Below are 129437 nucleotides of genomic sequence, written 5' to 3' on the forward strand. Positions count from 1 at the left end.
GTTACATCAATGGCATGGGTGGTACACGATCCACCATCCTCTCTCGGTTGGCGAAGGATTTCTGGGACTACTGTCTAGACAAGGAGTTGATTGTCTTGGCGGAATATCTTCCGGGCGTCCAGAACATTCGGGCGGATTGGAGCTCTCGATATCTCTCCGACTCCAGCGACTGGCAGTTAGATCCAGCGGTGTTCCGTTCCTTAACGTCTCTTTGGGGGCCTTGCTGTATCGACCTGTTTGCCTCCCGCCTGAACACGCAGCGGCCACGTTTCTACAGTTGGCGCCCGGACCCGGAGGCCGAAGCTGTGGACGCGTTCCTACAGGATTGGTCACGGGGCCTGCTTTACGCTTTCCCCCCCTTCCAGCTGATTCCCAGGACCCTGATTCAAGTACGCCGTCATGCAGCGGACCTGGTTCTGCTGGTCCCGTTTTGGACTTCCCAGTCGTGGTTTCCTCACCTTCTGGAGATGATGATAGAGACCCCGTGCCTGCTCCCGACATCTCAGACTCTCCTCCGAGGTCCGAATCACCAGCTACATCCTCTTCTCCTGGACGGATCTCTGCGCCTGTTGGCGTGTTGAATTTCAGGGGACCCTGGGAGGTCCCGGGAGTTTCGGGAACAGCTAGGGTCCTTTTGGAGAACGCTTGGGCCCCAGGAACCAGAAGATCTTACAGATCTGCCTGGGGATCTTGGGATCGCTGGTGCGTGGCTAGGGACTTGGATCCCGTTTCGGCACCTGTGACGGAGATCTTGCACTTCCTATCTTCTCTTTTCGATCAGGGCAAGGCCTATCGCACGATCAGCCTTTTCAGGTCGGCCATTTCGGCGTCCCACCAGGGGTTTGACGGTACTCCTGCAGGGCAACATCCTTTGGTATGCCGTCTATTGCGTGGCTCTCGGATGTCTCGGCCTCCTAGACCTAGATTTTCGGCGACTTGGGACGTGTCTTGTGTTCTTTCTTTTCTATCTTCTTGGCCTCAGAATTCAGACCTGTCCTTACGGCAACTGTCGGCGAAGCTCGTCACTCTTTTCTGTCTAATCTCCTGCAAGCGGGTGTCTGACGTCCGGGCTTTGGATTATGATGCCCGCTCGTATACTCCGGAGGGGGTCTCCTTTGACATCTCTAGGAGGACCAAGTCTCACATACGCTCAGTCGCTTATCCGGCTTTCCCGGCCTCGCCTTCTCTCTGTCCGGTGAAATGCCTCAAGGAGTATGAAGCTCGCACTTCCCTTCATCGATCACGGGAGTTTTCTCATCTTTTCCTCTCTACCATTCGTCCTTTTGCCCCGGTGACCACTCCCACGCTGGCTAGGTGGATGAAGTGGATCATGGAATTGGCGGGCGTGGACACTTCAATTTTTTCGGCGCATTCCGCTAGGGGGGCATCCGCTACCTCTTTGGCGGTGTCTGGCGCCAGGTTGGAGGACATTTTGAAATTGGCGGACTGGTCCAGGGTGTCCACGTTCAGAGAATTTTACTTCCGTCCAGGTCCTCACGTTTTCTCGTCAATCATTGAGAATTTGTCTTAACTTTGAACTTGCAATATGAGCCTCCGGGTCTTGTAATAAAATCAGGTGATTTTCCTATTTCATGACGTAAAGTCATGATTTTATTAAAGACACGGAGGCGAGTATTGCCCACCCTGAGTTCCCTCCCTATGTGTATGTTTATTATTATGACTGATGTTTATTCTGCAGATAGTATTGATTTGTTGTCATACGCATGTTGATCTTAACTCTATGAGTTTTTTCCTGAGTAGGTTTATCGCAACCAGGTGATTTTGGATACCATGTCCCAATTTTGTTACTGTCATTTTCTGTTTTTCACCTTTTCAGGTTGAGACCGGCCCGGTGTGCGGTGTCTGTTGGTCTACGTCGTCGGCAGTTCGGTTCCGGCCGATCGGTTGATGTGGACAGGACGAGGAGCATCCTTCGGCGCTGTTTCCGGCTCTTCCCGTTTCGCTTCCGGATGGAAGGCGGTTGTTGTTCCATGATGTTCTGGACTCTTGGTTTTCCGGTTCTGTTGCATGTTCGGACTTGAGTTACAAAGAAAGAGGAGGATTTGCAGGCGGAGTGGCCTGTTATACTGGGACTATGGGGAGGGGCTGTTCAAATGTTCAATATTTTCTTTTTATCTTTGCTGCTATTGGTCAGAGTAAAGAAGGAGAATAGCAATACTCGCCTCCGTGTCTTTAATAAAATCATGACTTTACGTCATGAAATAGGAAAATCACCTGATTATACAGCCACTACTAGAGGGAGCTCACTACATACAGATTACACAGCCACCACTAGAGGGAGCTCACTACATACAGATTACACAGCCACCACTAGAGGGAGCTCACTACATACAGATTTTATTACAAGACCCGGAGGCTCATATTGCTATTCTCCTTCTTTACTCTGACCAATAGCAGCAAAGATAAAAATAAATATTGAACATTTGAACAGCCCCTCCCCATAGTCCCAGTATAACAGGCCACTCCGCCTGCAAATCCTCCTCTTTCTTTGCTGCTGACCGCAGAGATAAGTACCTGTGATATTTGTCTGATTACTATTACTGTTTCTCTTATTGTAGTTTTTTCCCTTTTGGGTTTTATGTGATACTCTATTGTTTGCAGGTTGTTTTATGGGATCTCCCATTGACTTTTGCTGTGTGATTCCTTAGCACAGCTCTGGTGACCTGTGTTCAGGGGTACCCTGTGTGTCCGATTATCCCTTTGGGGGTTATCATCCCCTTCTGTCTGTGCCTCTCCCTATCAGGGTTTGTTACTTCTGTCATCTGACTGAGTTTTTTCTCTCTCCCCGGCTTGCCGTTCGCACTGCGCACCTCCCCTCGCTCTCCCTCCCCCATCCGCTTCTCTTTCGCGCCGCGGCTCACCTCTGATCTTGCCGCCGGCGCTCCTGCTTGCCGCGCTTCGCTCCGCCCGAGATCTCGCGAGATCTCGGGCGTTTCCGCTTCCGGTTTCAGTGCGGCGCTCCGGAGTCTCGGCGCACACTGCCCTGCATCTGCTCTCCGGCTCCTGTGCTCGGCGGCCTCCCTACTTACCGGCTCCCGCTTTTCTGTCAGGTTTTTCTCCCCCACTCTAGTTCCTCTCCCTGGCTGGGGAAAATCCTCACCAGCGGAGTTCTTAGGGTAGGATTAGTGTTCAGTTTAACCCCTTTCACTACAGATATAGAGGTGGGCTGTGTGATAATGCCCCATACAGATCTCAGTGGGCAGGGCCCTATGGAAGAGGATATGCCTCAGGCTGATTTAACCCCTTCTGGGGATGATTGTGAGATTGGGACACCCTCTGCGGATCCTTCCCTGGTTTTTCAAACTACCTTATCTAATGTGATTGCTGCGGCTATGGGATCAATGACTTCGGTCATTTCCCAGTCTATTGCCCAAGCCCTTGCAACCCATCCAGCTGCCTCTCCCACCCCACAGCCCGCTACGGTATCTAAACCTACCGGGCCAGGGCCTGCCTCCAGAACAAGCTTGACTGGTGACGTTGTCTCCACCAATGTTGGCGCGCTGGGTTCGCGCAAGAGAGCCTGTACGCGTCAGGCAGAACATACGCGCAGTTGGAAAAGTGCTAGAGCACTACAGGATGTAGCGTCCGGCTCTGAAGTCGGTTCGGATGAGGAGGCTTTAGGTGACGCCTTTGAGGAGGCAGAGGACGACCCTTCTGGGGTCATAGATTCAAACCCTTTACCCGGGTGCAGCTCCATGCTTTCGGCAGCAGACGCGTCTTTGACGGACCCGTCAGGGCAACCTCTCTTTGACCCGGATTCCCTACACCACCCTCGGTCTGCGGAATGGTTGCCGTTGGAGCATGTCTCCAAATATTTGGAGGCCCGAGTGCGTTGCCCCCTCTCCAAAGAGGCGCGCAACAAGCTTAGGGCGGAATGCCCCAGACCCGTAATTCCCAACAGGGTGTGCGAGACTCCGGCGGTAGACCCTAAAATGACCCAATTCCTCACCAAATCTGGGTGGAATCCGAGGAAGGGTCTGGAGTCGGCCCTGCGTGCCTGTCAGGACAAGCTCCTGGACATATTTGGCCCCCTGGCAAAGATTTTTGATCTGGCCGAGGCTGCCAAGGCCGAGGGTAAACAGGTAGACCCTCTAGAGCTGCGCGAGTGGGTGCAGCGCGCGATTTGCGTGGCAGGAAACGTCAACACGTCCCTGGCCATTGAACGGCGCAAGGCCATTCTTTTCAAGATTGAGCCTAAACTCTCCAACTTGGCGCTCACGGAAGCCGGTAAGGAGGCCCAGGGCTTGCTGTTTGGCGAGTCCTTTATTAAGGACTTAGGCCGTTTTGTTGGTGCCTTTACAGCACTCGATAAGGCCCAGAGTTCAATGAAACGGGTGTTTCACGGTAGGGTCTCTACCAGGGCCGGCAGTTTCAGGGGCCGTCTGTCCGGCCGTGCCCACTTCCAATCCCGTGCTACGGGCAGAGGCTCCTTCTCCCAGAGACCTGCATTCCAGGAGCAGAGGCGGGAGACATCATCTTTCTTCCCTTCCCGGGGAGGATCCTGGAGACCTAGAGGATACAGAGGAAACCCTGGTTCCAGACGTCCTTATGGTAAGACCGATGCCTCATTTCAATTCTTCAACTGTTTGTGTAGGGGGCAGACTCCAGCTCTTTTCTCGAGCTTGGTCGCGCATCACCTCGGACCAATGGATTCTCTCCACGGTCAGGGGTTTCCACATAGAGTTGACATCTCCTCACCTATCCATCCCGCCCCCACATCCGGCAGTGCTGTCAGTAGAGAGCCGCATACTTGTGGACTCAGAGCTATCCGAGCTCTTCCGCAAAGGGGCCATAGAGCCGGCTCCGGCATCCACTGGTGCGATAATCAGCAACATTTTCTTGGTGGCGAAAAAAGGGGGCCAGCTTCGGCCCGTCATCAATTTACGCGCTCTCAACGCGTTCGTCAGGTACCGCCATTTCAAGATGGAGGGCATCCATCTCCTGCGGGACCTGCTTCAGGTGGGCGATTGGATGGTCAAGTTGGACCTGAAGGACGCGTATCTTACCGTCCCTGTCGAGGACGCGTCCAGGAACCTTCTATGTTTCCTTTGGAAGGACAGGATTTGGCGGTTTACATGCCTCCCTTTCGGCCTCTCTTCTGCTCCGTGGTGCTTCACCAAGCTGATGCGCCCTGCTATGGCCTGGCTGCACAGTCGGGGAGTTCGTCTCATCGTCTATCTGGACGACATCCTGATCATGGCACAGGATCATGCAGTATTACTGAATCACCTTCGCTGGACAATGGATCTCCTGTCGGATCTGGGTTTCCTTCTCAATCAGGAGAAGTACTGTCTCACCCCGGCTCGCGAGATGGAGTTCCTGGGGTTTCTGGTGGATTCCACGGCAGGGACTCTCAGCCTACCGCCGACCAAGGTCCGGTCCATTCGGAAGGAGTTGTGCAGAGCCAGGTCGTCTTCCCAGATCCCGTTGCGTCAACTAGCCAGGATCATAGGCCTTCTGGCTTCTTCCATCCAGGCGGTCTTCCCAGCCCCACTACACTACCGGGCCCTCCAGCGACTGAAGATTTTCCACCTCCGGAGGGGGGCTTCCTATGCGGATTGGATTTCCCTGGACGAGGAAACCAAGGAGGAGCTATCCTGGTGGATCCACAATTTACAGGCTTGGAACGGCAAGGCTATTTTCGGTCATCGCCCGGACTTCATGGTGGATTCGGATGCCAGCCTGTCGGGCTGGGGAGCTCACTGCAAGGGGATCTCAACCGGAGGCGGCTGGTCAGCGGACGAAGCGGGATTCCATATCAATGCGCTGGAACTGTTGGCAGGTTCGTTCGCAATCAAGAGTTTCACGAGAGACACGGCCAAGGCTTGCATTCAACTTCGCATGGACAACGTGTCGGCAGTGCGTTACATCAACGGCATGGGCGGTACACGTTCCACCATCCTATCTCGGTTGGCGAAGGATTTCTGGGACTACTGTCTGGACAAGGAGTTGATCGTCTTGGCGGAATATCTTCCGGGCGTCCAGAACATTCGGGCAGATTGGAGCTCTCGATATCTCTCCGACTCCAGCGACTGGCAGTTAGATCCGGCAGTGTTCCGTTCCTTAACGTCTCTTTGGGGGCCTTGCTGTATCGACCTGTTTGCCTCCCGCCTGAACACGCAGCTGCCACGTTTCTACAGTTGGCGCCCGGACCCGGAGGCCGAGGCTGTGGACGCATTCCTACAGGATTGGTCGCGGGGTCTGCTTTACGCATTCCCCCCCTTTCAGCTGATCCCCAGGACCCTGATTCACGTACGCCGTCATTCAGCGGATCTGGTTCTGCTGGTCCCGTTTTGGACTTCCCAGTCGTGGTTTCCTCACCTTCTGGAAATGATGATGGAGACCCCGTACTTGCTCCCGACATCTCAGACTCTCCTCCGAGGTCCGAATCACCAGCTACATCCTCTCCTCCTGGACGGTTCTCTGCGCCTGTTGGCGTGTCGCATTTCAGGGGTCCCTGGGAGGTCCCGGGAGTTTCGGGAACAGCTAGAGTCCTGTTGGAGAACGCTTGGGCCCCAGGGACCAGAAGATCTTACAGATCTGCCTGGGGATCTTGGGATCGCTGGTGCGTGGCTAGGGACTTGGATCCCGTTTCGGCTCCTGTGACGGAGATCTTGGATTTCCTATCTTCTCTTTTCGACCAGGGCAAGGCATATCGCACGATCAGCCTTTTCAGGTCGGCCATTTCTGCGTCCCACCAGGGGTTTGACGGTACTCCTGCGGGGCAACATCCTTTGGTGTGCCGTCTATTGCGTGGCTCTCGGATGTCTCGGCCTCCTAGACCTAGATTTTCGGCTACTTGGGACGTGTCTTGTGTCCTCTCGTTTCTAACTTCTTGGCCTCAGAATTCAGACCTGTCCTTAAGGCAACTGTCGGCGAAGCTGGTCACTCTTTTCTGTCTAATTTCCTGCAAGCGGGTGTCTGACGTCCGGGCTTTGGATTATGATGCCCGCTCGTATACTCCGGAGGGGGTCTCTTTTGACATCTCTAGGAGGACCAAGTCTCACATACGCTCAGTCGCTTATCCGGCTTTCCCGGCCTCGCCTTCTCTCTGTCCGGTGAAATGCCTCAAGGAGTATGAAGCTCGCACTTCCCTTCATCGATCACGGGAGTTTTCTCATCTTTTCCTCTCTACCATTCGTCCGTTTGCCCCGGTGACCACTCCCACGCTGGCCAGGTGGATGAAGTGGATCATGGAATTGGCGGGCGTGGACACTTCCATTTTTTCGGCGCATTCTGCTAGGGGGGCATCCGCTACCTCTTTGGCGGTGTCTGGCGCCAGGTTGGAGGACATTTTGAAGTTGGCGGACTGGTCCAGAGTGTCCACGTTCAGAGAATTTTACTTTCGGCCAGGTCCTCACGTTTTCTCATCAATCATTGAGAATTTGTCTTAACTTTGAACTCGCAATATGAGCCTCCGGGTCTTGTAATAAAATCAGGTGATTTTCCTATTTCATGACGTAAAGTCATGATTTTATTAAAGACACGGAGGCGAGTATTGCCCACCCTGAGTTCCCTCCCTATAGGTATGTTTATTATTCTGAGTGATGTTTATTCTGCAGATAGTATTGATTTGTGTCATACACATGTTGTTCTTAACTCTATGAGTTTTTTTCCTGAGTAGGTTTATCGCAACCAGTTGATTTTGGATGCCATGTCCCAATTTTTGTTACTGTCATTTTTCTGTTTTTTTCACCTTTTCAGGTTGAGACCGGCCCGGTGTGCGGTGTCTGTTGGTCTACGTCGTCGGCAGTTCGGTTCCGGCCGTTTGGTTGATGTGGACAAATCAAGGAGCATCCTTCGGCGCTGTTTCCGGCTCTTCCCGTTTCGCTTCCGGATGGAAGGCGGTTGTTGTTCCATGATGTTCTGGGACTCTTGGTTTTTCCGGTTCTGTTGGATGTTCGGTCTTGCGTTACAAAGAAAGAGGAGGATTTGCAGGCGGAGTGGCCTGTTATACTGGAACTATGGGGAGGGGCTGTTCAAATGTTCAATATTTATTTTTATCTTTGCTGCTATTGGTCAGAGTAAAGAAGGAGAATAGCAATACTCGCCTCCGTGTCTTTAATAAAATCATGACTTTACGTCATGAAATAGGAAAATCACCTGATTATACAGCCACCACCAGAGGGAGCTCACTACATACAGATTATACAGTCACCACCAGAGGGAGCTCACTACATACAGATTATACAGCCACCACTAGAGGGAGCTCACTACATACAGATTATACAGCCACAACTAGAGGGAGCTCACTACATACAGATTATACAGCCACAACTAGAGGGAGCTCACTACATACAGATTATACAGCCACCACTAGGGGGAGCTCACTACATACAGATTATACAGCCACCACTAGAGGGAGCTCACTGCATACAGATCATACAGCCACCACTAGAGGGAGCTCACTGCATACAGATTATACAGCCACCACTAGAGGGAGCTCACTACATACAGATTATACAGCCACCACTAGAGGGAGCTCACTACATACAGATTATACAGCAACCACTAGAGGGAACTCACTACATACAGATTATACAGCCACCACTAGAGGGAGCTCACTACATACAGATTATACAGCCACCACTAGAGGGAGCTCACTACATACAGATTATACAGCCACCACTAGAGGGAGCTCACTACATACAGATTATACAGCCACCACTAGAGGGAGCTCACTACATACAGATTATACAGCCACCACTAGAGGGAGCTCACTACATACAGATTATACAGCCACCACTAGAGGGAGCTCACTACATACAGATTATACAGCCACCACTAGAGGGAGCTCACTACATACAGATTATACAGCCACCACTAGAGGGAGCTCACTACATACAGATTATACAGCCACCACTAGAGGGAGCTCACTACATACAGATTATACAGCCACCACTAGAGGGAGCTCACTACATACAGATTATACAGCCACCACTAGAGGGAGCTCACTACATACAGATTATACAGTCACCACTAGAGGGAGCTCACTACATACAGATTATACAGCCACCACTAGAGGGAGCTCACTACATACAGATTATACAGCCACCACTAGAGGGAGCTCACTACATACAGATTATACAGCCACCACTAGAGGGAGCTCACTACATACAGATTATACAGCCACCACTAGGGGGAGCTCACTACATACAGATTATACAGCCACCACTAGAGGGAGCTCACTACATACAGATTATACAGCCACCACTAGAGGGAGCTCACTACATACAGATTATACAGTCCACTACTAGGGGAGCTCACTACATACAGATTATACAGCCACCACTAGAGGGAGCTCACTACATACAGATTATACAGCCACTACTAGAGGGAGCTCACTACATACAGATTATACAGCCACCACTAGAGGGAGCTCACTACATACAGATTATACAGCCACCACTAGAGGGAGCTCACTATATACAGATTATACAGCCACCACTAGAGGGAGCTCACTACATACAGATTATACAGTCACCACTAGAGGGAGCTCACTACATACAGATTATACAGCCACCACTAGAGGGAGCTCACTACATACAGATTATACAGTCACCACTAGAGGGAGCTCACTACATACAGATTATACAGTCACCACTAGAGGGAGCTCACTACATACAGATTATACAGCCACCACTAGAGGGAGCTCACTACATACAGATTATACAGCCACCACTAGAGGGAGCTCACTACATACAGATTATACAGCCACCACTAGAGGGAGCTCACTACATACAGATTATACAGCCACCACTAGAGGGAGCTCACTACATACAGATTATACAGTCTACCACTAGAGGGAGCTCACTACATACAGATTATACAGCCACCACTAGAGGGAGCTCACTACATACAGATTATACAGCCACTACTAGAGGGAGCTCACTACATACAGATTATACAGCCACCACTAGAGGGAGCTCACTACTACAGATTACATCCACCACTAGAGGTAGCTCACTATACAGATTATACTCCCTAGATAGAGGGACTCACTACATACAGATTATACAGCCACCACTAGAGGAGCTCACTACATACAGATTATACAGCCACCACTAGGGGAGCTCACTACATACAGATTATACAGCCACCACTAGGGGAGCTCACTACATACAGATTATACAGCCACCACTAGAGGGAGCTCACTACATACAGATTATACAGCCCCTAGAGGGAGCTCACTACATACAGATTATACACCACACTTACACTACAGATTATACAGCCACCACTAGAGGGACCTCACTACATACAGATTATACAGCCACCACTAGAGGGACCTCACTACATACAGATTATACAGCCACCACTAGGGGGAGCTCACTACATACAGATTATACAGCCACCACTAGGGGGAGCTCACTACATACAGATTATACAGCCACCACTAGGGGGAGCTCACTACATACAGATTATACAGCCACCACTAGGGGGAGCTCTGTTCATGGGGATGTATGTAGCTCTCCATTGCATCAATTCTGTGGTGTTCGCCCCTTGTGGCAGAGGGAAGTTCACATTTTCATCTTCCTCTGAGTGGTTTGGGGGTGTTCAGGTTCTGGGCCCCCTCTCAGTCTGCTTCCTGTGATGCTGATGTTCCCGCTGAAGTCTTTCTCATCTTCAGCATCGCCTTCTTTTTTTCCAGTGCGTCATTAGAGCTTTGAGCGACGACTCCACCTGAGCTCCATTGCCTGTTGGACTCTTAGGTAAGACAAATTTCACCTCTTATGCCAGAGGTTCAGGCTGCAGCCCCCATTCTTTACACTGCAGCTGGTCTTGTTCTGAGTGGCTGCTCTGTATGAGCACCAGCTCAACAGGAGTGCAAGGCCTCCAGGATTTATAGTAATTGTGTACCCCTCCTCAATGACATGGAGGCTGGATGTGGTGTAGACACTCCGATCTTTCCCAGGAAGGGGAAATGGCTACAAGTCATAGAACACCCCCCCACCCCCACCCCCACCCCCACCCCACCCCCGATATAGAACTACAAGCCCCAGGACAATGTGATTTTTCCTTTTATTTGTTTTTTTTTCCCTAATCATTTTACGGTTGTCAGGTGTCAGTCTGTGGAGTGTCCTGCAGGTGTCGCTGTCTCCACACTTGTGTACATTGAGCTCTGCTGACCCCTGCAGGATGATCCAGGTACTGACTATTCACCATGATTGGCACACGATAATCACAGTCAGATCCTCCGCATACGGATCAGGAGCGATGACTTCCTTCATAACCAGCGGCGTTCCCCCGTGTGACTGTTGAAGAGATATTCACGACCAGAAACTGTGGAAAGTCACAAACACATTACATGGAGACAGTTATAACAGGGTGACGTGTAAGAGGAGGGGTAGACATGTAAGTAGAGGGGGTGACGGGCGGGTGACATGCAAGTAGAGGGGGTGACGGGCGGGTGACATGCAAGTAGAGGGGGTGACGGGCGGGTGACATGCAAGTAGAGGGGGTGACGGGCGGGTGACATGCAAGTAGAGGGGGTGACGGGCGGGTGACATGCAAGTAGAGGGGGTGACGGGCGGGTGACATGCAAGTAGAGGGGGTGACGGGCGGGTGACATGCAAGTAGAGGGGGTGACGGGCGGGTGACATGCAAGTAGAGGGGGTGACAAGCGGGTGACATGCAAGTAGAGGGGGTGACGTGTAAGCAGAGGAGGTGACAGGTGGGGTGATGTGTAAGAGGAGGGGTAGACATGTAAGTAGAGGGGGTGACGGGCGGGTGACATGCAAGTAGAGGGGGTGACGGGCGGGTGACATGCAAGTAGAGGGGGTGACGGGCGGGTGACATGCAAGTAGAGGGGGTGACGGGCGGGTGACATGCAAGTAGAGGGGGTGACGGGCGGGTGACATGCAAGTAGAGGGGGTGACGGGCGGGTGACATGCAAGTAGAGGGGGTGACGGGCGGGTGACATGCAAGTAGAGGGGGTGACATGCAAGTAGAGGGGGTGACGGGCGGGTGACATGCAAGTAGAGGGGGTGACGGGCGGGTGACATGCAAGTAGAGGGGGTGACGGGCGGGTGACATGCAAGTAGAGGGGGTGACGTGTAAGCAGAGGAGGTGACAGGTGGGGTGATGTGTAAGAGGAGGGGTAGACATGTAAGTAGAGGGGGTGACGGGCGGGTGACATGTAAGCAGAGGGGGTGACGGGCGGGTGACATGTAAGTAGAGGGGGTGACGGGCGGGTGACATGTAAGTAGAGGGGGTGACGGGCGGGTGACATGTAAGCAGAGGGGGTGACGGGAGGGTGACATGTAAGCAGAGGGGGTGATGGGAGGGTGACATGTAAGCAGAGGGGGTGACAGGCAGGTGACATGTAAGTAGAGGGGGTGACGGGAGGGTGACATGTAAGCAGAGGGGGTGATGGGAGGGTGACATGTAAGCAGAGGGGGTGACGGGAGGGTGACATGTAAGCAGAGGGGGTGACGGGAGGGTGACATGTAAGCAGAGGGGGTGACAGGCGGGGTGACGTGGAGGTGGAGGTGGTGACAGGTGGGTGACGTGTAAGCAGAGGGGTGATAGGCGGGGTGACGTGTAAGTGGAGGTGGTGACAGGTGGGTGACGTGTAAGCAGAGGGGTGATAGGCGGGGTGACGTGTAAGTGGAGGGGGTGACATGTAAGTAGAGGGGGTGACATGTAAGCAGAGGGGTGACGTGTAAGCGGAGGGGGTGACAGGTGAGTGACAAGTAAGCAGAGGGGTGATAGGCGGGGTGACGTGTAAGTGGAGGGGGTGACAGGTGAGTGACATGTAAGCAGAGGCGTGACGTGTAAGCGGAGGGGGTGACAGGTGAGTGACATGCAAGCAGAGGGGTGATGTGTAAGCGGAGGGGGTGACAGGTGAGGGTAGATGGTGGAGGCTTGTAAGCCGAGGGGGTGACGGGCAGCTGGGGGCATCACCCTGGCAGACACCTACCTGGGTCTTGTGCTCGGCCATCAAACTGCTGCAGGAAGAGAAGAGGTGTCATGGATGGTGCGTTATATCAGGATGACCCCCCCCCCCCCTTCATGGTCACAGGATTATTATTACTCTCCCTGTGCAGTAACGATCCCCCCCCCCCCCCCCCATATCATGGCCACCTAACCCCCCATTATTCCCCAGCCATCTACACGGTGTTCATAGTCCCATAGGAAGGTGATAGCGGGGCCCATAGTGGCCCTCAGCCCTTGCAGGGGTCTCTGGGGTTTCCATACCAGGCTCAGGGGGCTGACTGGGGCCACGTCCTTCTTCTCCTTGGCGGGCGGCGGCTGTTTGGGGGGTTCCATGACCGCTTGATTAGTTGATACAGAGCTGTAAACAGGAAATGCCATAAACATGAGAGGTAGTCACAGCCCCGCCCCTTTACTGACACCCATCAGAACGCTGCCCGGGGAGGGGACGTCTCTGGTCACTTACCTGTCCGGCAGGAGGGGCTGCGTTAACTCCTTACTGCCTTGTGCACAGAGCGGAAATCTGAGGAAATAATAATTTGATGAGTGATGTCACTGCTGTAAAGTATGACATCGGAGGAGATGGATGACATCACCACAGCAATAAATATCACTGCTGTAATATGTGATGTCACCTCTGTTATATGTGAGGTGTGTGGAGATCGGTGATGTCACCTCTGTTATATGTGAGGTGTGTGGAGATCGGTGATGTCACCACTGTTATATGTGACGTGTGTGGAGATCAGCGATGTCACCTCTGTTATATGTGACGTGTGTGGAGATCGGTGATGTCACCACTGTTATATGTGACGTGTGTGGAGATCAGCGATGTCACCACTGTTATATGTGACGTGTGTGGAGATCGCTGATGTCACCTCTGTTATATGTGACGTGTGTGGAGATCACTGATGTCACCACTGTTATATGTGACGTGTGTGGAGATCGGTGATGTCACCACTGTTATATGTGACGTGTGTGGAGATCAGCGATGTCACCACTGTTATATGTGACGTGTGTGGAGATCAGCGATGTCACCACTGTTATATGTGAGGTGTGTGGAGATCACTGATGTCACCACTGTTATATGTGACGTGTGTGGAGATCGGTGATGTCACCACTGTTATATGTGACGTGTGTGGAGATCGGTGATGTCACCACTGTTATATGTGACGTGTGTGGAGATCAGCGATGTCACCACTGTTATATGTGACGTGTGTGGAGATCGGTGATGTCACCACTGTTATATGTGACGTGTGTGGAGGTCGCTGATGTCACCACTGTTATATGTGACGTGTGTGGAGATCACTGATGTCACCACTGTTATATGTGACGTGTGTGGAGATCGGTGATGTCACCACTGTTATATGTGACGTGTGTGGAGATCGGTGATGTCACCTCTGTTATATGTGAGGTGTGTGGAGATCGGTGATGTCACCACTGTTATATGTGACGTGTGTGGAGATCGGTGATGTCACCACTGTTATATGTGACGTGTGTGGAGATCAGCGATGTCACCACTGTTATATGTGACGTGTGTGGAGATCGCTGATGTCACCACTGTTATATGTGACGTGTGTGGAGATCGGTGATGTCACCACTGTTATATGTGACGTGTGTGGAGGTCGCTGATGTCACCACTGTTATATGTGACGTGTGTGGAGATCACTGATGTCACCACTGTTATATGTGACGTGTGTGGAGATCACTGATGTCACCACTGTTATATGTGACGTGTGTGGAGATCACTGATGTCACCACTGTTATATGTGACGTGTGTGGAGATCGGCGATGTCACCACTGTTATATGTGACGTGTGTGGAGATCACTGATGTCACCACTGTTATATGTGACGTGTGTGGAGATCGCTGATGTCACCACTGTTATATGTGACGTGTGTGGAGATCGGCGATGTCACCACTGTTATATGTGACGTGTGTGGAGATCACTGATGTCACCACTGTTATATGTGACGTGTGTGGAGATCGGTGATGTCACCACTGTTATATGTGACGTGTGTGGAGATCGCTGATGTCACCACTGTTATATGTGACGTGTGTGGAGATCGGCGATGTCACCACTGTTATATGTGAGGTGTGTGGAGATCGGCGATGTCACCACTGTTATATGTGACGTGTGTGGAGATCGGTGATGTCACCACTGTTATATGTGACGTGTGTGGAGATCGGCGATGTCACCACTGTTATATGTGACGTGTGTGGAGATCGGTGATGTCACCTCTGTTATATGTGACGTGTGTGGAGATCGGCGATGTCACCACTGTTATATGTGACGTGTGTGGAGATCGGCGATGTCACCACTGTTATATGTGACGTGTGTGGAGATCGCTGATGTCACCACTGTTATATGTGACGTGTGTGGAGATCGGCGATGTCACCTCTGTTATATGTGACGTGTGTGGAGGTCGCTGATGTCACCACTGTTATATGTGACGTGTGTGGAGATCGGCGATGTCACCACTGTTATATGTGACGTGTGTGGAGATCGGCGATGTCACCACTGTTATATGTGACGTGTGTGGAGATCGGCGATGTCACCACTGTTATATGTGAGGTGTGTGGAGATCGGCGATGTCACCACTGTTATATGTGACGTGTGTGGAGATCGGCGATGTCACCACTGTTATATGTGACGTGTGTGGAGATCGGCGATGTCACCTCTGTTATATATGATTACATGGAGATGAGTGATGTCACCGCTGTGTTATATGATGATGTCATCGCTGTCATATATGATTACATGGAGATGAGTGATGTCACTGCTGTCTTATGATGATGTCACCGCTGCTGTATGTGACAGCCGAGGAGACGCACCTTCTGCAGAGCGTCCATGTCAGCAGCGCCAGGGCAGACAGCAGGAGAACCCCAGTGACGGTCAGGACGACCATGAACCAGACGTCCGGCTGCCAGTACGTCAGCGTCTGATTGACGATTCGCGTCTGCTTTTCTGGGATCTGGAATCAAGAAGATAAAACATGGCGGCCTGAAGGTCGATCTCCCCTCCCCCGCTGCTGCCAACCTCACAGTGCATCAGATGTGCCGCTGACATGTGGTGCAGCGCGCTGCCCGTCCCCGCGCCCCCCGCGCCCGCTCACCGGGGTGGTTTTGGTGGTTGTCGGCTGCGTCGTTGTCCAGGGGATGACGGTTATGAAGAAGGTCACTGTGGTGGTGAAGACCGGGGAGGCGGCGCTGTCCGTCACCTGGATGAGCAGCTTGTAGCTCTGAGGGTCCATCACGCCATCCGGGTTAAACGAGAACGCGTTGTGGAGCACGGTGGCGCCGGTCAGACGGAAGCGATTATTAACATTACCTGCGACACAGAGACGTGGAGTCCGCTCACAGTATAGGTGTCCATGGTGCTGCTATACGTAATGAGGCGCTGCACGCCTCGCGCCTCCACAGCTGCCTCCCTTACCTCCCACGATGGTATAGGACAGCACAGCCGACGCGTCTTTGTCACTGCAGGTTACCGTCCCAATGGCGCTTGTGGTTAAAAGGGTGGAGTATATCGTGCTGTAATAAAATGGCGGCGTGCAGACTGGGGGGTTGTCGTTATAGTCCTAGAAGACACAAGATGGCCGCCAGACGGGACCTCAGAGATGCTGAGCGCACGATAATAGGACAATACAACTGCTTGCTGTTTATAATGTCCCCGATTTCATCCACCACTGGACTACAACTCCCATCATATAAACCCTGATGCACATCATACTCTGCACAGTCGGAGAGACAGGCAGAGCTGACAGAGGGACTCTGAGAGCCAATATGGCCGACAGAGAAATGGAAATAACTCAGTTCTACACCAATTCCAATACCTCTGCGTGCTGTCAGTGAATGAGGGCGGTCTGGACCTCAAGCTTCTCACAGCTGAGCGTTTGTTACTATTGTATCTGTACTGCTGTAAGGAGCCCTCAGCTGATGAGAGAACAGAGGATAGCCGTGGGCTGACCGCCATCTTACCGTGACGCTGATCGTGATGGGGCAGGTGGTCGTCCTCTGACGGGCAGGATCCGGCAGAATGTCGTTATTCAGGTCGACCACCTGCATCCTTAGCGAGTAGCTGCTGGTGGTCTCGAAGTCCAGGGGTCCGAGCAGTTTTATCACTCCTGTAACAGAGTACAGAATGTTATGGCAGCAGTGGGGCCCTCAGATGCGGGGCCCCAGACCGGACAGCTCTCTACTGGGCGCCGCACTATCCACAGCTTTATATGGCGTCTCCCAGGACGGGCAGGCTCCGCCCACTGCGCTGTCCCTTTAAGGACCAGGGTGTAACGGCTCCTTACCAGTTCTCGGCACGACATAGAAGACCGGGGGATTCGGACCGCCACTGACGGAGAACTGGACGTTGTTGAACGGGTAGTCGGTGTCTGTGGCGTTTAGCTGCCCCACAGCGGTCCCAAATTGCGCATTCTCGTTAACAGTGAAGGTGGCCGGGCCGACACATATAGGGTTGTAGTCATTCACCGCCGTGACCGTGATGAAAACCGGAATATTGGCTGCAAGACAAAGACACGCGGTTACAGGGAGGATCCCACCACTGCCCCTCCCCCACATCATCCGCTTCTCCCTGAGGCTCCACCCTTTGGGTTGGGCTCCGAGTGACCCCCATTAGTGTATTCTGGGGTCTGCTGTGGGACTGGCGAGTGTAGGGGTCTGCTGTGGGGCCTGGCGAGTGTAGGGGTCTACTGTGGGGCCTGGCGAGTGTAGGGGTCTGCTGTGGGGCCTGGCGAGTGTAGGGGTCTGCTGTGGGGCCTGGCGAGTGTAGGGGTCTGCTGTGGGGCCTGGCGAGTGTAGGGGTCTGCTGTGGGGCCTGGCGAGTGTAGGGGTCTGCTGTGGGGCCTGGCGAGTGTAGGGGTCTGCTGTTGGGCCTGGCGAGTGTAGGGGTCTGCTGTTGGGCCTGGCGAGTGTAGGGGTCTGCTGTGGGGCCTGGCGAGTGTAGGGGTCTGCTGTGGGGCCTGGCGAGTGTAGGGGTCTGCTGTGGGGCCTGGCGAGTGTAGGGGTCTGCTGTGGGGCCTGGCGAGTGTAGGGGTCTGCTGTGGGACTGGCGAGTGTAGGGGTCTGCTGTGGGGCCTGGCGAGTGTAGGGGTCTGCTGTGGGGCCTGGCGAGTGTAGGGGTCTGCTGTGGGGCCTGGTCATCTTGTGGATTTTGCAGCTGTCCTTCATGTTTATCGGCTTTACACTCACTGGTCATTTTGGGGGTCCCGTTGTCTGTCACCACCACCGTGGCCGAATACTGGAAGTTGAGGCTAGCCATCACATCGGAGTCATAATTCAGCGTCTTATTAATCTGAGGGGAGAAGGAGCAGATTACACAAGGTAGGTCAAAGGCTCCATACACTGCCTATCAGCGCTGGAGCGTTATAAGAGGAGCGGCTGATATCAGTCACATAGGATGTAATGTCTCTGGAGGTTATATCAGCGCTGGAGCGTTATAAGAGGAGCGGCTGATATCAGTCACATAGGATGTAATGTCTCTGGAGGTTATATCAGCGCTGGAGCGTTATAAGAGGAGCGGCCGATATCAGTCACATGTGATGTAATGTCTCTGGAGGTTATATCAGCGCTGGAGCGTTATAAGAGGAGCGGCTAATATCAGTCACATAGGATGTAATGTCTGGAGGTTATATCAGCGCTGGAGCGTTATAAGAGGAGCGGCTGATATCAGTCACATGTGATGTAATGTCTCTGGAGGTTATATCAGCGCTGGAGCGTTATAAGAGGAGCGGCTGATATCAGTCACATAGGATGTAATGTCTCTGGAGGTTATATCAGCGCTGGAGCGTTATAAGAGGAGCGGCCGATATCAGTCACATGTGATGTAATGTCTCTGGAGGTTATATCAGCGCTGGAGCGTTATAAGAGGAGCGGCTGATATCAGTCACATGTGATGTAATGTCTCCGGAGGTTATATCAGTGCTGGAGCGTTATAAGAGGAGCGGCTGATATCAGTCACATAGGATGTAATGTCTCTGGAGGTTATATCAGCGCTGGAGCGTTATAAGAGGAGCGGCTGATATCAGTCACATATGATGTAATGTCTCTGGAGGTTATATCAGCGCTGGAGCGTTATAAGAGGAGCGGCTGATATCAGTCACATGTGATGTAATGTCTCTGGAGGTTATATCAGCGCTGGAGCGTTATAAGAGGAGCGGCTGATATCAGTCACATAGGATGTAATGTCTCTGGAGGTTATATCAGCGCTGGAGCGTTATAAGAGGAGCGGCTGATATCAGTCACATGTGATGTAATGTCTCTGGAGGTTATATCAGCGCTGGAGCGTTATAAGAGGAGCGGCCGATATCAGTCACATAGGATGTAATGTCTCTGGAGGTTATATCAGCGCTGGAGCGTTATAAGAGGAGCGGCTGATATCAGTCACATGTGATGTAATGTCTCTGGAGGTTATATCAGCGCTGGAGCGTTATAAGAGGAGCGGCTGATATCAGTCACATGTGATGTAATGTCTCTGGAGGTTATATCAGCGCTGGAGCGTTATAAGAGGAGCGGCTGATATCAGTCACATGTGATGTAATGTCTGGAGGTTATATCAGCGCTGGAGCGTTATAAGAGGAGCGGCTGATATCAGTCACATGTGATGTAATGTCTCTGGAGGTTATATCAGTGCTGGAGCGTTATAAGAGGAGCGGCTGATATCAGTCACATATGATGTAATGTCTCTGGAGGTTATATCAGTAGCTGGAGCGTTATAAGAGGAGCGGCTGATATCAGTCACATATGATGTAATGTCTCTGGAGGTTATATCAGCGCTGGAGCGTTATAAGAGGAGCGGCTGATATCAGTCACATGTGATGTAATGTCTCTGGAGGTTATATCAGTGCTGGAGCGTTATAAGAGGAGCGGCTGATATCAGTCACATGTGATGTAATGTCTCTGGAGGTTATATCAGCGCTGGAGCGTTATAAGAGGAGCTGCTGATATCAGTCACATATGATGTAATGTCTCTGGAGGTTATATCAGTGCTGGAGCGTTATAAGAGGAGCTGCTGATATCAGTCACATATGATGTAATGTCTCTGGAGGTTATATCAGCACTGGAGCGTTATAAGAGGAGCGGCTGATATCAGTCACATATGATGTAATGTCTCTGGAGGTTATATCAGCGCTGGAGCGTTATAAGAGGAGCGGCTGATATCAGTCACATGTGATGTAATGTCTCTGGAGGTTATATCAGCGCTGGAGCGTTATAAGAGGAGCGGCTGATATCGGTCACATAGGATGTAATGTCTCTGGAGGTTATATCAGTGCTGGAGCGTTATAAGAGGAGCGGCCGATATCAGTCACATGTGATGTAATGTCTCTGGAGGTTATATCAGCGCTGGAGCGTTATAAGAGGAGCGGCTGATATCAGTCACATATGATGTAATGTCTCTGGAGGTTATATCAGCGCTGGAGCGTTATAAGAGGAGCGGCTGATATCAGTCACATGTGATGTAATGTCTCTGGAGGTTATATCAGCGCTGGAGCGTTATAAGAGGAGCGGCTGATATCAGTCACATGTGATGTAATGTCTCTGGAGGTTATATCAGCGCTGGAGCGTTATAAGAGGAGCGGCTGATATCAGTCACATGTGATGTAATGTCTCCGGAGGTTATATCAGTGCTGGAGCGTTATAAGAGGAGCGGCTGATATCAGTCACATGTGATGTAATGTCTCCGGAGGTTATATCAGCGCTGGAGCGTTATAAGAGGAGCTGCTGATATCAGTCACATATGATGTAATGTCTCTGGAGGTTATATCAGCGCTGGAGCGTTATAAGAGGAGCTGCTGATATCAGTCACATATGATGTAATGTCTCTGGAGGTTATATCAGCGCTGGAGCGTTATAAGAGGAGCGGCCGATATCAGTCACATGTGATGTAATGTCTCTGGAGGTTATATCAGCGCTGGAGCGTTATAAGAGGAGCGGCTGATATCAGTCAGATATGATGTAATGTCTCTGGAGGTTATATCAGCACTGGAGCGTTATAAGAGGAGCGGCTGATATCAGTCACATAGGATGTAATGTCTCTGGAGGTTATATCAGCACTAGTGCGTTATAAGAGGAGCGGCTGATATCAGTCACATAGGATGTAATGTCTCTGGAGGTTATATCAGCGCTGGAGCGTTATAAGAGGAGCGGCCGATATCAGTCACATGTGATGTAATGTCTCTGGAGGTTATATCAGCGCTGGAGCGTTATAAGAGGAGCGGCTGATATCAGTCACATATGATGTAATGTCTCTGGAGGTTATATCAGCGCTGGAGCGTTATAAGAGGAGCGGCTGATATCAGTCACATGTGATGTAATGTCTCTGGAGGTTATATCAGCGCTGGAGCGTTATAAGAGGAGCGGCTGATATCAGTCACATGTGATGTAATGTCTCCGGAGGTTATATCAGTGCTGGAGCGTTATAAGAGGAGCGGCTGATATCAGTCACATGTGATGTAATGTCTCCGGAGGTTATATCAGCGCTGGAGCGTTATAAGAGGAGCTGCTGATATCAGTCACATATGATGTAATGTCTCTGGAGGTTATATCAGCACTGGAGCGTTATAAGAGGAGCGGCTGATATCAGTCACATAGGATGTAATGTCTCTGGAGGTTATATCAGCACTAGTGCGTTATAAGAGGAGCGGCTGATATCAGTCACATAGGATGTAATGTCTCTGGAGGTTATATCAGCGCTGGAGCGTTATAAGAGGAGCGGCCGATATCAGTCACATGTGATGTAATGTCTCTGGAGGTTATATCAGCGCTGGAGCGTTATAAGAGGAGCGGCTGATATCAGTCACATATGATGTAATGTCTCTGGAGGTTATATCAGCGCTGGAGCGTTATAAGAGGAGCGGCTGATATCAGTCACATGTGATGTAATGTCTCTGGAGGTTATATCAGCGCTGGAGCGTTATAAGAGGAGCGGCTGATATCAGTCACATGTGATGTAATGTCTCCGGAGGTTATATCAGTGCTGGAGCGTTATAAGAGGAGCGGCTGATATCAGTCACATGTGATGTAATGTCTCCGGAGGTTATATCAGCGCTGGAGCGTTATAAGAGGAGCTGCTGATATCAGTCACATATGATGTAATGTCTCTGGAGGTTATATCAGTGCTGGAGCGTTATAAGAGGAGCTGCTGATATCAGTCACATATGATGTAATGTCTCTGGAGGTTATATCAGCGCTGGAGCGTTATAAGAGGAGCGGCCGATATCAGTCACATGTGATGTAATGTCTCTGGAGGTTATATCAGCGCTGGAGCGTTATAAGAGGAGCGGCTGATATCAGTCAGATATGATGTAATGTCTCTGGAGGTTATATCAGCACTGGAGCGTTATAAGAGGAGCGGCTGATATCAGTCACATAGGATGTAATGTCTCTGGAGGTTATATCAGCACTAGTGCGTTATAAGAGGAGCGGCTGATATCAGTCACATAGGATGTAATGTCTCTGGAGGTTATATCAGTGCTGGAGCGTTATAAGAGGAGCGGACGATATCAGTCACATGTGATGTAATGTCTCTGGAGGTTATATCAGCGCTGGAGCGTTATAAGAGGAGCGGCTGATATCAGTCACATAGGATGTAATGTCTCTGGAGGTTATATCAGCGCAGGAGAATTATAAGAGGAGCGGCTGATATCAGTCACATATGATGTAATGTCTCTGGAGGTTATATCAGAGCTGGAGCGTTATAAGAGGAGCGGCTGATATCAGTCACATGTGATGTAATGTCTCCGGAGGTTATATCAGCGCTGGAGCGTTATAAGAGGAGCGGCTGATATCAGTCACATATGATGTAATGTCTCCGGAGGTTATATCAGCGCTGGAGCGTTATAAGAGGTGCGGCTGATATCAGTTACATGTGATGTAATGTCTGGAGGTTATATCAGTGCTGGAGCGTTATAAGAGGAGCGGCTGATATCAGTCACATGTGATGTAATGTCTCTGGAGGTTATATCAGCGCTGGAGCGTTATAAGAGGTGCGGCTGATATCAGTTACATGTGATGTAATGTCTCTGGAGGTTATATCAGAGCTGGAGCGTTATAAGAGGAGCGGCTGATATCAGTCACATATGATGTAATGTCTCTGGAGGTTATATCAGTACTGGAGCGTTATAAGAGGAGTGGCTGATATCAGTCACATAGGATGTAATGTCTCTGGAGGTTATATCAGCGCTGGAGCGTTATAAGAGGAGCGGCTGATATCAGTCACATATGATGTAATGTCTCTGGAGGTTATATCAGTGCTGGAGCGTTATAAGAGGAGCGGCTGATATCAGTCACATGTGATGTAATGTCTCTGGAGGTTATATCAGTACTGGAGCGTTATAAGAGGTGCGGCTGATATCAGTTACATGTGATGTAATGTCTCCGGAGGTTATATCAGCGCTGGAGCGTTATAAGAGGTGCGGCTGATATCAGTCACATATGATGTAATGTCTCTGGAGGTTATATCAGTACTGGAGCGTTATAAGAGGAGCGGCTGATATCCGTCACATATGATGTAATGTCTCTGGAGGTTATATCAGTGCTGGAGCGTTATAAGAGGAGCGGCTGATATCAGTTACATGTGATGTAATGTCTGGAGGTTATATCAGTGCTGGAGCGTTATAAGAGGAGTGGCTGATATCAGTCACATATGATGTAATGTCTCTGGAGGTTATATCAGTGCTGGAGCGTTATAAGAGGAGCGGCTGATATCAGTCACATGTGATGTAATGTCTCTGGAGGTTATATCAGTACTGGAGCGTTATAAGAGGTGCGGCTGATATCAGTTACATGTGATGTAATGTCTCTGGAGGTTATATCAGCGTTGGAGCGTTATAAGAGGAGCGGCTGATATCAGTCACATGTGATGTAATGTCTCTGGAGGTTATATCAGTGCTGGAGCGTTATAAGAGGAGCGGCTGATATCAGTCACATATGATGTAATGTCTCTGGAGGTTATATCAGTGCTGGAGCGTTATAAGAGGAGCGGCTGATATCAGTCACATGTGATGTAATGTCTGGAGGTTATATCAGCGCTGGAGCGATATAAGAGGAGCGGCTGATATCAGTCACATATGATGTAATGTCTCTGGAGGTTATATCAGTGCTGGAGCGTTATAAGAGGAGCGGCCGATATCAGTCACATATGATGTAATGTCTCTGGAGGTTATATCAGCGCTGGAGCGTTATAAGAGGAGCGGCTGATATCAGTCACATGTGATGTAATGTCTCTGGAGGTTATATCAGTGCTGGAGCGTTATAAGAGGAGCGGCTGATAACAGTCACATAGGATGTAATGTCTGGAGGTTATATCAGGACTGGAGCGTTATAAGAGGAGCGGCTGATATCAGTCACATGTGATGTAATGTCTCTGGAGGTTATATCAGTGCTGGAGCGTTATAAGAGGAGCGGCTGATATCAGTCACATGTGATGTAATGTCTCTGGAGGTTATATCAGTACTGGAGCGTTATAAGAGGTGCGGCTGATATCAGTTACATGTGATGTAATGTCTCTGGAGGTTATATCAGCGTTGGAGCGTTATAAGAGGAGCGGCTGATATCAGTCACATGTGATGTAATGTCTCTGGAGGTTATATCAGTGCTGGAGCGTTATAAGAGGAGCGGCTGATATCAGTCACATATGATGTAATGTCTCTGGAGGTTATATCAGTGCTGGAGCGTTATAAGAGGAGCGGCTGATATCAGTCACATGTGATGTAATGTCTGGAGGTTATATCAGCGCTGGAGCGATATAAGAGGAGCGGCTGATATCAGTCACATATGATGTAATGTCTCTGGAGGTTATATCAGTGCTGGAGCGTTATAAGAGGAGCGGCTGATAACAGTCACATATGATGTAATGTCTGGAGGTTATATCAGGACTGGAGCGTTATAAGAGGAGCGGCTGATAACAGTCACATAGGATGTAATGTCTCTGGAGGTTATATCAGCGCTGGAGCGTTATAAGAGGAGCGGCTGATATCAGTCACATGTGATGTAATGTCTCTGGAGGTTATATCAGCGCTGGAGCGTTATAAGAGGAGCGGCTGATATCAGTCACATGTGATGTAATGTCTCTGGAGGTTATATCAGCGCTGGAGCGTTATAAGAGGAGTGGCTGATATCGGTCACATAGGATGTAATGTCTCTGGAGGTTATATCAGCGCTGGAGCGTTATAAGAGGAGCGGCTGATATCAGTCACATATGATGTAATGTCTCTGGAGGTTATATCAGTGCTGGAGCGTTATAAGAGGAGCGGCTGATATCAGTCACATGTGATGTAATGTCTCTGGAGGTTATATCAGTGCTGGAGCGATATAAGAGGAGCGGCTGATATCAGTCACATATGATGTAATGTCTGGAGGTTATATCAGCGCTGGAGCGTTATAAGAGGAGCGGCTGATATCAGTCACATATGATGTAATGTCTGGAGGTTATATCAGAGCTGGAGCGTTATAAGAGGAGCGGCCGATATCAGTCACATAGGATGTAATGTCTCTGGAGGTTATATCAGCGCTGGAGCGTTATAAGAGGAGCGGCTGATATCAGTCACATGTGATGTAATGTCTCTGGAGGTTATATCAGCGCTGGAGCGTTATAAGAGGAGCGGCCGATATCAGTCACATAGGATGTAATGTCTCTGGAGGTTATATCAGCGCTGGAGCGTTATAAGAGGAGCGGCCGATATCAGTCACATAGGATGTAATGTCTCTGGAGGTTATATCAGCGCTGGAGCGTTATAAGAGGAGCGGCTGATATCAGTCACATGTGATGTAATGTCTCTGGAGGTTATATCAGCGCTGGAGCGTTATAAGAGGAGCGGCCGATATCAGTCACATAGGATGTAATGTCTCTGGAGGTTATATCAGCGCTGGAGCGTTATAAGAGGAGCGGCTGATATCAGTCACATGTGATGTAATGTCTCTGGAGGTTATATCAGTACTGGAGCGTTATAAGAGGAGCGGCTGATATCAGTCACATAGGATGTAATGTCTCTGGAGGTTATATCAGCGCTGGAGCGTTATAAGAGGAGCGGCTGATATCAGTCACATGTGATGTAATGTCTCTGGAGATTATATCAGCGCTGGAGCGTTATAAGAGGAGCGGCTGATATCAGTCACATATGATGTAATGTCTCTGGAGGTTATATCAGCGCTGGAGCGTTATAAGAGGAGCGGCTGATATCAGTCACATGATGTAATGTCTCTGGAGGTTATATCAGCGCTGGAGCGTTATAAGAGGAGCGGCTGATATCAGTCACATGATGTAATGTCTCTGGAGATATGTGGCACCGGGAGCAGTGGATGCCGGCGTCTCACCTGGAGCTTGGAGCCCTGCATACGGAAGGAGTACAGGGAGTTGGTGTCGGGGAGGATGGAGTAGGTCAGCGCGGTGCTGTTATAATCCGGATCTGTGCAGGAGAAATCCACGAACGTGTAACCAACAGGCGCCGTCTGAGGAACCACATCCCTAAGACAGAGAGGAACCAAATAAATGAGCCCAAAACACCCGCAAATTCTATTCCTTACAGTACCACTTCTGTATATATGGACAGTGCACAGTACCACTTCTGTATACATGGACACTGCACAGTACCACTCCTGTATACATGGACACTGCACAGTACCACTTCTGTATACATGACAGTGCACAGTACCACTTCTGTATACATGGACAGTGCACAGTACCACTTCTGTATACATGGACACTGCACAGTACCACTTCTGTATACATGACAGTGCACAGTACCACTTCTGTATACATGGACAGTGCACAGTACCACTTCTGTATACATGGACAGTGCACAGTACCACTCCTGTATACATGGACACTGCACAGTACCACTTCTGTATACATGGACAGTGCACAGTACCACTCCTGTATACATGGACACTGCACAGTACCACTTCTGTATACATGGACAGTGCACAGTACCACTTCTGTATACATGGACACTGCACAGTACCACTTCTGTATACATGGACAGTGCACAGTACCACTCCTGTATACATGGACACTGCACAGTACCACTTCTGTATACATGGACAGTGCACAGTACCACTTCTGTATACATGGACACTGCACAGTACCACTTCTGTATACATGGACACTGCACAGTACCACTTCTGTATACATGGACACTGCACAGTACCACTTCTGTATACATGGACAGTGCACAGTACCACTCCTGTATACATGGACACTGCACAGTACCACTTCTGTATACATGGACAGTGCACAGTACCACTTCTGTATACATGGACACTGCACAGTACCACTTCTGTATACATGGACACTGCACAGTACCACTTCTGTATACATGGACACTGCACAGTACCACTTCTGTATACATGGACACTGCACAGTACCACTTCTGTATACATGGACACTGCACAGTACCACTTCTGTATACATGGACAGTGCACAGTACCACTTCTGTATACATGGACAGTGCACAGTACCACTTCTGTATACATGGACAGTGCACAGTACCACTTCTGTATACATGGACACTGCACAGTACCACTTCTGTATACATGGACACTGCACAGTACCACTTCTGTATACATGGACAGTGCACAGTACCACTTCTGTATACATGGACAGTGCACAGTACCACTTCTGTATACATGGACACTGCACAGTACCACTTCTGTATACATGGACACTGCACAGTACCACTTCTGTATACATGGACACTGCACAGTACCACTTCTGTATACATGGACACTGCACAGTACCACTTCTGTATACATGGACACTGCACAGTACCACTTCTGTATACATGGACAGTGCACAGTACCACTTCTGTATACATGGACAGTGCACAGTACCACTTCCCCTGTATATATGGACAGTGCACAGTACCACTTCCCCTGTATATATGGACAGTGCACAGTACCACTTCTGTATACATGGACAGTGCACAGTACCACTTCTGTATACATGGACAGTGCACAGTACCACTTCCCCTGTATACATGGACAGTGCACAGTACCACTTCCCTCCTGTATATATGGACAGTGCACAGTACCACTTCCCTCCTGTATATATGGACAGTGCACAGTACCACTTCCCTCCTGTATATATGGACAGTGCACAGTACCACTTCTGTATATATGGACAGTGCACAGTACCACTTCTGTATACATGGACAGTGCACAGTACCACTTCTCCCTGTATATATGGACAGTGCACAGTACCACTTCCCCTGTATACATGGACACTGCACAGTACCACTTCCCCTGTATATAAGGACACTGCACAGTACCACTTCCCCTGTATACATGGACAGTGCACAGTACCACTTCCCCTGTATACATGGACACTGCACAGTACCACTTCTGTATACATGGACACTGCACAGTACCACTTCTCCCCGTGGACACTCACACGATGATGGCCGGGCTGCACTGCGGGGCGATGTCGTTGACGTCCAGCACGTGGATGGTGACTGTGACGCTTGCGCTGTTGCTCCTGTTGTAGGGGTCGTAGGCGCGGACCCGCAGGATGGTGCTGACCAGAGCCGGGGACGTGTCCAGGTCCAGGTTGTAGGTCGTCCTGATGGTTCCGGTTCCTGTGAGGAGAGATTGCGGTGTGGTTATTACATGGCGGTATGTGGTAACATCATTGTGGCGTATTACGGATACCTGACTCGATGTAGAATGCCGCCATGGGGTTTATCACCTCGTACCGGACGTTGCTGCCTCGCGCTGTCACCGCGGTCACCAGCTGGTTGGGTCCGCCGTTCTCCATGATGGTGACGGACTCAGACGAGCTCCTGAGGGACAAAAACGTCAGCGGCTGCAGGTGACGTCAGCATCCAGGGGGCGCCATTCCTGACCGCTATCACCCCACTGCGCTTACGTGAAGTTGATGGGGTTGTCGTAGACGGTGAGCACCTTGACGTTGAGCGTCCCGTTACACGTGTTCCCCAGACTGTCGGTCACCGTGATCTGCAGCTGGTAGACCTGTACAAGAAGGGGCCACGCCCAAAACGCGGTCAGGTGTGAATGGCGCAAATGGAAGAAATGATTCAGGTGCGCATTACTCACCGCTGCCGCATTGCTGAATCCGGAGGCTGGGGCCAGGACGTGTCCATTCTGCAAGATGGTGAAGGGCGACGGACTGGGCTGCGTTACCTTATACTGGCGGCAGAGAAGTCGCAGTGTCAGTAACCTCCAATAATGCGCCGGATTACAGGACAATCGCTGCGCAGAGGAAGAGCCTCCCTCGCCTCATGCACTGACGGGTCATCGGCCTCACTGTGATGTCAGGATACAGCCACAGCCCATAGAGGGAGAGGAGGGGGCTGCTGCTGCACTGACACACAGTGACGGTGCTGCAGCTCTAGTAAATCTCACACCAGTGCTGGATTTATAGCTACACTGCTCAGTCATGATGTATAAGATCCTCCATGCTGCTCGTGTGTGTGAGAGGGGAAGAGGAGGAGGAGCAGAGGCAGGAAGAGGAGCAGCGGCCATAGGGGCAGGAAGAGGAGGAGCGGCCGCAGAGGCGGGAGGAGGATGAGGAGCAGCGGCCATAGGGGCAGGAAGAGGAGGAGCACTGCAGAGGCAGGAGGAGGATGAGGAGCAGCAGCCGCAGAGGCAGGAGGTGGATGAGGAGCAGCGGCCATAGGGGCAGGAAGAGGAGGAGCACTGCAGAGGCAGGAGGAGGATGAGGAGCAGCAGCCATAGGGGCAGGAAGAGGAGGAGCAGCGGCCATAGGGGCAGGAAGAGGAGGAGCGGCCGCAGAGGCGGGAGGAGGAGCAGCGGCCATAGGGGCAGGAAGAGGAGGAGCACTGCAGAGGCAGGAGGAGGATGAGGAGCAGCGGCCATAGGGGAAGGAAGAGGAGGAGCACTGCAGAGGCAGGAGGAGGATGAGGAGCAGCGGCCATAGGGGCAGGAAGAGGAGGAGCAGCGGCCGCAGAGGCAGGAGGAGGAGCAGCGGCCATAGGGGCAGGAAGAGGAGGAGCACTGCAGAGGCGGGAGGAGGATGAGGAGCAGCGGCCGCAGAGGCAGGAAGAGGAGGAGCACTGCAGAGGCAGGAGGAGGATGAGGAGCAGCGGCCATAGGGGCAGGAAGAGGAGGAGCAGCGGCCGCAGAGGCAGGAGGAGGAGCAGCGGCCATAGGGGCAGGAAGAGGAGGAGCACTGCAGAGGCAGGAGGAGGATGAGGAGCAGCGGCCATAGGGGAAGGAAGAGGAGGAGCACTGCAGAGGCAGGAGGAGGAGCGGCCGCAGAGGCGGGAGGAGGATGAGGAGCAGCGGCCGCAGAGGCAGGAAGAGGGAGCAGCGGCCATAGGGGCCGGAAGAGGAGGAGCGGCCATAGGGGCAGGAAGAGGAGCAGCACTGCAGAGGCAGGAGGAGCAGCGGCCGCAGAGGCGGGAGGAGGATGAGGAGCAGCGGCCGCAGAGGCGGGAGGAGGATGAGGAGCAGCGGCCGCAGAGGCGGGAGGAGGAGGAGCAGCGGCCGCAGAGGCGGGAGGAGGATGAGGAGCAGAGGCGGGAGGAGGAGGAGCGGCCGCAGAGGCGGGAGGAGGGGCAGGGGCCGCAGAGGCGGGGCAGGGGCCGCAGAGGCGGGAGGAGGGGCAGGGGCCGCAGAGGCGGGAGGTGCTGATAACTGTGGATATAGATCACATACCGGCCAGATATAGCGTTATTACGCTTCACGTGACATTCCCTGGAAACCACAGGAACACTTTATGTTTTGGTTTCGCCCTGTTCACATTCAGTGGGGGCGGGGACAGCGCAGCGGTGGGCGGAGTTAACGGGGTCACTTACCGTCACCGGAGTGTTCTTTGGCTGCCGTAAGACAACGGTGTAGATGGTGCTGGAGGCAGGAACGCTGGAATACACCTGCACCGTGTCTCCAACTGCGGGGAGAGCAGCCGCCATCAGTCACATGACCCCACAGCGCACAGAAGACCCCACAGCTCGGCCAATCAAGCAAATCCACATTTTCAGGATCTCTGCTTGCTGTCAGTGAAGAAAAACCTTTCATCTTTACATCTAGAGGCTGAAAACCTGTTCTGCCCTGGTCCTGCTCACACAGCTGAAGACTTGTTACAACGCATCAGTGCTGTCTGGACTGATACACTGTAACAAACCCTCAGCTTTGGGAATCCTCTCGATCAGGGCAGGTTATCAGTCTCTGGATGGCAGCGCTGCTGACATCACAGGAAATCGCAATTAATGGAGTCCCCAGCGGATTACAGATAGAAATAACAATCATCCCCATCATCTTCAGGCTGGTTCTCTTCTTACCTTGGCTGGAGAACTGTGGCTCACACTGCGGTTCTGAGATGTCGTCAGTGATGGTGACAAACAGCTGCCCGGTGACGGTTTCATTGCCGCACTGCGCCGTGATCTCCAGAACGTACTCGTTCACCACGTCTGCGTTCAGAGCCGCCGAGCTGCTGAGCGTGATCTGACACGAGAAGGACAGGACTATGGTCAGTGCACAGTACTACTTCTCTCCTGTATACCGGGCGCTGCACAGTACTACTTCTCTCCTGTGTACCGGGCGCTGCACAGTACTACTTCTCTCCTGTATACGGATGCTGCACAGTACTACTTCTCTCCTGTGTACAGGACTCTGCACAGTACTACTTCTCTCCTGTATACGGACGCTGCACAGTACTACTTCTCTCCTGTATACAGGACGCTGCACTGTACTACTTCTCTCCTGTATACAGGACACTGCACAGTACTACTTCTCTCCTGTATACAGGACGCTGCACAGTACTACTTCTCTCCTGTATACAGGACGCTGCACAGTACTACTTCTCTCCTGTATACAGGACGCTGCACAGTACTACTTCTCTCCTGTATACGGACGCTGCACAGTACTACTTCTCTCCTGTATACCGGGCGCTGCACAGTACTACTTCTCTCCTGGATACAGGACGCTGCACAGTACTACTTCTCTCCTGTATACGGACGCTGCACAGTACTACTTCTCTCCTGTATACAGGACGCTGCACAGTACTACTTCTCTCCTGTATACCGGACGCTGCACAGTACTACTTCTCTCCTGGATACAGGACGCTGCACAGTACCACTTCTCTCCTGTATACCGGACGCTGCACAGTACCACGTCTCTCCTGTGTACAGGACGCTGCACAGTACCACGTCTCTCCTGTGTACAGGACGCTGCACAGTACCACGTCTCTCCTGTGTACAGGACGCTGCACAGTACCACGTCTCTCCTGTGTACAGGACGCTGCACAGTACCACGTCTCTCCTGTGTACAGGACGCTGCACAGTACCACGTCTCTCCTGTGTACAGGACGCTGCACAGTACCACGTCTCTCCTGTGTACAGGACACTGCACAGTACCACGTCTCTCCTGTGTACAGGACACTGCACAGTACCACGTCTCTCCTGTGTACAGGACGCTGCACAGTACCACGTCTCTCCTGTGTACTGGACGCTGCACAGTACCACGTCTCTCCTGTGTACTGGACGCTGCACAGTACCACGTCTCTCCTGTGTACAGGACACTGCACAGTACTACTTCTCTCCTGTGTACAGGACGCTGCACAGTACTACTTCTCTCCTGTGTACAGGACACTGCACAGTACCACGTCTCTTCTGTGTACAGGACGCTGCACAGTACCACGTCTCTCCTGTGTACAGGACACTGCACAGTACCACTTCTCTCCTGTGTACAGGACGCTGCACTGTACTACTTCTCTCCTGTATACGGACGCTGCACAGTACTACTTCTCTCCTGTATACAGGACGCTGCACAGTACTACTTCTCTCCTGTGTACAGGACACTGCACAGTACCACTTCTCTCCTGTGTACTGGACGCTGCACAGTACTACTTCTCTCCTGTGTACAGGACGCTGCACAGTACCACGTCTCTCCTGTGTACTGGACGCTGCACAGTACCACGTCTCTCCTGTGTACTGGACGCTGCACAGTACCACGTCTCTCCTGTGTACAGGACACTGCACAGTACTACTTCTCTCCTGTGTACAGGACGCTGCACAGTACTACTTCTCTCCTGTGTACAGGACACTGCACAGTACCACGTCTCTTCTGTGTACAGGACGCTGCACAGTACCACGTCTCTCCTGTGTACAGGACACTGCACTGTACTACTTCTCTCCTGTATACGGACGCTGCACAGTACTACTTCTCTCCTGTATACGGACGCTGCACAGTACCACTTCTCTCCTGTGTACAGGACGCTGCACTGTACTACTTCTCTCCTGTATACGGACGCTGCACAGTACTACTTCTCTCCTGGATACAGGACGCTGCACAGTACTACTTCTCTCCTGTATACAGGACGCTGCACAGTACTACTTCTCTCCTGTGTACAGGACACTGCACAGTACTACTCTCCTGGATACAGGACGCTGCACAGTACCACTTCTCTCCTGTGTACTGGACGCTGCACAGTACTACTTCTCTCCTGTGTACAGGACGCTGCACAGTACCACGTCTCTCCTGTGTACAGGACGCTGCACAGTACCACGTCTCTCCTGTGTACAGGACGCTGCACAGTGCCACGTCTCTCCTGTGTACAGGACACTGCACAGTACCACGTCTCTCCTGTGTACAGGACGCTGCACAGTACCACGTCTCTCCTGTGTACAGGACGCTGCACAGTGCCACGTCTCTCCTGTGTACAGGACGCTGCACAGTACCACGTCTCTCCTGTGTACAGGACGCTGCACAGTACCACGTCTCTCCTGTGTACAGGACGCTGCACAGTGCCACGTCTCTCCTGTGTACAGGACACTGCACAGTACCACGTCTCTCCTGTGTACAGGACGCTGCACAGTACCACGTCTCTCCTGTGTACAGGACACTGCACAGTGCCACGTCTCTCCTGTGTACAGGACACTGCACAGTACCACGTCTCTCCTGTGTACAGGACGCTGCACAGTACCACGTCTCTCCTGTGTACTGGACGCTGCACAGTACCACGTCTCTCCTGTGTACAGGACACTGCACAGTACCACGTCTCTCCTGTGTACAGGACGCTGCACAGTGCCACGTCTCTCCTGTGTACAGGACACTGCACAGTACCACCTCTGTGGTCACTTACCTGTAAATCGAAGTCCCCAGCTCCGGCCTTGGCCTGCGTTGGGGTGTTGAAGTAAGTGGCCGCGGGGGAGACCCTGGTGATGGTGACGGTCGGGTTGTTGCTGCTGCAGTTGACCAGGGTGAAGCTGTGCACCAGGGCGCCCGGGGAGGAGCTCTCAGGAACGGTCACCGCGTCCGGCAGATCCGGAAACTCCGCTACCACAAGAGAAGAGAATCACAATCACAGGCCCCTCCCCTATGTGTAATAAGTCCCTCCCCTCTGTGTGGTAAGCCACACCCCTCTTTGTAATAGCGCCATGTCTATGGGGAGTGATGGAGGGAAGCAGGAGGTTCTGTTCTGCATCATTACCGGATCTTCCTGAACCAGAACCTGCGGTCACACGGCTTCTCTCCGCGCCCGGACATGTGGTGGAATAATACTTCACGACTTCCAGAATATAAGCACTACCGCCATATAGTGCCACAACATTACTACCGCCACATACTGCCCCAATACTACTACATAGAGCCCACAGCACACCGCCACATACTGCCCCAATACTACTACATAGAGCCCACAGCACACCGCCACATACTGCCCCAATACTACTACATAGAGCCCACAGCACACCGCCACATACTGCCCCAATACTACTACATAGAGCCCACAGCACACCGACACATACTGCACCAATACTACTACATAGAGCCCACAGCACACCGCCACATACTGCCCCAATACTACTACATAGAGCCCACAGCACACCGCCACATACTGCCCCAATACTACTACATAGAGCCCACAGCACACCGACACATACTGCACCAATACTACTACATAGAGCGCACAGCACACCGACACATACTGCCCCAATACTACTACATAGAGCCCACAGCACACCGCCACATACTGCCCAACTACTACTACATACAGCCCACAGCACACCGACACATAATGCCCCAACACTACTACATAGAGCCCACAGCACACCGCCACATACTGCCCCAATACTACTACATAGAGCCCACAGCACACCGCCACATACTGCCCCAATACTACTACATAGAGCCCACAGCACACCGCCACATACTGCCCCAATACTACTACATAGAGCCCACAGCACACCGCCACATACTGCCGACAATACTACTACATAGAGCCCACAAGAAACAGCCACATACTGTCAACAATACTACAAACTACAGCACACCGCCACATACTGCCCCAATACTACTACATAGAGCCCACAGCACACCGCCACATACTGCCCCAATACTACTACATAGAGCCCACAGCACACCGCCACATACTGCCCCAATACTACTACATAGAGCCCACAGCACACCGCCACATACTGCCCCAATACTACTACATAGAGCCCACAGCACACCGCCACATACTGCCCCAATACTACTACATAGAGCCCACAGCACACCGCCACATACTGCCCCAATACTACTACATAGAGCCCACAGCACACCGCCACATACTGCCCCAATACTACTACATAGAGCCCACAGCACACCGCCACATACTGCCCCAATACTACTACATACAGCACACCGCCACATACTGCCCCAATACTACTACATAGAGCCCACAGCACACCGCCACATACTGCCCCAATACTACTACATAGAGCCCACAGCACACCGCCACATACTGCCCCAATACTACTACATAGAGCCCACAGTACACTCCCACATACTGCCCCAATACTACTACATACAGCCCACAGCACACCGCCACATACTGCCCCAATACTACTACATAGAGCGCACAGCACACCGACACATACTGCCCCAATACTACTACATAGAGCCCATGCACACCGCCACATACTGCCTAAATACTACTACATACAGCCCACAGCACACCGCCACATACTGCCCCAATACTACTACATAGAGCCCACAGCACACCGCCACATACTGCCTAAATACTACTACATAGAGCCCACAGCACACCGCCACATACTGCCCCAATACTACTACATAGAGCCCACAGCACACCGCCACATACTGCCCCAATACTACTACATAGAGCCCACAGCACACCGCCACATACTGCCTAAATACTACTACATAGAGCCCACAGCACACCGCCACATACTGCCCCAATACTACTACATAGAGCCCACAGCACACCGCCACATACTGCCCCAATACTACTACATAGAGCCCACAGCACACCGACACATACTGCACCAATACTACTACATAGAGCGCACAGCACACCGACACATACTGCCCCAATACTACTACATAGAGCCCACAGCACACCGCCACATACTGCCCAACTACTACTACATACAGCCCACAGCACACCGACACATAATGCCCCAACACTACTACATAGAGCCCACAGCACACCGCCACATACTGCCCCAATACTACTACATAGAGCCCACAGCACACCGCCACATAATGCCCCAATACTACTACATAGAGCCCACAGCACACTCCCACATACTGTCCAAATACTACTACATACAGCCCACAGCACACCGCCACATACTGCCTAAATACTACTACATAGAGCCCACAGCACACTCCCACATACTGCCCCAATACTACTACATACAGCCCACAGCACACCGCCACATACTGCCTAAATACTACTACATAGAGCCCACAGCACACCGCCACATACTGCCTAAATACTACTACATAGAGCCCACAGCACACCGCTACATACTGCCTAAATACTACTACATAGAGCCCACAGCACACCGCCACATACTGCCTAAATACTACTACATAGAGCCCACAGTACACTCCCACATACTGCCCCAATACTACTACATACAGCCCACAGCACACCGCCACATACTGCCCCAATACTACTACATAGAGCCCACAGCACACCGCCACATACTGCCCCAATACTACTACATACAGCCCACAGCACACCGCCACATACTGCCCCAATACTACTACATAGAGCCCACAGCACACCGCCACATACTGCCTAAATACTACTACATAGAGCCCACAGCACACCGCCACATACTGCCCCAATACTACTACATAGAGCCCACAGCACACCGCCACATACTGCCCCAATACTACTACATACAGCCCACAGCACACCGCCACATACTGCCCCAATACTACTACATAGAGCCCACAGCACACCGCCACATACTGCCCAAATACTACTACATAGAGCTCATAGCACACCGCCACATACTGCCCAAATACTACTACATAGAGCCCACAGCACACCGCCACATACTGCCCCAATACTACTACATAGAGCCCACAGCACACCGCCACATACTGCCCCAATACTACTACATAGAGCCCACAGCACACTGCCACATACTGCCCAACTACTACTACATAGAGCCCACAGCACACCGCCACATACTGCCCCAATACTACTACATAGAGCCCACAGCACACCGCGACATACTGCCCCAATACTACTACATAGAGCCCACAGCACACCGCGACATACTGCCCCAATACTACTACATAGAGCCCACAGCACACCGCCACATACTGCCCCAATACTACTACATAGAGCCCACAGCACACCGCCACATACTGCCAACAATACTACTACATACAGCCCACGGCACACCGCCACATACTGCCCCAATACTACTACATACAGCCCACAGCACACCGCCACATACTGCCCCAATACTACTACATAGAGCCCACAGCACACCGCCACATACTGCCCCAATACTACTACATAGAGCCCACAGTACACTCCCACATACTGCCCCAATACTACTACATAGAGCCCACAGCACACTCCCACATACTGCCCCAATACTACTACATACAGCCCACAGCACACCGCCACATACTGCCCCAATACTACTACATAGAGCCCACAGCACACCGCCACATACTGCCTAAATACTACTACATAGAGCCCACAGCACACCGCCACATACTGCCCCAATACTACTACATAGAGCCCACAGCACACCGCCACATACTGCCCCAATACTACTACATACAGCCCACAGCACACCGCCACATACTGCCCCAATACTACTACATACAGCCCACAGCACACCGCCACATACTGCCCCAATACTACTACATAGAGCCCACAGCACACCGCCACATACTGCCCCAATACTACTACATAGAGCCCACAGTACACTCCCACATACTGCCCCAATACTACTACATACAGCCCACAGCACACCGCCACATACTGCCTAAATACTACTACATACAGCCCACAGCACACTCCCACATACTGCCCCAATACTACTACATACAGCCCACAGCACACCGCCACATACTGCCTAAATACTACTACATACAGCCCACAGCACACCGCCACATACTGCCCAAATACTACTACATAGAGCCCACAGCACACCGCCACATACTGCCGACAATACTACTACATAGAGCCCACAGCACACCGCCACATACTGCCTAAATACTACTACATAGAGCCCACAGCACACCGCCACATACTGCCCAAATACTACTACATAGAGCCCACAGCACACCGACACATACTGCCCAAATACTACTACATAGAGCCCACAGCACACCGCCACATACTGCCGACAATACTACTAAATACAGCCCACAGCATACTTCCACATACTACCTAAATACTACTAACTAGAGCCCACTGTACATTGCTATATACTGCTGAAAATACTGCAAGAGAGCCCACAGCACACCGCCATATAGTGTCAATAATACTACTAAATACAGCCCACAGCAGGAAGCACAGTACCACTTCCCCAGCCTCCTATGCTGTTATGGAGGACACACAGTACTATTTCCCCAGCCTTCTATGTAGGACACACAGTACTACTTCCCCAGCCTCCTATGTAGGACACACAGTACTACTTCCCCAGCCTCCTATGTAGGACACACAGTACTACTTCCCCAGCCTCCTAAACGGTTCTGGGGAACGCACAGTACTACTTCCCCAGCCTCCTATGTAGGACGCACAGTACTACTTCCCCGGCCCCGTGGGACTCTTACCCTGTCCATGGACGGAGCAGATGAAGCAGAGGGCCGCGAGGTGCAGCACCAGGGGTACAGGCCCCATGATTTTCTGGTGTCCCCCTCTGACAGGTTCACCTGATGAGGGTGATTACTGTGGCACTCCTGATGGGGATAGTAGTGACTGCAGGTAACTAACAACACTCGGCTCTGCTCAGTCTGTTGTCCTGGGAACTCCAGAGGGTAAACACAGGAGGGGCAGGGAGCGGCCTCCTGTCTCCTGCCCCTGCCCCCAACCTGCAGGAGCTCACCTGTGGAGGCCGGAGACGCCCTGGGGGCACAGCGCAAATCCGAGGGGTCTGGAGGGGGACAGAGGGGTCTGGAGGAGGACAGAGGGGTCTAGAGGGAAGACAGAGGAGTCTGAAGGGGGGCAGAGGAGTCTGGAGGGGGACAGAGGGGGACAGAGGGGTCTGGAGGGTGGACGGAGGGGGACAGAGGGGTCTGGAGGGAGGACAGAGGGGTAAGGAGGGAGGACAGAGGGGTAAGGAGGGAGGATAGAGGGGTCTGGAGGGGGACAGAGGGGTCTGGAGGGAGGACAGAGGGGTCTGGAGGGAGGACAGAGGGTCTAGAGGGTGGACGGAGGGAGGACAGAGGGGTCTGGAGGGAGGACAGAGGGGTCTGGAGGGAGGACAGAGGGGTCTGGAGGGAGGACAGAGGGGTCTGCAGGGAGGACAGAGGGGTCTGCAGGGAGGACAGAGGGGTCTGCAGGGAGGACAGAGGGGTCTGGAGGGAGGACAGAGGGGTCTGGAGGAGGACAGAGGGGTAAGGAGGGAGGACAGAGGGGTAAGGAGGGAGGACAGAGGGGTAAGGAGGGAGGACAGAGGGGTCTGGAGGGAGGACAGAGGGGTCTGGAGGGAGGACAGAGGGGTAAGGAGGGAGGACAGAGGGGTCTGGAGGGAGGACAGAGGGGTCTGGAGGGAGGACAGAGGGGTCTGGAGGGAGGACAGAGGGGTCTGGAGGGAGGACAGAGGGGTCTGCAGGGAGGACAGAGGGGTCTGCAGGGAGGACAGAGGGGTCTGGAGGGAGGACAGAGGGGTAAGGAGGGAGGACAGAGGGGTAAGGAGGGAGGACAGAGGGGTCTGGAGGGAGGACAGAGGGGTCTGGAGGGAGGACAGAGGGGTAAGGAGGGAGGACAGAGGGGTCTGCAGGGAGGACAGAGGGGTCTGGAGGGAGGACAGAGGGGTCTGGAGGGAGGACAGAGGGGTAAGGAGGGAGGACAGAGGGGTCTGGAGGGAGGACAGAGGGGTCTGGAGGGAGGACAGAGGGTCTGGAGGGAGGACAGAGGGGTCTGGAGGAGGATAGAGGGGTCTGGAGGGAGGACAGAGGGGTCTGGAGGGAGGACAGAGGGGTCTGGAGGGAGGACAGAGGGGTCTGGAGGGAGGACAGAGGGGTCTGGAGGGAGGACAGAGGGGTCTGGAGGGGGGACAGAGGGGTCTGGAGGGAGGATAGAGGGGTCTGGAGGGAGGACAGAGGGGTCTGGAGGAGGACAGAGGGGTCTGGAGGGAGGACAGAGGGGTCTGGAGGGAGGACAGAGGGGTCTGGAGGGAGGACAGAGGGGTCTGGAGGGAGGACAGAGGGGTCTGGAGGGAGGACAGAGGGGTCTGCAGGGAGGACAGAGGGGTCTGCAGGGAGGACAGAGGGGTCTGGAGGGAGGACAGAGGGGTCTGGAGGGAGGACAGAGGGGTCTGGAGGAGGACAGAGGGGTCTGGAGGGAGGACAGAGGGGTCTGGAGGGAGGACAGAGGGGTCTGGAGGGAGGACAGAGGGGTCTGGAAGGAGGACAGAGGGGTAAGGAGGGAGGACAGAGGGGTCTGGAGGGAGGACAGAGGGGTCTGGAGGGGGACAAAGGGTCTGGAGGGAGGATAGAGGGGTCTGGAGGGAGGACAGAGGGGTCTGGAGGGAAGACAGAGGGGTCTGGAGAGAGGATAGAGGGGTCTGGAGGGGGGACAGAGGGGTCTGGAGGGAGGACAGAGGGGTCTGGAGGGAGGACAGAGGGGTCTGGAGGGAGGACAGAGGGGTCTGGAAGGAGGACAGAGGGGTAAGGAGGGAGGACAGAGGGGTCTGGAGGGAGGACAGAGGGGTCTGGAGGGGGACAAAGGGTCTGGAGGGAGGATAGAGGGGTCTGGAGGGAGGACAGAGGGGTCTGGAGGGAGGACAGAGGGGTCTGGAGGGAGGACAGAGGGGTCTGGAGGGGGACAAAGGGTCTGGAGGGAGGATAGAGGGGTCTGGAGGGAGGACAGAGGGGTCTGGAGGGAGGACAGAGGGGTCTGGAGAGAGGACAGAGGGGTCTGCAGGGAGGACAGAGGGGTCTGCAGGGAGGACAGAGGGGTCTGGAGGGAGGACAGAGGGGTCTGGAGGGAGGACAGAGGGGTCTGGAGGAGGACAGAGGAGTCTGGAGGGAGGACAGAGGGGTCTGGAGGGAGGACAGAGGGGTCTGGAGGAGGACAGAGGGGTCTGGAGGGAGGACAGAGGGGTCTGGAGGGAGGACAGAGGGGTCTGGAGGAAGGACACAGGGGTCTGCAGGGAGGACAGAGGGGTCTGGAGGGAGGACAGAGGGGTCTGGAGGGAGGACAGAGGGGTCTGGAGGGAGGACAGAGGGGTCTGGAGGGAGGACAGAGGGGTCTGGAGGGAGGACAGAGGGGTCTGGAGGGAGGACAGAGGGGTCTGGAGGGAGGACAGAGGGGTCTGGAGGGAGGACAGAGGGGTCTGGAGGGAGGACAGAGGGGTCTGGAGGGAGGACAGAGGGGTCTGGAGGGAGGACAGAGGGGTCTGGAGGGAGGACAGAGGGGTCTGGAGGGAGGACAGAGGGGTCTGGAGGGAGGACAGAGGGGTCTGGAGGGAAGACAGAGGGGTCTGGAGGAGGACAGAGGGGTCTGGAGGAGGACAGAGGGGTCTGGAGGGAGGACAGAGGGGTCTGGAGGAGGACAGAGGGGTCTGGAGGAGGACAGAGGGGTCTGGAGGAGGACAGAGGGGTCTGGAGGGAGGACAGAGGGGTCTGCAGGGAGGATAGAGGGGTCTTTCCAATGAAGACACATGCCTCCTGCATCTTAAAGGGGTGCAGCAGAACAGCTACTTGTCTCCTATTCACAGGATACGTCTCTGACCCCCGGGGCGTCACATTGTTCTTATGGGACAAACCCTTGAAGCCGCAGGAACCAGAAGCAAAAGCAGAACTAGAAGAGAAGACAGAAGCTCCAGGCAATGAGCATCGTGCTGCTCCGCACCATGGTGAGATATATCCTGCAGATTATTACACCTCTGACCTCTCCCGAGATCTGCAGAACATCGCTCTGTCCTCTCTACCTCCTGACAGATACATAGTGATATATATACCTGCAGATTATTACACCACTGACCTCTCCTGAGATCTGCAGAACATCGCTCTGTCCTCTCTACCTCCTGACAGATACATAGTGATATATATACCTGCAGATTATTACACCACTGACCTCTCCTGAGATCTGCAGAACATCGCTCTGTCCTCTCTACCTCCTGACAGATACATAGTGATATATATACCTGCAGATTATTACACCACTGACCTCTCCTGAGATCTGCAGAACATCGCTCTGTCCTCTCTACCTCCTGACAGATACATAGTGATACAGTTGTGTTCAAAATAACAGCAGTCAGACATCACTAACCTGATCAATCACTGGTTTTGGTAGAAATTATATTCCTACATGGCAGATAATATACTGGCGGGTGTAGTGGAGTAATAGAAACCCACCAGTCAGGAGCTGCTGCTGCTGCTGCTGATTCTCTAATTGAATCACTAATTGAAAGGTGAATGTTCAAAATACTAGCAGTGCGGAGTTCAATGAGTGAGGGCATTTATTCTTTGAAAAACAGGTGGCAATTATTGCCCTTATTTAAAGGAAGGCGGCAAATGTTGTAGCTGCCGGTTACAGTGCATTTCACTCTGAAATTCTGAGGAACATGGGCCGTTCCAGACATTGTTCAGAAGAACAGCGCACCTTGATTAAAACGTTGATTGGAGAGTAGCGATGTCCTGAATAGTTCCCGGTGAACATATGCGATGTTCGGTCCGCCCCCTATACGTCATCATTGAGTAAACTTTGACCCTCTACCTCACAGTCAGCAGACACATTCCAGCCAATCAGCAGCAGCCCCTCCCTCCCGGACCCTCCCAGCTCCTGGAAGCTGCAGTCTCAGTGAGAGGAGGGACAGTGCGGCTGCTGCTGATTTAATAGGGAAAGCGTTAGCGCGGGCAGTGTTCTGTGTCCACAGACTCATCTGCTGTAAGGACAGCGTCCAGACTGCACCCCAAAAAGCCCTTCTCAGGGCTGGTGCATCAGTCTGCTTTATATATATATATATCAGTTGCCGGGCTGCCGGTGTGTGAGAGGCTGCAGCTCAGTCACAGACAGCCCTGTGCGCACCATCCATACAGGGGGTGACAGACAATACCTCGCAGATAAAAACAAATTCTATTTAATATTTTTCTGTGATATAATCCCAGTTGCAGCCCGTGTGTGTCAGGCCCCCACAGACTGTACTGTGCCCACTGCCCACCACTCATATAGGGTGGCACAGTACCTTGCACGCATAGTAGCACTTATCTAAAAAAAAATGACAGGCAGAGGCAGGCCACCCCGCAGGGGCCGTCGTGGTCGTGGTGCTGTGATTTCCACGGGCCCTGGAATAATTCCCAGTGTTCAGAGGCCACGTACCCTGAACCCAAAAAGCTCTGAGGACATAGTGGACTGGCTTACACAGGACACCCAATCTTCAACAGCTTCCGCTAAGAACCTTGACGCACCATCCTCCTCCAGCTCAGCTTTGGTCACCGCTCTCCCGCCCGCCGCCGCCACCACTACCACCACAGCCACCACCACCACAGCCACCACAGCCGCTTCACTTGATCCCTCAGAGGAGTTATTTACACATCAGTTGGATGAAATTAGTGATGCGCAGCCATTATTGCCAGGGGATGTAGATAACAGGGATATGTCTCAGTCAGGCAGCATTACACACATGGACGTACAGTGTGATGATGATGATGATGTTGTACCCGCTGCTGCTTCCTTTGCTGAGGTGTCAGATACAAGTGAAGCGGTTGATGATGACGATGTGTCCGTGGATGCCACGTGGGTGCCTGCTCGAAGAGAAGAAGAAGAGGGGGAAAGTTCAGAAGGGGAGACAGAGAGAAGGAGGAGACGAGTTGGAAGCAGGGGGAGGTCGTCGCAAGGAGCTAGTGGCACAGTCAGACAGCATGTATCCGCACCCGGGGTCAGACAGACAGCACGCCAATCAACGCATGCCACCACCAGAATGCCGTCATTGCAGAGCTCAGCAGTGTGGCATTTTTTTTGTGTGTCTGCCTCTGACAACAGCAATGCCATTTGCAACCTGTGCCAAAAGAAACTGAGTCGTGGGAAGTCCAACACCCACCTCGGTACAACTGCTTTGCGAAGGCACATGATCGCACATCACAAACGCCTATGGGATCAACACATGATGACGAGTAGAAGCAGCACACAAGCTCAAAGCCACCATCCTCCTCCTGGTCCAGCATCTTCAGCCACGTCAACCACTGCTGTCCTCCTTGCCCCCTCTCAACCACCCGCCACTCCGCCTCTCACCTTCAGCAGTTCCATCTCATCTGCCCACAGTCAGTGTCTGTCAAGGAAATGTTTGAGCGTAAGAAGCCAATGTCACAGAGTCACCCCCTTCCCTGGCATCTGACAGCTGGCTTAACGGAACTCTTAGCCCGCCAGCTTTTACCATACCAGCTGGTAGAGTCTGAGGCCTTCAAAAAATTTGTCGCTATTGGGACACCACAGTGGAAGGTACCCGGATGAATTTTTTTTTTCTAATAAGGCAATCCCAAACCTCTACTCAGTGACTGAAAAGGAAGTCATGGCATCTCTGGCACACAGTGTTGGGGCAAGGGTCCATCTGACCCCTGATACCTGGTCTGCAAAGCACAGTCAGGGCGGGTATATCACCTACACTGCGCATTGGGTCAACCTGCTGACGGCTGCCAAGCATGGAATGCGTGGCTCTGCAGCGGAGTTGGTGACACCGCCACGACTTGCAGGCTGGCCTGCTGCCACCTCCTCTACTCCTCCTACTCCATCCTCTTCCATAACCTCCTCGGCTGAGTCCTCTTCTTCTGCGGCATCTGACTGCACATCAACTGAATCCCCCCAGCTCCCCAGGGGCTATTCCACATCCCGGATACGACAGTGTCACGCTGTCTTGGGGTTGACTTGCCTGAAAGCAGAGAGCCACACCGGACCAGCACTCCTGTCCGCCCTGAACGCACAGGTGGATCAGTGGCTGACCACGCACCAACTGGAGATCAGCAAAGTGGTGTGTGACAATGGAAGCAATTTGTTGGCAGCATTGAATTTGGGTAAGTTGTCACATGTGCCGTGCATGGCACATGTGTTGAATCTCATCGTACAACGCTTTGTGTCTAAGTACCCAGGCTTACAGGACGTCCTCAAGCAGGCCAGGAAGGTGTGTGGCCATTTCAGGTGTTCCTACACGGCCATGGCGCACTTTTCCGATATTCAGCACCGAAACAACATGCCAGTGAGGCGCTTGATTTGCGACAGCCCGACACGTTGGAATTCAACACTCCTAATGTTCGACCGCCTGCTCCAACAAGAGAAAGCTGTCAACGAGTATTTGTATGACCGGGGTGCTAGGACAGCCTCTGCGGAGCTGGGAATTTTTTTGCCATGCGCAATGCCTGTAGGCTCATGCGTCCTTTTGAGGAGGTGACAAACCTAGTCAATCTCACCGATGGCACCATCAGCAACCTCATCCCGTTTGTTTTCTTCCTGGAGCGTGCCCTGCGAAGAGTGCTGGATCAGGCTGTAGATGAGCGTGAAGAGGAAGAGTTGTGGTCACCATCACCACCAGAAACAGCCTTGTCATCATTGCTTGCCGGACCCGTGGCAATGCTGGAAAAGGAGTATGAGGAAGAGGAGTCAGGAGGAATGTGGCTTTGAGGAGGAGGAAGACCAACTAAAGAAGGCATCCCAGGGTGTTCGTTGTTGTCACCTATCTGGGACCCGTGGTCTTGTACGTGGCTGGGGGGAAGAACAGACCGTCAATGACATCAGTGAGGAGGAGGAATGGGAAATAAGTAGCTCGACATCCAACCTTGTGCAAATGGGGTCTTTCATGCTGTCATGCCTGTTGAGGGACCCTCGTATAAAAAGGATGAAGGAGAGCGACCTGTACTGGGTGGCCACGCTACTAGACCCCCGGTATAAGCAGGAAGTGGTGGAAATGTTACCGAATTACTGGAAGTCAGAAAGGATGCAGCAGTTCAAAACCAAACTAAAAAATATGGTTTACACAGCGTATAAGGGGGATGTCACAGCACAACGGGAATCTAACTGGGGAAGAGGTGAAAGTAATCCTCCTCCTACCACGACCACGGCGGCAAGGACAGGACGCTTTACAGATGTGTTGTTGATGGAGGACATGCAGAGCTTTTTCAGTCCTACACATCGCCACAGCCCTTCGGGATCCAGCCTTAGAGAACGACTCGACCGACAGGTGGCAGACTACCTCGCCTTAAGTGCAGATATCGAGACTCTGAGGAGCAATGAACCCCTGGACTACTGGGTGTGCAGGCTTGACCTGTGGCCTGAGCTATCCCAGTTTGCGATAGAACTTCTGGCCTGCCCCGTGTCCTGTCAGAAAGGACCTTCAGTGCAGCAGGAGGCATTGTCACTGACAAGAGAAGTCGCCTCGGTCAAAAAAAGTGATATATAAGGACTGGGCCCACCTAAGATATTGGGTCTTTACTTTATTGGGTATATTAACAATACATAATGCAATAATTAACTGCATTTTACATTCATTATTATTGCATTATGTATTGTTAATATACCTAATAAAGTAAAGACCCAACATCTTAGGTGGGCCCAGTCCTTATATATCACTATTTTTGGTTTTTATCTCAGCAGTGGGGTGACACTGCGGGACCGCGGCACCCTGGCTGGTGGACCCACTGTCCTGTGCATCCCACTATTTTAGAATATATATCAGTCAAAAAAGTGTTGATTACCTCACCTTCATTAAGATGAATGAGGCATGGATCCCGAGGGGACTGACAGTGGGGGATACGTTTAACTAATAAAAGGCCTGACATGCCTTGGCCTCAAAATGGTCCCCACGCTGCTGTATTTAATGTCTGCATACCGGATGACTTTCGTGAATTCTCCGCCACCAACTAGGGTTCAAGCCGCAATGTTTTAGTCGCCTTTCTGCCTGGAAAAAAACAATTTTTCCTGGCCGCTGCTACAACAGCGGCTGCAACAATAGCATTGTTTTTCAGGCATGTGTCCATGCCTAATGTTTCTGGCCTCTGGTGCTGCACTGTGGCTGCAAAAACAAAACAAAAAAAGGCACATACAAGTGTCAATTCCCCTTCGTGGTCGGTACCTTGTTGTGGTGAAGGGGCTTGCGTATCACAATGAAGCGACCACCTCTATCAGTGTGCTGGCAATGTTGCCGCACCCCAGATAAGGCCGTTGCTTCATTATGATCAGACCAAAAGCGATCGGCTGGATAATTTTTCATAGAAAAAACTAAAAAAAAAATTAAAAATTTTAAGTTGTTTGGGTTTTTAATACATAAAATAAACTATTAAGAGACTTTATTATGATTTTTTTATTAGAAATAATGCAGACAATTTAGAAAATCCCCAACAATTCCAATACAAATCAAGTACAGAGCTCGGAACTAAATTATTCCCGGATGTCGTAATGGTTCGTTATTCGACAATGGTTAATCAATTCGACACACGTCCCGGATAGGGGACGTAACAGGGATTAAACTGATAGGAATAGTACTAGTTAAGACACCACTCATATAGGGGGTCACAGCACATTGCCCCCCCGCACGCGCAGTGCCCCAACTTGGGAGTAAGAGGACCGACGTTCCTAAAATCAATTCAGTTTGGTGTCTCAGAGTTTGGTCTGTCACTGTGAAGGCAGTCGCAGGTACCCGGCCTGAATCCCACCCTGATATGGGACGTAACGGGGATTAAACTGATGAGAATAGTACTACAGGAAATACCACTCATATCGGGTGGGACAGTAAATTGCACGGCGCAGACGCAGTGACCGTGGATTCAAACAAAGGGGAGGGAGCCAGCGTTTTTTTAACCATCTCCCTGTTCAAAAAATCTATTCAATTCACCTTTCGGGGACCCTTGGTGTTGTACGTGGCTGGTGGAGGAAGCAGCCTTCAATGACATCAACGGGACATGGCTAGCTTGGTATCCAACCTTCTGCAAATGGACTGTTTGCGGTTGTTTGCGGTGCATTAAAAGGGGAGTTTGGTCTGTCAATGTCTGTGAAGCGGCCGTAACCCTTACACTGCCTGATCGATACAACATCATACCTGATAGTATACACACACTGGTGATTTATGCCCTTTATGGATTAAAACCCAACTCTGCGTCAACAATGTAATTTTCCATGGGAGTTTTGCCATGGACCCCCCTCCGGCCACAGTCCAGGTGTTAGTCCCCTTGAAACAAGTTTTCCATCACTACTGTGGCCAGAAACAGTCCCTGTGGGGTTTAAAATTCGCCTGCCTATTGAAGTCAATGGCGGTTCCCCGTTTGCGAACATTTGCAGAAATTTGCGTTCGCCGTTTGCGAACGGAAAATGTTATGTTCGCGACATCTCTAGTGGAGAGGGGAAAACATATAAAGGAGTGCAGAAAATGATAGTCACTACATTAACTAGTGCCAACCTGGGCAATGGGGCCGATCTTGACCCAGGTGTTAGTAGAAAACGTCACTTTTATTACGGACTATACTAAAACCTAGATATCAGTGGGGGGTGAATTGCTTATCTTTATTTTTCCTACAAACCAAAAACTAAAGTTAAAATCACAGTCCCCACTCGTTGATGAACAACACTGAGTCGGGCCGGAGAGGCGCTGACTCGCACCTTCTCACGGAGGTTCCACAGTGTCGCCGTTTGCAGGGCTATTACTAGCTCTATACTGCTGCCCGTTTGGCAGTGTAAAGCAGAGGGGACCTACACGACGTCAACCCTCTGTCAAGGGGGGGGGGGGGGGGCACAGGTGGCTGCTCGGCTAAAATGAGCGCAAATGCTTTAAAACGGCAACCGACACCTGGAAGACGTGGAAGAAAGCGAAAAACTACCATTTAAATGGATAGGAGAAAAGCCAAAATGGCGAGGACTCGGCGAACAATCAGCTCCAGGAAGATGGAAGAAGGTGTGACGTTCCCTGTGAGTCCTGTTACAATGAGAAGAGGCCGATGTGAGGCCGAGCGATCTGCATGAAGCCCCCGCAAAGTCCCACTGCTGGAAACAAGACGTGGGCTGAAGAGCTTACAATCTGCCAAAGAGCCCAATGACCGGTCTGAAGAGACATTCTGGGGACTGATGAAAGTACAATGGTTCTTTTTGGGTCTCGTGGCCGGAGACGACCCCCAAACACTGAATTCAGCCCCAGTGCACTGTGAGGACAGTAAAGCATGGTGGACAAGCATCATGATATGGGGATGTGTCTCAGACTACGGTGTGGGGCCTATTTATCGCAGACCAGGGATCATGGATCAGTCTGAATCCATCAGAATACTGGAAGAGGTCCTGCTGCCTTATGCTGAAGAGGAGATGCCCTTGACATGGGTGTCCAACAAGACGACGACCCCAAACACTCCAGTAAACGGGCAACATCTCGGCTCCAGACCAACAAGACTGACGTCATGGAGCGGCCGGCCCGATCCCCGGATCCTAATCCTATAGAAAACTTATGGGCGACATCAAAAATGTAGGTTCTGAGGCAAAACCAAGAAATAGAGAAGAACTTTGGGATGTGGTCCGATCCTCCGGGGCTGGAGAACCTGGTCACAGGGGCAGAAGGTGGTGACTCCGAGCAGCACAGACGCCCAGCAGGTCTCAGAGACAGCGGGTATACAACTGAGTATCAGTGACGGGATTCAGAGGAGAGGAAAGCCTCAGACATTTCTCCGTTTATAGAGCGAGTGTCTGAGATTGTAAAGGAGACAAACACTGCTATTTTTAGTCTAATATTCACTTTTCTTAAATTTTTATATATATATATTTTTTTCTTCATGTTGTGATTTGGAACAGAAGGTGCAGTGTTCCCGATGCATCTGTGTGGATGGAGATAGAAGCCATTAGAAGGATTCGGAGCTTTATTCACTTTTTTAAACACACTGCTATTATTTTGAACACAACTGTATATCCTGCAGATTATTACACCTCTGACCTCTCTACCTCCTAACAGATACATAGTGATATATCCTGCAGATTATTACACCTCTGACCTCTCTACCTCCTAACAGATACATAGTGATATATCCTGCAGATTATTGCACCACTGACCTCTCCTGAGATCTGCAGAACATTGCTCTGTCCTCTCTACCTCCTGACAGATACATAGTGATATATCCTGCAGATTATTACACCTCTGACCTCTCTAGAGATCTGCAGAACATCGCTCTGTCTCCACTACGTGAATGACGGCTGTATCTTATGCCAATATGTGATTTTGGTTTTCTGTATTTGTTTTTAAAGGGACAGCGCTGGTTTCTGGAGCTTTCTGTGACTTGGATTTTTGGGGTATCCTTGTGTTTGGGGATCTTTCCCAACTTTGCTCCATGTGATGACCGCAAAAATGGAACGGTTGTGGGTTGCCGAGGTCGCCACCTGCCCTACTTGCCCTGGGTCTCATCAGGACGAGTCACTGGATTTGATCTGTCCGTTAATGACATAAGGCGTCTTACAAACAGCTCCTTCTCCGGAGTCCCGAACCTACGGAAGCTGAACATGAGCTCCAACTGCCTGCCCCTGACCCTGCGGCCGGACATGGGGCCGTGTCAGCTGACCATCGACCCCGACGCCCTAGTGCACCTGAAGCACCTGTGTGTCCTGGACCTCAGTGGGAACAGCCTGAGCGTCCTGCCCCCGCTCCCCGGAAACATCACTGAACTGAATATCAACCTCAACCACATCCTCACGTTGTCGGGGCAGGATCTGGCCGGAGTCACAAAGCTAATAAATCTGTACTTTGGTTGGAACTGTTATTACAGAAATCCCTGTGAGACAGAGGTGAAGATCCAAGATGACGTCCTCAGAGACATGACCACCCTGAAGACACTGGTGCTCTCCTGCAACAACATGACTGCCTTCCCCAGGAACCTTCCATCTTCTCTCACCGTCTTGGACTTGTCTCAGAACAAGATCTCGCGGATTGTCCGGGACGACTTCTGCCAGTTCAGCCGGCTGATGGTGCTGGACATTCAGTGGAACTGTCAGCGTTGCGACCACACTGTGCAGCCGTGCTTCCCCTGCCATAATAACAGTGCCCTGCAGCTGGGGCCGGGGGTGTTCGACTGCCTGGGGAACCTCTCCAGCCTCAACCTCAAAGGGAACTCAATTCTCACCATCAACAACTCCATCTTCGAAGGGATGATGAATCTGCGCAGCCTCGTTCTGGCCGACAACATCTTAGACTTAGAGAAGGAAACGTTTTTTTCCAGGTTAGTGAACGTAAACTCCTTGGATCTGAGCTACAACTTTCACCCACAACTACTTCGCCCGAGGCTGGTGCTGAACCCCAGCGTCTCTGCCATGCGATCCCTCCACAGGATATCTCTGATGGGATATTTCTTCAATGTTCTGGATTATGAGGGCATCAAGCCGCTGCTCACGTTGCCAAATCTTCGAGAAGTGAGCCTCAGGACGAACTTCATCCAGGAGGCCAACCTGAGCATGTTCCTAAGTCATAAAGAGCTGCGCGCATTGTCACTGGCAGAAAACTTGATCTCATTCCAAATAATCAGTGAACGACAAGAGGGACGGAAGCCATTCACTGCAGCTCTCTTTAACCGCCATGTAAATCCGGATGCATCATGGGAAGAACCAGGGAATGATGGAGAACAGGAACGCAGCAGTGGTCCTGAATACTCCCAGTGCTATGAGTACAACCATTCAGTCGACTTGTCCTTCAACAACTTAATGAGTCTGCAGGCCGATCACTTTTTGGGCATGGACGATATTGAATGTCTCAACATGAGCTACAACTTCATCAACCAACGTCTGGATGGGACTCAGTTCGGGCACCTGGCATCTTTGCGGCACTTGGATCTCTCATACAACAGATTTGATTTGTACTATTACTTGGCTTTCAGTGAACTTCCGAATCTTAAAGTATTAAACCTGGCCAACAACAACTACCAGTTCATGATAAACGGCGTCAACCACAGACTTGTCTTCATGGAGAACCTGACTTCTCTGATAGAACTAAATCTAAACAACAATTTGATCGGCTTGCGCACGACCAAGGAGCTGAAGAACCCGTCCCTGGAGAAGCTTCACTTCCAGAAGAACCTGCTGCATAGCATGTGGCTAAGCGGTAAAGACGCTTATATCACCATCTTCACAAACCTCACACGGTTGAAGTACCTGGATATCAGTTATAACAGTCTGGAGGTCATCCCGGGGAAGGCCTTGGAGAACCTGCCCATGTCTCTGGAGTATCTAATCCTTTCCTATAACCAGCTCTACTCATTTCACTGGGAGAACATTGCCCACCTCAGCAATCTGACGCACCTGGACCTTGGCTTCAACTCCTTGACCTTGTTGAGCAGTAACTTCACCGGTAGTAGGAGCCAACTCACCTTCCTAAATCTGAAGAACAACAAGATAAGCTCCCTCAACAAGGCGTTCTTCATCACCTACTCCAAGCTCCGGCACCTATTCCTGGATAATAACCAGATACAGACCATCGACAGGGACAGCTTTCCCCAGGCACTTCTGTTGACGCTCAACCACCTGGACATCAGCAACAACCCGTTCGATTGCACCTGTCACACCAGCTGGTTCATCAAATTCCTCATGGAGACAAATATTACTGTAGAACACCTGTCTACAAAAATGAAGTGTGACACCCCGGACACTATGAAGAAGAGGTCACTCCTCTATATGGACCCTCAGTCATGTCAAGACCTCTATGGCCATAAGTGCTTTGTCTACTCCACTGTCCTGTTGATAGTCCTGATGTCCCTCACAACAGTTTGGAAGCTCTTTTCATGGGATTTGTGGTACCTCAGCCAAGTCATAATGGCCTCTATGCAACGCTACTCCAAGCTACATGGAGACGCTAATGAGGAGTATGACGCTTTTGTGGCGTTTAACACGGAGGACCATGCAGTGACGGACTGGGTCTACCATGAGCTCCTGGAACATCTGGAGGGACCTGAAACGAACATGTTTAACTTGTGCCTGGAGCAACGGGATTGGACCCCTGGAAAGTCGAGCATCGAGAACCTGTATGAAGCAATATACAAGAGCAAGAAGACGGTATTGATCCTGACTCGTGAGGGCTTCAGCAGCGGCCTCCTGCGCCATGCTTTCCTTATGTGCCATCAAAGGTTACTGGATGAGAAGAAGGACGTCCTGGTCTTAGTGATTCTCAACAACAAGATGAAAATGTCCAAGTACCTAATGACCAGGAGGAGGATCTGCCCTCAGACCTTCCTGAACTGGCCAAGAAACCCCCGAGCACACAGCCATTTCTGGTACAGTTTACGCATGATGCTGCGGTGGGACAGTCGTCGCTGCTACAACCCTCACCTCCGGAAACAGCTAATCCAATAGTCCAGGCGTGGCCAACCTGCGGCTCTCCAGCTGTTGTAAAACTACAACTCCCACAATGCCCTGCTGATAGCTGTTGGCAGTCTGGGCATGATGGGAGTTGTAGTTTTGCAACAGCTGGAGAGCCTCAGGTTGGCCATCCATGCAATAGTCTGTCTGCTTTGTGATGTGCGGTGTGTGTCCCTAATAGTGAGTAATGCTACACAGCGGAGTGGCCCCGACCATCAAGTCCTGCAGGGACAGGACATTTGCACTTGTTCATCTCCACAAAAAATGGCTGGAGCCACGGATTCTTCTGAAATTCCAGGAAATACTTAGGGTACAGCTACAAGGGTGGATTTTTTGCAATTGTCCTGTCACAGTATATCACATGGACACCATGGACAGACATTATATGGAAAGTCACCGTGTAGCTGTACCCTCATGTGAGAGGTGAAGAGGACTGCTCTTTCAGGAGCGCACCTAGAGGTCTGTAGGGCGTTCTCTATAGTCCTCTGTAGAGTGGGTACCGACAAAGGTGGGCATAGAAGCCGAGGAGCCATTTATTGTGGGAAGACCTGAGGGAGTAATGAAGAGGCTGCAAGCGCTGTTCTTGGCTCTGTGTCCTTTCCCCGTCCCAGCAGCATCTTAAGTGGAAGAATTGGGAGAGAATAAGAGAAGCAGAGGACATCCCAGTCCCTGGGGTGGACTCCATAGAGCACCTGCTGCAGTCAATGGCCTCCAGTCCCTGCGGTGGACTCCATAGAGCACCTGCTGCAGTCAATGGCCTCCATAGAGCACCTGCTGCAGTCCATGGCCTCCAGTCCCTGCGGTGGACTCCATAGAGCACCTGCTGCAGTCAATGGCCTCCAGTCCCTGCGGTGGACTCCATAGAGCACCTGCTGCAGTCAATGGCCTCCAGTCCCTGCGGTGGACTCCATAGAGCACCTGCTGCAGTCAATGGCCTCCAGTCCCTGCGGTGGACTCCATAGAGCACCTGCTGCAGTCAATGGCCTCCAGTCCCTGCGGTGGACTCCATAGAGCACCTGCTGCAGTCAATGGCCTCCAGTCCCTGCGGTGGACTCCATAGAGCACCTGCTGCAGTCAATGGCCTCCAGTCCCTGCTGTGGACTCCATAGAGCACCTGCTGCAGTCAATGGCCTCCAGTCCCTGCGGTGGACTCCATAGAGCACCTGCTGCAGTCAATGGCCTCCAGTCCCTGCTGTGGACTCCATAGAGCACCTGCTGCAGTCAATGGCCTCCAGTCCCTGCGGTGGACTCCATAGAGCACCTGCTGCAGTCAATGGCCTCCAGTCCCTGCTGTAGCAGGATCCAGGGAGAATGAGGGGCCCGATGCACCCAGACTGCTGCCAGCACCCTGCAGCGGCACATGGAGAGCCGGCAGCATCCATACTGCCCCAGGATGGGACATTGGACAGATCAGAGGGGCTCCTGTTATACCGGATCTACAGCTGGACTTGATTTTCACTTGTTTATGAACATCTACTCAGTTTGTCTAAATTTCAGTAAACAATGGGTTAACCATAGCACCGTGTCCATCGTATGTGTGTGTATATATATATACCGCCAGAGCGCACAATATGGTCACCCCCATCCTCCAGAGCTGCTGCATCATATGTGTCACTTCAAGCTTGTGCAGCACAAATACAGACGTGTGACCGGGTGGAGGCGGCTACCCCCGGGGGTCTGCTGGAGACCCTCTAAAGTGACACAAACATCTGAGGCATCGGGAGGAATAATTATCTGGCTAGGTATAAAAACAGAGAGGGGGTCCGGCTTCCAGATAACGGGGAATCCTTATAATAATTCAGTGCAGTAAAAACCATAAACAATCCAAGTCTACAATAGAGATCCTTACTCGTGACAAAGGGTTAACCCGCTATCTGGAAGCCGGACACGCTCTGTTTTTTACTTGGACATAAACCCTCAGGCCCAGGTTCCCGGCGTGGTCCGTGCCATCAGGCGAGCGCGCCATTTCTGTTCTTTCCTGAATTAGCTGACGAGAGAGCGTCACACTGAGCCCAGAACATTCAACCTTCTCACAATATTCTAATTTTTCAAATTTCACCTGTAGATAGAAGGATCCTTCCATCTCCTCTGTGGAGGGTACGGCTTATAGCCTCCTATGGACGGATCCTTCCATCTCCTCTGTGGGGAGTTCGGCTTATAGCGTCCTATGGACGGATCCTTCCGTCTCCTCTGTGGGGGGTACGGCTTATAGCGTCCTATGGACGGATCCTTCCATCTCCTCTGTGGGGGGTACGGCTTATAGCGTCCTATGGACGGATCCTTCCATCTCCTCTGTGGGGGGTACGGCTTATAGCGTCCTATGGACGGATCCTTCCGTCTCCTCTGTGGAGGGTACGGCTTATAGCGTCCTATGGACGGATCCTTCCATCTCCTCTGTGGGGGGTACAGCTTATAGCGTCCTATGGACGGATCCTTCCATCTTCTCTGTGGAGTGTACGGCTTACAGCGTCCTATGGACGGATCCTTCCATCTCCTCTGTGGGGGTTCGGCTTATAGCGTCCTATGGACGGATCCTTCCATCTCCTCTGTGGGGGGTACGGCTTATAGCGTCCTATGGACAGATCCTTCCATCTCCTCTGTGGGGGGTACGGCTTATAGCGTCCTATGGACGGATCCTTCCATCTCCTCTGTGGTGGGTACGGCTTATAGCGTCCTATGGACGGATCCTTCCATCTCCTCTGTGGGGGGTACGGCTTATAGCGTCCTATGGACAGATCCTTCCATCTCCTCTGTGGGGGGTACGGCTTATAGCGTCCTATGGACGGATCCTTCCGTCTCCTCTGTGGGGGGTACGGCTTATAGCGTCCTATGGACGGATCCTTCCATCTCCTCTGTGGGGGGTAAGGCTTATAGCGTCCTATGGACGGATCCTTCCATCTCCTCTGTGGTGGGTACGGCTTATAGCATCCTATGGACGGATCCTTCCATCTCCTCTGTGGGGGGTACGGCTTATAGCGTCCTATGGACGGATCCTTCCATCTCCTCTGTGGGGGGTACGGCTTATAGCGCCTATGGACGGATGCTTCCATCTCCTCTGTGGGGGGTACGGCTTATAGAGTCCTATGGACGGATCCTTCCATCTCCTCTGTGGGGGGTACGGCTTATAGCGTCCTATGGACGGATCCTTCCATCTCCTCTGTGGGGGGTACGGCTTATAGCGTCCTATGGACGGATCCTTCCATCTCCTCTGTGGGGGGTACGGCTTATAGCGTCCTATGGACGGATCCTTCCATCTCCTCTGTGGTGGGTACGGCTTATAGCGTCCTATGGACGGATCCTTCCATCTCCTCTGTGGGGGGTACGGCTTATAGCGTCCTATGGACGGATCCTTCCATCTCCTCTGTGGGGGGTACGGCTTATAGCGTCCTATGGACAGATCCTTCCGTCTCCTCTGTGGGGGGTACGGCTTATAGCGTCCTATGGACGGATCCTTCCATCTCCTCTGTAGACAGTACGGCTTATAGCGTCCTATGAACGGATCCTTCCATCTCCTCTGTGGGGGTACGGCTTATAGCGTCCTATGGACGGATCCTTGCATCTCCTCTGTGGGGGGTACGGCTTATAGCGTCCTATGGACGGATCCTTCCATCTCCTCTGTGGGGGGTACGGCTTATAGCGTCCTATGGACGGATCCTTCCGTCTCCTCTGTGGGGGGTACGGCTTATAGCGTCCTATGGACGGATCCTTCCATCTCCTCTGTGGGGGGTTCGGCTTATAGCGTCCTATGGACGGATCCTTCCATCTCCTCTGTGGGGGGTACGGCTTATAGCGTCCTATGGACGGATCCTTCCGTCTCCTCTGTGGGGGGTACGGCTTATAGCGTCCTATGGACGGATCCTTCCGTCTCCTCTGTGGGGGGTACGGCTTATAGCGTCCTATGGACGGATCCTTCTATCTCCTCTGTGGGGGGTACGGCTTATAGCGTCCTATGGACGGATCCTTCCGTCTCCTCTGTGGGGGGGTACGGCTTATAGCGTCCTATGGACGGATCCTTCCATCTCCTCTGTGGGGGGTACGGCTCATAGCGTCCTATGGACGGATCCTTCCATCTCCTCTGTGGGGGTACGGCTTATAGCGTCCTATGGACGGATCCTTCCATCTCCTCTGTGGGGGTACGGCTTATAGCGTCCTATGGACGGATCCTTCCGTCTCCTCTGTGGGGGGTACGGCTTATAGCGTCCTATGGACGGATCCTTCCATCTCCTCTGTGGGGGGTACGGATTATAGCGTCCTATGGACGGAACCTTCCATCTCCTCTGTGGGGGGTACGGCTTATTGCGTCCTATGGACGGATCCTTCCATCTCCTCTGTGGAGGGCACGGCTTACAGCGTCCTATGGACGGATCCTTCCATCTCCTCTGTGGGGGGTACGGCTCATAGCGTCCTATGGACGGATCCTTCCATCTCCTCTGTGGGGGGTACACATTGTGGCGGGTGGACATGGTCACTTTCAGGCACAAGCCTCGTACAGACTGAACCGCATGGCTGCTCCCTGAACGCAGTGCGTATTTCAGTCACGTCCTAACTTTGACCTCCACGGGGCCCGATGACGAGTCCGGATCTTACTACGGGAACAATACAACCGCCCCACATTACCGCCGTCTGACTGCGGCCTCAGAACGAAGGTTCATGAGATGAGGTGACGGGGGCCCTTAAAGGGGAGGTCCGGATGGCTGATGATTTTTTAGGAAAGGCTCCGCTTGGTGTAGAATATACAGGTCCTTCTCAAAAAATTAGCATACTGTGATAAAGTTCATTATTTTCTGTAATGTACTGATAAACATTAGACTTTCATATATTTTAGATTCATTACACACCAACTGAAGTAGTTCAAGCCTTTTATTGTTTTAATATTGATGATTTTGGCATACAGCTCATGAAAACCCAAAATTCCTATCTCAAAAAATTAGCATATCATGAAAAGGTTCTCTAAACGAGCCATTAACCTAATCATCTGAATCAACTAATTAACTCTAAACACCTGCAAAAGATTCCTGAGGCTTTTACAAACTCCCAGCCTGGTTCATTACTCCAAACGGCAATCATGGGTCAGACTGCCGACCTGACTGCTGTCCAGAAGGCCATCATTGACACCTCAAGCAAGAGGGTAAGAGACAGAAAGAAATTTCTGAAGGAATAGGCTGTTCCCAGAGGGCTGTATCAGGGCCCCTCAGTGGGAAGTCTGTGGGAAGGAAAAAGTGTGGCAGAAAACGCTGCACAACGAGAAGAGGTGACCGGACCCTGAGGAAGATTGTGGAGAAGGACCGATTCCAGACCTTGGGGGACCTGCGGAAGCAGTGGACTGAGTCTGGAGTAGAAACATCCAGAGCCCCCGTGTACAGGCGTGTGCAGGACATGGGCTACAGGTGCCGCATTCCCCAGAAACAGCGGCAGAAGCGCCTGACCTGGGCTACAGAGAAGCAGCACTGGACTGTTGCAGGTCATTCGGAAATCAAGGTGCCAGAGTCTGGAGGAAGACTGGGGAGAGGGAAATGCCAAAATGCCTGAAGTCCAGTGTCCAGTCCCCACAGTCAGTGATGGTCTGGGGGCCATGTCAGCTGCTGGTGTTGGTCCACTGTGTTTTATCAAGGGCAGGGTCAATGCAGCCGCTATCAGGAGATTGTGGAGCACTTCATGCTTCCATCTGCTGAAAAGCTTTATGGAGATGAAGATTTCATTTTTCAGCACGACCTGGCACCTGCTCACAGTGCCAACACCACTGGTAACTGGTTTACTGACCATGGTATTACTGGGCTCAACTGGCCTGCCAACTCTCCTGACCTGAATCCCATAGAGAATCTGTGGGATATTGGGAAGAGAAAGTTGAGAGACGCAAGACCCAACACTCTGGATGAGCTTAAGGCCGCTATCGAAGCCTCCTGGGCCTCCATAACACCTCAGCAGTGCCACAGGCTGATTGCCTCCATGCCACGCCGCATTGAAGCCTCCTGGGCCTCCATAACACCTCCGCAGTGCCACAGGCTGATTGCCTCCATGCCACGCCGCATTGAAGCCTCCTGGGCCTCCATAACACCTCAGCAGTGCCACAGGCTGATTGCCTCCATGCCACGCCGCAGTGAAGCATCCTGGGCCTCCATAACACCTCAGCAGTGCCACAGGCTGATTGCCTCCATGCCACGCCGCAGTGAAGCATCCTGGGCCTCCATAACACCTCAGCAGTGCCACAGGCTGATTGCCTCCATGCCACGCCGCATTGAAGCAGTCATTTCTGCAAAAGGATTCCCGACCAAGTATTGAGGGCATAACTGAACATAATTATTTGAAGGTTGACTTTTTTTGTATTAAAAACACTTTTCTTTTATTGGTCGGATGAAATATGCTAATTTTTTGAGATAGGAAATTTGGGGTTTTCATGAGCTGTGGCCAAAATCATCAATATTACAACAATAAAAGGCTTGAACTCCTTCAGTTGTGTGTAATGAATCTAAAATATATGACAGTCTAATGTTTATCAGCACATTACAGGAAATAATGGACTTTATCACAATATGCTAATTTTTTGAGAAGGACCTGTACATCCGGATGGAGCAGGGAGGCGATAAAGCTGGAGGTCGCCACACATCGGAATGGGCGCGACAAAGAAAAGCGCAGATTTTACTTGCCTATAGCCTTGGATTTCAAACCATTTTGATTAGCTGGACATCCCCTTTAACGGGCCTCCGGCTCCTCCGCCTCTTGCATGGTCATGTCTGGCTCCTGGACAGAGGTCAGCACAAGGCCGCTGCCGGACCCCGACCCCACAAATCACGGGATGGAATGAGGAATAGGACCAAGCATCGCAACGTTTCTGGCGGGTGGAAATGCTTGGACTGGAAGGAGGAGTACGGCGCTATCCATCCTGATCAGAGACCCTCACAGCCACCCCATGATCCTCATAGCCTAGGTGATGATGGGGGTGATACTTCTCAGCATGATACCGCTCCAGAGACCGTGAAGAGGGCAGAGGTGCTGGGGGCAGGGCAGGTCACGTCACATCTCCCACAATTCATTTATTTGAAAATACGATACAAGACGCCACGTGGTCATCGACAGACATTAAAAAGAAGAACCAAGGGCCCAGCCGCCGCGGCAAGGAAGAAAGCGGAGGACGTCACACAACAGTCTCCTCTACATGAGCCGGCCCACGAGGAGCGCACACGGATGACAGGTCAGCGGGGGAGGGGTGCAGAGCGGAGTCACATATACAACGGGGGAGGGGCAGGGAAATATGGAGGAACCTACACACAAGCCAGTCCTGGAATCGTCCCCAAGATGTCAGACAGGACACGGCAAACAGTCCTCGGCCGGACGATGGAGCAGGGACTCCACCTAACGTCAGGGAGACTTCTATAAATAACACTGTGGGGTTGGGGTTCCTCCACTGGGCCGGGGTCCAGAGTAATAGACATTTACTTTAAGAAGTCTTCGAGTCGCGGCTGATGGGAGGTGGCGGCGCTGGGAGCGGCGGGCCTGGACACCTTCTTCCTTTTCATCTTGGGCGGCAGAGGGCGGATTTCAGCGACACTGCTCTGAGGGTACAGCATTAAGGAATGGCTCAGTAAACAAATGACGCTTCCCCTTTAAGTGCAGACATCGCCGTCTGGACCAATATGGCAGATCACATGACCAGGAGGCGGTCTGCTTACGCCTCCCGCGTCCACATGAAAAGGATACGGTCTGTATGAACTTTGTGCGTCCACCCAATCCATCGAACCCCGTCCGGACCTGGGGGGAGATCACAGGAGACAACATGGTGGACAAGGTCATCTCTTCTCCTGGCCCAGCGCCCCTCCTGGACATTACGTGTCATAACTAGGGATGAGCGAATCGACTTCGGATGAAACATCATTCGCTCATCCCTAGTCACAACACGGCTGGGCGCAAAAGAGGGGTCATGTGCCTGGCACCAAGGGCCCCCATTACCGGTGGGATGGCGCGTACTCACCACTCCCGTGTTCGGCCAGGCGCTCGTCAGGCTCCTGATGGGTTTCTTGTGCAGCAGCGAGTTCTTTATAAACGACGGCAGCAGCAGATCCTCCTCCTCATCCGGCGCTGAACTTACCTTTCCTGTAAAGTTCTGAGGAGAAGAGACGTTGTTACAGACGGCAGCAACCTTCACAGCATGACCCCCGGCGCGGGCTCTTACCGTTAACCCTTTAGAGTCCTGCAGGGGGCTCCCAGGAGGCCTACGGGAAGAGACAGCGAAGTAAAGCCTGGCCTCATCTACTCCCCAATACAACATTTAGACGCGAGAAACCGTCGCCTCTCCTTACTCGCTCTTGTCCAGCCTTATCTTCTTACAAGGAGCAATGGCGGTTTTCTGGGTGCACTGCTCCGGGGTGCGGATGTCAAAGCTCAGGTCCAGGTTAATATCATCTCCCAGCATCGGAGGACGGAGCTTTGGCCTCTGCAAACCGATGGGTGCAGGACTGGGGGAGGAAAGAACACAGGAGGACTGAGATTTAGGACGCCGAGGGGGAGGAGTCCGATTCTAGGAGCTCCGCCCACATTCCGTGAGCTATACGTTAAGCATTCACATTAAAGGAGGAGGATTTATTACGGACCTCTCGTACATCAGCCGACTGATGGCTTCATTGGTGGCGGTCGGCGTGCTCAGCGTCTTCTGCAGGAACTCCACTCTCTTCTTCAGACTCTGAACAAAACATTACAACAATGAGTTAAATCCTAGAAGCTCCAGCAGGACGCAGTGCGATCAGTCGCTGGCGCGCGGCTGCCATTACCACCCCACACCGGGGCAGCTCTCACCATGATCTCCCGGTCTGCATTCTCCAGCTCTTTCTGCGAGGCGATGAGCTCGTCCCGGGTCCGCGCCCGCTCCAGCTCTGCTTTCTGGGCCTAAGGGTAAAGACCATGTGTAATGTGTGGGCCAGCAACAGGGCGAGGGCTGCCTGCGGAGACTGTGCAGGGTGGAGGCCGGGCCACCCCACCGGACGCCGCCATGTGACTCACTGATCTTACAGACCGACCACCACATTCATCAAGTAATGGGGGTAAGTGGGCGGACAGTTCGGGGGGCCCCCTAACTAGGACCCATGACCCCGACCTCCCTCACAGACCTTGCTGCTAGAGGAGAACAATTCCTTCTTCAGCTTTTCCATCATTTCTGTAAAGGATTTCCGCGCTTCCTTCAGATTATCGTACTCCCTAGATACATAGAAGGAAGAAAAGGGGTTAAATGCATGGAAGGAAGACGAAGACCCTCAAATCCCCTCAGTGAGCAGCGGCCTCTCCCTCTACGGGCGCCTTCTTCCTGCACATAAACAGGGACATCCGTTTACTGCGCTAAAATAAATTATTTATATTAACGAGTCTCTGCTGACCCCGGCGACCTCCGAGTGTCAGACACCAGTGCCACATCCGGGGTCAACATAAACTGTTTATACAGCGGGTCCGGCCTTATAACCAGAGCAGCGGCCACCTACCTGATAATCCTCCTCATTATACAGTTCTCTCTCTCAGTACGGTCTACGACCGGCAACAACTGGAGACTAACAGAATCCCAGCAGCGACCGCAGCCAACCCCAAAACTCATCATCCAAGACCCCAACACAGAAGGATGGAAAGGAAAGCAGTCACTGTGTACATACATTACTTATCCTGAGTCACATCCTGTATTATACCCCAGAGCTGCACTCACTATTCTGCTGGTGCAGTCACTGTGTACATACATTACTTATCCTGTACTGATCCTGAGTTACAGCCTGTATTATACTCCAGAGCTGCACTCGCTATTCTGCTGGTGCAGTCACTGTGTACATACATTACTTATCCTGTACTGATCCTGAGTTACATCCTGTATTATACTCCAGAGCTGCACTCACTATTCTGCTGGTGCAGTCACTGTGTACATACATTACTTATCCTGAGTCACATCCTGTATTATACTCCAGAGCTGCGCTCCCTATTCTGCTGGTGCAGTCACTGTGTACATACATTACTTATCCTGTACTGATCCTGAGTTACATCCTGTATTATACTCCAGAGCTGCACTCACTATTCTGCTGGTGCAGTCACTGTGTACATACATTACTTCTCCTGTACTGATCCTGAGTTACATCCTGTATTATACTCCAGAGCTGCACTCACTATTCTGCTGGTGCAGTCACTGTGTACATACATTACTTATCCTGAGTCACATCCTGTATTATACTCCAGAGCTGCACTCACTATTCTGCTGGTGCAGTCACTGTGTACATACATTACTTATCCTGAGTCACATCCTGTATTATACTCCAGAGCTGCACTCACTATTCTGCTGGTGCAGTCACTGTGTACATACATTACTTATCCTGAGTCACATCCTGTATTATACTCCAGAGCTGCGCTCCCTATTCTGCTGGTGCAGTCACTGTGTACATACATTACTTATCCTGTACTGATCCTGAGTTACATCCTGTATTATACTCCAGAGCTGCACTCACTATTCTGCTGGTGCAGTCACTGTGTACATACATTACTTATCCTGTACTGATCCTGGGTTATATCCTGTATTATACTCCAGAGCTGCACTCACTATTCTGCTGGTACAGTCACTGTGTACATACATTACTTATCCTGTACTGATCCCGAGTTACATCCTGTATTATACTCCAGAGCTGCACTCACTATTCTGCTGGTGCAGCCACTGTGTACATACATTACTTATCCTGTACTGATCCTGAGTTACATCCTGTATTATACCCCAGAGCTGCACTCACTATTCTGCTGGTGCAGTCACTGTGTACATACATTACTTATCCTGTACTGATCCTGAGTTACATCCTGTATTATACTCCAGAGCTGCACTCACTATTCTGCTGGTGCAGTCACTGTGTACATACATTACTTACCCTGTACTGATCCAGAGTTACATCCTGTATTATACTCCAGAGCTGCACTCACTATTCTGCTGGTGCAGTCACTGTGTACACACATTACTTATCCTGTACTGATCCTGAGTTACATCCTGTATTATACTCCAGAGCTGCACTCACTATTCTGCTGGTGCAGTCACTGTGTACATACATTACTTACCCTGTACTGATCCCGAGTTACATCCTGTATTATACTCCAGAGCTGCACTCACTATTCTGCTGGTGCAGTCACTGTGTACACACATTACTTATCCTGTACTGATCCTGAGTTACATCCTGTATTATACTCCAGAGCTGCACTCACTATTCTGCTGGTGCAGTCACTGTGTACATATATTACTTATCCTGAGTTACATCCTGTATTACACTCCAGAGCTGCACTCACTATTCTGCTGGAGCAGTCACTGTGTACATACATTACTGATCCTGAGTTACATCCTGTATTATACTCCAGAGCTGCACTCACTATTCTGCTGGTGCAGTCGCTGTGTACATACATTACTTATCCTGAGTTACATCCTGTATTATACTCCAGAGCTGCACTCTGTAAGCAGACCGCTCCATCAGTGCACATATAACAGACTGCAGCAGGGGGTGAATACTTCTTGTGAGCTCTGTTCACACTAGAGAAGCGCCATCGCTTTGTACGCCATTGGCGGCGCTGATCACGTGACCCGCACAGTTGCTCTCTTACTTCTTTAATGAGACGCAGTATATGGCCAGTTGCTCCACAGCAGCTGCTCCGGAGCCCATGTCTCTGATCATGGCTTCCACTTCCGGCCGCTGAGACTGCAGCAGAACCTCGATGCTGTCACAGAAAGAGGAGGCGTTAGACTGTGCCGATTGGGGAGGACGCCCCTGCTGCCGCTCGCACCCACCTCTCCAGCTGCTGCAGCTTATTCCGCAGCCGCCGCGCCTCGTCCTTTGCCGCTTTAGTCTCCGATTGCTGAAGATCAAAGAATTTCATCTGCCGCTGAAAACAGATCAGGTGAGCGGTCAGAGAGCACCCGCCAGAGGCAGATACTGAGGGGCAGCCCCTCCCCCGAGGCGGTACCTTCAGCGAGGAGCACAGCATCTCCAGCTCCTCCACCTTCTTCTGGAGAGCTTCTATGGTGACGTTCCGGATCTCCAGCATCTCCCGCAGGGAATCCACCAGATCCTGGCATTTCCGCTTCTCCTTCTCTGCGAAAACAAAAATTTTAACCCCTTTGTGTCCACCGTTTCCAGTCTCAGCAGTCGGGTCATGGTCCTGACCCTCCACATGTAAACCCCCCAAACTGGACCATCAAACTCAGTGGGACCTGTCAGAAGCTCTGCTGATGGTGACTCCCCCGGATCAGTCAGCACCTGTATTCCCACAATGCACCACGGCCCTCGCAGACTGCGAACACGTACAGGTCCTGACCACAGGAGGCGCTCCAACCCGCCCTCCATGTCCGTGTGTCCATCCGCACTGCAGATCCCAGAGCCACTATAGTCTGAGGCTGCACTACTGAGCGTCGCCATCAAACTCAGTGGGACCTGTCAGAAGCTCTGCTGATGGCGACTCCCCCGGATCAGTCAGCACCTGTATTCCCACAATGCACCACGGCCCTCGCAGACTGCGAACACGTACAGGTCCTGACCACAGGAGGCGCACCAACCGGCCCTCCATGTCCGTGTGTCCATCCGCACTGCAGATCCCAGAGCCACTATAGTCTGAGGCTGCACTACTGAGCGTCGCCATCAAACTCAGTGGGACCTGTCAGAAGCTCTGCTGATGGCGACTCCCCCGGATCAGTCAGCACCTGTATTCCCACAATGCACCACGGCCCTCGCAGACTGCGAACACGTACAGGTCCTGACCACAGGAGGCGCTCCAACCCGCCCTCCATGTCCGTATGTCCATCCGCACTGCAGATCCCAGAGCCACTATAGCCTGAGGCTGCACTACTGAGCGTCGCCATCCATGCTGCCGGCTGGGGTAGTGTCAGGAGTGCAGCCTCAGGCGAGGAGCGAGTGACAGCCTCCTGTAATAACATGAATCGTCGCCCGCAGGACGCACCTTTCTCGTGTAGATTCGCCTTTATTTTATCCACTTCATTCTGTAACATAAGAGAATTATTAGTGCATCACTACACGCCACATACATACATGTGCTGGAGCGGGGGAGGGGAGCGCACCTTCAATGACTCGGGGTCGAGGGTCGTGTCTTCCTCCAAACCGACATCGAAGAAAAGCTTCTGTATGATCTGCCGCTTACTGACCTGAGGACACAGCAAGACCGTCACCGCCGCCATTCAACGTCATACGTGGAAACAGCGGTGGGGGAGGGGCACTTACCTGGATGCGGCACTGAGGACACGTCCGACTCGGGGCCGAGGTGAACCATTGCTCCAGGCTGAGGAGAAGAGGCAGCCGTAAATACAGAGCCACGGACATGAACTAGAGCCACAGACGGGGGACACACATGGGGGCATGAACCTGTGGGTGCTCACATATAGGAGGAGTCAACTGGGGGACACAAAAATAGGGGGGGCATGAACCAGGGCAACACACATGGGGGCACGCCTTCCGCCTTGATTCACGCAACCAAGAGACAAACATATGAGGGGGGCATTAACCAAGGCCCCAAAGGGAAGACCGAGGAGCTCTCCAAACAAGTAAGGGACAATGATGTGGAGAAGGACAAGTCAGGGTTAGGTTATAATAAAATATCCAAATCTTTGCTGATCCCCAGGAGCTCCATCAAATCTATCATAACCAGATGGAAAGAACATGGCACCACAGCAAACCTGCCAAGAGACGGCCGCCCACCAAAACTGACGGACCGGGCCAGGAGGGCATTAATCAGAGAGGCAGCACAGAGACCTAAGGTGACCCCGGAGGAGCTGCAGAGTTCCACAGCAGAGACTGGAGGATCTGTACAGAGGACAACAATAAGCCGTACGCTCCATAGAGTTGGGCTTTATGGCGGAGCGGCCAGAAGAAAGCCATTACTGTCAGCAAAAAACAAAAAGGCGCGTCGTGAGGTTGTGAAAAGGCCTGTGGGAGACCCAAAATGTATGGAGGACAGGGCTCCGGTCTGAGGAGACTCCCAAAATGTATGGAGGACGGGGCTCCGGTCTGAGGAGACTCCCAAAATGTATGGAGGAAGGGGCTCCGGTCTGAGGAGACTCCCAAAATGTATGGAGGAAGGGGCTCCGGTCTGAGGAGACTCCCAAAATGTATGGAGGAAGGGGCTCCGGTCTGAGGAGACTCCCAAAATGTATGGAGGAAGGGGCTCCGGTCTGAGGAGACTCCCAAAATGTATGGAGGAAGGGGCTCCGGTCTGAGGAGACTCCCAAAATGTATGGAGGAAGGGGCTCCGGTCTGAGGAGACTCCCAAAATGTATGGAGGAAGGGGCTCCGGTCTAAGGAGACTCCCAAAATGTATGGAGGAAGGGGCTCCGGTCTGAGGAGACTCCCAAAATGTATGGAGGAAGGGGCTCCGGTCTGAGGAGACTCCCAAAATGTATGGAGGAAGGGGCTCCAGTCTGAGGAGACTCCCAAAATGTATGGAGGAAGGGGCTCCGGTCTGAGGAGACTAACATTGGACTTTTCGGCCATCAAAGAAAACGCTATGTCTGGCGCAAACCCAACACATCACCCAAAGAACACCATCCCCACAGTGAGACCTGGTGGTGGCAGCATCATACTGGGGGGACTGGGAAACTGGTCAGAGCTGAGGGAAAGATGGATGGTGCTAAATACAGGGATATCCTTCAGTAGAACCTGCCCCACTCTGTGCGTGATCTGAGGCTAGGACGGAGGCTCACCTTCCAGCAGGACAATGAACCCAAACACACGGCTAAAGCAACACTTGAGGGGTTTAAGGGGAAACATGTATCTGTGGTCAGACGTAAAGATTGCTGTTCACAAGCGCAAACATCCGACCTGAAGGAGCCGGAGCCGTTCTGCAAGGAGGAACGGGCAACAATCTCAGCGGACAGATGTGGCGACTGCTCCTAGAGACTTATCCAAAGCGACTCGGAGCTACTTCTGCAAGGCACTGTATATAGGGGTGTATGATGAGGACACGGTATACAGCATACAGGTCACATATCTGGGGCACACACATGTATGATGTATGGGCGGTACATGGAGAACACAACGTCTGAGGACACGAGGACCGAAACTGTGGATCTCAAAGTCCCGAAGTCGGTCTCCAGAGATCTTGATGTTCCTTCGTCCATGGTGCACACGTAATGTACTCAAGACATTGACACCCCGTGGCGCTGATCTCCCTGGACGTGGACAGAACAGAAAAACTGATGAAAGGTTTTAACGCAGGATGGTCCGGATGGTGGATAAGGAGCCCCATCAAGTTCCAAAGAACTTCAAGCTGTCCAGCTGGCTCCGGGAGCGTCAGCGCGAACTACCCCTCCACACGTGAGTGAAACGCTATGGCAGGAGACCCAGGAGGAACCCCGCTGACACAGAGACATAAAGAACTTGGCTGCAGTTTGCCAAAATCCTTCCGGGAAAACGTCTTGTGGATGGATGAGACCAAGATAGAGCTTATTGGTAAAGCACATCATTCTACTGTTTACTGAAAACCGAGTGAGGCCTACAAAGAAAAGAACACGGGACCTACAGCCACATGGTGGCGGTTCAAAGATGTTTTGGGGTTGTTCTGCTGCCGCTGGCACTGGGGGTCTTGGCATCATGAAATGTGAAGATTACCAAAGGTTTTGGGTCGCACTGTAGGCCCAGTGTCAGAATGCTGGGTTTGTGTCCTAGGTCAAGGGTCTTCCTGCTGGACAATGACCCCAAGAAGCCCCCTAAAAAAGATGGGAACAAGCGCTGGGGAGTTCTGAAGTGGCCGGCAGTGAGTCCAGATCTAAAGCCCATTGAACACCGTGGAGAAGGCGACCTTCAAACATGAGAGATCTGGAGAAGTATGCAAAAGCAGAGAGTGCTCCAAACGTCCAGCTGAGGTGGAAGAAGCTCATGGACGGTTATAGATTGATGTCACTTATTTTGTGCGCTAAGGCCTCTTGCACGAGACCGTACGCCCTCTGAAACTAGCAACAGAGCTCTTTTTTTCCCCCCGTAGATTCTTTAAGATTAATAGCTAAGAATATGGCCCTTTCCAACTCTATCAGAAGGTCTGTCTGGCTCAAATTATGGTCTGGAGACTCATCATCAAAAAATAATCTATGCTCACTCCCTTTTGAGCCCGGGAAGTTATTCGGATCCCATCTAGATAAACTTCTGGAATCCAGTAATGAAGAAAAAGCGTTGAATTTTCCCCAATTTAAGGGAAGAGAAAAGATGCCTTTTTTTTATATAGAAGATATGGATCAAGAGGACGCTTCAACAGAAGCAGACCTGACAGAAGGTCCTGGATGGCTTCAAAATCAAAGAAGAAATCAAAGGATGGAAAACCCTCTAAAGAAGGAATTCTAACGCCAGAAGCCAAGTAGGAGGTCGGCTGACACATCACTACTCAGAGTGGCAAAGGGTTACTTCAGACGCTTGGGTTCTAAACATCATAAAAGAAGGATACATGTTGGAACTAGATCGACATCCAAGGGACAGATTTCTTCTGAACAAGAAAGAAGATCCCAAAAATGTTTGTCTTCTAGACGAGTTCATAGAGAAAGGAGCCTTAGAACCAGTACCCATGCAAAGAGGTACCGGAATATACTCCAAAATATTTCAGGTCCTGAAGCCAGGGGGAAAGTATCATCTTATCATAGACCTTCGATACCTGAATCAATTCATGAAAAAGATCCATTTCAAGATGGAGACATTAAGATCTATCACAGCGGTGCTCACAGAAAATCAGTTCATGGTCTCTCTGGATCTAAGAGACGCCTACCTGCACATCCCTATAAGAGAAAAATCCAGAAGATTCCTAAGAATAGCGGTCATAAGAAAGAGTAAAATATCACACTTCCAGTTCAAAGCACTACCGTTTGGCCTTTGTTCCTCTCCCAGAATCTTCACTAAGGTGGCAGTCCTGGTTTCAGTACATCTCTGTCTCCAGAGAATACAAGTGTTTCCATATCTCGACGACTGGTTACTGGTAGCTCAGTCAGAAGACCTGCTACACTTACATCTCACACAAGCTATCGAGACGCTTCAAAAACTAGGGTTTTTAATAAACTGGGAGAAATCAGATGTGATTCCTACTACCTCAAAGATTTTTCTGGGCCTGCAGATAGATACATATCTATGGCTCTGTTTCTTCCCCCACCAAAGATCAAAGCCCCGAAAAAAGAAATAAAGATTCTCATTTCTTTACATTTTCCCACAGTCCGCAGAGTGATGAAGACCCTGGGACACCTAACAGCAGTAACGGATGCGGTACCTTGGGGAAGAATCCATACCAGAGACCTACAGCAAAACATGCTTCAAGTCTGGCATCGCATTTCTCACAATCTGGAAGCAAGAGTGAGACTAAGGCCTTCAGCAGTCCAGAGCCTCAGGTGGTGGTTGCAATCCAGAAATCTATCCAAGGGGAAGACCTTCAAATATCTAACCCCAGTAGTAATCACTACAGATGCGTCTGGCCGAGGCTGGGGAGCCAATCTTCAAGACGGTTGGATCAAGGGGCTGTGGTCCTCCGAGGACAAGAAGAAGTCTTCAAACTTAAAAGAACTAAAGTTAGTGCAACTGGCACTTCTCCAGTTGAAGAAACTTATAGTAGGAAAACCGGTGCCGATTTGTTCGGACAATCTTGCAACTGTATTCTACCTCAACAAGCAGGGTGGAACAAGAAACAGTTCCATCCTGAAGTTGTGCAAAGAGATCTTCAGTTGGGCAGAAGCCAATATCTTAGAGCTAAAATCCATGCATATAAGAGGTTGCTTGAATATTCAAGCGGATCGTCTGAGCCAGAGAAAAATAGACCCAGCAGATTGGGAACTGAACCAGAAGATATTTCAGCAGATTGAGATGTCCAGATTAGGACTTGATGACATTGGCCTCGAACAAAAAAGTTCCCAAATTCTGCTCTCTGAACAGGCTGGACAAGCCCACAATACTGGATGCCTTTTCCTTCAGTTGGAGACGCCTGTTTGTCTACATTTTTCCTCCAGTACCTCTCATCCTAAGAGTCCTGAGGAAGATAATGATGGACAAGCCTCAGACGATATTAATAGCCCCATTCTGGCCAAGGAGGTCGTGGTTCCCTCTATTACTCCGGCTATCCAAGGGGGAGTTCTGGAAGCTTCCCCCAGTTCCAGATCTACTGTTACAAGACGGTCTCTATCACCAGAGCCTGAACCATTTACACCTGACAGCCTGGAGGTTGAGAGATCTAAGTTAGTGGAGATGGGCCTCTCTGAATCTGTAGTTAAGACCTTATTATGTTCCCGCAAGGATTCTACTAATAAAAGATACGCTAGAATATGTAAGAAATTTACAGCCTGGATGGCTGAGGCGAACCAGGTGAAGATTGATGTCGGATCCATTCTTCAATTTCTTCAGGAAGGTTTCCAGAAGGGATTTAAGCCTAACACATTAAAAGCGCACATGACGGCTATCAATATTATGACTGAGAACAGATTTCTCCATCACCCGCTGATCTTCAGATTCTTCAAAGCAATAAGACGACTGAAACCTACGCATAGAGAGCCTACACCGGTCTGGGACCTCCATCTGGTTTTGAGGACGCTTACACTTGCTCCATTTGAACCCTTGCAGCAAACTGACTTAAAATGGCTGTCATACTAAGTATTGTTTCTCGTTGCTGTCACCTCCGCAAAAAAATAGTAGGTGAACTTCAAGCGCTGTCTTCTAAATACCCCTATTTAAGAATCCTGCCTGATGGGGTCCTTCTTCGCACCATACCTTCCTTCACTTCCAAGGTGCCTTCTGCTGCTAACAATAATAGAGAAGCCTTTCTCCCCGGGTTTTTTCCTGACCCGGTTGATGAAGAACAAACTACTTCATACTCTAGATCTGAAAAGGGCTATCGAGATACATCTCCAGAGAACAGAAGAGTTCCGGTTAGCCGAAAATGTGTTCGTATTGTTCACAGGTCCAAGAAGAGGCGACAACCTTCCAGAGATACATTAGCTAGATGGCTAAAGGACACTATCAAAGAATCCTACTCCTTAGAAGAAATGGTTTCTCCTTTTCCAATTAAAGCCCATTCAACAAGACCTGCCGCAGGTGTCTATAGAAGAGATCTGCAATGCTGCCTCCTGGTCCTCATCCCAGACCTTCATGAAGCATTATCGCTTAGACATCAACGCTAGAAGCTCAGCCTTTGGTACTGGGGTATTAAGTGCAGTTCTTGATGAAAAATCCCCCCTTCATGATCTATACACATCCCATGCTGTGCTGCCGGAGGACGGAAGGGAAATCTGTACCTGGGATTTTACTTTCCTCGAGTCCGAAGGCAGCACAGATATACCCTCCCTGAGATACATTCTGTTATTTCGCATTGAATGAAAGTCTATTTATTTTTTTTACACAGTGGAGCGTTATGGGAGGCCAGCTCTATAGTGTCTACTAATGATCTAATTAATTATTTTAATCTAGGTGGGCGGTCCTAGCCAAGGGAATGAAGACGAGCTTAACCCATGCTGTGCTGCCTTTGGACTCAAGGAAAGTAAAATCCCAGGTACAGATTTTCCCTATATGGGGTACAGACGTATATAATGAGGGGTATATATGATATATGGGGGTACAGACATGTAATATGAGTATATGTGATATATAGGTGTACAGAGGTGTAATATGAGGGGTATATGATATATGGGGGTACAGCCATGTAATATGAGGTATATATGATATATGGGGGTACAGCTGTGTAATATGAGGGGGATATATGGGGGTACAGCCATGTAATATGAGGGGTATACACCCACCTAAAGAATTATTAGGAGCACCATACTAATACGGTGTTGGACCCCCTTTTGCCTTCAGAACTGCCTTAATTCTACGTGGCATTGATTCCACAAGGTGCTGATAGCATCTTTAGAAATGTTGGCCCATATTGATAGGATAGCATCTTGCAGTTGATGGAGATTTGAGGGATGCACATCCAGGGCACGAAGCTCCCGTTCCACCACATCCCAAAGATGGTCTATTGGGCTGAGATCTGGTGACTGTGGGGCCATTTTAGTGCAGTGACCTCATTGTCATGTTCAAGAAACCAATTTTCCAGTCTTCAACAGTCCAATTTTGGTGAGCTCGTGCAAATTGTAGCCTCTTTTTCCTATTTGTAGTGGAGATGAGTGGTACCCGGTGGGGTCTTCTGCTGTTGTAGCCCATCCGCCTCCAGGTTGTGCGTGTTGTGGCTTCACAGATGCTTTGCTGCAGACCTCGGGTGTAACGAGTGGTTATTTCAGTCAACGTTGCTCTTCTATCAGCTTGAATCAGTCGGCCCATTCTCCTCTGACCTCTAGCATCAACAAGGCATTCTCGCCCACAGGACGGCCGCATACTGGAGGTTTTTCCCTTTTCACACCATTCTTTGTAAACCCTAGAAATGGTTGTGCGTGAAAATCCCAGTAACTGAGCAGATTGTGAAATACTCAGACCGGCCCGTCTGGCACCAACAACCATGCCACGCTCAAAATGGCTTAAATCACCTTTCTTTCCCATTCTGACATTCAGTTTGGAGTTCAGGAGATTGTCTTGACCAGGACCACAACCCGACATGCATCGAAGCAACTGCCATGTGATTGATTGACTAGAGAATCGCATTAATGAGACATAGAACAGGTGTTCCCAATAATTCTTTAGGTGAGGGTGTATGATATATGGGGGTACAGCTGTGTAATATGAGGGGTATATATGATATATGGGGGTACAGCCGTGTAATATGAGGGGTATATATGATATATGGGGTACAGCCGTGTAATATGAGGGGTATATATGATATATGGGGTACAGCCGTGTAATATGAGGGGTATATATGATATACGAGGGTACAGCCGTGTAATATGAGGGGTATATATGATATATGGGGGTACAGCCGTGTAATATGAGGGGTATATATGATATATGGGGGTACAGCCGTGTAATATGAGGGGTATATATGGGGGTACAGCCGTGTAATATGAGGGGTATATATGATATATGGGGTACAGCCGTGTAATATGAGGGGTATATATGATATATGGGGGTACAGCTGTGTAATATGAGGGGTATATATGGGGGTACAGCCGTGTAATATGAGGGGTATATATGATATATGGGGGTATAGCCGTGTAATATGAGGGGTATATGGGGGGTACAGCCGTGTAATATGAGGGGTATATATGATATATGGGGGGTACAGCCGTGTAATATGAGGGGTATATATGATATACGGGGGTACAGCCGTGTAATATGAGGGGTATATATGATATACGGGGGTACAGCCATGTAATATGAGGGGTATATATGATATATGGGGGTACAGCCGTGTAATATGAGGGGTATATATGATATACGGGGGTACAGCCATGTAATATGAGGGGTATATATGATATATGGGGGTACAGCCGTGTAATATGAGGGGTATATATGATATACGGGGGTACAGCCATGTAATATGAGGGGTATATATGATATATGGGGGTACAGCCGTGTAATATGAGGGGTATATGGGGGTATAGCCGTGTAATATGAGGGGTATATATGGGGGTACAGCCGTGTAATATGAGGGGTATATATGATATATGGGGGTATAGCCGTGTAATATGAGGGGTATATGGGGGGGTACAGCCGTGTAATATGAGGGGTATATATGATATATGGGGGGTACAGCCGTGAAATATGAGGGGTATATATGGGGGTACAGCCGTGTAATATGAGGGGTATATGATATATGGGGGTGCAGCCGTGTAATATGAGGTATATATGGGGGTACAGCCGTGTAATATGAGGGGTATATATGATATATGGGGCTACAGCCGTGTAATATGAGGGTACAGCCGTGTAATATGAGGGGTATATGGGGGTACAGCCGTGAAATATGAGGGGGTATATGATATATGGGGGTACAGCCGTGTAATATGAGGGGTATATACGGGGGCACAGGCCGGGATCTACCAGAGGTGGTGGAAGGTGTGTCCGCAGTGGATGGCCGCCACATCGCTGTGCTGGTCCAGGAAGTCGGAGCAGATGGTGCACTGGGCGCGGATGGGCATCACTGACTGCAGCCGGACCCGCCGATCACTACTTCGATTTTACCGCGATCACTGCCGGCAACAGCACGTCAGCAGCGCGACCGCCTCATGATTGGCTGCGCAGGGACTGACGTCACTACGTACGACGCGGCGGCTGATGGAACGAGCGGGAAGACTGACAGGACGGCTGACCTATGGCGGGTAGGAGAGGCGTGTGACATCACCGTGTATTATACCGTCATGTGTGACATCATCACCGTGTATTATACCGTCATGTGTGACATCACCGTGTATTATACTGTCATATATTACATCACCGTGTATTATACCGTCATATGTTACATCATCACCGTGTATTATACCGTCATGTGTGACATCACCGTGTATTATACCGTCATATGTTACATCATCACCGTGTATTATACCGTCATGTGTGACATCACCGTGTATTATACCGTCATGTGTGACATCATCACCGTGTATTATACCGTCATGTGTGACATCACCGTGTATTATACCGTCATATGTTACATCATCACCGTGTATTATACCGTCATGTGTGACATCACTGTGCATTATATACCGTCATATATTACATCATCACCGTGTATTATACCGTCATGTGTGACATCACCGTTAGAGATGAGCGAACTTCTGTTTTAAGTTCGGCGTCTAAAGTTCGGCTTCCGGTTAGCGGAGAATCCCGATCTGGAACCGGATATGGATTCCGACTTCCGTTGTGGTCCGTGGTAGCGGAATCAATAATCGGCCATTATTGATTCCGCTACCACGGACCACAACGGAAGTCGGAATCCATATCCGGTTCCAGATCGGGATTCTCCGCTAACCGGAAGCCGAACTTTAGACGCCGAACTTAAAACAGAAGTTCGCTCATCTCTAATCACCGTGCATTATATACCGTCATATATTACATCACCGTGCATTGACCTGTTCGGGCCCCAGTGGTGCGATCTTCGGCCCGGCTGAACTCCCTGATCCCCGTAGCGGTATTCTGCAGGCGGTGTACTGCGTCTGCGGGGGCCCTCCGGCACTAAAATCTAGACCTTAGTAAGGCTTCTGACACTGTCCCACATAGAAGGCTTATCAGTAAATGCAGTCTTTGGGCTTGGACTCCCATATTGTTGAATGGATTAGGCAGTGGCTGAGGGACAGACAACAGAGGGTTGTAGTCCATGGAGTATATTCAGACCAGGGTCTTGTTACCAGTGGGGACCTCAGGGATCTGTTCTGGGACCCATATTGTTTAATGTCTTTATCAGCGACATTGCAGAAGGCCTCGATGGTAAGGTGGGTCTTTTTGCTGATGACACAAAGATGTGTAACAGGGTTGATGTTCCTGGAGGGATACACCGAATGGGAAAGGATTTAGGAAAACTAGAGGAATGGTCAAAAATCTGGCAACTAAAATGTAATGTTGATAAGTGCGAGATAATGCACCTGGGGCGTAAATACCCAAGAGCAGAATATACAATCAGCGATACAGTCCTAACCTCAGTATCTGAGGAAAGGGGTTTAGGGGTCAGTATTTCAGAAGACTTAAAGGTAGGCAGACCATGTCATAGAGCAGCAGGAGATGCTAGCAGAATGCTGGGGTGTATAGGGAGAGGCATTACCAGTAGACAGAGGGAGGCGCTCATGCCGCTCTACAGAGCACTAGTGAGACCTCATCTGGAGTATTGTGCGCAGTACTGGAGACCATATCTCCAGAAGGATACTGATACTTTGGAGAGAGTTCAGAGAAGAGCTACTAAACTGGTCCATGGATTGCAGGATAAAACTTACCAGGAAAGATGAAAGGACCTTAACATGTAGAGCTTGGAAGAAAGACGAGACAGAGGGGAGATGAGAGAGACTGCTAAATACATAAAGGGAATCAACAAGGGAAAAGAGGAGAGAAGATTTACAGGAAGAAAAACTGCTACAAGAGGACAGAGTGTTACATTAGAGGGGCAAAGGTTTAACAGTAATATCAGGAAGTATTACTTTACTGAGAGAGTAGTGGATGCAGGGAATAGCCTTCCTGCAGAAGTGGCAGCTGCAAATACAGTGGAGGAGGTTAAGCATGCATGGGATAGGCATAAGGCCATCCTTCATATAAGATAGGGCCGGGGCTATCCATAGTATTCAGTATATTGGGCAGACTAGATGGGCCACATGGGTCTTATCTGCCGACACATTCTAGGTTTCTATGTTAGGTCACCTCTGAGGGATCTGTTCTACCCCAGGGTCCGTAGACGCGGCGATGGCGCTAGTTACTCGACCAGATGGATGTTGTGTCTCTCAGTCTAATGTGGTGGAGTCCGAGGAGCCATGTGAGGGGCCCTCGTCTTCTGAACAGAGAAGGGCCCCTGCGTCTACTGCGGCCTCCCTGCGGGTGTTTCCCGCAAACACTGACAGGGTTCTGCTTCCGGTACAGCCTCTGTGAGTTCTGATTGCACCGGTGTCCGGGGGGTTCTACTCCTGCAGCCGGGGGATTTATGGAGCTCAGGACTCCAGATTTGGCAGAAAAGGTTGTAGGGCAGGTTGTCTCTGATGGCGGAGGGCAGGTTGTCTCTGATGGCAGAGCGCAGGTTGTCTCTGATGGCGGAGGGCAGGTTGCCTCTGATGGCGGAGGGCAGGTTGCCTCTGGTGGCGGAGCGCAGGTTGTCTCTGATGGCGGAGCGCAGGTTGTCTCTGATGGCAGAGCGCAGGTTGTCTCTGATGGCGGAGGGCAGGTTGCCTCTGATGGCGGAGCGCAGGTTGCCTCTGATGGCGGAGGGCAGGTTGCCTCTGATGGCGGAGGGCAGGTTGCCTCTGATGGCGGAGGGCAGGTTGCCTCTGATGGCGGAGGGCAGGTTGCCTCTGATGGCGGAGGGCAGGTTGCCTCTGATGGCGGAGCGCAGGTTGCCCCTGATGGCGGACAAGTGGACAAGCTGAGGGATCTGCCAGGTTCTGGAGAAGTTCTCCAGGTGCTTTGTATCTGATTGTCCATGAAATGGAAGACATTTTTGTCAGTAGTGGAATTTACTATCAAAAGCCAAGTCAGCTCCTCTGGTGGCTTCTCACCTTCACCCTCCACCGTGTGCCAGTCACTGCACCGATCCCTTCTCCATGTGCCAGTCACTGCACCGATCCCTCCTCCCTGTGCCAGTCACTGCACCGATCCCTTCTCCATGTGCCGGTCACTGCACCAATCCCTCCTTGCTGTGCCGGTCACTGCACAGATCCCTCCGCCCTGTCCCCGTCACTGCTCTGCTCCCTCCTCCATGTGCCAGTCACTGCACCGTTCCCTCCACCATGATCCAGTCACTGCACCGATCCCTCCTCCCTGTGCCAGTCACTGCACTGATCCCTTCATCCTGTGCCGGTCACTGCACAGATCCCTCCTCCCTGTGCCGGTCACTGCACCGATCCCTCCTCCCTGTGCCAGTCACTGCACCGATCCCTCCTCCCTGATCCAGTCACTGCACCGATCCCTCCTCCCTGTGCCAGTTACTGCACCGATCCCTCCTCCCTGTGCCAGTCACTGCACCGCTCCCTCCTCCCTGATCCAGTCACTGCATCGATCCCTCCTCCCTGTGCCAGTTACTGCACCGATCCCTCCTCCTTGATCCAGTCACTGCACGATCCCTCCTCCCTGTGCCAGTTACTGCACCGATCCCTCCTCCCTGATCCAGTCACTGCACCGATCCCTCCACTGTGTGCCAGTCACTGCACCGATCCCTCCACTGTGTGCCAGTCACTGCACCAATCCCTCCACTGTGTGCCATTCACTGCACCGATCCCTCCTCCCTGTGCCAGTCACTGCACCGATTCCTCCTCCCTGTGCCAGTCACTGCACCAATCCCGCCTCCCTGTGCCAGTCACTGCACCGATCCCTCCACTGTGTGCCATTCACTGCACCGATCCCTCCACTGTGTGCCATTCACTGCTCCGCTCCCTCCTCCCTGTGCCAGTCACTGCACCGATTCCTCCTCCCTGTGCCAGTCACTGCACCAATCCCGCCGCCCTGTGCCAGTCACTGCACCGAACCCTCCATCATGCGTCAGTCACTGTACTGATCCCTCCTCCCTGTGCCAGTCACTGCACCGATCCCTCCTCCCTGTGCCAGTCACTGCACCGATCCCTCCACTGTGTGCCAGTCACTGCACCGATCCCTCCACTGTGTGCCATTCACTGCACCGATCCCTCCACTGTGTGCCATTCACTGCTCCGCTCCCTCCTCCCTGTGCCAGTCACTGCACCGATTCCTCCTCCCTGTGCCAGTCACTGCAACAATCCCGCCTCCCTGTGCCAGTCACTGCACCGATCCCTCCATCATGCGTCAGTCACTGTACTGATCCCTCCACTGTGTGCCAGTTACTGCACCGATCCCTCCTCCCTGTGCCAGTTACTGCACCGATCCCTCCTCCCTGATCCAGTCACTGCACGATCCCTCCTCCCTGTGCCAGTTACTGCACCGATCCCTCCACTGTGTGCCAGTCACTGCACCGATCCCTCCACTGTGTGCCAGTCACTGCACCGATCCCTCCACTGTGTGCCATTCACTGCACCGATCCCTCCACTGTGTGCCATTCACTGCTCCACTCCCTCCTCCCTGTGCCAGTCACTGCACCGATTCCTCCTCCCTGTGCCAGTCACTGCAACAATCCCGCCTCCCTGTGCCAGTCACTGCACCGATCCCTCCACTGTGTGCCATTCACTGCACCGATCCCTCCACTGTGTGCCATTCACTGCTCCGCTCCCTCCTCCCTGTGCCAGTCACTGCACCGATTCCTCCTCCCTGTGCCAGTCACTGCACCAATCCCGCCTCCCTGTGCCAGTCACTGCACCGATCCCTCCATCATGCGTCAGTCACTGTACTGATCCCTCCACTGTGTGCCAGTCACTGCACCGATCCCTCCACTGTGCGCCAGTCACTGCACCGATCCCTCCACTGTGTGCCATTCACTGCTCCGCTCCCTCCTCCCTGTGCCAGTCACTGCACCGATTCCTCCTCCCTGTGCCAGTCACTGCACCAATCCCGCCTCCCTGTGCCAGTCACTGCACCGATCCCTCCATCATGCGTCAGTCACTGTACTGATCCCTCCACTGTGTGCCAGTCACTGCACCGCTCCCTCCTCCCAGTGCCAGTAACTGCACCGCTCCCTCCTCCCTGTCCCAGACACTGCACCGCTCCCTCCTCCCTGTCCCAGACACTGCACCGATTCCTCCTCCCTGTGCCAGTCACTGCACCAATCCCGCCTCCCTGTGCCAGTCACTGCACCAATCCCTCCATCATGTGTCAGTCACTGCACCGATCCCTCCACTGTGCGCCATTCACTGCACCGATCCCTCCATCATGCGTCAGTCACTGTACTGATCCCTCCACCCTGTCCCCGTCACTGCACCGATCCCTCCACTGTGTGCCAGTCACTGCCCGATCCCTCCTCCCTGTGCCAGTCACTGCACCAATCCCGCCTCCCTGTGCCAGTCACTGCACCGATCCCTCCATCATGCGTCAGTCACTGTACTGATCCCTCCACTGTGTGCCAGTCACTGCACCGCTCCCTCCTCCCAGTGCCAGTAACTGCACCGCTCCCTCCTCCCTGTCCCAGACACTGCACCGCTCCCTCCTCCCTGTCCCAGACACTGCACCGATTCCTCCTCCCTGTGCCAGTCACTGCACCAATCCCGCCTCCCTGTGCCAGTCACTGCACCAATCCCTCCATCATGTGTCAGTCACTGCACCGATCCCTCCACTGTGCGCCATTCACTGCACCGATCCCTCCATCATGCGTCAGTCACTGTACTGATCCCTCCACCCTGTCCCCGTCACTGCACCGATCCCTCCACTGTGTGCCAGTCACTGCCCGATCCCTCCTCCCTGTGCCAGTCACTGCACCGATCCCTCCTCCCTGTGCCAGTCACTGCACCAATCCCTCCACTGTGTGCCAGTCACTGCACCGATCCCTCCTCCCTGATCCAGTCACTGCACCGATCCCTCCTCCCTGTGCCAGTCACTGCACCGATCCCTCCTCCCTGTGCCAGTCACTGCACCGATCCCTCCACCCTGTGCCAGTCACTGCACCAATCCCTCCACCGTGTGCCATTCACTGCACCGATCCCTCCTCCCTGATCCAGTCACTGCACCGATCCCTCCACCCTGTGCCAGTCACTGCACCAATCACTCCACTGTGTGCCATTCACTGCACCGATACCTCCTCCCTGATCCAGTCACTGCACCGATCCCTCCTCCCTGTGCCAGTCACTGCACCGATCCCTCCTCCCTGATCCAGTCACTGCACCGATTCCTCCACTGTGTGCCATTCACTGCACCGATCCCTCCTCCCTGTGCCAGTTACTGCACCGATCCCTCCTCCCTGATCCAGTCACTGCACCGATCCCTCCTCCCTGTCCCCGTCACTGCACATTATAAACTCCCGGCCCTGTGACACAGCAGAAGTACCTGATGCCACCACTAGATGTCAGCGTGCCTCTCCTCCGGCCCCACATTGTGCACAGCAGGCGGCAGACATATGTTTTTGCCCCCAGGCAGGATCTGGACCTAATTCAGCTCCCAGAGGTCAGGCAGAGGGGCTCCTGAGGGTCTCCCTTTCATCTGGCAGTGAACTGTCCGCCCTGGTGCCCCTCTCGTTAAATGGCTAATGAGTTGGATCTGGGAGAAGCTTTGTGCTGAGGATGATGAGGGTTTTCTGCGAGACGGCCATTTGTCACTGTCTCCCCCGGCAGCGATCTGTCACTGGCTCAGACACACAGTGTTATCACTTACACGTGTAAAACATGGCTCCATGTCAGCCGCTGTTTGCGACTTTCACACTAGCGTTACGATTTTCCGGTATTGAGATCCGTCATAGGGTCTCAAAACCGGGGGGAAAAAGCTTCCGTTTAGCCCCATTTATTGTGAATGGCGACAAAACGGAACGGAACAGAACGGAGCCACTAAAATGCATTCCGTTCTCATACAGGAGCGCAGCGTGCTGCGGTTTGCTTTCCGTCCTAGGATGCGGAGCAAGACGGATCCGGCATTACTCACAATGCAAGTCATTGGGGACTTTCTCTGACCCAATAGAAAACGGATCCGTCTTGGCGATGTTACAGATAATGCAATCCGTTCATGACGGATGCAGACGGTTGTATTGCCGGATCCAGTAAGAACGCTGGTGTGAAAGTCGCCTCACCTTTCCCGTCTGCGTCGGATCCTCTGTTCAGGGCGTCCGTCACATAAATTGTCCGAAATAGCGGATGTCCTGCGTGCAGAATAGTCATGGGGATCTGGTATTTGCCGAGTTCGGCTCCTCCGTTATTTTCCCTATAACTGAGCAGACCCTGAATAACGAGCGCCTAGAGGCAATGTTTGGGAATGCTCCTGCTCGTCAGTGCACTGTATGCGGATAAGCAATCTCTACCGCCATCGCCATCCTCGTACATTGGCGCTGTGTCAGAAGACTGGCTGACCTCTCTTTACCAACCAATCAGATCTCAGCTTTCATTTTCCAACCGAGCCCTGAAAACATGAAAGCTGGAATCTGATTGGTCGCTGCAGGGAGCTCGGCCAGTCTCGATCAATCTCCCCCATTGTGTGATGAATGGGGGGGGGCACCCTTGGGGGTGGGATACGGATAATAACGTACCGCGGGGGTCTGCGGTGACCTTCCCCGGATTCTCCTCTCCATTGTGTGGTCTCTCGGCTTCGCCTCCTCGTTCTGTGTACGCAGCGGTGATGACGTCATAGTGCGCGCTGACAGCTCTGCTCAGTCCTGGCGTCTGTGACATCAGAGGAAACTCCCAGGATGTCGCCGAGATGATGGCCGCCGCTCTTTAGGGGTTTGTCTTTGTGACCCCAGATCAGAGGTAAATCTCTGGAGACCCCGACAGGGTCTGACATCACTCACCGCGGGAGCAGGGCGAGGTCAGGATTGTTCCTAAATGTTTCCATCCACTGACCGCAAGCAGAGATCCTGCAAATGAGTAGAAAGTGCTGGCCCTTTAAGGACTCTTTAGAGGGTGACGGAGCAGGTCTGTATGCGGGTCAGGAGGGTGACGCGGCCGCAGACTTCGCCTCCACCCATCCGCCGCTGTATAAATGAGCCCCATTGTGGTTTGTACGCAGGTCCGCTGCGGGGTGAGAGGTCACACCAGGACTGGGGGCAAGACCTCCGCTGCGGCCCCTGTGAGGGGCTCTAAACTCCTTATCAGATAAGTGAAACCAATAGCAGCAGCTGCCCGGCCGCTGTCAGCACTGGGAGAGCACACTGTGACAGACCCTCAGCATGGAGGTGTGACGCAGCAGAGCTGGTTCTCATGGTGGACACTGTCCGGGACACGCTGCGCAGCCTGCAATATGAGCCGCACGACACTGAGGGCACCCGCCACCTACACCCTATATATGGCGGCACTCAGCTCTACAGCCGCCATATATACCGCAGGTGACGCAGAGTCCGCCGCAGATGACGCAGTATATACAGCAGGTGATGCAGTATCCACCGCATACACCGCAGGTGACGCAGTATCCACCGCATATACCGCAGGTGACGCAGAGTCTACCGCAGGTGACGCAGTATATACAGCAGGTGACGCAGTATCCACCGCATATACCGCAGTATCCACCGCATATACCGCAGGTGACGCAGTATCCACTGCATGTACTGCAGGTGACGCAGTATCCACCGCATATACCGCAGTATCCACCGCAGGTGACGCAGAGTCCACCGCATATACTGCAGGTGACACAGTATCCTCCGCATGTACTGCAGGTGACGCAGTATCCACCGCATATACCGCAGTATCCACCGCATATACCGCAGGTGACGCAGTATCCACCGCATGTACTGCAGGTGACGCAGTATCCACCGCATGTACTGCAGGTGACGCAGTGTCCACCGCATATACCGCAGTGTCCACCGCATATACCGCAGGTGACGCAGTATCCACCGCATGTACTGCAGGTGACGCAGTATCCACCGCATGTACTGCAGGTGACGCAGTGTCCACCGCATATACCGCAGTGTCCACCGCATATACCGCAGGTGACGCAGTATCCACCGCATGTACTGCAGGTGACGCAGTGTCCACCGCATATACCGCAGTGTCCACCGCATATACCGCAGGTGACGCAGTATCCACCGCATGTACTGCAGGTGACGCAGTGTCCACCGCATATACCGCAGGTGACACAGTGTCCACCGCATATACCGCAGGTGATGCAGTATCCACCGCATGTACTGCAGGTGACGCAGTGTCCACCGCATATACCGCAGTATCCACCGCATATACCGCATATACTGCAGTACCCACCACCATATTGGAGGAACAGTCCTCTAAACTTTGTGTTTCAGTTCTTCACCATATTTAAGATCTCTGTTTGCTGTCAGGGAGTGAGAACATTCTTGTTTACATCCAGGGACCTAGTCTTGCTCTCGCAGCTGAGTGTTTGCTACAGTGTATCAGCATCCTGGACTCATAGCACCATGAGTGGGGCGCACTTGGCGGGGGGGGGGGGGGGGGGGGTCAGGGCAGGGCCTTCACCTTCGGCACAGACTACACCTTGACCTTCCTCATTGTGACATTAAGCAAACACTGCAGAGCGCGGCTGTTCCTGCGCGCCCTCCCTCTGCTGCAGCCCCCTCCCCCGCCCGCGTTCTCACCCATCATTATTGTATTATTTGAATCTGGCGCCAAAAAAGAGGAAGGAGCGTTTATTTGCTGATGATATGTGTGCCAGCTGTCCCCTCACCCCCTCTACCTGCGCCTCACCTGTGCAGACAAAGCCCAGGGGCGAGGCACCATCTGCCACCATGTCACCTCCATTAACCCTTCACTGCACTGATCATCACTACATGCAGCAGACTGGGGGAGGGGTGGATCCGGACATCATCCGCCATGGGGGGCAGTACCCCCCCCCCCACTGCTTCACATCACTGCTGTGTTCTTCTTATAGACTTTGTGTTAACTTCTTCACCATGGTCAAGATCTCCGCTTACTGTCAGGGAAAGAAAGCATTGCACTTTACATACAGAGACTGAAACCGCACAGCTGTGGGTCTGTTACAGTGTATCCAGTCTAGACAATCCTCTGTGATGTAAACATTCAGACTGATACATTGTAACAAACTATCAGGACAGGAGACACACCCGGCGGTACGGACGGTGGTCACGTGGTGTGCGGCTATCACAGTCAGCGGCCGCGAGGTGGTCACGTGGTGTGCGGCACATGGGGGGGGCGTCGGCTATCACAGTCAGCGGCCGCGAGGTGGTCACATGGTGTGCGGCCCATGGGGGGGCGTCGGCTATCACAGTCAGCGGCCGCGAGGTGGTCACATGGTGTGCGGCCCATGGGGGGGCGTCGTCTATCACAGTCAGCGGCCGCGAGGTGCTCACGTGGTGTGCGGCCCATGGGGGGGCGTCGGCTATCACAGTCAGCGGCCGCGAGATGGTCACGTGGTGTGCGGCCCATGGGGGGGCGTCGGCTATCACAGTCAGCGGCCGCGAGGTGGTCACGTGGTGTGCGGCCCATGGGGGGGCGACGGCTATCACAGTCAGCGGCCGCGAGGTGGTCACGTGGTGTGCGGCCCATGGGGGGGCGTCGGCTATCACAGTCAGCGGCCGCGAGGTGGTCACGTGGTGTGCGGCCCATGGGGGGGCATCGGCTATCACAGTCAGTGGCCGTGAGGTGGTCACGTGGTGTGCGGCCCATGGGGGGGCGTCGGCTATCACAGTCAGCGGCCGCGAGATGGTCACGTGGTGTGCGGCCCATGGGGGGGCGTCGGCTATCACAGTCAGCGGCCGCGAGGTGGTCACGTGGTGTGCGGCCCATGGGGGGGCGACGGCTATCACAGTCAGCGGCCGCGAGGTGGTCACGTGGTGTGCGGCCCATGGGGGGGCGACGGCTATCACAGTCAGCGGCCGCGAGGTGCTCACGTGGTGTGCGGCCCATGGGGGGGCGTCGGCTATCACAGTCAGCGGCCACGAGGTGGTCACGTGGTGTGCGGCCCATGGGGGGGCGACAGCTATCACAGTCAGCGGCCACGAGGTGGTCACATGGTGTGCGGCACATGGGGGGGGCGTCGGCTATCACAGTCAGCGGCCGCGAGGTGGTCACCTGGTGTGCGGCCCATGGGGGGGCGTCGGCTATCACAGTCAGCGGCCGCGAGGTGGTCACATGGTGTGCGGCCCATGGGGGGGCGTCGTCTATCACAGTCAGCGGCCGCGAGGTGCTCACGTGGTGTGCGGCCCATGGGGGGGCGTCGTCTATCACAGTCAGCGGCCGCGAGGTGCTCACGTGGTGTGCGGCCCATGGGGGGGCGTCGGCTATCACAGTCAGCGGCCGCGAGATGGTCACGTGGTGTGCGGCCCATGGGGGGGGCGACAGCTATCACAGTCAGCGGCCACGAGGTGGTCACGTGGTGTGCGGCCCATGGGGGGGCGACGGCTATCACAGTCAGCGGCCGCGAGGTGGTCACGTGGTGTGCGGCCCATGGGGGGGCGTCGGCTATCACAGTCAGCGGCCGCGAGGTGGTCACGTGGTGTGCGGCCCATGGGGGGGCGACGGCTATCACAGTCAGCGGCCGCGAGGTGGTCACGTGGTGTGCGGCCCATGGGGGGGCGTCGGCTATCACAGTCAGCGGCCGCGAGGTGGTCACGTGGTGTGCGGCCCATGGGGGGGCGACGGCTATCACAGTCAGCGGCCGCGAGGTGGTCACGTGGTGTGCGGCCCATGGGGGGGCGTCGGCTATCACAGTCAGCGGCCGCGAGGTGGTCACGTGGTGTGCGGCCCATGGGGGGGCATCGGCTATCACAGTCAGTGGCCGTGAGGTGGTCACGTGGTGTGCGGCCCATGGGGGGGCGTCGGCTATCACAGTCAGCGGCCGCGAGATGGTCACGTGGTGTGCGGCCCATGGGGGGGCGTCGGCTATCACAGTCAGCAGCTGCCAATACCTGGGGGTTCACCTGGACCACAAACCGGACTGGCGGGCGAACGCGGCGGCACCTAGCCGATACCGCCACGGAGGCGCACATTTAAGAAGGTTTATCTGTGTTCAGCTCACAGAGGATTGTCTGCTCTGACACATTGGCACAAACCCTCAGCCGTGGGAGCAGGACTAGGTCGTTTTCAGAAGTAATGATATATTTCATATTTCTCGCGGGCCAACGCAGCGGGATCATTCCTTGTGCATATGGCGTGAATGAAGCTGACGAGGGCAGTGTGCGATGTTCTGCAGCATCTGTGTCCCCTCCCCCACTTTCAGCTCCGAGCTGTGAATATGAGGAGGGTCCTGATTGTTGGAGTGACAACCGCCGAGGGCCGTCGGTGTGCAGTGCGCGCTGATGTTCTCCAGGCCTCGCTCCCTCTAATCCTTTCCTGCGCGACTTCCTCTAGTCCCAGATAACAAGTGTGAGCGCTGGCAGCGGTGACCCCAAACCTACAGGGACGGGCGAGGGCCGCCATCCGCCCCATTGTTCACTGCAGAGGTCAGCGCTGCCCATTGTTACCCCCTCCCAGTCCGCACCCTGCACCCCAAAACTGAGGGAGGTGAAAGCTGTGCGAAACTGTGCCTGCTCATCCTGGGACCCCTGGTTCATGAATAGGCTGTGAGAACACAGACAGAGCAGTGGGGTTTGCTGGTGACCACCCCTGTGAGCGGTGCCACGGCGGCCATTACAGGAGGCAGCGCTGGAGATGGGGAAGGGGTGTCGATATTTTGGGGGCTGCTGATGGGCGACCTGATGTCATCGTACAGCCGTGACCCCCCCCCCCATCTTCTCTGATGGTTCATCATCTCCGCAGCCCGCCAGATAACACCCCCACACTGCCCCCGCCAGATAACACCCCCCACACTGCCCCCTACAGATAACACCCCCCACACTGCCCCCTACAGATAACACCCCCACACTGCCCCTACAGAGAACACCCCCACACTGCCCCCTACAGACAACACCCCCACACTGCCCCCTACAGACAACACCCCCACACTGCCCCCTACAGACAACACCCCCACACTGCCCCCTACAGACAACACCCCCACACTGCCCCCTACAGACAACACCCCCACACTGCCCCCTACAGACAACACCCCCACACTGCCCCCTACAGAGAACACCCCCACACTGCCCCCTACAGACAACACCCCCCACACTGCCCCCGCCAGATAACACCCCCACACTGCCCCCTACAGACAACACCCCCACACTGCCCCCTACAGACAACACCCCCACACTGCCCCCTACAGACAACACCCCCACACTGCCCCCTACAGAGAACACCCCCACACTGCCCCCTACAGAGAACACCCCCCACACTGCCCCCTACAGACAACACCCCCACACTGCCCCCTACAGATAACACCCCCACACTGCCCCCTACAGACAACACCCCCACACTGCCCCCTACAGACAACACCCCCACACTGCCCCCTACAGAGAACACCCCCACACTGCCCCCTACAGAGAACACCCCCCACACTGCCCCCTACAGAGAACACCCCCACACTGCCCCCTACAGATAACACCCCCACACTGCCCCCTACAGATAACACCCCCACACTGCCCCCTACAGATAACACCCCCACACTGCCCCCGCCAGATAACACCCCCACACTGCCCCCTACAGAGAACACCCCCACACTGCCCCCTACAGAGAACACCCCCACACTGCCCCCTACAGACAACACCCCCACACTGCCCCCTACAGACAACACCCCCACACTGCCCCCTACAGACAACACCCCCACACTGCCCCCTACAGACAACACCCCCACACTGCCCCCTACAGACAACACCCCCCACACTGCCCCCTACAGATAACACCCCCACACTGCCCCCGCCAGATAACACCCCCCACACTGCCCCCTACAGACAACACCCCCCACACTGCCCCCTACAGACAACACCCCCACACTGCCCCCTACAGATAACACCCCCACACTGCCCCCTACAGAGAACACCCCCACACTGCCCCCTACAGACAACACCCCCACACTGCCCCCTACAGACAACACCCCCACACTGCCCCCTACAGACAACACCCCCACACTGCCCCCTACAGACAACACCCCCACACTGCCCCCTACAGAGAACACCCCCACACTGCCCCCTACAGAGAACACCCCCACACTGCCCCCTACAGAGAACACCCCCACACTGCCCCCTACAGAGAACACCCCCACACTGCCCCCTACAGACAACACCCCCACACTGCCCCGCCAGATAACACCCCCACACTGCCCCCTACAGATAACACCCCCCACACTGCCCCCTACAGAGAACACCCCCACACTGCCCCCTACAGATAACACCCCCACACTGCCCCCTACAGACAACACCCCCCACACTGCCCCCTACAGACAACACCCCCCACACTGCCCCCTACAGATAACACCCCCACACTGCCCCCTACAGATAACACCCCCACACTGCCCCCTACAGATAACACCCCCACACTGCCCCCGCCAGATAACACCCCCACACTGCCCCCTACAGATAACACCCCCCACACTGCCCCCTACAGATAACACCCCCCACACTGCCCCCTACAGATAACACCCCCCACACTGCCCCCTACAGATAACACCCCCCACACTGCCCCCTACAGATAACACCCCCACACTGCCCCCTACAGATAACACCCCCACACTGCCCCCTACAGATAACACCCCCACACTGCCCCCTACAGACAACACCCCCCACACTGCCCCCTACAGATAACACCCCCACACTGCCCCCTACAGATAACACCCCCACACTGCCCCCTACAGATAACACCCCCACACTGCCCCCTACAGATAACACCCCCCACACTGCCCCCTACAGATAACACCCCCCACACTGCCCCCTACAGATAACACCCCCACACTGCCCCCTACAGATAACACCCCCCACACTGCCCCCTACAGATAACACCCCCACACTGCCCCCTACAGATAACACCCCCACACTGCCCCCGCCAGATAACACCCCCCACACTGCCCCCTACAGATAACACCCCCACACTGCCCCCTACAGATAACACCCCCACACTGCCCCCTACAGACAACACCCCCCACACTGCCCCCTACAGACAACACCCCCACACTGCCCCCTACAGATAACACCCCCACACTGCCCCCTTCACCCCCCACACTGCCCCCTACAGATAACACCCCCCACACTGTCCCCTACAGATAACACCCCCACACTGCCCCCTTCACCCCCCACACTGCCCCCTTCACCCCCCACACTGCCCCCTACAGATAATGTGTGGAGCATTATTAGGTATTATAGCCCAGGGGGACGTTGTCTGTGGATTGTACAGATGTCGGTCACAGATGGCTCCGCGCCTCCTTTGTAACCTCATCCTGATGTAGCAGAGCTCTGGGGGAGAGTAGCGGCTCTGATAAATAGACCACTGACCTGCAGGGCATCGGGGTGGGGGGAGCGGCATAATATGTCACATATGGGCACAGCGCCTTATAATAGACCAAGACAGGAAGTCTACAGACATCAAAGCCGCTCCGGGGTCTGTGCTGCCCAGAATACATGCAGGAACCCCCTGCCCTCATTAGTGGCTGCGTGAACTTCAGGACATGGCAGATACCAGCACTGACTGAGGGGGCGCTATGTTTACATAGCTGTCCACACCGGGGGCTGCGCAGGATTTCCGCTGCCATGTGGGTCGCTGCGACCAAATAATATTCATCTTTTGCAGGAAAGGGAGCCGTGTATCTGTTTATTCCAAGGCTCTTGATGCATGAGTGTAATGCCAGCATTTCAGTGAAGACTGACACACAGACAGCACAGGAGGTGTAGTTAGGTCAGTGATGAGTGACACCTCAGGTGACAAGCATGTCCTCAGGTGACTAGCCGGTCCTCAGGTGACGAGCAGGTGATGACGAGCAGGTCCTCAGGTGACTAGCCGATCCTCAGGTGACGAGCAGGTCCTCAGGTGATGAGCAGGACCTCAGGTGACTAGCCGGTCCTCAGGTGACGAGCAGGTCCTCAGGTGATGAGCAGGACCTCAGGTGACGAGCACGTCGTCAAGTGACAAGCAGGTCCTCAGGTGACAAGCAGTTGATGACGAGCAAGTCCTCAGATGATAAGCAGGACCTCAGGTGACGAGCAGGTCCTCAAGTGACCAGCAGGACTTCAGATGATGAACAGGACCCCAGGTGACGAGCAGGACCCCAGGTGACGAGCAGGTCCTCAGGTGACGAGCAGTGTATATGCTGTAAACGCTTTGGATTAATGCACCAGATATATCCATAGGCCCCCGCACCCAGTGTGTCCTAACCTCTTGCACTCTACCAAAGCACGGGCACAGTAAGCCACCGTGCGCTATGCTTTATGTTTACACTAGGAGCCTATAGGCGCCATATCCCGCTGTGCACATATATACTGTGGGGGTGCCCCTGCTACATACCTCTGACAAACAGATGTGAATAGAAGTGACGGATGTGGCCATCCTGGAGGGCATAGTGGGGGTAATGGAGGGCGGAGTGGGGGTAATAGAGGGCACAGTGGGGGTAATGGAGGGTGGAGTGGGGGTAATGGAGGACACAGTGGGGTAATAGAGTGCACAGTGGGGGTAATGGAGGGCACAGTGGGGGTAATGGAGGGCACAGTGGGGGTAATAGAGGACACAGTGGGGGTAATGGAGGGCACAGTGGGGGTAATGGAGGGCACAGTGGGGTAATGGAGGGCACAGTGGGGGTAATGGAGGGCGGAGTGGGGGTAATGGAGGGCACAGTGGGGGTAATGGAGGGTGGAGTGGGGGTAATGGAGGGCACAGTGGGGGTAATGGAGGGCACAGTGGGGGTAATGGAGGGTGGAGTGGGGGTAATGGAGGGCACAGTAGGGGTAATGGAGGGCACAGTGGGGGTAATGGAGGGCACAGTGGGGGTAATGGAGGGCGGAGTGGGGGTAATGGAGGGCGGAGTGGGGGTAGGGGGTAGTGGGGGTAATGGAGGGCAGAGTGGGGGTAATGGAGGGCAGAGTGGGGGTAATGGAGGGCACAGTGGGGTAATGGAGGGCACAGTGGGGGTAATGGAGGGCACAGTGGGGGTAATGGAGGGTGGATTGGGGGTAATGGAGGGCACAGTGGGGGTAATGGAGGGCACAGTGCGGGTAATGGAGGGCACAGTGGGGTAATGGAGGGCACAGTGCGGGTAATGGAGGGCACAGTGGGGGTAATGGAGGCACAGTGGGGGTAATGGAGGGCACAGTGGGGGTAATGGAGGGCACAGTGGGGGTAATGGAGGGCACAGTGGGGGTAATGGAGGGCACAGTGGGGGTAATGGAGGGCAGAGTGGGGGTAATGGAGGGCAGAGTGCGGGTAATGGAGGGCAGAGTGCGGGTAATGGAGGGCAGAGTGGGGGTAATGGAGGGCGGAGTGGGGGTAATGGAGGGCACAGTGGGGGTAATGGAGGGCACAGTGGGGGTAATGGAGGGTGGAGTGGGGGTAATGGAGGGCACAGTGGGGGTAATGGAGGGCACAGTGGGGGGTAATGGAGGGTGGAGTGGGGGTAATGGAGGGCACAGTAGGGGTAATGGAGGGCACAGTGGGGGTAATGGAGGGCACAGTGGGGTAATGGAGGGCACAGTGGGGGTAATGGAGGGCGGAGTGGGGGTAATGGAGGGCGGAGTGGGGGAAATGGAGGGCAGAGTGGGGGTAATGGAGGGCAGAGTGGGGGTAATGGAGGGCAGAGTGGGGTAATGGAGGGCAGAGTGGGGGTAATGGAGGGCAGAGTGGGGGTAATGGAGGGCAGAGTGGGGGTAATGGAGGGCGGATTGGGGGTAATGGAGGGCACAGTGGGGGTAATGGAGGGCAGAGTGGGGGTAATGGAGGGCAGAGTGGGGGTAATGGAGGGCACAGTGGGGGTAATGGAGGACACAGTGGGGGTAATGGAGGGCACAGTGGGGGTAATGGAGGGCACAGTGGGGGTAATGGAGGGCACAGTGGGGGTAATGGAGGGCACAGTGGGGGTAATGGAGGGCACAGTGGGGGTAATGGAGGGCACAGTGGGGGTAATGGAGGGCACAGTGGGGGTAATGGAGGGCACAGTGGGGGTAATGGAGGGCACAGTGGGGGTAATGGAGGGCACAGTAGGGGTAATGGAGGGCACAGTGGGGGTAATGGAGGGCACAGTGCGGGTAATGGAGGGCACAGTGGGGGTAATGGAGGACACAGTGGGGGTAATGGAGGGCACAGTGGGGGTAATGGAGGGCACAGTGGGGGTAATGGAGGGCACAGTGGGGGTAATGGAGGGCACAGTGGGGGTAATGGAGGGCACAGTGCGGGTAATGGAGGGCACAGTGGGGGTAATGGAGGACACAGTGGGGGTAATGGAGGGCACAGTGGGGGTAATGGAGGGCACAGTGGGGGTAATGGAGGGCTGTGGGGAACTACTGGCAGCTCGTCTCCCTGGCGTCATGCTGAGCCCGTCATGTTGGCGGCGCCCCTCCCCCGCCCGCAGCTGTTTTGCATTACCGTGAAGATAACGGAAATGTTGAATACAAATCCGTTCCAGAGTGGAGAGCGCTGCTGCTCGGGGCGGCCTCCTGTGGGGTCAGATGTGGCCGCTCCATCATCCGCTGCAGCCGTGTCCCTTCTGTCCACGCCACCGCGTATCAGCCACTCCGCAGGTCAGAGGTCACACTCCTCTTTGTCACCAGTGGAGGGGACCGCCGCCTGCAAGACAAAAACTCCAAAGCACCAGAGCGGACAGTGGCCATTGTTAACCCCTTCAGGAGCAGGCTGCCCACCCCCCAGCACAGAGGGCAGCTTCATTTCAGCCTGGCGGGAGTTAATGGGGGTCATCTGCCGGATTATCATGTGAAGGGGCAGGTCAGACGTGTGGCGGTCAGTGAATAGATCACATTCACCTCCATTGTTCAGCGCCGCCCGCACGGCACGAACAGCAGAGACGGGCAGCTGCTGCCCCTGGTGTGGGGGGCACATACTTACTTGGGGGATGACGTGATGTGACTTTGCCTGCGCATGATGAGTGCAACCCACTACCGCCAATGGTGTTCAACATGTGAGGACTACAACACCCAGCATTTTACATACACTGCTGCATCCTGGGAGCTGTAGTCCAGTTGTGCTGGGAGTTATAGTTGCTCTGCTTGCCATGGCTGTCACCGGACGCCCCTGTAATTGATCCCAGCCCGCGCCGTTCAGCCCTGACCCCGCGTTTGATCGCTAAGACAGGGATGAGCCTTTGATGGTGGAGGAGCGCAGCTCTGGAGGGCCCTGGGCACCTTCACCCTGACACCTTCCAGAGACAGGACGGGAAGCTTTCATCTGTCAGGACGGCTGCGGGCCCCCAACCCATGTTAACCCTGTCATGGCTGTGCTCCGGCCTAATAGCTGTACGGCCAGGTGATGTCAGGCGCCATAATCTGACGCTTGCGCGGTGTATCACGTGTCTGGACGGACACAGGGCAGACATGGCGCAGGCATAGTCACGTCTCTGAAACCACCCCCTCCCTCTGAGAACTCTGCCCTCGGGGACCACCGCTGCCACCCCCGCCCTCTGAAACCTATGCTGCCACCTCCGCCCTCTGAGACCACCGCTGCCACCCCGCCCTCTGAAACCTATGCTGCCACCCCCGCCCTCTGAGACCACCGCTGCCACCCCCGCCCTCTGAGACCACCGCTGCCACCCCCGCCCTCTGAGACTACCGCTGCCACCCCCGCCCTCTGAAACCTCTGCTGCCACCTCCGCCCTCTGAGACCACCGCTGCCACCCCTGCTCTCTGAGACCACCGCTGCCACCCCATCCTCTGAGACCACCGCTGCCACCCCCGCCCTCTGAGACCACCGCTACGACCCCCGCCCTCAGGGACCACGGCTGCCACCCCCATCCTCTGAGACCACTGCTGCCACCCCCATCCTCTGAGACCACCACTGCCACCCCCGCCCTCTGGGACCACCGCTGCCACCCCCGCCCTCTGGGACCACCGCTGCCACCCCCAGCCCTCTGGGACCATCGCTGCCACCCCTGCCCTCTGGGACCACCGCTGCCACCCCCGCCCTCTGAGACAACCGCTGCCACCCCCACCCTCTGAGACCACCGCTGCCACCCCGCCCTCTGAGACCACCGCTGCCACCCCCGCCCTCTGAGACCACCGCTGCCACCTCCGTCCTCTGAGACCACCGCTGCCACCCCCGCCCTCTAAGACCGCCACCGCCACCCTCTGAGACCACCGCTGCCACCCTCACCCTCTGAGACCACCGCTGCCACCCTGCCTTGTGAGACCTCTGCTGCCACCCTTGCCCTCTGAGACCTCCACCCTCAGGGACCACTGCTGTCACCCCTGCCTTCTGGGACCACCGCTTCCACCCCCTGCCTTCTGGGACCACCGCTTCCACCCCTTGCCTTCTGGGACCACCGCTGCCATCCCCGCCCTCTGGGACCACAGCTGCCATCCCCACCCTCTGAAACCACCGCTGCCATCCCCGCCCTCTGGGACCACCGCTGCCATCCCCGCCCTCTGGGACCACCGCTGCCATCCCCGCCCTCTGGGACCACCGCTGCCACTCCCACCCTCTGAGACCACCGCTGCCAACTCCGCCCTCTTAGACCACCGCTGCCACCCTGCCTTTTGAGACCTCTGCTGCCACCCCCGCCCTCTCAGACCACCGCTGCCACCCCCGCCCTCTCAGACCACCGCTGCCACCCCCGCCCTCTAAGACCGCCACCGCCACCCTCTGAGACCACCGCTGCCACCCTCACCCTCTGAGACCACCGCTGCCACCCTGCCTGGTGAGACCTCTGCTGCCACCCTTGCCCTCTGAGACCTCCACCCTCAGGGACCACTGCTGTCACCCCTGCCTTCTGGGACCACCGCTGCCACCCCCGGCCTTCTGGGACCACCGCTGCCACCCCCTGCCTTCTGGGACCACCGCTGCCACCCCCTGCCTTCTGGGACCACCGCTGCCCCCCCCTGCCTTCTGGGACCACCGCTGCCATCCCCGCCCTCTGGGACCACCGCTGCCACCCCCGCCCTCTGAGACAACCGCTGCCACCCCCACCCTCTGAGACCACCGCTGCCACCCCGCCCTCTGAGACCACCGCTGCCACCTCCGTCCTCTGAGACCACCGCTGCCACCCCCGCCCTCTAAGACCGCCACTGCCACCCTCTGAGACCACCGCTGCCACCCTCACCCTCTGAGACCACCGCTGCCACCCTGCCTTGTGAGACCTCTGCTGCCACCCTTGCCCTCTGAGACCTCCACCCTCAGGGACCACTGCTGTCACCCCTGCCTTCTGGGACCACCGCTTCCACCCCCTGCCTTCTGGGACCACCGCTTCCACCCCCTGCCTTCTGGGACCACCGCTGCCACCCCCTGCCTTCTGGGACCACCGCTGCCACCCCCTGCCTTCTGGGACCACCGCTGCCACCCCCTGCCTTCTGGGACCACCGCTGCCACCCCCTGCCTTCTGGGACCACCGCTGCCACCCCCGCCCTCTGGGACCACCGCTGCCACCCCCGCCCTCTGAGACCACCGCTGCCACCCCCGCCCTCTAAGACCGCCACCGCCACCCTCTGAGACCACCGCTGCCACCCTCACCCTCTGAGACCACCGCTGCCACCCTGCCTTGTGAGACCTCTGCTGCCACCCTTGCCCTCTGAGACCTCCACCCTCAGGGACCACTGCTGTCACCCCTGCCTTCTGGGACCACCGCTTCCACCCCCTGCCTTCTGGGACCACCGCTTCCACCCCTTGCCTTCTGGGACCACCGCTGCCATCCCCGCCCTCTGGGACCACAGCTGCCATCCCCACCCTCTGAGACCACCGCTGCCATCCCCGCCCTCTGGGACCACCGCTGCCATCCCCGCCCTCTGGGACCACCGCTGCCATCCCCGCCCTCTGGGACCACCCCTGCCACTCCCACCCTCTGAGACCACCGCTGCCAACTCCGCCCTCTTAGACCACCACTGCCACCCTGCCTTTTGAGACCTCTGCTGCCACCCCCGCCCTCTCAGACCACCGCTGCCACCCCCGCCCTCTCAGACCACCGCTGCCACCCCCGCCCTCTAAGACCGCCACCGCCACCCTCTGAGACCACCGCTGCCACCCTCACCCTCTGAGACCACCGCTGCCACCCTGCCTGGTGAGACCTCTGCTGCCACCCTTGCCCTCTGAGACCTCCACCCTCAGGGACCACTGCTGTCACCCCTGCCTTCTGGGACCACCGCTGCCACCCCCTGCCTTCTGGGACCACCGCTGCCACCCCCTGCCTTCTGGGACCACCGCTGCCACCCCCTGCCTTCTGGGACCACCGCTGCCACCCCCGCCCTCTGGGACCACCGCTGCCACCCCCGCCCTCTGAGACAACCGCTGCCACCCCCACCCTCTGAGACCACCGCTGCCACCCCGCCCTCTGAGACCACCGCTGCCACCTCCGTCCTCTGAGACCACCGCTGCCACCCCCGCCCTCTAAGACCGCCACTGCCACCCTCTGAGACCACCGCTGCCACCCTCACCCTCTGAGACCACCGCTGCCACCCTGCCTTGTGAGACCTCTGCTGCCACCCTTGCCCTCTGAGACCTCCACCCTCAGGGACCACTGCTGTCACCCCTGCCTTCTGGGACCACCGCTTCCACCCCCTGCCTTCTGGGACCACCGCTTCCACCCCCTGCCTTCTGGGACCACCGCTGCCACCCCCTGCCTTCTGGGACCACCGCTGCCACCCCCTGCCTTCTGGGACCACCGCTGCCACCCCCTGCCTTCTGGGACCACCGCTGCCACCCCCTGCCTTCTGGGACCACCGCTGCCACCCCCGCCCTCTGAGACAACCGCTGCCACCCCCGCCCTCTGAGACAACCGCTGCCACCCCGCCCTCTGAGACCACCGCTGCCACCTCCGTCCTCTGAGACCACCGCTGCCACCCCCTCCCTCTGAGACCACCGCTGCCACCCCCGCCCTCTGAGACCACCGCTGCCACCCCTGCCCTCTGAGACCACCGCTGCCACCTCCACCCTCAGGGACCACCGCTGCCACCCCCGCCCTCTGAGACCACCGCTGCCACCTCCGCCCTCTGAGACCTCCACCCTCAGGGACCACTGCTGCCACCTCTACCCTCTGAGACCACCGCTGCCACCCTCACCCTCTGAGACCACCGCTGCCACCTCCGCCCTCCGCAGACGGTATCAATCGGGATAGGATTAGATACATCAGCAGGCGGTATCACTCGGGATAGGATTAGATACATCAGCAGACGGTATCACTCGGGGTAGGATTAGATACATCAGCAGGCGGTATCACTCGGGATAGGATTAGATACATCAGCAGGCGGTATCACTCGGGGTAGGATTAGATACGTCAGCAGGCGGTATCACTCGGGATAGGATTAGATACGTCAGCAGGCGGTATCACTCGGGATAGGATTAGATACATCAGCAGGCGGTATCACTCGGGATAGGATTAGATACATCAGCAGGCGGTATCACTCGGGATAAGATTAGATACATCAGCAGGCGGTATCACTCGGGGTAGGATTAGATACATCAGCAGGCGGTATCACTCGGGGTAGGATTAGATACATCAGCAGACGGTATCACTCGGGGTAGGATTAGATACATCAGCAGACGGTATCACTCGGGGTAGGATTAGATACATCAGCAGACGGTATCACTCGGGGTAGGATTAGATACGTCAGCAGGCAGTATCACTCGGGATAGGATTAGATACATCAGCAGGCGGTATCACTCGGGGTAGGATTAGATACATCAGCAGACGGTATCACTCGGGGTAGGATTAGATACGTCAGCAGGCGGTATCACTCGGGGTAGGATTAGATACATCAGCAGACGGTATCACTCGGGGTAGGATTAGATACGTCAGGGCAGGATTTGGTGAATTCTGTCGTTTTTTCGGATGATGGGATAGTTCGCCGCCCCTCCCCCATGTGACCGGACTCCGATCTGGGATCCAACAATTAGAAATCTGTTTTGTAAAGCATCAAACAGGCCGAGAATTGGGGGGGGGGGGGGGGGGGAGGTCTCAGGTTGTAAGGAGCTCGCGCCTCGCCAGCAGGTGACAAACAGGAACTGCTAATTATCGGCTCCTGGCCGGGGGCCAGCAGAGGGCCCGCACCACATTAACCCCCAACTACCTGGAGGACAGAAATGGCGCAACTCTCGTTTCTGTAATAAAGGGGGCGGGGTTACGTGGTCACAATGTATCAACTGCAGCGATCACAATGACTGTTGGGCCTCTTGCACGCGAACGTGCGGCGGCCGGGACGGATCCAGACCCATTTAGCAAGTTCTATTTTGTTTGCGGTGCGGAGGCAGGCAGTGCTTCTTGGGGTTCCGATCCGTGCTTCCGTTCCGCATGTCCGTGATTGTGGAGTGGAGTGCACATGGGCCGGTGCCGTGTATTGTGGACCCGCCGTATGTGGCCCGCAATATGGCCACGGCACACAACGTTCGTACGCGCGAGGCCTTACTGTGGTGATGCGGTCACTTCGGACAGTGTTTCGGATGCGTTGGTTTTTGCGTTTCTTGCAGCCATGTTGTGTTCGCGCCCCGTCCTGTCATTGTCTATTGTACGGCTCGGGGTGCGGTCGCTATAAAGGATATTTGTTCCACGAGAGCTGCGCTCATGTTCTGTTCCAGCAGGAGACAAGGGGGTCTCAGTGCGGCCTCAACTCGCGCTGACCCTCCAGAAGGGGAGGGGGTCACATACTTTACAGAACATCTCCAGGCTATGACCATGTGACAGGTCACAGGACACCATGAAAGGCGGAACCCCCCCGAACAGGCACAATGGGGGCCCCACCCAGAGCCACGACCGCGCAGAACCGGGAAGAGACCGCGCAGGACCGGGAAGAGACCGCGCAGGACCGGGAAGAGACCGCGCAGAACCGGGAAGAGACCGCGCAGAACCGGGAAGAGACCGCGCAGGACCGGGAAGAGACCGCGCAGGACCGGGAAGAGACCGCGCAGGACCGGGAAGAGACCGCGCAGGACCGGGAAGAGACCGCGCAGAACCGGGAAGAGACCGCGCAGGACCGGGAAGAGACCGCGCAGAACCGGGAAGAGACCGCGCTGAACCGGGAAGAGACCGCGCAGAACCAGGAAGAGACCGCACAGGACCGGGAAGAGACCGCGCAGAACCGGGAAGAGACCACGCAGAACCGGGAAGAGACCGCGCAGAATCGGGAAGAGACCACACAGGACCGGGAAGAGACCGCGCAGAACCGGGAAGAGACCGCGCAGAACCGGGAAGAGACCGCGCAGAACCGGGAAGAGACTAAACAGAACCGGGAAGAGACCGCGCAGAACCGGGAAGAGACCGCGCAGAACCGGGAAGAGACCACACAGGACCGGGAACAGACCGCACAGAACCGGGAACAGACCACACAGAACCGAGAACAGACCGCGCAGAACCAAGAACTGACTGCACAGAACCGAGAACAGACCGCGCAGAACCAAGAACTGACTGCACAGAACCGGGAACAGACCACACAGAACCGGGAACAGACCACACAGAACCGGGAACAGACCGCTCAGAACCGGGAACAGACCGCACAGAACCGGGAACAGACCGCGCAGAACCGGGAAGAGACCACGCAGAACCGAGAACAGACCGCGCAGAACCAAGAACTGACTGCACAGAACCGAGAACAGACCGCGCAGAACCAAGAACTGACTGCACAGAACCGGGAACAGACCACACAGAACCGGGAACAGACCACACAGAACCGGGAACAGACCGCTCAGAACCGGGAACAGACCGCACAGAACCGGGAACAGACCGCTCAGAACCGGGAACAGACCGCACAGAACCGGGAACAAACCGCGCAGAACCGTGAACAGACCACGCAGAATCGGGAACAGACCGCACAGAACCGGGAACAGACCGCGCAGAACCGGGAACAGACCGCGCAGAACCGGGAACAGACCGCGCAGAACACGTGGTACAATATTCCAGAACTTTCTGGTGATTTCTTGCAATTCACTGTTTATTGTCGAGTTTCGTAGAACTGATCCGATAATTTGAGCTCGGCCTCCTCTGGGGGCAGTGAGAAGTTTGTGCCCCCAGGAGGCATCGGCCCCGGCTGCCTCATAATCTGCTAATTACTGATAATGAATTAGGGACGGCCGCTAATTAGCAGCAGCCTATCCCCCCCCCCCCCCACCGAGAGGGCACCGCAGTCCTCGGGGTCTTCTGACTGGAGATGAGTGAATGTCATGTAATGAAATTCGTTCACGCTTCGTTTGGTGGTAAAAGCGGAATTGAGGGATGGATTCTGTTACCACGGACCATAACGCGTTTCTATGACAGAATGCATAATGGAACCGGACGGATCCGTTATGCAGGCCATAGACTTCTAAAGGCGTTCCGTTATGCGTTCCGTCATAGAATTGCGTTATGATCCGTGGTAGCAGAAACCATTGCGCAATTCCGCTTTTACCACCAAACGAAGAGTGAACAAATTTCATAACATGACATTCGCTCAACTCTAGTTCTGACCAGTTCCTCATTGTTTTCAACATCTCTGCTTGCTGTCAATGAATGGGAACATGCTTGTTCTCTGACAGCAACACAAATCTCTCTTCTGTCCAGGCTGACAGCTCACTGATACAGTGTAACAAACCCCCAGCTGTGTAAGTAGGAGTGGGTTAGGACGGGGTCTGAGCCTCTGTCCAGAATAGGACTCCAGAGCTCTGACCTCACGAGGAGAGGAGGGCGGCCATCGGCCCCCCTGCCAGTGCCACAGCGTTAACCCTTACAGGGACATTTGCTCCCCCAGGCAGTGAGAGGGTTAATTGTTATCAGAGCGGCTGCCTGCAGGAAGTCTGCGCCCCTCTCACTTCCTCAGGAACCCCCCCCCCCCCCCTCCTGATTTATTCCTCTCACTTCCTCAGGGCTCCTTCCATGACCCCGGCTTCCTGCCCCAGAACCTCTGCGGGAGGGGCTCATCCACACGGCATGGAGGGGCACCGAGCCTATAACTGAGCAGCGTCACCTTATATCTGGTGATATCACTGAGAGGCGGGGCTGTGACAACCTCTCAGACACTCCTGTAGTATAAGGTGTGTGGATCTCATGTCTGATCACATGTCAGGGGGCGGGGCTGTGACAACCTCTCAGACACTCCTGTAGTATAAGGTGTCTGGATCTCATGTCTGATCACATGTCAGGGGGCGGGGCTGTGACAACCTCTCAGACACTCCTGTAGTATAAGGTGTGTGGATCTCATGTCTGATCACATGTCAGGGGGCGGGGCTGTGACAACCTCTCAGACACTCCTGTAGTATATAAGGTGTGTGGACCTCATGTCTGATCACATGTCAGGGGGCGGGGCTGTGACAACCTCTCAGACATGTGGATCTCGCAGATGGCTCTGTGTCAGGGCTCTGATAAAGGCAGGAAGAGGACGTAAGATGCAGGAAGAGAAGGATTAGGTGCAGCGCTGCGTATTCCTTCTGTCTTCATGTACTGTTTACGTCAGTCACGCGCAGGAAGCGCTGGGACCGCGGTTATTTCGGGCTCCGTCTTTCTCCAGGCTTCTATAACATGCCCTGTCACATGACCCCACTTTGCACTGTGGAGACCGCCATACGTCTGCGCTCGCGCTCCATTCTCGTCTGTTGTCAAACAATCGGTCCAGTGTTTTAAATGCTCCTTATTGCTTGTGGTAGTGACGGCGCTCCGGAACCGAACCTAATGTGTATCTGCAGGCATCCGATAATCCAGAATGGCTGACACTGATTACTGGGGAGACACATGACTGGGGGGTGACACTGATGACTGGGGGGTGACACTGATTACTGGGGGGTGACACTGATGACTGGGGGGGTGACACTGATTACTGGGGGGGTGACACTGATTACTGGGGGTGACACTGATTACTGGGGATGACTGGGGAGACACATGACTGGGGGGTGACACTGATTACTGGGGGGTGACACTGATGACTGGGGGGGTGACACTGATTACTGGGGGGTGACACTGATTACTGGGGATGACTGGGGAGACACATGACTGGGGGGTGACACTGATTACTGGGGGGTGACACTGATTACTGGGGATGACTGGGGAGACACATGACTGGGGGGTGACACTGATTACTGGGGAGACACTGATTACTGGAGGAGACACATGACTGGGGGGTGACACTGATTACTGGAGGAGACACTGATTACTGGGGGGGTGACACTGATTACTGGAGGAGACACTGATGACTGGGGGGTGACACTGATTACTGGAGGAGACACTGATGACAGGGGGGTGACACTGATTACTGGAGGAGACACTGATGACTGGGGGGTGACACTGATTACTGGGGGGTGACACTGATTACTGGGGGTGACACTGATTACTGGGGGGGTGACACTGATTACTGGGGGTGACACTGATTACTGGGGGTGACACTGATGACTGGGGGGTGACACTGATGACTGGAGGAGACACTGATGACTGGGGGGTGACACTGATGACTGGGGGGGTGACACTGATGACTGGGGGGGTGACACTGATGACTGGGGGGGTGACACTGATTACTGGGGGGTGACACTGATTACTGGGGGGTGACACTGATGACTGGGGGGGTGACACTGATGACTGGGGGGTGACACTGATTACTGGGGGGTGACACTGATTACTGGGGGTGACACTGATTACTGGGGGTGACACTGATTACTGGGGGGGTGACACTGATTACTGGAGGAGACACTGATTACTGGGGGGGTGACACTGATTACTGGAGGAGACACTGATTACTGGGGGGTGACACTGATTACTGGGGGGTGACACTGATTTCTGGGGGGTGACACTGATTACTGGGGGGTGACACTGATTACTGGGGGGTGACACTGATTACTGGGGGGTGACACTGATTTCTGGGGGGGTGACACTGATTACTGGGGGTGACACAGATTACTGGGGGGTGACACAGATTACTGGGGAGACACTGATTACTGGGGGAGACACTGCTTACTGGGGGGTGACACAGATTACTGGGGGGTGACACTGCTTACTGGGGGGTGACACTGATTACTGGGGGGTGACACTGATTACTGGGGGGGTGACACTGATTACTGGGGGGTGACACTGCTTACTGGGGGGGTGACACTGATTACTGGGGGAGACACTGATTACTGGGGGGGGGTGACACTGATTACTGGGGGGTGCTATAGTGAGCGGAGTGTGTGGTGCTGTGCTCGATGTGGCGGTCTTGGGCTCTCGCCTCCTCCATATGTCTCACGTTGTTTATATAATGTCCGGGCTGTCTGTGCCCCCGGAATATAATACTAATAATTTAGGGGCTATATGCAGCTACGTGTGTGTCCTGACCCCCCCCCCCCCCCCCCCCCGGTGGACACCACGTTTGCTGAGGCGCAGATGTTTGTAGAGTAAACTGTATATGGCGGCTCCAGAGCCCGCTGCTTACATTCCCATTTCCTGCTCCCAGTGACCTCTCACCTCTTGGCTGGGAAATTGCCAAAATCCTGCACCTCGTTCCCACAGCTTCCTGGGATCCCCGCGGCCGACGCCTCTCCTGGTATCAGATATCGCAGCGGTATATTCTGTACATTACAGCGGTGACCATCCCACAGGGAGACCCCAGACTGAGTGTGACCCCTGGCCTTAGAGGCTGATGCCCCGAATCCCCCAACTGACCACCACCTTTTATTGTCACATCTGCCCCGTCCTTATGTGAGGGAGAAGTGGAGCCGGGAGATAGGATGGAGACGCTGATCTTCTGCTCCCCCAGAAGTGAGACCGTAACCTGCAGGCGACTGTGTAGTCGCTGGAGGCGCAGCGCTGACTGAAGAATACAGTCTATTGCTCCCTGTCATCAGCAGTGGGCGGGGCTGTGACAACCCCTCAGACAGGTGGGAGTTGTGGAGAGGCTGATGCCTCCAGGCGAGCCCCAGGTCTGCTGGGCTGATGCCTCCAGGCGAGCCCCGGGTCTGGAGCTGGGCTGATGCCTCCAGGCGAGCCCCGGGTCTGGAGCTGGGCTGATGCCTCCAGGCGAGCCCCGGGTCTGGAGCTGGGCTGATGCCTCCAGGCGAGCCCCGGGTCTGGAGCTGGGCTGATGCCTCCAGACGAACCCCAGGTCTGGAGCTGGGCTGATGCCTCCAGGCGAGCCCCTAAACAGGAACCACGTAAACACACAACCATTCAGAGGCCAGGATCACCTGCTGTGGAGATCTCTCCTGGGAGGTTCCAGGTCTTAGGAGAAGGCGAGGATGTCTGCAGCCAGAATGTCCAGGAGGCCGCTGATGAAGATGTCCCTGAGGAGAGAGACATCTGTGCGTTAGGTGGAGATCTGTGCGAGTGTTGGAGATCGGTGTGGGTGGTGGAGATCTGTGCGGGTGGTGGAGATCGGTGTGGGTGGTGGAGATCTGTGCGGGTGGTGGAGATCGGTGTGGGTGGTGGAGATCTGTGCGAGTGTTGGAGATCTGTGCGAGTGTTGGAGATCTGTGCGAGTGTTGGAGATCTGTGCGAGTGTTGGAGATCTGTGCGGGTGGTGGAGATCTGTGCGGGTGGTGGAGATCGGTGTGGGTGGTGGAGATCTGTGCGGGTGGTGGAGATCGGTGCGAGTGTTGGAGATCTGTGCGAGTGTTGGAGATCTGTGCGAGTGTTGGAGATCTGTGAGGGTGGTGGAGATCTGTGAGGGTGGTGGAGATCTGTGCGGGTGGTGGAGATCGGTGCGGGTGGTGGAGATCGGTGCGGGTGGTGGAGATCGGTGCGGGTGGTGGATATCTGTGCGGGTGGTGGAGATCGGTGCGGGTGGTGGAGATCGGTGCGGGTGGTGGAGATCTGTGCGGAAGGTGTTGATCTGTGTGGATGGGGGAGATCTGTGAGGGTGGTGGAGATATATGCGGGTGGTGGAGATCTGTGCGGAAGGTGTTGAAATGTGTGGGTGGGGGAGATCTGTGCGAATGTTGGAGATCTGTGCGTTTGGTGGAGATCTGTGCGTTAGGTGCAGATCTGTGCGAATGTTGGAGATATGTGCGGGTGGTGGAGATCTGTGCGGGTGTTGGAGATCGGTGCGAATGTTGGAGATCTGTGAGGGTGGTGGAGATCTGTGAGGGTGGTGGAGATCGGTGCGGGTGGTGGGGATCAGTGCGGGTGGTGGAGATCTGTGCGGGTGGTGGAGATCTGTGCGGGTGGTGGAGATCGGTGCGGGTGGTGGATATCTGTGCGGGTGGTGGAGATCGGTGCGGGTGGTGGAGATCTGTGCGGAAGGTGTTGATCTGTGTGGATGGGGGAGATCTGTGAGGGTGGTGGAGATATATGCGGGTGGTGGAGATCTGTGCGGAAGGTGTTGAAATGTGTGGGTGGGGGAGATCTGTGCGAATGTTGGAGATCTGTGCGTTTGGTGGAGATCTGTGCGTTAGGTGCAGATCTGTGCGAATGTTGGAGATATGTGCGGGTGGTGGAGATCTGTGCGGGTGTTGGAGATCGGTGCGAATGTTGGAGATCTGTGAGGGTGGCGGAGATCTGTGAGGGTGGCGGAGATATGTGCGGGTGGTGGAGATCGGTGCGGGTGGTGAAGATCGGTGCGGGTGTTGGAGATCGGTGCGGGATTTTGGGGATCGGTGCGGGATTTTGGGGATCGGTGCGGGTGTTGGGGATCTGTGCGGGGAGACGTCTGATGCTGGATTTAATATTTGATAATGTTAGTTATAGAGTCATCCACTCTCTGTGTCCAGTAATAGTGACCACGCCGGGAACCTTCACCCCACAAGGACTGTATGAGGCGTTATTAATGTACCGCACTGTAATCAGCTCACCGCTCCGGAAATATGGAAACTGGAAATACTTTGTTGCTGTTTTTTTTAGATAAAAGATTGACAACCTCAGTAACAGGGGGCGGGGCTGTGACAACCTCTGTCAGTAACAGGGGCGGAGCTGTGACTACCTCTGTCAGTAACAGGAGGTGGGGCTGTGTCAACCTCTGTCAGTAACAGGGGGCGGAGCTGTGACAACCTCTGTTAGTAACAGGGGGCGGGGCTGTGACAACCTCTGTCAGTAACAGGGGGCGGGGCTGTGACAACCTCTGTCAGTAACAGGGGCGGAGCTGTGACTACCTCTGTCAGTAACAGGAGGTGGGGCTGTGTCAACCTCTGTCAGTAACAGGGGGCGGAGCTGTGACAACCTCTGTCAGTAACAGGAGGTGGGGCTGTGACTACCTCTGTCAGTAACAGGAGGTGGGGCTGTGACAACCTCTGTCAGTAACAGGGGCGGAGCTGTGACTACCTCTGTCAGTAACAGGGGGCGGGGCTGTGATAACCTCTGTTAGTAACAGGGGTCGGGGCTGTGACAACCTCTGTCAGTAACAGGGGGCGGGGCTGTGACAACCTCTGTCAGTAACAGGGGCAGGGCTGTGACAACCTCTGTTAGTAACAGGGGCGAGTCTGTGACAACCTCTGTCAGTAACAGGGGGCGGGGCTGTGACAACCTCTGTCAGTAACAGGGGTCGGGGCTGTGACAACCTCTGTCAGTAACAGGAGGTGGGGCTGTGACAACCTCTGTCAGTAACAGGGGCGGAGCTGTGACTACCTCTGTCAGTAACAGGGGGCGGGGCTGTGATAACCTCTGTTAGTAACAGGGGTCGGGGCTGTGACAACCTCTGTCAGTAACAGGGGGCGGGGCTGTGACAACCTCTGTCAGTAACAGGGGCGAGTCTGTGATAACCTCTGTTAGTAACAGGGGCGAGTCTGTGACAACCTCTGTCAGTAACAGGGGGCGGGGCTGTGACAACCTCTGTCAGTAACAGGGGTCGGGGCTGTGACAACCTCTGTCAGTAACAGGAGGTGGGGCTGTGACAACCTCTGTCAGTAACAGGGGGCGGGGCTGTGACAACCTCTGTCAGTAACAGGGGCCGTGGCTGTGACAACATCTTTCAGTAACAAGGGCGGGGCTGTGTCAACCTCTGTCAGTAACAGGGGCGGGGCTGTGTCAACCTCTGTCAGTAACAGGGGGCGGGGCTGTGACAACCTCTGTCAGTAACAGGGGGCGGGGCTGTGACAACCTCTGTCAGTAACAGAGGCGGGGCTGTGTCAACCTCTGTCAGTAACAGGGGGCGGGGCTGTGTCAACCTCTGTCAGTAACAGGGGGCTGTAACAACCTCTGTCAGTAACAAGGGCGGGGCTGTGTCAACCTCTGTCAGTAACAGGGGGCGGGGCTGTGACAACTTCTGTCAGTAACAGGGGCGAGTCTGTGACAACCTCTGTCAGTAACAGGAGGCGGGGCTTTGACAACCTCTGTCAGTAACAGGGGCGAGTCTGTGACAACCTCTGTCAGTAACAGGGGGCGGGGCTGTGACAACCTCTGTCGGTAACAGGAGGCGGGGCTGTGACAACCTCTGTCAGTAACAGGGGCGAGTCTGTGACAACCTCTGTCAGTAACAGGGGCGAGTCTGTGACAACCTCTGTCAGTAACAGGGGGCGGGGCTGTGACAACATCATTTAGTAACAAGGGCGGGGCTGTGAAAACCTCTGTCAGTAACATGGGGTGGGGCTGTGTCAACCTCTGTCAGTAACAGGGGGCAGGGCTGTGACAACCTCTGTCAGTAACAGGGGCAGGGCTGTGACAACCTCTGTTAGTAACAGGGGCGGAGCTGTTACAACCTCTGTTAGTAACGGGGCGTGGCTGTGACAACCTCTGTTAGTAACAGGGGGCCGGGCTGTGACAACCTTTGTCAGTAACAGGGGGAGGGGCTATTACAACCTCTGTCAGTAACAGGGGGCGGCTCTATTACAACCTCTGTCAGTAACAGGGGCGGGGCGGTGGCTACCTCTGTCAGTAACAGGGGGCGGGGCTGTGACAACCTCTTAAGCTTTGCTTTTATCTTCCATGCTATCGGGGGATTTTTCACAACTTGCAGCTGCTCTGTAGCAGGATGTTGGGTGTGATTGTTCCTAATTATAGCAGATGTAGTCCAGGCCTGGCGAGGTGTGAACACTCAGATACCTCCATGTGTCTGGAGCGCTGCCTGATTAACCCCTTCCCTGCCTGCAGCCCCCCCGCACTGTGTCATGTGGGGGCAGCTGTAGATGTCGGGGCTCCCCTCCTGATATTACAGTTACAATTTCCGGAAAAACCACAAAAGTCGCCGTCATTCTCCGGAGTCGTGACTGTCCGTTATATATGATTCCTGGAAAGCTGGGTGACAACCGATGAAAGTGGAGAGGATAGTGATGGGGCGTGGTCCAGATCGTGACCTCCTGGAGCTGTGGGCGCCCCCCTTTATCTGTAGTGCAGGAGAGCCGGGCCCCCCTTTTTCTGTACGGCAGGAGAGCCGGGCCCCCCTTTTTCTGTACGGCAGGAGAGCCGGGCCCCCCTTTATCTGTACGGCAGGAGAGCCGGGCCCCCCTTTATCTGTACGCCAGGAGAGCAGGGCCCCCCTTTATCTGTCTGCCAAAAGAGCCGGGCCCCCCCTTTATCTGTAGTGCAGGAGAGCCGGGCCCCCCCTTATCTGTACTGCAGGTGAGCCGGGCTCCCTTTATCTGTACTGAAGGAGAGCCGGGCCCCCCTTTATCTGTAGTGCAGGAGAGCCGGGCCCCTCTTATCTGTACTGAAGGAGAGCCGGGCCCCTCTTATCTGTACTGAAGGAGAGCCGGGCCCCCCCTTATCTGTACTGAAGGAGAGCCGGGCCCCCCTTTATCTGTACTGCAGGAGAGCCGGGCCCCCCTTTATCTGTACTGCAGGAGAGCCGGGCCCCCCTTTATCTGTAGTGCAGGAGAGCCGGGCCCCCCTTTATCTGTAGTGCAGGAGAGCCGGGCCCCCCTTTATCTGTAGTGCAGGAGAGCCGGGCCCCCCTTTATCTGTACGCCTGGAGAGCCGGGCCCCCCTTTATCTGTACTGCAGGAGAGCCGGGCCCCCCTTTATCTGTACTGCAGGAGAGCCGGGCCCCCCTTATCTGTACTGCAGGAGAGCCGGGCCCCCTTTATCTGTACTGCAGGAGAGCCGGTTCCCCCTTTATCTGTACTGCAGGAGAGCCGGTCCCCCCTTTATCTGTACGCCAGGAGAGCCAGGCCCCCCTTTATCTGTACTGCAGGAGAGCCGGGCCCCCCTTATCTGTACTGCAGGAGAGCCGGGCCCCTCTTATCTGTAGTGCAGGCGAGCCGGGCCCCCCTTTATCTGTACTGCAGGAGAGCCGGGCCCCCCTTTATCTGTACTGCAGGAGAGCCGGGCCCCCCTTTATCTGTACTGCAGGAGAGCCGGGCCCCCCTTTATCTGTACTGCAGGAGAGCCGGGCCCCCCTTTATCTGTACTGCAGGAGAGCCGGGCCCCCCTTTATCTGTACTGCAGGAGAGCCGGTCCCCCCTTTATCTGTACTGCAGGAGAGCCGGGCCCCCCTTTATCTGTACTGCAGGAGAGCCGGGCCCCCTTTATCTGTACTGCAGGAGAGCCGGGCCCCCCTTTATCTGTACTGCAGGAGAGCCGGTCCCCCCTTTATCTGTACTGCAGGAGAGCCGGGCCCCCCTTTATCTGTACTGCAGGAGAGCCGGGCCCCCCTTTATCTGTACTGCAGGAGAGCCGGGCCCCCCTTTATCTGTACTGCAGGAGAGCCGGGCCCCCCTTTATCTGTACTGCAGGAGAGCCGGTCCCCCCTTTATCTGTACTGCAGGAGAGCCGGGCCCCCCTTTATCTGTACTGCAGGAGAGCCGGTCCCCCCTTTATCTGTACTGCAGGAGAGCCGGTCCCCCCTTTATCTGTACTGCAGGAGAGCCGGGCCCCCCTTTATCTGTACTGCAGGAGAGCCGGGCCCCCCTTTATCTGTACTGCAGGAGAGCCGGGCCCCCCTTTATCTGTACTGCAGGAGAGCCGGGCCCCCCTTTATCTGTACTGCAGGAGAGCCGGGCCCCCCTTTATCTGTACTGCAGGAGAGCCGGTCCCCCCTTTATCTGTACTGCAGGAGAGCCGGGCCCCCCTTTATCTGTACTGCAGGAGAGCCGGTCCCCCCTTTATCTGTACTGCAGGAGAGCCGGGCCCCCTTTATCTGTACTGCAGGAGAGCCGGGCCCCCCTTTATCTGTACTGCAGGAGAGCCGGGCCCCCCTTTATCTGTACTGCAGGAGAGCCGGGCCCCCCTTTATCTGTACTGCAGGAGAGCCGGGCCCCCCTTTATCTGTACTGCAGGAGAGCCGGGCCCCCCTTTATCTGTACTGCAGGAGAGCCGGTCCCCCCTTTATCTGTACTGCAGGAGAGCCGGGCCCCCCTTTATCTGTACTGCAGGAGAGCCGGTCCCCCCTTTATCTGTACTGCAGGAGAGCCGGTCCCCCCCTGTAGTGATTCTGGGGGAGGGCTGCTGCAGCTGGTCTGGACTGTGTAATGAGGAGGTGATGATGTCACTGATGATGTCACTCACGCGGAAGCGTTCTCCATTTCTAGGTCACCGCGTCATTTGTGAATCTTTGGTCGCCGTCCGATTCCTACATTGGATTCTCTAATAAAGGCAAATCGGTAAACGGCGAATGGCGGCGGCGCCCAATCAGCTGGTGCCTCCCTATAGCCTTGAGGCGAGGGTCTGCTCTGATGGTCATGTGACATCCGCATTATATGGCGCGTCCATCGCTCCGCGCAGAGAACCTCTAAAACAAGTCTTTTTGTCTAATGTAAAGGTGACAATCGGTGACGTTTGTCCCCCCCCCTCCCCCGGCGCCCGAGGTGACGGCACATGGAGCTTCACATTTACATGACCGGGGGGGGCGTCCTGCTGAGACCCGCATGGGGCACAGTGTCCTGAACATAAGGACCATTTGTCAGTCATCCTCATTATCAGTACTTGTGCTTGCTGTCAGTGAACAGAATCAGCTGGAAGGCAGGGGCCGCACGATTCAAATATGACATGTATAGAGTTAACCCTTACAGACCTAACACGTCTCACAGCTGAGGGTCTGTTCCAGTGTAGCCAGCCCGGAATCCTAGACTCCGGACTGATACAATGTAACAAACCCTTTGTGCTGCCGAGTTCACCTCACTGACACATGGAGATTGTCGCAGAGGGCGGGGCTCTGGTCACCGGAGGACGCACTTAGTGTAGAATATAAAAGGTTTAATACAAAATAATTATAAAAATACAATAATAATAATAACTGTACAGGGGAGGATCGGCGCGGCGCCGCCGGCTTACAACAGTCCACCGCTGCATATGATTGGCTGCCGACTGCGGCAATGTAAGAGGCCCGATGACGCCTCCGCAATGTCCGACAGGGACTGGTGGTAAAAGGGGGAGAGCGTCCGGCAGCCCAGCTGGGGGCAGGACAGCCGGGCCCCCCTTTTTCTGTACGGCAGGAGAGCCGGGCCCCCCTTTATCTGTACGGCAGGAGAGCCGGGCCCCCCTTTATCTGTACGCCAGGAGAGCAGGGCCCCCCTTTATCTGTCTGCCAAAAGAGCCGTGCCCCCCCTTTATCTGTAGTGCAGGAGAGCCGGGCTCCCCCTTATCTGTACTGCAGGTGAGCCGGGCCCCCCTTTATCTGTACTGCAGGAGAGCCGGGCCCCCCTTTATCTGTACTGCAGGAGAGCCGGGCCCCCCTTTATCTGTACTGCAGGAGAGCCGGGCCCCCCTTATCTGTAGTGCAGGAGAGCCGGGCCCCCTTTATCTGTACTGCAGGAGAGCCGGGCCCCCTTTATCTGTACGCCAGGAGAGCCGGGCCCCCCTTTATCTGTACTGCAGGAGAGCCGGGCCCCCCTTTATCTGTACTGCAGGAGAGCCGGGCCCCCCTTTATCTGTACTGCAGGAGAGCCGGGCCCCCCTTATCTGTAGTGCAGGAGAGCCGGGCCCCCTTTATCTGTACTGCAGGAGAGCCGGTTCCCCCTTTATCTGTACGCCAGGAGAGCAGGGCCCCCCTTTATCTGTCTGCCAAAAGAGCCGTGCCCCCCCTTTATCTGTAGTGCAGGAGAGCCGGGCTCCCCCTTATCTGTACTGCAGGTGAGCCGGGCTCCCTTTATCTGTACTGAAGGAGAGCCGGGCCCCCCTTTATCTGTAGTGCAGGAGAGCCGGGCCCCTCTTATCTGTACTGAAGGAGAGCCGGGCCCCCCCTTATCTGTACTGAAGGAGAGCCGGGCCCCCCTTTATCTGTACTGCAGGAGAGCCGGGCCCCCCTTTATCTGTACTGCAGGAGAGCCGGGCCCCCCTTTATCTGTAGTGCAGGAGAGCCGGGCCCCCCTTTATCTGTAGTGCAGGAGAGCCGGGCCCCCCTTTATCTGTAGTGCAGGAGAGCCGGGCCCCCCTTTATCTGTACGCCAGGAGAGCCGGGCCCCCCTTTATCTGTACTGCAGGAGAGCCGGGCCCCCCTTTATCTGTACTGCAGGAGAGCCGGGCCCCCCTTTATCTGTACTGCAGGAGAGCCGGGCCCCCCTTATCTGTAGTGCAGGAGAGCCGGGCCCCCTTTATCTGTACTGCAGGAGAGCCGGTTCCCCCTTTATCTGTACGCCAGGAGAGCCAGGCCCCCCTTTATCTGTACTGCAGGAGAGCCGGGCCCCCCTTATCTGTAGTGCAGGAGAGCCGGGCCCCCCTTTATCTGTACTGCAGGAGAGCCGGGCCCCCCTTTATCTGTACTGCAGGAGAGCAGGGCCCCCCTTTATCTGTACTGTAGGAGAGCCGGGCCCCCCTTTATCTGTACTGCAGGAGAGCCGGTCCCCCCTTTATCTGTACTGCAGGAGAGCCGGGCCCCCTTTATCTGTACTGCAGGAGAGCCGGGCCCCCCTTTATCTGTACTGCAGGAGAGCCGGGCCCCCCTTTATCTGTAGTGCAGGAGAGCCGGGCCCCCCTTTATCTGTAGTGCAGGAGAGCCGGGCCCCCCTTTATCTGTAGTGCAGGAGAGCCGGGCCCCCCTTTATCTGTACGCCAGGAGAGCCGGGCCCCCCTTTATCTGTACTGCAGGAGAGCCGGGCCCCCCTTTATCTGTACTGCAGGAGAGCCGGGCCCCCCTTTATCTGTACTGCAGGAGAGCCGGGCCCCCCTTATCTGTAGTGCAGGAGAGCCGGGCCCCCTTTATCTGTACTGCAGGAGAGCCGGTTCCCCCTTTATCTGTACGCCAGGAGAGCCGGGCCCCCCTTTATCTGTACGCCAGGAGAGCCGGGCCCCCCTTTATCTGTACTGCAGGAGAGCCGGGCCCCCCTTTATCTGTACTGCAGGAGAGCCGGGCCCCCCTTTATCTGTACTGCAGGAGAGCCGGGCCCCCCTTTATCTGTACTGCAGGAGAGCCGGTCCCCCCTTTATCTGTACTGCAGGAGAGCCGGGCCCCCCTTTATCTGTACTGCAGGAGAGCCGGGCCCCCCTTTATCTGTACTGCAGGAGAGCCGGTCCCCCCTTTATCTGTACTGCAGGAGAGCCGGTCCCCCCTTTATCTGTACTGCAGGAGAGCCGGGCCCCCTTTATCTGTACTGCAGGAGAGCCGGGCCCCCCTTTATCTGTAGTGCAGGAGAGCCGGGCCCCCCTTTATCTGTACGCCAGGAGAGCCGGGCCCCCCTTTATCTGTACTGCAGGAGAGCCGGGCCCCCCTTTATCTGTACTGCAGGAGAGCCGGGCCCCCCTTTAACTGTACTGCAGGAGAGCCGGGCCCCCCTTATCTGTAGTGCAGGAGAGCCGGGCCCCCCTTTATCTGTACGCCAGGAGAGCCGGGCCCCCCTTTATCTGTACTGCAGGAGAGCCGGGCCCCCTTTATCTGTACTGCAGGAGAGCCGGTTCCCCCTTTATCTGTACGCCAGGAGAGCCAGGCCCCCCTTTATCTGTACTGCAGGAGAGCCGGGCCCCCCTTATCTGTACTGCAGGAGAGCCGGGCCCCCCTTTATCTGTACTGCAGAAGAGCCGGGCCCCCCTTTATCTGTACTGCAGGAGAGCCGGGCCCCCCTTTATCTGTACTGCAGGAGAGCCGGTCCCCCCTTTTTCTGTACTGCAGGAGAGCCGGGCCCCCTTTATCTGTACTGCAGGAGAGCCGGGCCCCCCTTTATCTGTACTGCAGGAGAGCCGGGCCCCCCTTTATCTGTACTGCAGGAGAGCCGGGCCCCCCTTTATCTGTACTGCAGGAGAGCCGGGCCCCCCTTTATCTGTACTGCAGGAGAGCCGGGCCCCCCTTTATCTGTACTGCAGGAGAGCCGGTCCCCCCTTTATCTGTACTGCAGGAGAGCCGGGCCCCCCTTTATCTGTACTGCAGGAGAGCCGGGCCCCCCTTTATCTGTACTGCAGGAGAGCCGGTCCCCCCTTTATCTGTACTGCAGGAGAGCCGGTCCCCCCTTTATCTGTACTGCAGGAGAGCCGGGCCCCCTTTATCTGTACTGCAGGAGAGCCGGGCCCCCCTTTATCTGTACTGCAGGAGAGCCGGGCCCCCCTTTATCTGTACTGCAGGAGAGCCGGTCCCCCCTTTATCTGTACTGCAGGAGAGCCGGTCCCCCCCTGTAGTGATTCTGGGGGAGAGCCGGGCCCCCTTTATCTGTACTGCAGGAGAGCCGGGCCCCCCTTTATCTGTACTGCAGGAGAGCCGGGCCCCCCTTTATCTGTACTGCAGGAGAGCCGGTCCCCCCTTTATCTGTACTGCAGGAGAGCCGGTCCCCCCCTGTAGTGATTCTGGGGGAGGGCTGCTGCAGCTGGTCTGGACTGTGTAATGAGGAGGTGATGATGTCACTGATGATGTCACTCACGCGGAAGCGTTCTCCATTTCTAGGTCACCGCGTCATTTGTGAATCTTTGGTCGCCGTCCGATTCCTACATTGGATTCTCTAATAAAGGCAAATCGGTAAACGGCGAATGGCGGCGGCGCCCAATCAGCTGGTGCCTCCCTATAGCCTTGAGGCGAGGGTCTGCTCTGATGGTCATGTGACATCCGCATTATATGGCGCGTCCATCGCTCCGCGCAGAGAACCTCTAAAACAAGTCTTTTTGTCTAATGTAAAGGTGACAATCGGTGACGTTTGTCCCCCCCCCCTCCCCCGGCGCCCGAGGTGACGGCACATGGAGCTTCACATTTACATGACCGGGGGGGGGGGGGGGGGGGGGGGGGGGGCGTCCTGCTGAGACCCGCATGGGGCACAGTGTCCTGAACATAAGGACCATTTGTCAGTCATCCTCATTATCAGTACTTGTGCTTGCTGTCAGTGAACAGAATCAGCTGGAAGGCAGGGGCCGCACGATTCAAATATGACATGTATAGAGTTAACCCTTACAGACCTAACACGTCTCACAGCTGAGGGTCTGTTCCAGTGTAGCCAGCCCGGAATCCTAGACTCCGGACTGATACAATGTAACAAACCCTTTGTGCTGCCGAGTTCACCTCACTGACACATGGAGATTGTCGCAGAGGGCGGGGCTCTGGTCACCGGAGGACGCACTCAGTGTAGAATATAAAAGGTTTAATACAAAATAATTATAAAAATACAATAATAATAATAACTGTACAGGGGAGGATCGGCGCGGCGCCGCCGGCTTACAACAGTCCACCGCTGCATATGATTGGCTGCCGACTGCGGCAATGTAAGAGGCCCGATGACGCCTCCGCAATGTCCGACAGGGACTGGTGGTAAAAGGGGGAGAGCGTCCGGCAGCCCAGCTGGGGGCAGGACAGGCGTTTGGCGGCCTCTTGCTCCGGGGGGCCGCGCGGCCGGGACATGTTTCCAAGGCGTTTCTTCACGTTACCGGACAGGCTGACCAGGAATCCGTGCGGCTTGTGTAACCAGCGCGTCTGCCGCTCCTTCTCATTGCCATTTTCCGGTAAGTCCATCCACTGCTTGACCAGATCCGCAAAGCTGTTGTCCCCCAGAACGAGCGGCTGGCGGCTGCGGCTCTGGGACAGCAGACACCCCGTCCAGTCCTGGGAGCCGCTCCCCACCCCAATGCCCCCCCACTGCTCCAGGCAAACGTCCGACGTGGATTTCGGGCGGATTCTCTCCTGTCTAGAACGCAGCAGCCCCCCCGAGGTCAGGCGAGAACATGGCGGCTGAATGTGCCTGCGCAGGACTGGGGGTGCTGCCACGTCTTCCTCATCATCCACGTCCTCCTCCTCCCCGCGCAGGGAGCTCCCGGACACCTCCGAGTAGCCGGAGTCCCACTCTAGAGCGCGCTGGCCGCAGCTGACCGGGGAGACGTCGCTGGGTAGATCCACGCAGCAGGCCGAGTCCGCCTCTGACAAGTCCGAAGTACGATGTGAAGAGCGGATGTCGCGCCTCAGGGGTCGGCGCGCAGGAGGCGCAGAAGATTCCTCCGCAGAAGAGGGAGAGGAACGTTTTAGGTCCTGCAACACACGGAGCATGCAATCCATCTGTTCAGACGCCACGGATCCGGGAACCTTCAGGCGCTGCTGAGGAGAGAGGAGAAGATGAGGTGAGGAACCCCACAAACCCACAGGCTGCCCACCACTGCAAGCTACCCCCCCCCCCCCCCCCAACGAGTTATTATCCTGACTCCTAGACGCTCAGCACAGATTGATTTGTGCGGGAAACGAGCTGGGACACGATGTTACGGAGCCGGTTTTGGCGGTGGCTGAGTGGGCCACAACACTCCCCAAATCCCTGGCACACGCCCGGCAGCAGGGAGGAGGGGGGGCAGCAAGCAGAATCCATCCCCTGAGGCACAGCCCCCGCAGGGAGCAAGCAGAGACTCGAAGCGCAAAGCTTCCTGCCTCGGGGCGGACAGAGGCTCCAGCCATGCTGTTAACCCAGTCCCTGCCAGGAGGACACCCCCCCCCTGTTTGTTTTGGCTGCAGTTTAACATTTCTCTCCCATCTGTTCAACATCTGTGCAGCCAGCCACTCCAGCTCTGCTACACCACCCACAGCAGAGATCACTATCCATGTAGCAGAGCTACGTTTGTCATTTAACTGTTACATTTCTGCACTGTAAGTGAATGTGAACCTGCCCGCGACAAACACGTCTACCCTACGGTAAGTAATAATATAAGGGCAGAGGAGACAGACCGGAGGGGGCCCCATCTACCGCATCCCCCGTGATAACTCTGAGTACAGATAATGTAGTAAAGTTGCCTGCAGTCCTATGTAACACCACAGATAATACAGTGATAAACCTCTGAGTACAGATAATGTAGTAGATGTCACCTGCAGTCCTATGTAACACTACAGATAACACAGTAATAACTTTCTGAGTACAGATAATGTAGTAGATGCAGTCCTATGTAACACCACAGATAACACAGTGACAGCTCTCTGAGTACAGATGTAGTAGATGTCACCTGCAGTCCTATGTAACACCACAGATAACACAGTAATAACTTTCTGAGTACAGATAATGTAGTAATGTCACCTGCAGTCCTATGTAACACCACAGATAACACAGTGATAACTCTCTGAGTACAGATAATGTAGTAGATGTCACCTGCAGTCCTATGTAACACCACAGATAACACAGTGATAACTCAGCTCTGCTATACAGCATATGCAGTGTAGGGGGTATCTTCATCTATGGCTCTACGCTTTTTTGGCTCTGCTTCCGTTATTGGGGGGAGCATGTTCATAATCAGGGGTTAATTGTGTTAGCATCATGTGACCTCATTCTGACGGGCTCCTTCTTGGGGGCCACAATTTGTTTGTCACATCCTGTCCCCCCATACATCATGCCGGATCTCCCTGCTGCACCCTATGATTAAGTGATGCTGCATCCTCTAACCCTGTGCCAGGCCTGCAAGCTGGGACAGGAGAGCGGATGTGCCCAGAGTGCCCCGGTCACATAGATTGTAAGCTCTTGGGCTGATAAACTGCTATTACATTGACCTTGACTGCTAATGACCACAGGAACAGACAGCAAGTAAGTTATGTTCCTGTGATTGTTGTGGAGGGCAAGGACTGGAGAGCGGGGACCAAGGACTAGAGAGCGGGGACCAAGGACTAGAGAGCGGGGACCAAGGACTAGAGAGCGGGGACGAAGGCTGAGCACAGACTAGAGAGCGGGGACCAAGGACTAGAGAGCGGGGACCAAGGACTAGAGAGCGGGGACCAAGGCTGAGCACAGACTAGAGAGCGGGGACCAAGGACTAGAGAGTGGGGACGAAGGCTGAGTACAGACTAGAGAGCAGGGACCAAGGCTGAGCACAGACTAGAGAGCAGGGACCAAGGGCTAGAGAGCAGGGACCAAGGCTGAACACAGACTAGAGAGCAGGGACCAAGGACTAGAGAGCGGGGACGAAGGCTGAGCTTAGACTAGAGAGCCGGGACCAAGGACTAGAGAGCGGGGACGAAGGCTGATCACAGACTAGAGAGCGGGGACCAAGGACTAGAGAGCAGGGACGAAGGCTGAGCACAGACTAGAGAGCAGGAACTAAGGACTAGAGAGCGGGGACCAAGGCTGAACATGGACTAGAGAGCGGGGACCAAGGACTAGAGAGCGGGGACCAAGGCTGAACACAGACTGGAGAGCGGGGACCAAGGACTGGAGAGTAGGGACAAAGGCTGAACACAGACTAGAGAGCGGGGACCAAGGCTGAACACAGAATAGAGAGCGAGGAGCAAGGACTAGAGAGCGGGGACAAAGGCTGAACACAGACTGGAGAGCGGGGACCAAGGCTGAACACAGACTGGAGAGCGGGAACCAAGGACTAGAGAGAGCGGGGACGAAGGCTGAGCACAGACTAGAGAGCGGGGACCAAGGCTGAGCACAGACTAGAGAGCGGGGACCAAGGCTGAACACAGACTGGAGAGCGGGGACCAAGGACTAGAGAGCGGGGACCAAGGCTGAACACAGACTGGAGAGCGGGGACGATGGCTCAACACACACTGGAGAGCGGGGACCAAGGACTAGAGAGCGGGGACGAAGGCTGAGCACAGACTAGAGAGCGGGGTCCAAGGCTGAACACAGACTGGAGAGCGGGGACCAAGGACTAGAGAGGAGGGACAAAGGCTGAACACAGACTGGAGAGCGGGGACCAAGGACTAGAGAGCAGGGACAAAGGCTGAACACAGACTGGAGAGCGGGGACCAAGGACTAGAGAGCAGGGACAAAGGCTGAACACAGACTGGAGAGCGGGGACCAAGGACTAGAGAGCGAGGACGAAGGCTGAGCACAGACTAAAGAGCGGGGACCAAGGCTGAACACAGACTGGAGAGCGGGGACCAAGGACTAGAGAGCGGGGACCAAGGCTGAGCACAGACTAGAGAGCGGGGACGAAGGCTGAACACAGACTGGAGAGCGGGGACCAAGGACTAGAGAGCGGGGACCAAGGCTGAGCACAGACTAGAGAGTGGGGACCAAGGACTAGAGAGCGGGGACGAAGGCTGAGCACAGACTAGAGAGCGGGGACCAAGGCTGAGCACAGACTAGAGAGCGGGGACCAAGGCTGAGCACAGACTAGAGAGCGGGGACCAAGGCTGAGCACAGACTAGAGAGCGGGGACCAAGGCTGAGCACAGACTGGAGAGCGGGGACCAAGGACTAGAGAGCGGGGACCAAGGCTGAGCACAGACTGGAGAGCGGGGACCAAGGCTGAGCACAGACTAGAGAGCGGGGACCAAGGCTGAGCACAGACTGGAGAGCGGGGACCAAGGACTAGAGAGCGGGGACCAAGGCTGAGCACAGACTAGAGAGCGGGGACCAAGGCTGAGCACAGACTGGAGAGCGGGGACCAAGGACTAGAGAGCGGGGACCAAGGCTGAGCACAGACTGGCGAGGGGCTGAGCTGTATTAGGAGTTGTCCATGCAGAGGACTTGGATTCCCGGGAGTAGCTCCTGCTGACACATTCCTCCATCTTGTCCTAACTTGCCTCCTGCTAGGCATTAACCCTGACAGACCATGGGGCCAACAGTGATGGGACTGGGACCAGCAGCACAGCACAACCCCCCACTGAAGGCAGAAGCATCATGTGTGCAGCCTCCACATGTGCCCCCCTCTGTGTGCAGCCTCCACATGTGCCCCCCTCTGTGTGCAGCCTCCACATGTGCCCCCCTCTGTGTGCAGCCTCCACATGTGCCCCCTCTGTGTGCAGCCTCCACATGTGCCCCCCTCTGTGTGCAGCCTCCACATGTGCCCCCTCTGTGTGCAGCCTCCACATGTGCCCCCTCTGTGTGCAGCCTCCACATGTGCCCCCTCTGTGTGCAGCACAGATGAGGACAGAGCAGGGGCCTCTGACAGCGGACCCCTCTGTTCTGCAGAATGGTTGCACTGGAGGCAGCTTATGACCACTGTGATAACCTCTGCCATACTCACCAGCTGGACGGTGCTCTGCATGCCCCAGAAATCCAGGGGGCAGCAGGCTCAGGTCGGGGTGCAGTCCCAGGGTGCAGGCTCAGGTCGGGGTGCAGTCCCAGGCTCAGGTCGGGGTGCAGTCCCAGGCTCAGGGTGCAGGCTCTGGTCGGGGTGCAGTCCCAGGCTCAGGTCGGGGTGCAGTCCCAGGGTGCAGGCTCTGGTCGGGGTGCAGTCCCAGGTTCGGGGTGCAGGCTCTGGTCGGGGTGCAGGCTCTGGTCGGGGTGCAGGCTCTTGGTCGGGGTGCAGGCTCTTGGTCGGGGTGCAGTCCCAGGGTGCAGGCTCTGGTCGGGGTGCAGGCTCTTGGTCGGGGTGCAGGCTCTGGTCGGGGTGCAGGCTCTTGGTCGGGGGTCCCGTCTCCTGCAGCTGCTGCTCTGATCTCCGGACTTCACTTTCTGTTCTGTCCCTTCACGTCCCAAATTTGCCATAAAGCTCAGCCTGACCCCGCCCCCGTCTGGGCAGCAGCCAATCACAGGCCCAGGACCACACGCCCTGGATTTGGGGTTCTACTCGGACTAATTTGGAGTAATGTGAGCCGAGAGGGGGTGACGGAGCAGGAAGAGGAGAAAGTCCTCGCATTACAGAGTATTAAGGGGGAATTTAACTCTTTATGTGACAGAATCATCAGGAAGATACAATGTAACAACCAAGAGGAAACCGAGGACGCGCGAGCCCTTAACCCCTGCCTGGCCGGAGGGGAACGTCCCCAGGTTCAGGATGAATGATTGATGTCTGGGGGGGATCTATAGGGGGCAGCAGAGGGAGCGGTAATTGGATCTGCCCTCTCAGGGGGTAATTACCCGGCTGCTTACAGTAAGCGTAGCCCCAGGCAGGATATTACCATGTGAATCACGAGGAGGGGAGTGGAGACCAGTCACTGGACCATTGTTCCCAGTTTAGACATTTTCAGAGCTAAAAACCACTAAGGAACAGCTGATGAGAGCAAAGCTCTGATTCACAATTATCATCATCTCTATTTCCCCGATCCTGACCCCATAAACTTCAACCTGTTCTCCCTCCAGACCCCTCCATCATCTAAGGCTCCTGTTCTCCCCCGGTCCATCTGTCCCCTCCAGACTCCTCTACTCCAATCCAGACCCCTCTGTACCCCATCAGACTCAAGACCCCTCTGTCCTCCTCCAGACCCTTCTCTTCCATCCAGACCCCTCTGTACCCCACCAGACTCAAGAGCCCTCTGTCCTCCTCCAGACCCTTCTCTTCCATCCAGACCCCTCTGCCCCCAAATCCACACTCTCTGTCCTCTCCAGACCCCTCTGCCCCCAATCCATACCCCTTTTATCCTCCAGACCCCTCTGACCTCCCTCCAGACCCCACTGCCCCAATCCATACCCCTCTGACCTCCTCCAGACCCCCCTGCCCCCAATCCATACCCCTCTGTTCTTCTCCAGACCCCTCTGACCTAGAGTTGTTGCGATACCAATTTTTTGATTCGGTTTCGATACCATGAAAAAGTATTGCGATACTCGATACCATTCGATACCACGCGAAAAAAATAAACAAAAAAAGCCACGTGCATTCCTCATTTTTAAAAATGGCGAATCGCGCAGTTTTTATTTTATTTTTTCTGTTCCGGCATTCACCACCTAGATTTTTTTTTATATATTTTAATAGTTTGGACTTTTCTGACGTGGCGATGTAATATGTTTATTATTTAAATATTTTATATGTGAAATTGGGAAAAGGGGGTGATTTATACTTCATATTTTAGTGTTTTTTGTTTGTTTTTTTTACACTTTTTATTTAATGACTATTTTCCCCTTAGGGGCTAGAACCTGGGATCTTTCATCCCTTTTCCTATTCAGCCTGATAGATCTCTATTAGGGTGAATAGGACTCCACACTGTCCCTGCTGCTCTGTGCACACAGCATCAGGGATGTTACCATGGCAACCAGGGCTTCTGTAGCGTCCTGGCTGCCATGGTAACCGATCGGAGCCCCAGGCTTACACAGCTGGGGCTCCGATCAGAAGCTGCCACTGCACCACCAATGAGGGGGGGGGGGGAAGAGGTCCCTGTGGCCACTGCCACCAATGATTTTAATACTGGGGGGTTGAGAGGGGCCGGCACACTGTGCCACCAATGATTTTAATGGGATGGGTGGGTTGAGGGGGGGGGGGGCAATGATAACTACCTCTTTATACAGGAGGCGGGTACTGGCAGATCAGCGGCAGTTAACTGCCGCTGATCGCAGCTCCCTGTCAGGGGCAGGGTGCCGGCAATGCGATTCTGCTGCCGGCACCCGCCTCCTGTATGTGTTAAAGACTGACTACTGTATATGAGTCCAGACTTTCACTATCAGGCCACACAGAGCGGCGCCCAGCAATGTCCCAGCACTCACCATTAGTCCTGGGCGCCGCTCCGTTCGCCTGCAGTGCTCCATTACTGTCTCCTCTCCTGCTCCACATGCTGCTGATTACTATCGGAGCGATGGGAGGAGACATCAGATTCACTAGTGGGCGTTCCTTCTCCCTGGCTGTAGCGCTGTCCAATCGCAGCGCAGGGAGAAGGAACGCCTACTAGTGAAGCTGATGTCTCCTCCCATCGCTCCGATAGTAATCAGCAGCATGTGGAGCAGGAGAGGAGACAGTAATGAGGCACTGCGGGCGAACAGAGCGGCGCCCAGGAATAATGGTGAGTGCTGAGACATCACTGGGCGCCGCTCTCTGTGGGAATAGTCCTATCATTGGTGGCGCAGTGCGCCCGCCCCTCCTCCGCCCCTCTCTTCTCATTGCCGGCGCCGCCCCTCCTCCGCCCCTCGCTTCTCATTGCCGGCGCTGCCCCTCCTCCGCCCCTCGCTTCTCATTGCCGGCGCTGCCCCTCCTCCGCCCCTCGCTTCTCATTGCCGGCGCTGCCCCTCCTCCGCCCCTCTCTTCTCATTGCCGGCGCCGCCCCTCCTCCGCCCCTCGCTTCTCATTGCCGGCGCTGCCCCTCCTCCGCCCCTCGCTTCTCATTGCCGGCGCTGCCCCTCCTCCGCCCCTCGCTTCTCATTGCCGGCGCTGCCCCTCCTCCGCCCCTCGCTTCTCATTGCCGCCCCTCCTCCGCCCCTCGCTTCTCATTGGTGGCAGCGGCAGCAGCAGCACAGGGGGAGGGAGGACAGCTTCCTTCTCCCCGTGCTGCTGAGAGAGAACATGAGCGCGCCGATAGCAGCGCGCTCATGTTCAGAGATACTAGACTGCGCAGAAGCGCAGCCCAGTATCGAAAAAACGGAAATCCCGGTATCGTATCGATACCGGGACAAAAGTATCGATTGGGTATCGAAATTTCGATACCCGCAACAACCCTACTCTGACCTCCTCCAGACCCCCCTGCCCCCAATCCATACCCCTCTGTCCACCTCCAGACTCCTCTGTTCTTCTTTAGACCCCTCTGCCCCCAAGCCATACCCCTTCTCTCCCTCCAGACCCCTCTGCCCCAACCCGTACCCCTCTGTCCCCAACCCGTACCCATGTCCTCCTCCAGACCCATCTGCCCCCAATCCATACCCCTCTGCCCTCCTCTAGACTCCTCTATTCTTCTCCAGACCCCTCTGTCCCCAATCCATACCCCTCTGCCATCCTCTAGACCCCTCTGCTCCCAATCCATACCCCTTTCCTCCCTCCAGACCCGTCTTCCCCCAATCTATACCCCTCTGCCATCCTCCAGACTCCTCTGTTCTTCTCCAGACCCCTCTGCTCCCAATCCATACCCCTTTCCTCCCTCCAGACCCATCTTCCCCCAATCCATACCCCTCTGCCATCCTCCAGACTCCTCTGTTCTTCTCCAGACCCCTCTGCCCCAATCCATACCCCTCTGTCCCCAACCCATACCCCTCTCCTCCTCCAGACTCCCTATGTCCTCTCAAGACCCCTCTGCCCTCCTCCAGACCCCCCGCCCTCAATCCATACCCCCCTGCCCTCCTCCATACTCCTCTACCCCCAATCCATACCCCTTTCCTCCTTCCAGACCCCTCTACCCCCAATCCATATCCCTCTTCCGTCCTCCAGACTCCTCTCTTCTTCTCCAGACCTCTCTGCCTCAATCCATACCCCTCTGTCCCCAATCCTTACCCCTCTGTCCCCAACCCATACCCCTGTCCTCCTCCAGACCCCTCTGCCCCCAATCCATACCCATCTGCCCTCCTCCAGACCCCTCTCCTCAATCCAGACCCCTTTGCCCCCAATCCATACCATATCCAGACTTCTTTGTCCCCCTCCAGACCCAAGACCCCTCTGTCCTCCTCCAGACCCTTCTCCTCAATCCAGACCCCTTTGCCCCCAATCCATACCCCTCTGTCCTCCTCCAGACGCCTCTGTTCTTCTCCAGGCCCCTCTGCCCCCAATCCATACCCCTCTGCCCTCCTCTGTTCTTCTCCAGACTCCTCTGTCCACCACCAAAAGCAAGACCCCTCTGTCTATCTCCATACCCCTCTTCTCCCGCCAGACCCTTCTGTTCTCCTCCAGACTCCTCTGTCCCCCACCAGATCATATGCCATCCCTCCAGACCCCTCTGCCCTCCTCCAGGCTCCTCTATCACGCTCCAGAATTGTCTCCCTCAGACTCCTCTGTCCTCCTCCAGCCCTTCTGTCCTCCACCCAGACCCCTCTGCCCCTAATCCATACCGCTCTGTCCTCTATCCAAACCCCTGTCCTCCCTCCAGACACCTCTGTCCCTCACCAAATCCTATGTCGTCCATCCAGACCCCCCTGTCCTCTCCAGACACCTCTGCCCTCCTCCAGAATCCTCTGTTCTTCTCCAGACTTCCTGTCCCCCCCCAAAAGCAAGACCCCTCTCTCCTCCCAACAGACCCTTCTGTTCTCCTCCAGACTCCTCTGTCCCACACCAGATCCTGTTGTCCCTCCAGACCCCTCTATTATTCTTCAGACAACTCTGTCCCCCACCAAACCCCTCTGTTGTCCCTCCAGACTCCCCTGTCCTCCTCGAAACTCCTCGGGTCCTTTCCATAACCCTCTGTTCTCCTCCAGACTCCTCTCCAGATACCTCTATTCTCATCCAGACCCCTCTTTTCCTCCTCCAGACCCCTCTGCCCTCCAACAGACCCCTCTGCTCTCCTCCAGACCCCTCTGCCCTCCTCCAGACTCCTCTGTTCTCCTACAGACTCCTCTATCACGCTCCAGAATCCTGTCTCCCTCCAGACTCCTCTGTTCTTCTCCAGCCCCTTCTGTCCCCAGACCCCTCTGCCCCTAATCCATACCTCTCTGTCCTCCATCCAAACCCTGTCCTCCCTCCAGACACCTCTGTCCTCCTTGAGACTCCTCTGTTCTTCTCCAGACACCTTTGTCCCCCACCAAATCCTATGTCGTCCATCCAGACCCCTCTGTCCTCTCCAGATACCTCTGTCTCCCTCCAAACTCCTCTGTACTCCTCCAGACCCTTCTGTCCTCCCTCCAGTCCCCTCTATCCTCTCCAGATACCTGTCCTCCTCCAGCCCCTTCTGTCCTTCTCCAGACCCCTCTCCTCCATCTAGACCCCTCTGCCCCAATCCATACCCCGCTGTCCTCCCGCCAAACCCGTCCTCTTCCAGACCCTTCTGCCCTCAATCCATACCCCTCTGTCCTCCTCCAGACACCTCTGTTCTTCTCCAGACCCCCTCTGCTCCAATCCATACCCCCTGTCCTCCTCCAGACCCCTATGTCCTCTCCAGACCCCTCTGCCCCCAATTCATACCCCTGTCCTCCTCCAGACTCCTCTGTTCTTCTCCAGACCCCTTTGTCCCCCTCCAGACCCAAGACCCCTTTGTCCTCCTCCAGATCCTTCTCCTCAATCCAGACCTCTCTGCTCCCAATCCATACCCCTCTGTCCTCCTCCAGACTCCTCTGTTCTTCTCCAGACCCCTTTTGCCCCCAATCCATACCCCTCTGTCCTCCTCCACACCCCTTTTCCCCAATCCATACCCCTATCCTCCTCCAGACTCCTCTGTTCTTCTCCAGACCCCTTTTGCCCCCAATCCATACCTCTCTGTCCTCCTCCACACCCCTTTTCCCCCAATCCATACCCCTGTCCTCCTCCAGACCCCTTTTGCCCCAATCCATAGCCCTCTGCCCTCCTCCAGACCCATGTCCTCCCTCCAGACCCCTGTACCCCAATCCATACCCCTCTGTCCTCCTCCAGACTCCTCTGTCTCCGACCAGAAGACCCACTCTATCCTCCTTCAGACCTCTCTCCTCCCACCAAACCCTTCTGTTCTCTAGATTCCTGTCACCCACCAGATTCTGTCGTCCCTCCAGACCCCTCTATTATTCTCCAGAGACCTCTGTCCCCCACCAAACCTCTCCAGACTCCCCTGTCCTCCTCCAAACTCCTTTGGCCCTTTCCAGACCCCTCTGTTCTCCTCCAGACTCGTCTATCACGCTCCAGACCCTTCTGTCCTCTCCGGATACCTGTCCTCCTCCTCACCCCTCTCCTCCATCCAGACCCCTCTGCCCTCCCTCTAAACCCTTGTCCTCCCCCCAGACTCCTCTGTCCCCCACCAGATGTCGTCCCTCCAGACTCCTCTGTCCCCCACCAGAAGCAAGACCCCTCTTGTCCTCCTCCAGACCCCTCTCCTCCCACCAGACCCTTCTGGCCCCCACCAAACCCCTGTTTCCCTCCAGACTCCCGTGTCCTCCTACAAACTCCTCTGGTCCTTTCTAGAACCCTCTGTTCTCCTCCGGACTCGCCAGATACCTGTGTCCTTCTCCAGACCCCTCTTTCCTCCTCCAGACTCCTCTGTCCTCCCTTCAGACCCTTCTGTCCTCCTCCAGATATACCTTTGTCCTGCTTCAGACCCCTCTGTCATCCCGCCAGACTTCCCTGTCCTCCTCCAAACTCCTTTTGCCCTTTCCAAACCCTGCTGTTCTCCTCCAGAATCCTCTGTACTCCTCCAGACCCTTCTGCCCTCCCTCCAGTCCCCTCTGTCCTCTTCAGAAACCTGTCTTCTCCAGCCCCCTCTGTCCCCCAACAAACCCCTCTGTCATCCCGCCAGACTTTCCTGTCCTCCTCCAAACTCCTTTGGCCCTTTCCAGATCCCACTGTTCTCCTCCAGGCTCCTCTATCACACTCCAGAATCCTCTGTACTCCTCCAGACCCTTCTGTCCTCCCTCCAGACCCCTCTGTCCTCCCTCCAGACTTCCCTGTCCTCCTCCAAACTCCTTTGGCCCTTTCCAGACGCCATTATTCTCCTCCAGACTCCTCTATTACGCTCCAGAATCCTCTGTACTCCTCCAGACCCCTGTCCTCTTCAGATACCTGTCCTCCTCCAGCCCCCTCTGTTCTTCTCCAGACCCCTCTGTCCCCGACCAGGAGATCCCCTCTGTCCTCCTTCAGACCCCTCTCCTCCCACCAAACTCTTCTGTTCTCCTCCAGACTCCTGTGTCCCTCCAGACCCCTCTGTCCCCCACCAAACCCCTCCAGACTCCCCTGTCTTCCTCCAAACTCCTCTGGTCCTTCTCCTCCAGACCCCTCTGTCATCCCTCCAGACTTCCCTCTCCTCCAAACTCCTTTGGCTCTTTCCAGAATCCTCTGTCTCCCTTCAGACCCTTCTGTCCTCTCCAGCTACCGGTCCTCCTCCAGACCCCTCTGTCCTCCTCTAGACCCTTCTGTTCTCCTCCAGACCACTCTGTCCTCTACCACACCCTTTGTCATCCCTCCAGAC

General features: G+C 54.4%; 4 protein-coding genes across 5 annotated transcripts; 1 reads left to right on the plus strand and 3 right to left on the minus strand.

The window, feature by feature from the left end:
- Positions 1-11026: 11026 nt before the first annotated feature.
- On the minus strand, positions 11027-39195 carry CDHR4 (cadherin related family member 4). The gene is made up of 19 exons (XM_044273358.1): positions 38982-39195; positions 34024-34217; positions 31223-31385; positions 30740-30831; positions 29016-29108; positions 28828-28931; positions 28611-28741; positions 28354-28537; positions 26280-26430; positions 18159-18261; positions 17258-17470; positions 16935-17080; positions 16390-16534; positions 16070-16284; positions 15789-15928; positions 13424-13480; positions 13222-13318; positions 12944-12971; positions 11027-11304 (listed from the first exon to the last, which is right to left on the minus strand). The coding sequence occupies exons 1-19, from the start codon at positions 39046-39048 to the stop codon at positions 11249-11251; spliced, it is 2379 nt and encodes a 792-aa protein (XP_044129293.1). The 5' UTR covers positions 39049-39195; the 3' UTR covers positions 11027-11248.
- Positions 39196-41984: 2789 nt separating this feature from the next.
- On the plus strand, positions 41985-55172 carry LOC122922659 (toll-like receptor 7). Its single transcript, XM_044273349.1, has 2 exons — positions 41985-42229; positions 50575-55172. Exons 1-2 carry the CDS (start codon positions 42203-42205, stop codon positions 53656-53658), a joined length of 3111 nt encoding a protein of 1036 aa, XP_044129284.1. The 5' UTR covers positions 41985-42202; the 3' UTR covers positions 53659-55172.
- Positions 55173-60682: 5510 nt separating this feature from the next.
- LOC122922660 (TRAF interacting protein) lies at positions 60683-75750 on the minus strand. The gene is made up of 15 exons (XM_044273350.1): positions 75579-75750; positions 66882-66939; positions 66722-66805; positions 66604-66643; positions 65614-65741; positions 65438-65532; positions 65254-65367; positions 62763-62850; positions 62452-62541; positions 62250-62338; positions 61959-62114; positions 61832-61871; positions 61631-61762; positions 61360-61410; positions 60683-61214 (listed from the first exon to the last, which is right to left on the minus strand). Exons 1-15 carry the CDS (start codon positions 75674-75676, stop codon positions 61095-61097), a joined length of 1383 nt encoding a protein of 460 aa, XP_044129285.1. The 5' UTR covers positions 75677-75750; the 3' UTR covers positions 60683-61094.
- Positions 75751-116942: 41192 nt separating this feature from the next.
- Positions 116943-122173, minus strand: INKA1 (inka box actin regulator 1). Of its 2 annotated transcripts, none has more exons than XM_044273351.1 (2): positions 121754-122173; positions 116943-117903 (listed from the first exon to the last, which is right to left on the minus strand). In XM_044273351.1, exons 1-2 carry the CDS (start codon positions 121772-121774, stop codon positions 117034-117036), a joined length of 891 nt encoding a protein of 296 aa, XP_044129286.1. In that variant the 5' UTR covers positions 121775-122173; the 3' UTR covers positions 116943-117033. The 2 variants fall into 2 exon arrangements, with proteins under 2 accessions (XP_044129286.1, XP_044129287.1); XM_044273352.1 differs by having other exon boundaries at positions 116943-117900; positions 121754-122172.
- Positions 122174-129437: the final 7264 nt, after the last annotated feature.

Source organism: Bufo gargarizans, unplaced genomic scaffold (assembly GCF_014858855.1).
Source record: "Bufo gargarizans isolate SCDJY-AF-19 unplaced genomic scaffold, ASM1485885v1 fragScaff_scaffold_587_pilon, whole genome shotgun sequence".
Taxonomy (NCBI): domain Eukaryota; kingdom Metazoa; phylum Chordata; class Amphibia; order Anura; family Bufonidae; genus Bufo; species Bufo gargarizans.

Bases quoted from the DNA above. Each gene is read 5' to 3' on its own strand.
- CDHR4 (XM_044273358.1), bottom strand. From the start codon at position 39,048: ATGGGGCCTGTACCCCTGGTGCTGCACCTCGCGGCCCTCTGCTTCATC. The intron at 29,109-30,739 runs GTAAGTGACCCC...CTCTGCCGCCAG, and splicing joins CAAAGAACACTCCGGTGACG to TATAAGGTAACGCAGCCCAG. The intron at 11,305-12,943 runs GTAGGTGTCTGC...GACTTTCCACAG, and splicing joins TGGCCGAGCACAAGACCCAG to TTTCTGGTCGTGAATATCTC.
- LOC122922659 (XM_044273349.1), top strand. From the start codon at position 42,203: ATGAGCATCGTGCTGCTCCGCACCATG. The intron at 42,230-50,574 runs GTGAGATATATC...TTGTTTTTAAAG, and splicing joins TCGTGCTGCTCCGCACCATG to GGACAGCGCTGGTTTCTGGA.
- LOC122922660 (XM_044273350.1), bottom strand. From the start codon at position 75,676: ATGCCCATCCGCGCCCAGTGCACCATCTGCTCCGACTTCCTGGACCAG. The intron at 66,644-66,721 runs GTGCGCTCCCCT...CTTATGTTACAG, and splicing joins TCGACCCCGAGTCATTGAAG to AATGAAGTGGATAAAATAAA. The intron at 61,763-61,831 runs GTAAGAGCCCGC...TCTTCTCCTCAG, and splicing joins AGGACTCTAAAGGGTTAACG to AACTTTACAGGAAAGGTAAG.
- INKA1 (XM_044273351.1), bottom strand. From the start codon at position 121,774: ATGCAGAGCACCGTCCAGCTG. The intron at 117,904-121,753 runs GTGAGTATGGCA...CTCTCTCCTCAG, and splicing joins TGCAGAGCACCGTCCAGCTG to CAGCGCCTGAAGGTTCCCGG.